The sequence below is a fragment of the Nymphalis io genome, chromosome 2 (genome assembly GCF_905147045.1).
Source record: "Nymphalis io chromosome 2, ilAglIoxx1.1, whole genome shotgun sequence".
Taxonomy (NCBI): Eukaryota; Metazoa; Arthropoda; class Insecta; order Lepidoptera; family Nymphalidae; genus Nymphalis; species Nymphalis io.
The window spans coordinates 4,289,246-4,433,424 of NC_065889.1; the positions used below are offsets into that span (position 1 = coordinate 4,289,246).

General features: G+C 31.9%; 7 protein-coding genes, 1 long non-coding RNA gene and 1 other non-coding gene across 20 annotated transcripts in view; 4 read left to right on the top strand and 5 right to left on the bottom strand.

Moving 5' to 3' along the window:
* The first annotated feature begins 4,906 nt into the window (after positions 1-4,906).
* LOC126779771 (uncharacterized) lies at positions 4,907-5,795 on the top strand. The gene is made up of 3 exons (XR_007670400.1): positions 4,907-4,967; positions 5,126-5,280; positions 5,727-5,795. It is a non-coding gene; the product is annotated as an uncharacterized LOC126779771 (long non-coding RNA).
* A 447-nt stretch (positions 5,796-6,242) lies between these two features.
* LOC126779649 (mediator of RNA polymerase II transcription subunit 18) lies at positions 6,243-9,627 on the bottom strand. The gene is made up of 5 exons (XM_050503805.1): positions 9,340-9,627; positions 9,132-9,263; positions 8,745-8,949; positions 7,902-8,014; positions 6,243-7,097 (listed from the first exon to the last, which is right to left on the bottom strand). The coding sequence occupies exons 1-5, from the start codon at positions 9,430-9,432 to the stop codon at positions 6,972-6,974; spliced, it is 669 nt and encodes a 222-aa protein (XP_050359762.1). The 5' UTR covers positions 9,433-9,627; the 3' UTR covers positions 6,243-6,971.
* A 294-nt stretch (positions 9,628-9,921) lies between these two features.
* Positions 9,922-12,489, top strand: LOC126779616 (exosome complex component RRP4). Its single transcript, XM_050503766.1, has 5 exons — positions 9,922-10,143; positions 10,283-10,520; positions 11,169-11,303; positions 11,528-11,713; positions 12,207-12,489. Exons 1-5 carry the CDS (start codon positions 10,019-10,021, stop codon positions 12,420-12,422), a joined length of 900 nt encoding a protein of 299 aa, XP_050359723.1. The 5' UTR covers positions 9,922-10,018; the 3' UTR covers positions 12,423-12,489.
* Positions 12,490-12,717: 228 nt separating this feature from the next.
* Positions 12,718-26,199, bottom strand: LOC126779468 (choline transporter-like 2). Of its 4 annotated transcripts, none has more exons than XM_050503484.1 (14): positions 23,925-23,985; positions 21,576-21,787; positions 20,235-20,357; positions 19,890-20,053; positions 19,606-19,801; positions 18,751-18,878; positions 17,989-18,154; positions 17,621-17,846; positions 16,671-16,851; positions 15,462-15,594; positions 14,819-14,972; positions 14,305-14,596; positions 13,638-13,863; positions 12,718-13,195 (listed from the first exon to the last, which is right to left on the bottom strand). In XM_050503484.1, the coding sequence occupies exons 2-14, from the start codon at positions 21,604-21,606 to the stop codon at positions 13,095-13,097; spliced, it is 2,121 nt and encodes a 706-aa protein (XP_050359441.1). In that variant the 5' UTR covers positions 21,607-21,787; positions 23,925-23,985; the 3' UTR covers positions 12,718-13,094. The 4 variants fall into 4 exon arrangements, with proteins under 4 accessions (XP_050359441.1, XP_050359420.1, XP_050359437.1 ...); XM_050503463.1 differs by lacking the exon at positions 18,751-18,878 and adding an exon at positions 19,181-19,395 and having other exon boundaries at positions 23,925-23,984; XM_050503480.1 differs by lacking the exons at positions 18,751-18,878; positions 21,576-21,787; positions 23,925-23,985 and adding exons at positions 19,181-19,395; positions 25,850-26,199.
* Positions 26,200-31,583: 5,384 nt separating this feature from the next.
* Trnat-agu (transfer RNA threonine (anticodon AGU)) lies at positions 31,584-31,657 on the bottom strand. Its single transcript has one exon. It is a non-coding gene; the product is annotated as a tRNA-Thr (tRNA).
* Positions 31,658-38,417: 6,760 nt separating this feature from the next.
* On the bottom strand, positions 38,418-48,106 carry LOC126779392 (uncharacterized). The gene is made up of 14 exons (XM_050503318.1): positions 47,918-48,106; positions 47,277-47,438; positions 46,478-46,623; positions 46,342-46,402; positions 45,788-45,962; positions 45,505-45,635; positions 45,168-45,433; positions 44,033-45,037; positions 40,682-43,952; positions 40,283-40,424; positions 39,860-40,155; positions 39,478-39,765; positions 39,195-39,405; positions 38,418-39,119 (listed from the first exon to the last, which is right to left on the bottom strand). Exons 2-14 carry the CDS (start codon positions 47,388-47,390, stop codon positions 38,998-39,000), a joined length of 6,228 nt encoding a protein of 2,075 aa, XP_050359275.1. The 5' UTR covers positions 47,391-47,438; positions 47,918-48,106; the 3' UTR covers positions 38,418-38,997.
* Positions 48,107-49,614: 1,508 nt separating this feature from the next.
* LOC126779430 (dynamin) lies at positions 49,615-75,511 on the top strand. 9 transcript variants are annotated; one of them, XM_050503352.1, is made up of 18 exons: positions 49,615-49,825; positions 51,775-51,848; positions 52,714-52,863; positions 60,306-60,509; positions 61,200-61,392; positions 61,727-61,936; positions 62,168-62,375; positions 62,550-62,687; positions 63,479-63,636; positions 64,053-64,159; positions 64,642-64,829; positions 65,378-65,497; positions 65,733-65,747; positions 67,149-67,358; positions 67,553-67,787; positions 68,757-68,907; positions 70,901-71,020; positions 74,155-75,511. In XM_050503352.1, the coding sequence occupies exons 1-18, from the start codon at positions 49,662-49,664 to the stop codon at positions 74,216-74,218; spliced, it is 2,709 nt and encodes a 902-aa protein (XP_050359309.1). In that variant the 5' UTR covers positions 49,615-49,661; the 3' UTR covers positions 74,219-75,511. The 9 variants fall into 9 exon arrangements, with proteins under 9 accessions (XP_050359309.1, XP_050359338.1, XP_050359348.1 ...); XM_050503348.1 differs by lacking the exon at positions 49,615-49,825 and adding an exon at positions 50,518-50,818 and having other exon boundaries at positions 63,479-63,648; XM_050503361.1 differs by lacking the exon at positions 49,615-49,825 and adding an exon at positions 50,518-50,818.
* A 5,639-nt stretch (positions 75,512-81,150) lies between these two features.
* On the bottom strand, positions 81,151-82,861 carry LOC126779667 (uncharacterized). The gene is made up of 4 exons (XM_050503830.1): positions 82,736-82,861; positions 82,294-82,499; positions 81,847-82,021; positions 81,151-81,479 (listed from the first exon to the last, which is right to left on the bottom strand). Exons 1-4 carry the CDS (start codon positions 82,782-82,784, stop codon positions 81,295-81,297), a joined length of 615 nt encoding a protein of 204 aa, XP_050359787.1. The 5' UTR covers positions 82,785-82,861; the 3' UTR covers positions 81,151-81,294.
* A 37,121-nt stretch (positions 82,862-119,982) lies between these two features.
* The window catches only part of LOC126779640 (homeobox protein B-H1-like), a 25,412-nt gene continuing 1,215 nt past the window's right edge, over positions 119,983-144,179 (top strand). The window contains exons 1-3 of the mRNA XM_050503794.1: positions 119,983-120,546; positions 133,569-133,797; positions 143,751-143,972. Coding sequence (XP_050359751.1) covers positions 120,408-120,546; positions 133,569-133,797; positions 143,751-143,972 — 590 coding nt within the window. The 5' untranslated portion in view covers positions 119,983-120,407. The remainder of the gene's footprint in view (positions 120,547-133,568; positions 133,798-143,750; positions 143,973-144,179) is intronic.

The window sequence follows — 144,179 nt, forward strand, 5'->3', positions numbered from 1 at the left end:
AAAGAGAGACATATATCTACGCATGGGCGAGTTAACCGACAACTTCCAGCATAAGCTGAACTCTATTTAATATGATTGATCAGATAAGTCTGAGTCGAACTGACATTGGAAAACTAAATCTCTGAAACTGTCTATTTTTTAACTTTATTTTGTTCCTATAAACTTTCAATCATCATCATTTTACAGACTATCATTTAAAGGTAGCTAAAGTTTCAGCCAATTCAACATAACAGTTATTTTATAGCAATTTGATAGAATTGGCTTCGACGTGGTTCTTTAAATTGACATAACTTTATTATTTATGAACCGATTTAAATAAAACAAACAATAAATTTTAGGTGAAGTTAGAACCACAATACATTAGTAAAAACCGCACTTAAATCCGTTAAGCCGTTTCTAAGATTAGCGTGCACAAACGCACAGATAAACAGACAAAAATTTTAACAATCATTGTTTTGGATTCTATTGTGTCGATAAAGGCCCCCAATAATATTTTTACTTATATATCTTCTATGTACAGACGACAATCAGTTACATATTTGTTATATGCATAGACAATAACCAAACGAAAGATTAAAAGAACTATTTAGATCGTCAAAATGTACACTTACGTAAGGAGTTTTTGGTTCCAAACGTTAATTTTAGTTAGATTACATATTTTAATTAATTTGTTACTGAAAAATATTATTTATGTGGCAGCTTTTTATTTTGTGACAGTGTTCAATTATAAATTAAAAGTAGGTTTAATGTTACAAGTATTAGAACTATATATTTAGTGTCTTAACTACATTAAATTGGTAAGGGATTGTAAAAACTAACATAAACTGATTCCTACCTAATATTTTATCAAACCATAATTTTCCTGTGTATATATGGTACATACACTATTAACGAGGAAAGCTTGCGTTGGAAATATGCCGCATCATGAGCACGTCACGATTATTTACTTAGTATCACGTTGTGGATGAATAATATATAGAGGAAAAATCGTATAATGTACATAGCTACCTATATTAAGTGTGTGGTGGTGATTCTTATTCTCATTCTTTTACTTGGTAATATGACTTTGTGCTGGCCTTAGTAGGTACCACCAACTCATCGAATATTCTACCGCCAACAGCAATACATAGTTTGAATTGTCGCATTCCGGTTTGAACCAGTGTAAGAACAGGCACTAGGGACAAAACATCTTAGTACCTGATATTGGTTGCGCATTGGCGATTTTTCTTGCAGTTTGGGATTTGGTCACCACCGCCCATAGGGGTAGTCCTATGGGCGGTGGTGACCGAATCCCAACAGCTGGCCCATTTGCCAGTCCGCCAACCAATTTTGAATAAAAAAAAAACAATGAGACCAATACCTAAAAATAGAGTATCATTAATGATTATGATTAAATATCCTTAATTTTGAATTAAATTATAATGGTTATGAGCTTATTACTCATTTCACGATTAATAAATAGAACATAATAGAAGAACGCAAGTGACAAACGTCTCAACTGGTTATACAATGGCTACCGATATTTCTGATGACGTCATATAACTTATAAGCAAGGACTGCCAAGTATTTACTGAAGTATATCACATTTTAAATAAACTGTAGCTAAGTTTTATTGAAGTCGTCATATTTTCTTAGCTAGCCAATATTAATTTGCCTTTGTAGGTAAATATCAAAATAAAGCTCCTAACAACCAAATGTGAGTCGTCATTTCACAAGATAATTAATATTATCTGCAGTTAATTAGATGTCAAACTAACGCCTAGTATAAAATGTTAACCAATTGAGAAGAAACTGTAAGAAACTTAACATTTACTTGCACTCGTTTTTACATATGTAAATTATACAAAACCATTAAAAAAACGGTATATACTAAAAATTAAAGATACTCAATATGAAATGGTGCGAATTAGATGAAAATTCGTATAAAAATTACAAAACTATAAATATGAATATGTTCTATTAAAATTTCCCACGTTTTAAAGTTATTGTTAATAGGTACGCCCTGAATGTATTCTTTGATTCAAAAATTATACTCCTCATAATTAGTTGTGATATTATACCAAGATATATACCAAATAAACAGGTTATGTATATTAATAAAACTATATATGTCATAAACTGTGCATGTTGTTGGTTATTTGCTAACTGACATACACACCCACGTTAGCGATCAGCCTACGTGTCTGCTTACTGCTTACGTTTGTGCGTCTACGCATCGTGAATCACAAATATTGAATAATAATAATTACCTGCGCTATACTGCCAACGTTGTGAAGTGGTTAATAAATATATTTTATTTAATATAGGTGTAAATATGTATCAAATTGGATTAGAAGAAATGATATACCGTGGGTTTAATATAGAGATGTTTGAAAATCCCTAGTAAGCGCAGTTAAATAGTTCCACAAATATTTATTATATTCTTTATTAAGTGTACAATAACGTGTCCAAATACATAAGAAAGATACAAATTAATATAGAATATAAAACCAGTTAAGGTATGTCTTTAGCTCAAATGAAAAAATAAATATGTAATTTTAGTGTGATTCCTTTTAAAAAATTAAAAAGGCGAGTTTATCCTAGGTACCTATATTAAATGATAAACTACAAGCAAACATTATGTCAGGTGTAACAGGTACAATAACAGGGTAGTCGTGTAAGTTATCTTGTGTATCAAAGAATAAACTTTGATTATTCTTTAATAGAAATACCAACAAATACAAATATATATTGAAAGGATTTGAAATTATTTAATTTTATATTGTTATATGTTACACATACATATTATAATTAACTTGTTGACGAGACCTGTTTTTGTCGACAGTTTTATTATGCATGTGGGGTGACGCAATATCCTGACCATACCTGTGATATGTCAGTATCTAACAGGACGGTTAACTTTTTATATTGATGACTTTTATAATACCTAAATAGGCTAAATTAAACCTTAACATATTATTTTCTGTTTTACTTTTTAGGAAGTGGATACTTCATTTTATTTATTTTCATTTTTGTCTTGTCCGTTGGTCGTTATTTCAGTTACGGTTTCAAGAATATTAAATAAATATAAAATAATAGGACTTTATCAAGTAATGGTTGAATCATAAGTATTTTTAATTCATTCATTTTAAATTGTTGCTGTACCTTAAGGTATACTTACAGTGTCCACTACATATTTTACTCATATTTTCTAAAGCAAATATTGAAATTAATTTATTTCTTAGTAAATAATAATTATGATTTAATTATAATAGTAATTCTGCAATTTATCGTGCAATTTCGTAACTATAGAATAAATTATCAAGTATCCATACATATAATAAGCAAATTACGTGGAACTCTGACGAATCACAAAATATTTGGTGACCTGACCCGAATTTCCTGGAAATAAGATTATTTGGGACATATTTCAACTTCATATTATATTTAAATAAATAGTTGGAAAGTTTCTATGAATAAAATATTTAATGCAAACGTGATTAGTCTAATAACATAAACAAAAAGACACACTATTTTATTATATTAAGTTTTAAAAAGTTACATTGTAGGGAATTAAGGGCTTTAACGAATATTCTTACCAACGAAATTAAAATAGTTCAAGTTACCTTTTGGTATACCAACTTTATTATCGCTACAGTTGATATGAGAGTGAAGATTGTTACAATCATAGGATCAGATCGAAAGTAAGCTATATACTTTTAAGTAGACGGGTGATAAGACTATAAAAACAGCAGATATTGAAGATTATGTCGACTTCTTGACTTGAACCTAAGTTATCTTAGAAATATCTTAATTGGATACAAAAGTTTAAACATAATCAAATTATATCTCAATTTAAAATATAGGTAAATTTATATTAATATATAATAACGGCGTGACTACTCGTACGTAAAACAATATTTAATACCTTATTTCGCTTTTCAACCTAACTTAATTCATTCTTCAATAATGTAAATAAATTAGCCTATTGGTTCAAACAATAAACATATGATTAATAGCCCAAGTTTGCGGGTTCAACCCAGGCAAGGACCACTGCCTTGCGAGCAATCGTTTTTGTAATGCTCCGCAGGGAATCGGCGTGGAGGGCCGTAGCCTTCTCCCGTGAGACCGTCATGTTCCGAAGCAGTTGTCTACTTCGGTCTACGAGCGGGAACGGAAAAGAGCCGATCCTTCCCACATAACCCGACCACCCCCTCCGGAACTATATAAGCCGGATAAAATGATATCTTATGTAGGTACACTAACCCAAATTCGAGCAGCGTGGTGGAAGCTCCAAACCTCTTGAAAAGAACTGGTCTTATCCCATCGGTAAATTTACCGTCTATTACTTCTTTATTTTAATTAAGATTTAGACTTAAAATGCTCGACCGTTTAATAATCTAAGTAAATTTAAATAATTCTATTTTCACTAAATTTGTATTTATAGATAAATTACAGAATATAAATAATATTGTATATAATAAAAAGAAGAGCTATATCTACTTTGCGATAGTTTTGTCAAGTCGGAAACAAACCACGAGTCATGAACGCTAGATATGATTGCATGCATCTCACGTTTTTTGTCACATTATTTACTCCTTCTTCCTTATGTTTGTAACTAAGACAAATAATTACGCAAATGTCGTTACTAGCCCATCTGTTTTTAATGCTAGATGTGATGGTGTGGGACAAAGACAATATGTATATTTAAAAAAAATATTATCGTGAAAACAATAATTATACCTTTTCCATATGAATTGTTAAATATAAAATCTGCAATTTAGGCATACCTATCAAATGAAGTAAAAAAAAGCTGTTGTACAGACCGTTTTATTGTTATAGGTAAATTATGAAATAAAAATAAGTTTTACATCAAACAATATAATGTGTGTATAACAAAGTTAATTAAGCGATAAGGAAGTTAATCAATATTACAAATTTTATTGCAATCATGTTTGTAAAGTTCTTTTTATTTTTTTGTACATATTGTAAGTAAAATATATTTGAATTTTTACTGGTCTTTTTTTGTAACTTTTGCCAATGAAGGAAACATAAACAAAATGCCTTCTTATTCTGTATTTAAGTATTTTAAAAAAGTCCTTAAAATTTTAAGTGTAGAGTTTAAATTAACTGAACATTTTTACAGGATCGTTTCCATCATTATTACTTTTTATCCATTTCCATGTTATGTTGCCAGTTTGATATAAAAATAAAATATTTGATTTTTTAAGATTTAAGCCAGGCAAACCGTTATGATGAAACGGGGATCGATTTTAAGAAACAACCTATGGAAGGTCACAGGTAAAAGTTGTCCAATTATTATTAAATACATAAAAAAAAATTACATTGCTGTTCTTAACCTTCTACTCACGATACTTTATTTTCTAAAAAATGTTTTAAACTTCCCCTTTTTTTTATTGCCCCGCCAATATAAACTATTATACCAGTTATTAGATCTACCTTATATTTAAAATAAAATCATAAAATAAATAATAAAAAATTCTTACTCTAAAGGACTTTGGGTTTAAGATATTATGCAACGTTAGCTATGTAAAATGTGGTGTAAGGCATTACACGATTTCAATCATTATTAGAGTAGGATAATTTTGTAACTATCAATCTTAAAAAGTGTCTGAAAGATATCTCTAGTATATTTTATTTCTTTACATTGTTTAAATGTTTTAAATATAACGGGAACTTGTATTGTGTATAGTAAGTAAGTGAAAGCTTAATGTGTTTTTCGATAGATGCGGTATATGTCCAACATATTTTCACAAGTTATGCGCATTCGACTTTAATAGTAACGACTCATTCATCTTCGATAATGTTTGTATTATGGATTTATATAATTGCATTCACGGGACAGGTGGGTAACAATATTAAATATGTTTAAAATATAAATTTAAAACTATGGTCAAACGTCCCTTAGATTAGAGTTTTAAAAATATATTAAGTCGTGTTTCTTTTCCATTTGAATTTAGAACAATATATTTTATCATTAAAAAATTTGAGACCATAAAATTATAATTTCAGAATTCATAAAGATTAATTATGAGAATTGTCTATACTTTGGAAACTTTGCTTATGTTCATGGATTGAAGAAGGAAGACTACGACTACGGAGAGGATGAATTTACAATTACACATTCAAAGAAAAATCCAGATTTAGTTTGATAAAAATGTGTCTTATTGACTATTGATACTTAAAAAAATAATAGTTATAGGGCATTTCCTTAAAATAACTTTTTTGTTTATAGACTTTTATTGTTTATTTCTTACAATGATTGAGCATAAAAAATACAATTTATAATATGCGTTTATGAACTTTTCCATTTTCTATTTGTTTTAACCTATTGTGTTTATGTAACTTGAATATTTCATATTACATTTAAAACAAAGACCAACGGCAATAAATTTGATAATCGTATTTTAGAAGTGTTGATATCGTATTTTCTCTAATATTAAGCAGAGTATTTTTAATAACAATTGTTTACACGTTATTGTAATAATTTTCAATAGGAACTATGAAGTATATTATTTAGATTTTATCAAAAAAAAAATTGCCATCTAATAACTGACAATAAACAAATGACTTGAGTTTAATGTGCTTTATTAAAAAAAAACCAATATTACCATTTTTTCCTCTTAAAGTTGCCAGAAAAAACATCTCTGCTTAACAGTACATGTACCTCTTTTACGTATTTCTCGTCTATTTTCTACATATATATTTTGTTGGTGTACAAAAAAAGTGAGATTAAAGAGAATTGTATGTACAAAATTATAAACTATTATCGAAATGTATAAGTTTGATGCACACAGCACAATTTTGTAGCATGTATTATTATTTAAAACTGTGTGTTTAGGTTTGCAAAAAGGTCTCCCATATGGTATGGGCTCATTATTGTAGCATGTTTTTACTAAGGAAGGCTTTATGCTTAACTCTTTCTGTTTTCAAGTAATAAGTGTAAAGCCTACCTAAGTAAGAAACATTGGCTATGTGACAGACATGTGACCAAGTCGCTTATAATCTATTTTATCTAGTTGCACAAGTGGTCTTAGCTGGTCGGCAAAGGCACGCATATCTTCACCAATAGCATCTTGTCCTTGAGGGGCTAATACCTGCAATTATAAGATATGCATTTAAAATATTGTATTTGTTTATAATATGCAAAATTTGCAATAACGGTGACCATGACAATATACATAAAAGTAGGAGGGGATTTTGGCAAAGACACGCATGCACCGCGTACGTACCTCCTATGAATAATTAATTCTTTTTGATTTATAGGTAATAATAGGTAAAAACATTTTAAATCATGTATTTAAATTGCTATTAAGAAAATATATAATTATTTTAAAGCAATATATAAAAATATAAGACAAAAAGAATAGAACAAGTGCAGCATAGCTAAGTGAAGCAAAGGCACTGGACATCTACTTTAATTCTGATACTGTAAAATTTGTTAAAGTTGTAATAATTTTCAAAATAATTATGTTTTAGTGCTTGAAAAAGTCTGTTATTGTTATTCATATGTGCCAATTATATATATGGATGTAGGTTTCTAAAATGTTGCTTCAATAAGTATTAATGGTAATAAATAGTTTACTTTATAACTTTGTACTGGTGGTAGAGCTTTGTGCAAGCTCGTCTGGGTAGGTACCACACACTCATCATATATTCTACCACAAAATAGCAGTACTTAGTATTGTTGTGTTCCGGTTTGAAGGGAGAGTGAGCTAGTATAATTACAGGCACAAGGGACATAACATCTTAGTTCCAAAGGTTGGTGGCACATTGGTGATGTAAGCGATGGTTAACATTTCTTACAATGCCAATGTCTATTAGCGTTGGTGACCACTTACCATAAGGTGGCCCATATGCTTGTCCACCTTCCTATTCTATATGTAAGAAATAATACTCACAGATAATTCAACAAGATAACTCTGTGAAATGGGTTCTGGAGGCATTGAACTCTGAGATATTTTAAACACCTTTGCTACTGTTATTTTCATTCTTCCTTTTCTAAACATGTATCCTGAAAAAGTAGGTCATTTTGCTTAAGAAAAGCATAAAGATTTCATTGATTTTGTATATGATATATATTTATACATACAGTAATATGATATATATATATTGTATATGCAAATGAATCAATGTAGTAGACTTGACAGCTTTGTGCAAGCATGATAAACCACAATCAAAAACATGTCCCATCATTTTATTAAGAGAACCTTACAAAATCATATTTATAATCTATAATATTTAATTTTACTTCTATATCTAGACAAATTACTAACATTTCCAAATGTGATTTAAAACTATAAAATTATACACTAAGAAAAAAGATTTTCCAACAGTAGGCTATAATTTTATTTCTCATTTTGATTGGACCTGGGTCCACAGTACCCTTTTGGTGTCAAAAAACATATTCTTGGTATGTTTCTTAGGTCATCAGTTTAGATGGTACCCAGAATTTTTTTGATATTGATATTTTCAGGTTCAAGATAGTAAAATCTATGGATTTCATACAGTTTTGGCCATAACTATAACTAACATACTATGACAAACAAAAATGAGAAAAAGCTTGGTTGTGGACTCTCGAGATGTAGACACCACCCACTTATCACTCAATATTCAGTTTTGTTGTAGTCCAAATAAAAGGGTTAGTGAGCAAGTGTAATAACAGGCACAAGGAACCTAATTTCTCATAGCTTCAAATATATACTGGTTATATGTGACTGTTTTTTATTAAAAATATTAATTACCTTTAACACTATATTCAAATTCTATTCGACATCCTAATTCATTAAGGAATTCAATGAGCATTCCACTACAAGCTATATCAAGGCTTGATCTTACAACAGTTGGTCTATTTTTGTCTCCTAAATCTGGCTGACCAATATATCTCAACTGGTATGGCATGTCTCTTGCATCTAATGCCTTTCTCACTCGCAGGGTCAATGGTGTTGACTAAAAAATAAAAGAACATAGCACAGCTATTAATGAAATCTAGATCTGGCAACATCTCAAATTTTAACCTTTTCTTAATTAATAAAGAACCCTTTACTTCAGGTAAACATTGTAAATCAGTATTTATGTAGTGAAAACTTGCCATACTTAACTCCTGATATTGAATTTGTCAATTTATTTACCTGCTGATTAGGATCTCTTAAACTAAAACAAACTTCTTGATCATCAAACGTTTCTGGACCTGCGTCAACATTGTCGCAGAGACCACGAAGTCTGTGTAAAAGAACTTCAACAGCCGAATCTAAAACTGAGCCCTAATAAAATTAAGGAAAATATGAATTATCATATTTATCGAATGCCATAGAAAAAACAAGTACATTTGATACTGACTTGCAATAAATATTCTTGGTTAGGTATAATGTTTGCTTTTAAAGCTTGTGATAAACTATCAGTCGCTGTTATAGGAGCAGCGTTCACAGCCATTGCTCTGATTGGTTCTCAATCTAATAACAATCTGTAATAAAGATTTAGTTACTAAAAGTTATATCATATTTATATACCAAATACAAATCCCTACAGGTGAAATATTATGAAATAAAAAAATGAATTAAAGAGAGGTGTTTTTTCCTCTTTTTATGGCGTATAAGCAGCGAGATTTATTAAAATCAAAACTTTGAATTGACAAATAATATTGACATTTGACATTGACATAATTTTTTTTTAAGGGAAAGACAAGAGCTCTCTATATACCATACAGATTATTATTCGGCATTTTATTCAGGTTTTAATGTAAGACAGTGTTACATCTACACAGAAATTTTATTGGTAATTGTCGTCAATATTTAAGTTATATATAGTACATTCATTAGGTGTCAAAATCTATGAAAATTGGGCTGAATCCGTAGTAACCAAAATCATAAATAAAGAAAAATAATGAATAAGTCAGGTAGTCACTATCGCTTGGCAGTTGTCACTTGTCACTTCTTCATAAAATATTTTTCATGTTATTATTGTTTAAAATTCATATAATATAATTGACGATTTCAAATAATAACAAATAGGTACTAAAATGAATGGGCATGTTACGATTAGATTAGCCTCTGAAAGAGTTAATCATTGTGTGGCATCAAGTAATGAATTACCAAGGTTTTATACACCGGGGGAGGTTATAAGTGGCATGCAAGACTTTATGCGGTAATTATATTGTTTTAAATAATATATAGTAGATAAACATTTAGACTCTGTTCAATCACAGTGCCATTCATAATTATTCTAAAAAAACTCCGGACTAAAATGCATTATTGTAAAATTATAATATTTAACTTGTTTACAGTGGCCATGGGACATACGTAGAAGATGACTGTATTAAATCATCAGTTGCTGGTGTAATGCAAAAAGTAAATAAGTTGATTTGTGTGCGGCCATTGAAAAGTAGATATGTCGGTGAAATAGGCGATGTTGTGGTTGGGAGAGTTTTAGAAGTTCAACAAAAGAGATGGAAAATAGAAACCAACTCTCGCCTGGATTCCATTTTACAATTGTCTTCAGTTAATTTACCTGGAGGAGAATTGGTTAGTAAGCTTAGATTGTTTTTTTTTTTGTATACAAACTAAAATGACTAGTCTGATGTGATAGTTTAATTTAAGAATGGCAGGACCCAATCAGTCTATGTTCACTAAGTCTAAGGCAGAATAGGTAGCCAGAATAGGTAGGCAGAATACGTAGGTACCACCCCACTATCCAAAATTGACCATGCGTTTCTAATGCCAACCCATGGATATATTAAGTTTACACATTCTATATTTTGTAGTAATAAACTTTTTAATAATGTAGAAATGAAGATATGCAAAATGCCTATAGCCTATTTCAAATGGTAGAAGTAGAGATAAACAAACAATTACATATTCCTTATGATTTGCCAATAACACTATAACATCGTGCACTACAAGAAGTTATTGATTATTATACCTTTTAAGTCCATCCATCATTTTAATTTAACTGCTAAAGTTCTAACACAAATTTGCTATCATTCCAAACTCCCATTTTTTCATGAATATGAATATATATAAATTATTATATATCTCTCTATAAAAAATTAGTGAAAATATCTTGATTTTTACACAAATCATGCAAAGTTGATATTTAATATAATTGATAGTTTGAATATGATGTAGCTCTAATTTGTTATATGACAGTGAAATATATAATTTATTTGGCAGCGCCGCAGATCTGCTGAAGATGAGCAAATGATGAGGAAGCATTTACAAGAAGGTGATTTAATTAGTGCAGAAGTGCAGAGTGTATTTTCTGATGGCTCTTTGTCGTTACATACAAGGAGCTTAAAGTATGGCAAGGTAAGACTTTTTAATAGTTTACCTCTTCATTTGAGGATATTAAATGTTTTTGTCTTATCATTATCTAATGTATTCCTAAAAGACATTATTATAAAATTAGTATTAGTAGTATATAAACTAAAAGGCTTAATTTAAAATTTTGAATATAGAAACATTTTATACAGTCTTGTATTTTCATTAAAGTATGTATGTATTTATTTATCTTACACCATCGAAATTTTCAGCTATCCCAAGGAGTGTTAATGAAAGTTTTTCCATCATTGATCAAACGGCGAAAAAATCACTTTCATAATTTACCTTGCGGTATTGCAATTATCATTGGTAATAATGGCTTCATATGGATGAGCCCAATACAACAAAATATTATATTTGCAGAAAATAATGAAGACATTCAAAACTACGAACATCAGGTAAAATTTAATTATAACAGTATAATGAATAGCTTTGTTTTTTTTTTAATTGCATGGCCATGCATATTTAATGCATATATATGTCGTATGAGTTTTAAATTAAAATAAGGTCAAAGTAAAACCTGAAGTAAACATAACTGCGTCATCAAATTAATGTTAAAATAAAATGTGTTGAAACTACTTCATTTTTCTATTAAAAAAGTTGGTACAAAAGGTATATTAGGATTAGGATATATTATTGTTATAAAGAAAATATCCACTATTTATGAGCTTTAAAGTAGTTACAGTTGAAATATACAACAATACATGTAGAAGTTACTAAGTATATAGGAGTAAATTTTGGAAAATCATTAAGCATTAGTTTAGCTATAACCAATTATTACAGTTTAATTTATTGTATCAAGAGTATACTGATAAGCATACTTAAATTAATCTTAATAAGGATAATTATAATATATAAACTGAAAGGTGTTTCAATGTCATTTTTTTTCAGCCTGTACATAGATCAGATAGAGAAATAATGGCAAGATTGAAAAACTGTGTGTCAGCATTGGTATCTTCAAAAATGATGTTGGATGACTCAAGTATAATGTTTGCTTATGAAGAAAGCCTGAGGTATGATGATGTAAAGGAACTACTGGACCCTGAAGTTATGCTTGACATTGCATTCTTAACACAGCACAGATTAAATAGTATTATGGAAGAGTAATTTAGGTACAAATTTTAAGCCTTGTTATATTAAGATACATGATTATGATAAAAAAATTTAATATGCATGAATTTGTTTTCATTTCAATAAAATATTAATTAATCGCTGGAACTATGAATGTGATTCTTTCTTTTGCCGCCAAAAGAAACTCAGTTATAGGTTAGTTTGTCTAATATAATATTCTTTGGTCTATTTGACAGTGTAATTTCGCCAAATGGTTGTACACTCTACTCTTATAAAAGATCAGTAATGATTTATTTTAGATTTTTTTAAGACAGGATATAATAAAAGTAAGTTTTCAATAGAAATATGTTTAATAAAAAATATTACCACAAGTAGAAAACTTCAGACAATTTATAAAAGTAATTGTTCTGGCACTCAATATAAATAACTTTTAATGATTACTCACATAAAAAACCTTATAAAATACATGAATACAAACATCATAACTTATTAGCTCATAAATTACTTCCAAAACTTAAATATTACATCTCTTAGGTAAATCATCACCCGTGTGGGGCTAAAGTCTTTAAAATATTTCTCCTTGCAGACATACAGATTAAAAAATCGTTAAAGAGTTATTCGAAATTTTGACATTATTTAAAATTCCTTAAATCTAGAAAAAAATTCAAAAACTACTAATTGAACAGAGTACAATAATTTGGCACTCGCTTATATCGCTTTTTTGTTTCTTTTACCTAGAATTTTCATAAGATTTTTAGACATAAAGTACGGCTTTTCCGGTGAGCCATCATTCCGCTCACAGTCTTCAACTGTAACAAAAAGGAAAAAGAAACCTTAATATTTATGGCGTTTTATATTATAAAATGTTGTTGGCCTTTAACTGGCTACGATTTTAAATATACTCTTCGTACCGATAAATACGTAAATCGTTTCAATGAATCGTATACGTGTCATATCAGGACCATTGCGATATTCCAATGGCCCTGATTACAAACTCCGACAATTTTAGTAGAAAGAGCAGCACTAGTTTAGTCGTATGTTAATGCCAATTTTAATTTTAAAATATTATTCATTTTGTTATCGCTAAACTTTGTGCTATTCATTATTAATGAAACATTTTGTTCTGTATTGCAACACGATTGTCGCCGAGAATACTTAACTATAACTGATTTCTCCTATACGTAACAAAAATATTTATAATAAGTGCATATTATTATTTAAAGTATACAAATTATTTATATATAAACTTACGGAAACATAAAAACAATGTATCCACTGCCATCGAGTAGACGTTGAAGAATATCGTGCATATGAGGTAAGTAGCAATACTGAGGATGATGGCCGGCACGTAGTTATAGTGCAAACGTTCGCCTTTGGTCACCTCGTACACGTAGTTCCACTCCAGCAAATAGTACACCGCGAACCCGACGCCAATTGACATAAGAAGCTTAGAAAGGAAGAAAATGAAATCTGCCACCTGGAAAGCAAAATAGAAACAATATGAGCTGATTAAAATGTCTTCGAAGTCTTAATTTTTTTTAATGATACCATAATTATTACTTGAGTTTTTTAGTCACGTGACACAGATAGGCGGTTTGAAATGAACATCGGTAATAAGAGAAGTCATTGAGCAATATAATTCACAAAAACAAACCGATGAAATTGCTTAAATAAATAAATAGCATCTTAAATTAAGAAGTTGTTTTACGAAGCTAAGTTTCATTAAATACCTTCTATGGTTTTACCCAGCTAGACAGAGATAGAAAGTGAGAATAATTGAAAAAAATATGAAAATGTTTCCAATGCAAATCCTTGAAAAATAAAGCAGGGCCAGATAAAAAAGCCGCTACAGTTTTTCTGAGTGTATGTAAGGAGTAGATGCTGATTGTAGGTATTTTTAATAATAAAAGCTATGAACCTTATCCAACACGACAACTCTGACGATATTCCTCATGAGTAGTGAGAAGGCTTCGTTGGCGCTCCTGCAGAAGTTCTTCCCGTGCACGGCGCACATGATGTAGGCGTTCTTGTTCACGAATTTGAGGAAGTTCTCCAAACACCAGAAAAAGCATTTACAGCAACACATGATGCACCGCGTGAATGGATTGTCGAATTTCTTCACTTTGTGGTCAATGTACTCTAAGATGACCCGGATCACTCGCACTATGGCGATGATGAGAGCTCCAAACGCCACCGTTCCTAAGTGGTATCTGAATAAATGGAGCAAGTTTCTTTTATAATATATATTAATTTTGCAGTCATACTCAAAGTATACTTTAAAATCTACTTTTTTTTATTATTTTTTTTAAAAAGTTTTTTTTACTTCAATAAAATTTAATAACTTCTTGGTATTTAAGTACAATATATAGTAGTTAATTCCTACAAACCGCTGCTAATTTATAAAGTAAAAATAGAAAAGTTTATATTCTTACCGAAATGTTCTATATATTCCCGAGGTGAGGGTGAAGAACGGCAAATCTTTTTTATGGAAAGTCCAGTACCAGGTGGAGAATGTACTCGCTAACATCATATCAGCGACGCCACTGATAAAGAACATTGCCCAGAAGAAACCAAGCAAATTCACAACTGAAAGTAAACAAAGGCTAAATATGTAAGTAATATGCCGAACGAATTGAAATCTGCCGACTAGCTACAAGATTATATTAATTTAAAAAGTACTTTTGTTGTACATATTAGCTGAAGAATCTAGAACAGCCTTACTCAACCTTTTATTTATAGGGGCCACAAACATTGGTGTCGCGGGCCGCAAACAAAAAATATTTAGGTAATGATTTCTTAGATTTCGGGATTATTACAGATTGAATATAAAAACTATGAACGGATTTATCGTGTATATTTTAACATTTTTTTATAATTTCCTGACGTTTCAAACACTGCAGTGTCCGTAGTCAAGCACTTGTTTAATTCAAATTATTTAGGTGTTAATAAAAAGCCTTTTAATTTAAAATAATAGGAAGTAAAGTAACATCAGGTGGGCCAACTAAAAAAGCTTGGCCGTAGGTTGAGTACAGGTGATTTAGAAAAATACAAGTACACAATTCAACGAATACATACGCTGCATGTATATAACACTGTGAGGGTTGTCAATGCCAGTGAAGTGGCAAGAGGCCACCTGACAGGGTAGCAGACCAGAACTTGAATCGTGACACTGACTTATAAATTTTGCGGGATTACAAGAGACTCCTTCCTGAAATTATTACGATCTTTTTAAAATATTGTATTAGACGTACCTAGTTAAAATAATACGAGGTTTTAGGTATCCTGTATGCTTTTCTTCGCGTGTCCGACATAATATTTCATGATGATCGCTTGAGTAATGAAGACGTGAAAACGTACCGAACAAACATACAAATAATAAACACTTTTTCGCCTTTATAATATTAGTAAGGATAGCGCCATAAGTATTAATAACAAATCCTTGATAATTTAAGGTAGTGTCCGTTTATTCTTGGGATACTAAATTGATCCCATATTGTTCTCGGACTAGTCATTGTGTAGGTAGCTAAAGGCATATATGTATATATATGTATAGCTAGGATAGCCTTTCTAACATAAATATGAAGGATAGGGAGAATTTCCAATTCTATTCGGAAATAAGTATTAAGACTATATATATATATATAACTAAAACTAAAAAAGAGTATAAAGAGTATAACGAACGTGAATGGTCAACCAATTCTTAGGAGTGAAGCTAGAACGTGATGCGGAGTCACACACAGCCCAGCCAATACAGTCTAGTTACGTACCAGTTAATAATATAATAATATCCTGGAACATTTTTTACACACGGCGATCTGATCCCAAATTAAGCTTGTACAGAGCTTGTACTATGGAAACCAGTCAACTGATATACTACATATACTATTTTTCTTTTGTAAATACATACTTATATAGATAATTACACCCAGACTTAGGACAAACAGACATGTTCATGCACACAAATATCTGTCCTGGGTGGGAATCGAACCCACAACCTTCGGCGTGAAAGGCAAGCATCCACCAACCACGCCAACCGGCTCGTCAAATATGTCGGAACTCCTCAATTTATTACAAAAATATTCATTCGTATAAGCTCTGAATCGTCATGTTACAGGATCAATTTGAATTTAAAGGTACCACTGCACCGGTTTGGAGTGTAAAGTTTACAGAGCAGAACCGGCAAGAAACTCAGTAGTGACTGTTTTACTCTTTTGTTAAGAGACTATGTGTTTTAGAGGCAACCATGATGACAAAGTATAGAACGAGGTGAAACAGTTTGCTCACCTCAGTATAGAGTCCTCCACAGTCGCATGTTGTGTCATTTTTCAGGTTTACTACACGGAACGCTGATTCTCCAATCGATAGGAGGTACATGAGAACTAATACCCCATAAGCGATGATACCGCATTGGAGTATCCAAGGGAATATAGGGAACAGAACTGTAGATTTGATGGCTGTGACTGCTCTGTAACGTGAAAAACGGTAATTTAAGAACGTTATACATTTGGCTTAATATTAAAAGTTCTAACGAAATATGTTTTTTTTATTTAAAAACTTAATATGCCAAATTATTGTATTTGGCCTGAAAACATTCTCTAACAGTCAACCTTAAGGCTAAACTATTCAAATAAATTATATATAATACCTAAAAAAATACTACAATAAATAAGCAAATAAAAAAGTTAAAATATGGTTTATTTTAACAGTATTCAGAAAAAACAGTATTCAGAAAAATTTCTCGCGGACGATGTTTAAACTGTTTTCAGATTTAAAGATTATGATTCTGTGTTAAATTCAAATTTGTAAATAAATATAACATTTCATTCGATTTTTTTCTTCCTATTTCTCAAATTTTGATGTCTAAATTTATGAAAGGTGCCGCGGATAGACTGTGTTTTGATTTATTCATTATTATTACCGATCAATAAAATTGATTACATTAACAGAGAATAATATAAATACTTGACAAGTATAGTGTTTGTGAAGATTACAAACCTCCATGACCCGAAACATTAACTTGAGAACTTTACGTGCCTACGGAACAACGACGTATGATAATAACGAATGAAAAATAATTAATTATAAAGTAAATCATAACATCGTAACCATGATTAGTATTTGATAGAAGTTTCACACAGCTATATTCGGCATAAACATCGTGCTTCGGGACTTAATAAACTCAACAATCACTTATATTATTGAATTAAGGACATGCTATATTTACAGTTACTTACTTGCTACCTTCACGAATGAGTGCGATTGCAATAACTATACGATTGCGCAAGAAAATAATCACGAGCAGTAGTATTAGGAACACTATCGCTGATATTATGAGTATTACGAGCCACGTTTCACTTTTGGCGAAGATACTCTGCGCGTAGCCCTTTAGATTTGTTGTTTGATACAGGCCAACTGGATTCGCCTTATAGTATTCGTAGTTCTTGTAACATAAATAAATAGCTGAAAGAGATAAAACAAGTATTTAAAAATTAGAATCGACTGCTTTTAAAATCCAAACAATTAAGTGCAGTAAATGAGTAAAATAAAAATCAGAATGTATGTCGAGTTTGGTTTCTCCTTTTATAGAAATATGCAGACTTACCAAATCCTAATAGTGCGAATAACCCAGCGATGGAGGTCCATACAACGGGCGTGACAACCCAGCGCAGCAAGAGGATGTAGATGAAGCAAACCAGCACCACAGCGACTAACGCTCCCGCCATATACCAACGAGACTGTACTAAGTCCTGCACTATCTGCGACGACAGCTGCTCAAAGACAGCACAGGGAATTCATTCATTACAATGTGTTACATTATAGGTAGTTATTTTACGATATAATTTATTTTTTAAATACCGATAAATTTTTTTAGTACTCTTTGTTGTACTTACGGAAATCAGTCAACTTTCTTAAAAATTTAGAGAATTACAATATTTGCATTGCAGATAAGAAATATATTGATTGCCGTAAAATTGATTAGCCACTGTTGCGGATAAGTCAACCTTCGACGACTGCGTTAATCAACGTTTGGGAAAAATGACTAGTGTATAGAATATTTTTAATTTATAATAATATGATTTATTAAACAATGTTAAAGTAAGTCTAAATAAAATATTAATTATAGTAGTTGATATCTAAACTACTGTGAAGATGAATAGAGAACGTTTTTATTTATGAAGTTTTTTCCAAATAATATGAACTAATGATAATATATTACATAACGGTATGATGTTAGGCAGTGATAATATTGTTAAGAGACATGCAATAATGGGAACAATGGTAAAACTACGATATTATAATAACGTTATTAAAATATTAGTTTTTAACTATGTAAACGTTTTTAGGTGGTGCGTGTACTACCTACCTGATTAGATTTTAGTAATTCGATTAGCTGTTCGAGCACCTGTGCTTCCGCCAGATCAAAGGTACCGTTTGTTAACTCCCGTAACAGCTCCACCGCAGCCGTGACGTTAACAAAGCACCGTCCCAACACTGTTCCGTATACCAAGCATGCATTAGACTATATGATAGCTTGATTGTAGCTCAATATACGAACTAGCATACACATACACTTAACATTTCTTTTAATAATATCATACATACTATGAGTTAAGCTTGCTAACAATGATGTTTAGTTTGGAAACATATATATGCTAATTCGATAGTACATCGGTAATCGTGACAGGTTTCATTAGTTACAAATACATTCAGGTTAGTATCTGGCTCGGTACACATGCTGGGTAGATTAGAGACAAATGCAACACGTGCAACGCTTCGAGCCACATGCTACGTACAATATGGGTGTCGCGTTCATTTCTCGTGAAGAACGTCACCCAGCTGGCGGCGATCCACCCCACGTAGGAGTCGAGAGCCGTGGCGCTGTTCAGCAACGACTTCTGCGCCTGCTTCGGGTCACGGACGCAAGTCTCATCACTTAACGAGGACTTTACAGGTTTCGACGAATCTTTGCATTGCAGAGTTGAAAGGTCCCCGATGCAGCGGAATAACACTAGAGCGCGAGTATTTCGTCGATATGCAGTCGGTTAGACTAAGCGGCACAATAATCTTTCACGGGTGATCACCATGCCATACATATAACCACAAAATGTAAAACATACAACAGGATTCTCGACTAAAATTAGTGGAATGCAAGTTGTTGTTTAATAAGAGGTACAAAAAACAAAAACATCACAACAATCGACAAGAACACAAATTATACCTGGTTGACTCTGAAGCACAAAACTGGTACATTTTTCATTTTTAATGTGTTCTAGAGCTTCAGAACTTGCCATAGTTTGAACGTTTAGACCCTCTATGCATACCATATCTTTTTTTATTTGATCAAATGTAGCCGGATTTTGTCTTATTTCCTTTTCAAATAAAACTGTCTTACTGGGACACTGTGATACGCAAACCTTTAAAAGAGAAGGAAGTTAGATGTATACACGTATATATATTAGGTTACTACGCAATTTCACGGCTAAGGAAGATGATATGACTAACTTGCGTTGTAGGACATCCAGTTATGGGCGTACCGGGAGCTAAACATTTCGCGATGTTGAAGAACAATAGATACTTTTTATCTTCAAGGCCCGAGTCAAGTCCACAGCGTCGACCATTCGAATCGATGGGTGCTAAAAGTTTTTCGACATTCCCTCTCGTCATACCTAGACAATCATTGAATATTTCATTATACATAATATCAAAAACAACAAAACACGTCAATTTACGATATTTAATAAAATACTCAATTGTTGTAACAGTAGAGTGCAGTCAGTGAAATGAACATTTATTTTAATATTTATAATACTAAATAATAATTATGACCTCTATGAGTATATATCTTACTGTAGTATCCAACGTATCCCCATCCTCCAAGGAAAAGGACGAATGTTATTAGCCAGACGATGTCCGTGCAAGACCGATTGTGAATTGGCCCGTTGAAATTGGGATCGTATCGTATCGGCTCCCCTGAAGAATGGATATGAAGAATATTTATCACACTTATCTCTTAAAATATATCTATATTTTCAATTTAATTTATATCCAACATTTAAGTAGTATATCATTGTCCTTTTTAAGTGTAAATCTAAAGGTTTGCATTTATTTTTTGGTTAACAAGGAAAAAATTGCTCCGTTTTATCAAGCTCATTAATATTTCAGTCAGGGAATGAGTTCTCATAATATTATGACTAATATCTTGTTTCTTGTTCACAGTTCACAGAGTAATTTTAAAACAAAACGAATTTTGGTATGTATCTACCTAAATACAGAAACCTCGCTGGTAAAATGTTTCAACGTTTATTTATTTACATTTTTTTTATTTCATCTGCTTATTTTTACTAATATAATTTTATACAGACCAAACGAGTGTAGACATTATTGAAGCTTGGTTATAATTTTAAACAAATTGTCATGTCCCTAGAAATCAAATTCATTGTAAATCACTATCCATTAAACGACTACGAGTATGTACCTAGTTGTAAGGTTTTTTTTTGTCTTTAATCCCTCCTCGATTGGAATACCATTCCCTACGTAGGTACAATGACTGAAGTTTGAAATAGCCACTAGATTTAAATTGAGCGAGACATTGAAATAATAATACAATAATTATTTTATAAAAAAAAACCATAAATTTTTAAAATAATGTTGATTCAAATAAAGATGCGATTTGTAAACATCTAGTTTTATTCTGTATATCATTTCGTTGGTAGGACAGTAGGTATTAAGGTAAATATTACAATCCTTTGCAATTGAAATATGAATTCTCGTTAAAAACATGAATGATTATGTGTGAAAAAGATGTACTAATTTCAAAAATAATGTTCTTGTGATACTTAATATGATATTTTGTGAAAAGATTTTTAGTCTTTAATCCATTTTTTTCATACTTAAATTAATATTTTTTGTGCGACTCTATCATATCATGAGACAATAGTGTGAAAAAGTAGCATGGCGTCATATTTGGGGACCTTGGGGGGGGGGGTTATTTACTACTAGAATAGATATCTGCCGTTTCACGAAGGTCACCCGTATGTAAAGTAAGCATAAAAACTTTAACATGTTACTTTATTGGAGAGGTACAACATTTTTAACGTATGGTCTATCTTTTTCGGACTCTTGTATAAATGAATAAATTGCAGATGCAGAAATTATTTACGTTAAGTAAAATATACACTGAGAACTTACTTGACTCTTTTGGTGGAACACAACAGCTCATTTCGGTAACTATTCACTTAACTTACATAAACATTGTATACCAATAAGAATGCATGATGTATGGGTAACTTAAATTTTCGATTACACTGACTTTCCGTGTTCATTTTCCGTCTCTCTCAATCTGTTTGTATCTTCATTGTGTCTTACTCTTATCAGATAAAACGTCAGCTTGCTTATCTTGACTAGGCAATTTTGATAAAGAAAAATGGAATTAACTTTAAACTAATTTAGTCTACTAGATTTAAAATTAACTGAGTAATAAAACGTCAACACAACCGTTACTGGCCAAAGTTAAATTAAATTACAGCAACAAAATGTGTGACGCTATATCTTTTTTATTAAAGAATATCTCGTATAAAACCAACAACAACTAAAAAAGTAGATATCAGGTGAGCAAATATATTTTCATAGCTTTTTTTTGTGTTACAAGCCTGAGTTTATATTAAAATATTTGCAAAATATTCTAAATTTAATACCAAACTAAATATAAAAAAGTAACAGGATATTTGTTGTAATTAAACAATATTTTTCAAATTAGTAATGGTATAAATATATAAATAATTAGTAATATACGTTTTATATATTGAAAGTCATGGTCTTATTGATCATAAACCTCGTTAAAAAAGTGCTACAATTTAAAATATAACTCATTAACCACTTAATTTTTTTAGTAATTTTTATTATTAATTGTACGAAATAAACTTGCTTGTTTGGATATAAAAGTACAGTCAGTACTAAGTACTTTATAATGATATCATTAACATGACGTTGCTAAGCGTATTTTGGATATCATTATAATGTTTTCAACAGTAACAGCCTGTGAATTTCCACTGCTGTGCTAAGGCCTTCTGTGCCTTGTTTGAGAAGGTTTTGGAGCCAGTTTAGCCCAGCAGTGGGACATTAACAGGCTGTTACTGTACTGTAAGACACATGCAGGTTTCCTTTTTTCAACATTTAGTTTTTTCAACGGCAATAATAAAATTTGTAAAAAAATCGGCCAGTTTTCTTTCATCTACTAGAATATCCAGTACGGATGGTATTACGATTAATATCAATAGGTCTTACGTGGAAAATACAACATCGGTAGACAGACAGACAACGATTTTATTTCTCTTTGGGCTAAAAAATAAATAAATACCTAGTGAGTCGGATACGGGGAGGTTTATAATACTAGTCATTTAGAATAAACTGATCCGTAAATCCGATTCATGTGCTGAATTTGCGTTTATAATTAAGATTGTGCTTCACGGTGAGGGAAAACATTACGAGGAAACCTTTTCAGGATTCTAAATGCATCCACCGCCCTACATTGGAGCAGCGTCGTGGAAAAAGTCTCCAAGTATTCTCCTTAAGAAATGAGGCCTTTGTACAGAAGTGTGACATGATTCTTGTTCTTATGTTTGCGGTTGTCTTTTATTAATTACTATTTTATTACTTATGATTATTAACATAACTATGTAGCAACAAACAATTAATTAATTTTAATATTATTCAAAACAATTCAAATACGTTGAAACACTACGTATGTAATACGTTATGTAATAATGAAACTAAGTACTCTTATGCAGTTACAAGAAATAACAAATACACACCGATTACGGTAAATAATACAAGTAACTAGTTAAGATTGACGCCAATAATAATTAAATTGATTAATTACAGGCTTTGTATTACTTACATAATCAGCAAATGAATATATTTGTGGTAGAAAAAAATAAGTTTAAGGCTTTTTTAGTTAAAAACAATACAAAATAACTTTTTTGCGTTAAGAAAAAATACCTAATCAAACTTTTTTCTCTTTAGTTTTATTTTATATAACCTTGGAATTTACACAACAGCAATGAAGCACTTTTGGCCCTGGTCTTGTCAAGTTGTGGATTTGATAAATTATTAGATACACATAAACTAGGATTCCAGTATCAATATCGATCAGTATTTGTCAATTAATACGACCAAATAAAATTTCCTCCATCATACATAGTAATTTCCTAAGAAATATTAACCTTATATATTTTATATATGTAAGGTTATATAAATAAATCTATATTTTTTAATATTAAATGAAAATATTTGTTTCGTAATATAAGAATAAATACTAAATAATTCACTTAAGGAAGCACGGCTTTGTTACAACCGTCATTCCTATTGTTAAATAATAAATATGCCGTTTTTTACACAACTTGGTTGAATCGAACACGTTTGTTAATAATATAAATAATGCGATTCAACGTAATTTCGCAATTAAAACGTAATTCAAATTTAACGTTTAGTTCGAGTTCGGAGAATATAGTATGTATTCACAATCACAAAACAATTTACATTTTAAAGTCTCCGGACGGACTCATAAATATGTGCACGGTGTAACGTCACAGACTATACTGTCTTCTTTACTCGTTACATGAAGCGATAAAAAGATCATTTCATGTTGCGTAGGAGTACGTTATTAGTTAGTAGGTAGTTGTAGCACAGATGAATAGATACTGCGATAGGTAAATATGCATTTATCTCTTAGTAGGTTTCAGATATTATTCGTTTAAACGATAGACTTCATCGCAACTAGGTTACAGTGAAATATATGCCTAGTGTAAGGCGATTAAGACTGAAACGGCAATCCAATTAAGATTCCGAGAAATGTTATTCATGCAAAACAACAACTACGTCTGAGTAAAATATAAGAAATAAATTAGTATTTTTGCTAATATGTATGAAAAGTTATATTTTCCGGTGAATGGTGGTAAAATGAAATGTAGAACTCACGCTGATGAAACTTTATTTATGTCTGCATCGTGCGCGTGAGTCGCGGTCATATTGATGAGTTACGTGAGCGCAAATAAACACCTACTGGTTACTGGATAACTGACTTGGTCCGGATAACTGAAATGTCAGTTTGTCTTTTAAAAAAATATTATCACTCAGTCTCAGTTCTTAAGTAAGGTCATATTAAAGAGGAGATATCTTATAACAATATTTTTCCTAAATCATTGAGCCTAGCTGGACTGGTTGAATGGCACAAGCAATTGGGCTAGCTATTCAGGCACTATTTATAAACGCAAATTAAATAATAAAAAAAAAGATTAATTATTGTTTTTACTTGCATCGGTTGTTTGACAGAAATTATCATATGTTATCTTACCCCCTAACCCTATTACAACCTTACATATGTATGTAACCTTCATTATTGTAACTAACTCCCTAATAATTTCTTTTTCTTATATTTATTCTTTCTCTTTTATGGACACGCGATTTGATTGGTTGATTTTTTATTTGTTTGAACGTGCAAATATCACAAACTAACAGTCGGATAAGAAATTTTTTTTTCATCAAACTACGGTTTACAGGGCGAGAGTGAAACCTCATGGAGCAGCTGGCTAATTAATAGCTATGCTATACGACCTGGTGTATTCCATTCCTCGATTGAGTCTAGACTATCTTTTAATTTACGTTTACTCCAATCATACATAATGTAATGAAAAGGTCAATGTCCATGAGGGCATTAAACAGCCCTTTCTAAAATCTATTTTTAACAAAAAAATCTATAAAATCTAAACTATACTTAGTTTTAATTTGACTCTCACAAAATAACTTAATATATGCTAAATAACCACAATCATTAATAAATAATTACATTGGTAGCTCCTAACAAATCTACTTTTAAACACAAACAATATTTTACATACTCAAGTACCCATATCATAACAGCTTTCCCTTCTTTTTATCGGATTTTTTAATTAATAAAGTGAAAAACACGGTCTATGATTTCAAATAAAATGTCGATTGAATGGATTTAATTTAATCGATTTAATTTGATTTAATTAATTAAGATCGGGGACGACGTAATTAATACTTACAGGTACAAATATTACGCTTTTTCTAATATAATTTATAATCTATTCTTAACATTATAGTTTAATAATGCAACCGTTGTATCCGATTTTGCATTTTTGTAACCTTCGTTATTACTCTTGCGTGTTATAATAATTTCTGTTTAAGTTCCTTTGAATTATAGGATTGTTACGAATGTTAATGTTGGACCATTTTCACAGATTTATTGCAAAACTCTTTGTCACCAAAGTTGTACAAGATTTGGTTACCAATGTCATAGCTTTTTTACATTTTAATTAATTGTTAGATTGTAATATTAATTATTAATTTTTCATCAACCATATCGTAGATACAGGGATGAATGTGAATGAACACAAATTCTTAAACGTAGTCATTAGTTCGTAAATGCAAACAAAACTTACCATAATCCTTTCCCATTGTTTATTTTCAAAAATGTAATCAGCAAATTGAATTAAAAAAGGCGACACGGAGACGTAACACAAACTATATAAAACTTCAAATTGGTCACAGCGAGATATTTTCAAACGACGGTCGAGAAAAAAACACTAACGATTAGCAATTTCACTGTTTAAATTTAGATATGAATTGACTTAATATTTCAAACAATGAACATTATATTTTGCATTTTTGCTTGAATTATACACGTCATTCATTGTTTGTTTACGTTGGGAAGTGAAAGTTTACAGTCATATTTCGCACAACTACTAGTCACCCGTCTGTCTAGCATCGGGGACCGACGTGAACTGATTCATTCGTTTTCATTCTACTGAGAGCGGAATAAACAAAGAAACGCTGTGGAATTGTGGATTGCAACTGACTGTACAGAGTAAATAGTAACCGCGCCTTATCGAGAGTACAATAAGCTCAATTAAGGCAATTCCGCTATTTTGGCTCGAGGACGAGACAATAGTGTTAAGTAACAATTGTCTTATTATTATGAAAAACGATTTTAAATACAAAATAGAGAGCATGCAGTTTTTCAGTTTAAAGTAAACCTAATGCATGTTTAGACCCTAGCTGCTCGCAAATTCTTAGAGATTGTAAGATTTTAGGTGTTTCTTTAAAATATTTAAATTGTTATATTATTTAACAATGAAATACGGTTCAGGTAAATGATCCATTTATTAAAAGCTTTACTATTAAATAAAAAGTTTTAATTTATTCAAAATTTTGTTTAACTAGAGGCACAAAGGTCCTAACATCTTAGTTCCCAAGCTTGGCGGTGCATTGACACCCTAGAGGAGAATAGTAGATCGGTACACATGTATTTCGTTATTATATATGTATGATTTTTCGCACGTACCTACCTATTTTTATATCATATGGTTTCTCCCAGTTTTATTATTATATATTAATCATAAATGGGATAGGTATACTTGTACTTATCTTAAAATGTATTGTCTTATCTTATTTTTACGCAATATAATTTTATTAATATTTAAGTTGGATTATTGAAATGTTTATTACATATAAAAACAATTTAATTGTATAGTAAAGGCATATATGTACCTTAAAGACTTTCAGAAGGTGAAGATACTATTACACGAAAAGTACATACAATTATTCATAGACAATATTTAATATCCAAATTCATAACAACTTACTGATTGTTTCTTTTTTAATTGGCTTAAAAACAAAGAATGAATAACAAATTTTTCATAATCTTTTTTTTATGAAATAGGTAGACAGACTGGCAAATAGGCCACCTGATGATAAGTGGTCATCGCCGCCCATAGACGTTGGCGGTGTAAGATATATTAACCATTCCTTACATCGCTAATGTGCCACCAACCTTGAGATCTAAGATGTTATGTTCCTGGTGCCTGTTACACAAGCTCACTCTTCAAACCGGAACACCACAATATTGAATTTTGCTGTTTGGTGGTAGAATATCTGTCGAGTGGGTGGTACCTACCCAGACGGGCTTGCACAAAGCCCTACCACTAAGTTACCAAGGTATCAAAATTGTAATATATATATATATATATATATATATATCCTGTATATCCACAACTTTTTTTTAAATGTATAGGCTAGCGCTTGACTGTTATCCCACCCGATGGAAAGTGAGATACATTCTAAGATGGAGCGTGCTTGCATAGAAGATGCCTATTGACTCTAGACTTGAAGGTACCCATATTGTAGGTGGTGGGGAAAATGGAGGTCGGGAGGGTATTCCAGACCTTGGCGGTGCGTATCAGAAACGAGGAAGCAAATATTTTCGTACGTGTCTTAAACACGTCAACTACGTACGGGTGAAGATCTTTTCTTTTCTGTGTATAATGTATGTATTAACATTAAAATGTATTAACTGTACAAACATTTCTGCTGCTGTTGATTATAAATTAATAAAAAAAAAAAAATGTAGCTAAGAATAACAGAGCGACGTATTTTCCATTTGTATTTTAAGATTTGTTATTTGTATAAGAAACACAATTAACACAGACGGTACAGGTTTGTAATTATTGTGCATGATGAATTAATAAAACAAATTGCACAAAAAGACACGTAAAAAGCTTGTACTGATTCCAACATACGACCTTCGGTTAATATCTACATATACTTTAGGGCGGATTTCCCTATAGGCCGAGCAGGCCTGAGCCTAGAGCGGTAAAATTTAGGGGGTGGTAAAGCAAATTTTTCTCTAATAGTTGCGTCATATGTAAAACCACATCAATGTTTAAAAACTAAAATAGGTGTCCATAGCATTTTTCTAAAGAAATTACTCACCTGAATGAAGATTATAATTATTAAAAAAGAGCCACCGGAGTATGAAATGTTTTATCCAATCAAAGCGCTAGATCCTTTAATCAGGTATCAGCTTAAAATTTGTGTATGTTGTAACTATTTTGACGCGCTTCGCATGCTTATTAATTATTTTATTTGTACGTGAAGCGTAATGAAAACAACGTGTCGGCTTGTATATAAACAACCTTTACAACACATCCATTTATAATTATTTATATTCCTACTAGTATGATAAGATAACTGATAACAGAATAAAATTAGCCACTTGAAATTCAAACCGCCGTATAAAATCTTATATTGAAGTGGCTCATGTATTTAATAATTATTTTACTAAAATCATTCTCAAAATCCAGATTATTACAGGTTCTCTAAATTGTTTATCAGCTAACGCTTTAACTTTATTAAGAAAAAGGGTTCAAGAGTGCAATTTGCAGTTTAACTTTCAATACAATTACATATGTTTTGTAGTGTGTATCCTGTGGCATTCGCCAACAAATCTATATAAGACCGTATTAAACAGATTTTGGAACATAAAGTTTGTTTCATTTGATCAAAACCTCACATATCTACCTTCCTGCCTGCCTGGCTGTCGGTGCGCTTGCACCGGCTGGCCACGATATAAGAAGTTGATAGCAATCTAAATATGTGGGAAATGATTCTCTCATTAAATAATATCGTATTGACAAAAAATACTTCAAATATATGAGTCAGATATAAAAAGGTAAGGTGTTCAGAATGGTAAACAAAAATATTAAAAATGAAAATTTTCCCAAAATGAATTCGTAAAAAAGAATTTGTTTATGTATCAGATATCCATCCATGGCACTAAAAGCATTTATACGGAGCCTGGGAAGAGTCGCAGATGAAATGGGTGTGTACTGTGATTTCACTAAGGCATTCGATTGTGTTGACCACGGTATACTGCTTATTAAGTTAGGTTAATGTGGTGTTAAAGGTTTGGTTAAAATAAGACGTAGTGCGTAAAGGTTTAGTTACTTACTACTATAAGGTTAGTTTTCTACTAGTGGTAGTAGAAACCTAACCTTATAGAGACCTAAATAAAATGTGGGCACTACGGGCCGTAGGGCGTCGTCGATCGAAATGTATGGTTATTGAAATTTTTTACTAATAAGAATACAATAGATAAATATAGAGTAAAGTAAATAAAATCATAAAGCTCTTCTACAAAAAAAAAATGTTTTATAATATATATATATATATATATATATATATATATATATATATATATATATATATATATATATATATATTATAGAAGAATTTATTATATTTAAGTGATATTTTGTAAGAAGCACAGATAGACCAGTGGTTAGAACGCGTGAATCTTAACTGATGAGCGTGGGTTCAAACCCTTGTAAGCATCACTGGATTTTCATGTGCTTAATTTGTGTTTATAATTCATCTCGTGCTTGACGGTGAAGGAAAATTGAGGAAACCTGCATGTGTCTAATTGCACTGAAATTCTGCCACATGTGTATTCCACCAATCCAAATCGAAGCGTGGTGGAATAAGCTCCAAGCCTTCTCCGCATAAACGAAAGGAGGCCTTAGCCCAGCAGTGAAACATTCACAGGCTCGTACTTTTATTTAATATACGTGGCACGGGGGTCGGCATAAGGGAGCATCGTATTGTTTACACCTAAGACTTCGGTACGTTGTACGTATCTACATTAAAATTGTAATAAAAATATACTTCAATTAAACTCCTTACAAATATTTACTCAAGTTATAATTAAAAACATACCTAATTATAATTATAATAATGTATTACGCGTCGAGGTCAGAAATGATCATTATAAGTATACATTGCTTGGTGAAATTACACGCACATGAATCACCGATGTAGAGTGTTAGGAAATATTTAACGTAACAAATGGATACAGACAAATGCATAGATTGGAATATAAACCATTTGCGTTATCAGAATTCATAATCATAACCACTTTCACACATATCAGTAAAATTTAACAAGAGATACTTATCAAAGTAAGTTTTAACTATGGATTTAAAAGCGCAACATATTTTACAGTGTTTGTGCGTGTAATTATTGCAATAACTAGGTTTTTTTGCTTCTAATACGTTCATATGCATGCATATTTTTTAAACTATAACAAAGGCGGCGTTTTCTATTAGGTATAGGTAAGTCTGTAAGTGTAATATTTGTAGAGATGCCTATCAGATCTCATAGGTATTACTTTTCTAATTTCAAGTTACTTATTTTTAAAACTAAAAATGAATATGGTAGTTGATAACCGATAAAAGGACTTATTGGGGTAAACGTACGAGGCTGGCGCGTCGGAAGAACAAAGCGCACTGCATCCCCGTCTCACGTCTGGCTGTTGACCCACGCTTAATTCAGTTCAACGCGCACCTGTCTGAAACCATTTAATACAGAACTAATCATATCACAACTTAGTTTGGTTATTAAAATTTTACTCAATACTTGAATATACATAGTGCTTACTAAATTTTATTAATAGGTCCTTGAATAAGTTCTCGCTGTTTCCTAAGAGATGGCATTACCAGTTCTACGTACCTACATGTATTTACAGATGATAACACATTTGCGTATATATTCGCTCACCATAGGGTAAAAAACATTTTTTTGTTTGGTTGTAAACATGTCTAGTTTTGCGCTTAATAAAGTGTATTTGCGAGGAATTTTACTGCACTATTTTTTCAAAAGAAATCTGCCGCTGAAGCACACAAAATTCCTGTTGAGACAATGGTCCGTCGGAAACGACATGCAGAGACTGGATTTGACGCTTCAAAAATAATGATTTTGAACTTGAGGATAAAGAATAGTTTGTTGCATAAAAAAAGTTTGAAGACGAAGAATTGAAGGAATTGCTTGATCAAGACCCATGTCAAGCACTAGCTGAACTTGGACAATCATTACACGTAGATGAGTCATCAGTTTCGAGAGGTTTGAAAGCGTTAGGAATGCGTTAGGAATGGTCCAGAAGCGGGCGAAGCCGCTGGCGAACCGGTAGTTAAATTTAAAAAAGAATGCCTTCTTGAATTAACCTGTTAACCGGGGAATTCCCTTTTTAATTGTCAGTACGTCACACCCGGAGGTTGTAATTTCATATTATTATTTTTTATTTGTGCTTAAAACAAATGGAAAAACTGAAATATATTTTTTCGTTTATTTATATACAAAGCACCAAGGATTTCACAAAAAGATGGAAACATCAAATAAAAAATTATAAAGATTACAATAAATATATACTTTTTACTTAGATATATAATAAAATAAAATAAAGAAACAATTACAGAACAATAAACAAAAACACACAAATAAAATATTGAGTTTAAGCAATTAAAATATATATGTAAAAATTCAATTTGCTTGTGACATATTTGAAGGCCCCGGCGAGATTCGAACTCACGATCTCCTGTTTACTAGACAGGCGCTTTAACCAACTAAGCCACGGCGCCTACAACTTTTGTGGCGAAATACACCTATAAGTAATACGGGATGAAATATTGTTTTATTTAAATGTTTTTAATTATTTACTCTAAATATTATTGAAACTTGTTATATTAAAAAAGAATCAAATGCAAACTAATGAGTGCTATAAAAATAATTGGTTTTCATTTATAAATAGTGTGATAGTTATGGCATCTAATGGCTTCACTTGCGTGGAACTACCACTCTTCTAATACGATTGCAACTGTAAGTAAATTGGTCATTACATGCTATATTAAATCACGTACATATAGTGACTTTTTTTTACCCAGGAAAAATGCATTACCCGTTTCAGTGTCAGGTATGTGGGGCTCGCCGATGTCCAAGGCGCCGAGGGCGCCCAGAACATCGGAATACCCACTAAAAAACCAGCGGTACCCTTTCCGTCTTATCGAGATCGCTTTCGCATGCTACCGTGATGACATATAGTGACCCTGCCTCATATTTAGAAGAAAAATTATGACGATTTCTGATAATTTTTACATTTCCTTTCCATTTCTCCCAAACTAAACTAACGTCTCTACACGAAAAACGTATTGAACAAAAAAAGTATATATAAGTAGTCTTTTTATTACTAGTAATATCTGTAGGGAACAGCGCGCAAAAATCAAAGCAAAAACATATTTATAAAAATCTTAGTTTTAACCTTAAAAATAAAAGTTACTGGTATTTTGAAATCTGGATGTCATATTTGTTATTAGCGCACCGAAATCGAAATTTTTATTTATACCAAACCTCACATTGTTCAGGGGTACGGGCTAAACGGTAGTTTTTCCTGTTTAGCTGACAAGTCCAGTTCCAGATCTATAGGCTACTAGGCATAAGGACTATGTAACTAGGTTTACCGATTATTATAATACATATATACCTAGTTATAGTATTGTTATATATAAAATATATATATATAACAATAAGTGTGAATTAACGCAATATATTCGATTTTAAAAATGTTCAATTTTGCCGTTTGCTTGAAGGGTCTAAGACGGGGTCTTATGGTTCAAAGAAAAAAACTAGGCGAGATTTTAGTGTATTCGTTTAATTTGTTATAATCTATAACTAAGTATTTATAAAATCATTTGCACGGACTCACGCACCGCACAGCTAAAACAAAGCTGAAATCTGAAACATAGGTTTATTTTTTGTATCATTATCTTAATTTAAAAACGTTTGTTTATTATATTATTCATTAAATCAATTATATAATATATTTTTATTTATTTCTTCACAAAATGTTTACAAATAACATCTAAATAACGTGAAGACTGGTGCTTGCAATAGAAAAACTGTTCTGCAAGACACCAGGCGTCCAATCCCCGTTTAGATGAACAAAAAAAAAGTAAATGTATAGAAGTGAGAAGTAAGAAGTTTGTGTTTTTAACAATTGGAAAAAATAAATGTACGTGTGTGTGTGATAAATTTAATTTTAATTTAAGGATGTGAATTTATATTTGTGTCATTTCATTCCAAAAGATACTTAAAGATGAAATTCGTAATGGTTAGCGATAATTTTTAGGAATGCAGTAAATATAAAATGAAATATTTACTCCCGTGTTAGCGTTGATGTCACGTTATAAAAGGAAAACAAGAAGCGATATGTAGTGATGGCTTGTAAGCCCCCTGCTGGCTAGTCGCCAAATTGACGATTCTCTATTGAACATGGGGACGCCGTTGTGGCGCCAAGGAACTTCTAAATTAATACAAGCTTTGAAGCTACCATGGTATATATACTATTTATTTATTTACGCGTGTTATTATAAATGCGAGAATAACTTTGTCTGTCTGCCTGTTACGCTTTTACAGCGTCGCAAGCTGGAACGTCAAAAAAGGACACATACTACTTTTTTTATGTTTAGACATAATTATATGATATATGTGTTAGCACCTGGCCGCTTCACCCCAATACGCAGACAGAGCCGCGGGCGAAAACCAGTATGCTTAATATGATTACCAGTATGATTAATTAATAGTGATAACATATAAAAAAAACTTAAAAATATATTTAAGTATATATATTTTTATGATTTTGTATTATAACTAGCAGAAACTATAAAAATCAAGCTACAATGGCTGAAGTTCTCAGTGTATAATTTATCGCTACATATATACTAGTAATCAAACCTGGCTTCGCACGGGTAAAATAAGGGTCTACATAAAATATTTATAACGTAAAACACAGTATCGCCTTTAGGGCGACTCGCGTGGCGGCTCGGGGCGTCGGCGCCTGAAAGACTGTCGTATCTACTTTACTTGACCATTAAATTTGAATACCTACTAATATATAGTGTAACATAAAAAAGATCAAAACAAAGAACTAATGCCACATTTTTCTGTAATACAAGATATAACGTTAACGGGCAATTTTAAATCTGATATATCATCATAATCTATATATAACATCGAACACATGTATGGCCATTTCTATAAATATTTGTCACGAGCTGGAAGCTAGTTGCAGTGACGACCACTGCGCTACCGTAAGTGTCTGCCAGTCCATATCTCAGTGCAAAAAAAGCACGTCAGCTCGTTTTAACACGACGAAAGGATAAGACTTTGGCATTTGTAATTTTAGTAGAAATTAAAAAATAAAACATTTTTATGAGTAACAGTACAGTAACAGCCTGTAAATGTCCCACTGGGCCTTCTCTCCCTTTTTGAGGAGAACGTTTGGAGTTTGCGAGTTGGTGGAATACACATGTGGCTGAATTTCAATGAAATTCGACATATGCAGGTTTCCTCACGATGTTTTCCGTCACCGTCAAGCACGAGATGAATTATAATAACAAAATAAGCACATGAAAATTCTGTGGTGCTTGCCGAATTGGACGAAAGTCTTCAACCAATGCGTCTTACCTGCCATGATATGCAGTGCCGAAACGTACACTAATTGCGGGACTAGTCCATAATTCAAAGTCACCCAGCATGCTATGGAGCGAGCTGTGCTCGGAGTATCTTTAAAGGATAATATATCTTTAAAGGATAAATGATAAGTTGTGTAACTATTGTAACGAAAACTCACTCGAACTTAAATATAAAGAAATGTTGCATTATTTCTTTTACACGAAAGTCAAATCCAATAACTTTTAATTATAAACTGAATAATGACAATATTACCCGAGTAACTGAGGTAGACAGCAAATTAACCTTTAAATTCCATATAGATTATATAGTTGCCAAGGCATTTCGAATGCTTGGCTTTATACTCAGGGTTAGTAAAGATTTTAAAAATGACACAACCTTTGTCCTTTTATATTGTTTTGTCCGTTCGTTGCTGGAATATGGTTCTGTCCACCATCCAGTCTGGAATCCACAATATAAAACTTATATTACTATATATACTATTATATATTATATTACTATATATATATGACGGCGGAGGGCCATCACCACAGTTATAGTTCATGGTTTTCTTATGTGGGCGTCTATCGGTGGGTGACGAAGGATCAAGAAAACATACTTGTACAATCAACCACAGTATAATGACTCAGTAACACAGTTTAAGTAGGTGACCGGAATGCGCGATGGTTCTGTGACCGCACGCGCCGAACGCTCGGAGAGTAGTCCTGTCCGACGTTCCCCTCTGGCGCATGCTTACACAAACTCCATCGAGTGCCGCTACGTGGCGCTGGCGTTCCGGAAACGATTCCATAACGTAGTCTCGAACGTATACCACTAGATGGCGTTGACCGAAATAATTCACCCGGTTGCGACATACATATATATATTACAATAGAAAAAATTCAACATACGTTTGTTAAATATCTTAATTCTAAATGTTTCACTCTGAATCGAAATCCACCTAAAATGATTTCCTTACTAGATCGTCGTACAATGCGAGATCAAAGTTTTTTATTTAAACTAATTCATAACTCGAATGATAGTCCATATCTTTTAAGCAAAATTCACTTTAAATGTAAAAAAGTGAACACACGCAATGGTGCTTTATTCTTCTTACCCGCCACTCGAACCAATTATGCTCAAAATGAATTTATATATCGCTCTTGTAAGAGCTACAATAGGAAGTTTATTTACTTGGACATGTTTTCTTGTACGCTCAATACATTTAAAAAAAGAGTGTGTGCATTTGTCAACTTAGTCAATATTTTTATTTTATCTATTTATTTTTTATTATATATGTTATATATATATTATTGTTTTGCTGTTTGTTAACTGTTTGAATCTTCATAGTTATTATTTATAATTTACAAAATTGCTTGTTTACTGTCATACATGAATTCGTTTTAAGTGGAAACATGATTGGAGTGTGAAGGAGTTAATTGTTGTATAATGTATGTGGTGTATACTGTATGTTTTCCAATTATAATAAAATTAAAATAAAATAAAATAAGATCAGAAATGAGATTATCCGGAAAAGAACCGGAGTCACCGACATAGCTTGCAAAATTAGCAGGCTGAAGTGGCAGTGGGCTGGTTTCGTATGTCGAAGGACTGATGGCCGTTGGAGCAGACGAGTCCTAGAGTGGAGACCGCGGATCGGCAAACGCAGCGTTTGGCGCCAGCCAGGTGGACCGATGACCTTGAGAAGGTGGCGGGTACCGACTGGATGCGGAAGGCGGGGGACCGGCAGCTTTGGCGCACCTTGGGAGAGGCCAAGTTCAGCAGTGGACTACGAAAGGCTGTTGATTGATTGATTGATTGACATGACGATCTGTTTTAATACAAATGAAAAAAAAATTGAAACATAATATTAGTAGATTAGACGAACTTTGAGGTATTCAATTATAATTAAATTATAAAGCAAATACATTAAAAAAACAATCGATGTGTGAATTGTAACATAGAAATTTCATGGATAAAACCTCAAGTCTGCGAAATCTGCGGGCAACAGCTTGTTTATAAAATTATTATAACTAGCTGTTGCCCGCGGCTTCGGTGGCGCTAAAGTATAAGTAAACGATAAATGATTGCTTGGAAGTTTGTGTTACATTATAATTTAGTAATGTACATTAATTACTAGTCATGTTAATAGAATAAAGCGGCTGTACAGTGTACATATCGCTAAAAGTTTTCACAGTGCAAATTCCGTTAAAAGAACATCTAATGTTAAAAAATGTTTTGCTAAATATAAGTACTTAAGCCGCTTAATAAAGTATTAGTAAAATAAAACTACGTTTTTGAAAGGGTTTTAATAAGGTGTCTTAGTTTTGTATATCAAACACGTGCAAGTCTCAGTGTCCAGAATATAAATAAATAAAGAGTGGAATATAATTGTCATGTGTGGTTCGGACGCTTCGTCACTGAATGGCGTTGGATGTTGAATCGAGCCTTTCTGAATCGCGCTGGGTAGATTTTTATTATTTTGTTATCTGCGAAGATCTTAAGGAGGTTTTCGTACGGCGATGACGGATGGGCACGGAATGATATACGGGGAACGTGCAAGCTGATTGCTTGAAATATTTTTAAAAAAGGAGTTGTTGTAATTTTCTTTTGTAATTAAAAAATTGTTGATTGTATATAAAATAAATGTTTTATTTGCTCAAATAGTAATTGACTTTAACAAAATAGTAATAAATTGAGTATTGAGGAATAGGTGTTTTATTCAAATAAATGCAGTGTTGATATTTAGTTTTACCTAAAACGAGTCTTGTTAGCTAATATCGGATACGTCTATCGTGTTGATTTTCTGTGTTCTAGAACACAACAAAAGATAGCGAGAAGAACCGTCAAGAAACTCAGTAATTACTCTTTGTTACAAATGAAAAATACGGATAAATAACTAATACGAATTCCATATGTAAACTTTCTTAATTTCGAAGGTATTAAAATTCAAACATTCTTCTCCGTCGTAACAGTTTTATTATTTTAATATAACTCAATATTATCCACAGTGGTAATACAATTTGTTTTACAACTCAAAAATTACCGTTCCTCTTTTTAAAAAACCAAACAATGCGAGCTTCTTGCTAGTACTCAACTCACTAATCATAATATAATATTTTTCGGAACCGGTAGTCAAAATAGAGCTACTAAATAATAAAAGTACGAAATATTTAAATATACAATATAAAAAATAAACAAGCAAAAATCACGTTTTGTAGTAAATATGACAATAATATAAATTATAACTTATTAAATTATTTTCATAATGCAGACTTATTTTAATGGGCACGGCTATTATATTCTTTACAAAATGCTCAATAGTTATTTTAAATTACAGTATGATTATTTTATCAAACTAACACATAATATCTTTAATCGTTTTTAATCTTATATAAAAAAATCGTGACACATGTCTGTGGTCGAACTCCGCCGAAACAGCTCGACCGATTTTTATGAAATTTGTTATGTATATTTGAGAGGTATGAGAATAGGTTAAGATTCACGAAATAAGCTCCAAACCTTCTCCCCCACGCTCTAATTTTTTAATCACGATATAAGTATTTTTGTATGAACAATATCCAAATAATTTAACTGTCTTTCGTATTTCAAACAGAACTAAATTATTTATAGTGTTTAATGACAGACTACACCGTCTCGTCGAACTTTCATCCACCCATGCGCAAGTCATTTACGAGAAGCGTCGTATATATATCCATCTTTTCCTTGTTTTAGTACATAGTTGATAGAATGCCCGTAGGATAATTACATATTTTTATACAAATCAGCTATCAGCTTTGCCTTTTGAATGTATCGTTATTTTTTATAGTTTTTGGATTTCCAATAAAATAAAATTGAGGTTTTAGTGTGAGAGAAATAAATGATACAAAAACCTTCGGTCATAATAATTTTATTCGCATATAATAATTGATTATGATACATGGAGCGCTACCGCGCACCCGTCAGCAGAAGCCGAGCGCCACTCGGCCATCTTCGCTCCAAATTACATTATTATTTATTTATATTGCATCGACATTCGTTATGCAAAAACCGTGGCTACATATTCACTAGTGAGATGTCTCGAGGCAGCATCGGTTAGTTAGACGCACAGTCCCCGCAGTGCATCGGTCGTACTCAGCGAGGCCGCCGACCTTTCGCTTTTATACATATATACTTAAAATATAACAGTCAAATAGACAGCCGGATGTCAGTCCGATCAATATATTTACATACAAACAAACGAAACACCATTCGCACACCGTGGCGGCGGCGCACCGTTCTCGGGTCGACCGAGACGGACGGCGCATCGATTCCGTACGAATCTTAAACAATATTAAAATCACTTCCATAATTTACGACTTAAAATACCGAGAACCTAAGTCTGGCGACGTCGGCGGAGGCGAACGTCTGTCGGCGCGCTCGAGGGCCGCGCGTGGGGCGGGGGTAGGCGTGAGGTGCGCGACGAGGCCTTGGCTCACTCGGCTTTCACCTCGGCAGGTGGGGGCGCCTCGCCAGCGGGCGCGTTATCGCCTGTCTCCTCCACGTTCGGCGCTACCTCTCCAACTTCGGTCACTCGTTCCGGGCCATTTCCACCGTCTGGCAGATGGAGGTTGTCATTGTAAAATGTAAGAAGGTTAATATTACAATGCATTACAGTCGCTTCCTACTCACTGCGTTGGTGGTGATGGTAGTAGAGATTGGGACGGGGTGTATTGTGAGTGCGAGGCGCGGGTGGTGCGCGATACATCGGCATGGCAGGCGCATGGGGCCGCTGGATGGGCGCCGGGTAGCGTTGCCCGACCATACCGCGATTCATTCCATTACCATTTCCGCCGCCTGTAATGTTACCGCTGCGACCATTGTTTCCACCGCCTACTAATTGCTGTAAAAGGAATTTTCATTAATATGATGTCTTTATTATGTTTGCAAATCAAAATATTCTTTAATAACATACCTGCTGATGTTGTTGATGTTGCTGGTGATGTTGATGAGGTGTGTGTGCCGGTGGCGGATGAGCTGGATGTTGCTGATGAGGCGGTGGCGCATGGTACTTGTGCTGCGGAGGTGAGTGTGGAGGCTTTTGTGGTTTTGAGGCGCCTTTAGGCGTGGGTGATGCAGAATCACAAAGAGGTGCGAATCCGTTTGCGTGTTCATGAAGAGGGCTCTTGAGCTGCTGCTGCGGTGGCGGCCTCGGTTGAGGAGGCGCATATTGCTGCTGCAGTGGTGGAGCCCGGTACTGTTGCTGTGGTAGTTATATTATATATAGTATTTAGTTTTGGTAGTTTAACAGATTGGTTAGAAAATTTATCATTATCAGGCAAAAAAAAAATCATTACCTGCATCTGCTGAACAGCAGCTGCAGCTGCGACATGCAGCTGAGACGAGAGGAACTGTGAACTGAAAGCGCTAGACTGTGCTGGCTGCGTGAATTGCAGCGGATAGTTGGGCGCAGGAGCTGTGGGCGGCTGGTAGGGCGAGTAGTACGAAGATGCCGGAGGTGCAGGCCGCGGCAAAAGGCCGGGTAGTGAGTACGGTGCCTCACCCACCGGGCCTGAATAACCCAGGTATTGTTGTTGGAACGTGTTCACGCCACCTACGCCACCAACTCCACCAACACCGCCGCCTTTGCTGCCTGATTATTTTATGATAATTAATAACTTAAGACTTTTTAAAGCCATTATGTCAATTAAATTATTACTCGTATTAATTGCTTTGACAATATTAATTTTTATTAATCATCATTTACACATTTTACGCACCAATGGCACCGATTTGTTGAGACGAGGGTTTAACAGTAGCAGACATAAGTGAATTCGAAGTACTTGAAATTAAAACTGTGCTAGGGCTGTTTCCCAATTGTCCTGACTGTCCATAGGCTGCACCACCTCCAGCTGCAGCTGCCTATAAATAATATCCACATTTACATATTTATTGAAATTTAAAAGTTTCAGATAAGAAGAATGTTAACAACATTTTTAATCAATTAATGTTTCTAGTAACAGTAATGTTTTCAATAACAAGGAAATATTTTTCTATCGGAACAGAACAATATTAAATCTTTATATAATCCTTCATAAGAATGTAATTACCATAAAGGATTATATAATAATTACATGCAATAGATCATTATATAAAACAACTTGCCATAGAAAACTCACCATGCGGTATTGACTTGGAAGGCTCTGGAACATATCTGGAGGTTGATAATTATATGGGGTGGCTGAACCAGCACCATATGGAGTTCCAGGAAATCCACCAAATTGACCGCGAGTCTGATCCAAAAAGGCACCATATAGGCCTCCTTGTTGTTGTAGTTGTTGAGACGATCCTAATATTTGTTGTGATGAATTATATAAAACAGCTGGAGGTGAAGGAACTGAAAGACCACCATAACCTCCTTGATAGCTAACATGATTGTAATGCTGAGGTGGAGGCGATTGCAATTGTTGGGTGGGCTTTACTTTACATACATTAGGAGGAGCACCAGTTTCAGTATTATTCTCTTCAAAACCAGCAAATTGTAGCTCCTCGGTACCTTCTGCCACTGCAGGCATTTCCCAAACTTTTTTAACACTAGCAATCTTTAAGTTAAGATCTGCTGCTAATGGTGAAATGGTATTAGAAGTACTCATGTGCACACCACGTGGTAATCCAAGAGTTTTTGCCGCCTTATCCTCTGTTAGCTGACCAAGATCTGAATCAAAGGCAAAATCAAGTTTCATATCTGACGAATCTTCAGCCTTTTGGGATGTATCAAAAGACATCTGTAATCCTAATGAACCTTCTGCCTCCGATACCGGCCGTCCAGATTCAGCCATAAGCTCTTGAATGGATCTCGTGCGCGATCTAACGTCTCCATTAAACGGCAAAGGTCTGGATTCAATTTCTGTCACAACTTCTTCCCCTTGGGGTTTGGCAGTGGCCGCACTGGGTTGATATTTTTGTTTCAAGGCTTCTGCTGGAGGAGCAGTCTTATAATTTGTATTCTCAAATATAATAGTTTCTACAGGAGGTGTGCTTCCATCTAGAACACCTGTTTTATCAGAAACAACAGCGCATGGTGCCACTGAAGACTTATTATCTATTGCGACATCGCCAGGTGTACTTCGCTGACTCGATTGGCATGATTTATTATCCACGACTTCTGGTGGCTCCTCAACATTACCGCGTAGAGTTTGCGAAATTGGTTTATCCCATGCATTCACTGGTGGAGGTGGTGGAGCGGCGCCGGTGTCTGGACCGAAGGTTGAAAGGCCCATTTGTTGTTTTTGTCTTTGTTTAACAAATCGCGGAGCTAAGTTAGCTTGTCGAGGTCGATCGTATTGAGTGCCTGATTTGGCAGTTACTGGAGCCGATCCTCGTGAATTTGATTTATCATTGGAACTTCTTGAAGTGGAACCATTCCGACCACCGCCCTGATTAGAGCGAGATCTAGGTTGTTTTTCATCTTTACCATTAGAACCTCTAGATTCCTTTGAATTTTTTTTATTACGGACTTCTTGGAAACCATCATCAACAGTTTCATTAGTAGTTGATATCTTAAGATCACTAATAGCCTCTGTTATTTCAGTATTCTTATTCTCTCCTTCCTTTTTAGCTGCCTGTTGGCCACGGCTATTGTTTTGACGATTAATAGAATTCTGATTACGATTACCTATTTGTCCCTTTTGTGATTGAGCAGATTGTCTTCCCCCATTTGGACGACGATGCATACCAGTACCACCGCTTTCGGAATGTTCTGACGTAGTTTCCCAATTCTCATCTTCGCCACTCATTGGGCCACCCATGGCTTTTGAACGACGATCACGTACTTTTGCAACAGATGAACTAGTACGGTTCTTGGGATTAGTCTTTTCTTTATCATCAAAGAGATTATCTTTCATATCCTCATTATCTTTTACTGCTCTATTAGCTTGACTGAAAGGACTCTTTGTATTAGGTGGTCCATAGCCAGTTACACGTTTAGCAGGTGCTGGCGGCCTATTAGTACCTTGAAAACCACCTCTACCTCGACGAGATGGCTGTCCACGTGGTGCAAATGGCTCTCTATTTTCTAATCCATCAGATATTTGTGGACTTTGTTCATTAGCGAGATGATTTGTGTCATCTGGTCTGTCTTGTTTTTTAGGACCACGTGGACTACGCGGAGCTCTTCGTCGCTCTTTACGTTCTACATTATTCCCGTCTGTGGAACCATCAGATTCACTTGCTCTGTTATTTGAACGGGAACTTCGATGTGAACGTCGTCCTCGAGATTCCCTTGATCCCCCCCAGCCCCGATTATAAACATATCCACTACTACCAAATCCTCTGCCTTTCTTTTCAGAACCAGAACCGCTAGATTTTCTTTCGACGGGCTCCTTTATCGGTATTTTATTCAAAAGTTCGTTGTTATATTGCTCGTTCTTTTTATCGTCTAATTGACGCTTTTGATTATCTTGAATATTTTCGTTAGAATTTGAATCCATTAATTTATTTCCGATTATACCAGATGGGTCAATGCTTGATTTCGATGCTATTGATTCTGTCTCCGAAACATCTTTTTCTGATTTTTGACCAGGAATTGATGATTTGACAACACTAGTTAGAGATAATTGCTCCGGCAAAGATTGCTTGTGTGTTTGTATGGTACTAGATATATTTTCTCCAGAATTATTTGGTTTGGAAGGAGTTTGGTTTGAAGAAGACTTAGAAATAGTATGAGAATCAGTAAATATAGAGGGTTGAGATAGATTAGCTGAAGAAATAGGAATTACAGTTTGAATATTTATTTGTGTATTTACTGTGTGTGTTTGTTGAATTTGAGGAGATACAACTTGTGTGCTAGACATGTGACTATTATTATAACTATTAGTTTGATTTTGAGTGGTGAGATTTGAGTTAATAAGACTATTAGAATTATTTATGTTTTGTTGCGGTGTTATTATTACATCCACAATTTCAGTACTTGGAGAATCAATCTTGCAGTCATTTTGTTTGAATGTGCCATCTTTATCCAATGGTTTTCCAGCTATTAAGTTACTTTGTTCTTCTTGTGCAACATCAGCCCATGACGCTTTGCTAAAATCTTTTTCAAATGTTTCATTTTGTGGTGAATTTGACGATGGTGTAGTTCTTCTCTCAGGAGTAGGTTGCATTGTTGAGTCTACTGAAGCAAATGGTTCCGCTAATCCACTGCTTTTTCTTTCAAAAACTTCTGTTAGTTTATCAGCAGCAGTCCTACTGCAGTGTTCCATAGTTGTATCTATTGATTTTCTGTCAGAATCATTTCTTCTGTCTTTATAATCATTAAAATCTTTGTAGGAATCTTTTGAATTAGATCTATCTAATTCGCGGCCAGATCTATCATAATCTTGCATTTCAGACCTCCATTGAGGGCCCGGCCCATCCTTATCCCTTCGTATTTCATCTTCACGATCAGAATAATCTCTGTAAATAAAAAAAAATATTGGGCATTATTATGATTAATATTTATCGAAAGTAACAAGAATTGTATTTTAGTAAGTTACCTAGAATACGAACGACGGCCATTGTGCGATGTGTGTCTAGGAGCATTGTACGGCTGTGGTTCTTGGCGTCTCTGTGCTGGTTTTCCAGTAAATGCCCAAGCTTTGTGTTGATCCTCCTCCTTGTGCTGTCTGCTTTGTTGCTGTCTTAAAAAACGAGGAGGCATATTTGCCTGAAAAGTTTTCGAAAAAGGCGCATTTGACTGGTCGCGTTCACGGTCGCGGTCTCGATCACGATCACGCTCACGATCACGCTCACGCTCGCGATCACGATCACGCTCACGATCTCGTGCGTATTCTCTATCCCTGTCTCTAAAGTCACGGTCCCGATCGACTCGATCCCTGTCATTACGTTCTCTTTCTCTGTCATATCTATCACGGTCAATGCGATTATCATTACGATCGCGATTGTCGTTACGATCCCGATCTCGTAAATCTCTTTCTTTATCACCATCCGAACGATCCCTGTTTTCTAATCTTGCTCTATCTTTATTATCCCCTAGCCTGTCACGATCACGATCCCTTTCACGATCAAACCGATCACGATTATCAACCCGATCACGGTCTCTATCTAATCGATCTTTGTCCCTGCAGTCTCGTTCACGTAAATCATTACGGTCTTTATCCTTGATGTCAGACCGATCTTTATCTCTGTTATCAGCTCTATCCTTCTCCCTGACTTCTAAGTCTTTATCTCTAATGTCATTACGATCTCGGTCGCTCCTGTCTCCTTTGTCACGAATATCCTTCGATGATTGTTGAGTCCCTTGTGGGTCGCGCATTTGGCGCCTCTGTTCTTCTTCTTTACGTTGGCGTGCACGAGCTACTGCTTGAGCAACTTCATTACTCTGTTTTTGTCTACGCTCCGCCCATAGCTGGTCTTCATCACCAGGATCCTGCATTTTGTTATCCATGCATTCATGGTCAATACTGGTTCGGGTATTAGATTTGTTGTTGACTTTCGTGGCTGGAGTTGATGACTCACCATCAGAGAAATCCAGTTTTTGACTAAAAAGAAAATAAGTTGTTGCTTTAAATCCTTTTTTTTTCTTCATAAATAATGATAAAATTATTTAAATCACAATAAAAAAATATGAGCTTGATCTCAAAACAAACAAAGCAATATAATTGAACTTACTCATAGTCGATATCATCATGCTGTGCCCATCCTGCATCACGAGAGATGTCGTCAAGCGAAGATATTTGTTCCTCGCGTAGAATTGGGCGCGCTGTTAGAACCTCAACGGCTCGTGGTGTAGCAGGCGGTCGCGGCGTTTGTCTAGAGCCTACCATGTTACTATTATTAGAGTTACTGCTCCCGCCGCTGCCACTATTGTTCCTATTATCACGTAGTGAGCTTAATGTTCCCAAGCCTATTCCAGTGCCACTGCTACCTTTCATCAGCTGTGTAAAAAATTAACATTATTAGGGAACACTTTAATCTTCAATGTACTTAACAACAAATAAAAACGCACGAAAGATGGTAGAATGGCACGGTAAGCGGGTGTTTGCTGTGTAGCAGGCGTGGAGGCGGGCGCGGCGCCGGGAGACGATGTAGTTTCTTGCCGCACGCCGGCCGTGCCACCGCACGTCCAACTGCCTTCCGCTAATAAGTAATGTTTTTTATATGTTAGAGTAAATTAATTACAATTAATGATTTAGGAATTCTATCACTAATGTTTTTATTATTATAAACTGTTTTTCTTATGATGGAACCAATTTAAGAAAAATAGATGAATTTGTAATCATTATACTAACTTTGTGGTCTTAGTTGTGGCTGTAGTATAGAATGATCTGTAGAACGGTGTGAGGGTTGAGCGGCAGCCTCTAATGAGGGGAACTCTGTGCGGAAGTGTGGTGATGAAGGTGGTGGGAGAGGTACCCATCCCCCAGATGCTGTGCCCGCAACAACACCGCTGCTCGAGGATGTAGTCTAAAAATAATAAAAGACAAACATTGTAAATATGTACATAGTAAAAAATAGGAAGTACTAAAAAAATTTTATTTGAAAAACTGTGTTTTAGTCTGGCTAAACATTTCGGACAAATTTATTAAATGTAAGGATTAGCTAATATAACATTAAATAGTGCAGTTAATATATAATTGGTAAAAATACTAAATTAAAACTAATACATATAAAAAATATTATCTAGTAACAAAGATGAAACTATTTCAGATTATCACCATCTCAAAATTGAAGCAACCTGAGTGCATTCCTTAAAATACCCATGTATTTCTAGTGGTAACTTGAATTAATAAAAGGTGTTTTTTTTTAAATCTGAAATAATATAGGTATGTAAAATAAAACTTACTATTGTCTGAGAGGTGCATGATGCTTGAGTAGTTACTGTTGCAGTTATTGTAGATACAGAACTGAAAATTTAAAATGTTATATAAGAATCCCAGTTAAAGAAGTACCGCACTAGCAAAGATTATATAAAAACTCACTTTGCGTTAGGATCTTGACCAGTTTCAGTTTTCAAAGAAGGAAGATTGGCTGGTGGGCGCCTCGCTGAAGGAACTTTTCCAAGACTTTGCATTCCATGTTTACGGCTAAGTTGAGATTTTACTGAGGACGGTTCTAAATTTTCATTCTAAAAATAATATTATGTAAATTTCATTAATTATATTATACAATAATATTAATTATATGAATTTACTTTAAATTGAATACAGATAGATAAAAAATCATACTAAGTTATTGTATTGCATAAGTATAACAAAGAAAATTTCAGTATATAAAAACTTTCATTATATAAGTCACACAGTCAAGCCTATAACTATTTAATTTATAGTTAAAATAGTAAATTATAGAAATAAACCTTCACTTCAATTTATAAATTAACTAGAATGTATTAGTCTAGACAAGGTTATTTATCAGTTCATTGACCTCACATTCAGCAAACAATGAATTATCATTTTTCTGTATAAATATAAATAATACTAAATACATTTGGTAAAAAAAATAAAATTTCAAAGGAATTTCAACAGCCGACTATTATATTTTAAAGGTTATAAAAAATTTGGGTATCAATAATTATTGCAATTCTTAACATATTGAATGATTACATATATTTCAAGCCTTAAAAAATAATGTAAATAACATTCTTTTAAAACATTATGTATTGCATGTAAAAATTAAAAGTTATACTAGATTATCGTTGTTTAATTTTGTTTATTTTGTAAAGAAAATATTTAGTATAAAATACTAATAAGATACTTTATAAAATTGAACAGCAATATATACCCTGTTGGCGCAGTACAAACTATTGATGTCCAATTTCTGATATTTTTGCTTGCCGGACGTCGGCTTGCTCTGCGCCGTAGTGCCTCCGCCGCCCGGCGTCGAGAGTGCAGACATGCTGCGATGTACACACCATCAGGAGTTCACCCTCGCACCGACCACCAACTGCAACCAGTAGTCGACGCGATACTCACTTATTCAAGCGTAAAGAATCTCACCAATCTACACTAATAATCACAAAGATTTGTCCTTCAAAACTATATCTTTGTTTTATATTTTGGCAATTGGTATTGTTTTAATACTTCACTAAACGGTTTTAATGTTAACAGTGAATATACAACACTGTAAAGTTAATTGCCCTCGACAATATAACAGAACACTTTCACAACACTGATGGTGGAACAAATTCGAGCCCAGCCCTCAGAAGTATATTGACGTGTTACATCCGTAGGCAGAGCAGACGCTGGATCGATGTCTCTTAATTTACTTTTATAAAATATTGCACTTTCATAACTGTTCACCCTTTACATGAAGTAGCTATTTACTCGAAAATAACGGTACTACAAAATACAAGCTAAAGAACGGTAAATAACAAAGTAAATTTAATAGCTTTGAGAACTAACTAATCAAAAATACACTAGTACCTTGGTCCGTTACACTTGATTATATTTTAATAAAATTATCTAAGCTCAATTGTTAATTTACAATAGAAGATTACTTTAGATTTTTTCTATAATCTACACTACCAAAACTTATATCACTTTATTTTAAGATGGCGTCTCCAAAAGACGATCTTCTATAAAATCAATAGCATGACGTCACAAAGACGCGACATAACGCACTCTGCAGGAAAACATTAGAAAATATTTTTAGATGCGTTCAAATAAAAAAAAATCCAATTAATATTAATTTTTTAGGAAAATATGCTAACTATATATTTTAATATTAACTTAAAACTTCTAAAAACATATATTTTTATTAGGAATTAAAATGCTTTGTGTAATGTGTAATATTATATTAAGATGATACTACATTTACGATTACACGTCGCGTCTGCGATAATAAGATTATGCGTTGTCATTTTTGATTTTTATCGTTTTGGAGGATGAGTTAAAATTATTTTCAAGTAACATGATAAATATTTTTGAGCACCTTCAAAAAGATACCGCAGTATGTGTGGCTTTCGTTAATATAATCTCTCATACGAGCAGAGGTAAGCACTAAGCACCGTCGCTATAACTTTTTATTATTATGTACTTTATTTACTTTATAAAAGTTTGTATATAAAACAACTACCTTTATTGTTTAACGTAAATTTTAATATTGTAAAATTATTACGTAAGTCCCATAAATAAAAATATGTATTTAAATAGTTTGATTATTGAAAATTATAGATTAATATTATGTAGTGTTCCAACGGTACAAAATTTGTATCTATCATTTTTTTTTTTCAAATAATATTTAGAATATAATTATTTAGAAATGAGTTAAAAGATGTTTTACATCTCTTACTACTCGTGGGCTTTTATCAGACGATGCAGATGTTGCAAAAGAAGAGGCGTGGAAGAAAGCTTCCGTGGTCGTGACATTTTTGCAAAAACGGTTGCAAATAAACACTAAGTGTTGCTGTGTTAAATAAACTCATCGTGGTACCGCAGTGTCAGTGGCAAGAGCCACTTAAGGTAAGAGGCTGAGGTACTAAATTTTTGTAAATACTTGAAGTCAATTATTTTACACAATGAGTGGCTTGAAACTGCGGTGGTGCCACTTCTTTTGCGATAGCGTACGCGTAGTAATAGCTTTACTTTTTTATAACTTCTTACCTTCTTTTTAAGTAATAGAATGATTGTTATGGATAATTGTAAGCTTTTTAAGTCTTTTTATTATTCGATTATTTATTATTTTTTACATTCAAACGATTCGAATACTTACAACAAGGGAAGTTACTGGCAGATATGTAAAGTCATAATAAAAACTTATAACTATCCTAGCAAAGAGTATATAATCGCTACGTTTTGTATTTTTGTAACATTATGTACAAAACAAAACTTAAAGTGTTTGAATAATGTTTCTGTCTTTTAACCTATGACGGCTAAATAATTTATAATACGGATTGATCAATAATGTACTTGTAACACACATATTTAAAATATTTACGTATCGATTATATTATTACCAATTATATGGGTAAACATTATATTCTTAAATATAGTTTACAACATAATTCGAATTGAGACATTTTAAGTGAGACAAATATATATGTAGTACCGTTCACTAAATTTACGCTTGCGCATTTCAAATATGTGCCATATTGATGAAAGAAAATCAGTAGGCGACGACCTGCGGAGAAGTTCATAAATCGAGGAGTATTTGAAGAAACCGGCAGCCATGGCCGGAAACATGGGGATGGAACAATTGATTCCAATTGTGAATAAGCTTCAAGATGCTTTTACACAATTGGGTGTCCATATGCAATTGGATTTACCACAAATAGCTGTTGTGGGTGGACAATCAGCAGGGAAGAGTTCAGTATTAGAAAATTTTGTGGGCAGGTAAGATTACGCATATCACGTTTTTGGAACAGTACGCGATTAAATTTTTTATAACTATTGAGCGTAAACATTTTTAGGCATTTTAATTGCAGAGATTTATACGCCTCGAGTCTAAAATGTATATATATATCACATAAATAATCATTTAACATTAATAGATAATCTGAACAGTTTTATAATGAAGATAATCTTAATGTCAAAATCAAAGTCAAAAATCCCTAAGACATGGTTAACTTATATCATAAATATAATTGATAAAACTTGAAATTCTTATTATTGAACTAAATGCAAGTATATGATTATTGGGATGAGAATAATGGGTGTTTTTTCGTTAAGCTTAATTTAACATATTTTTTCTAGTACTTTATGTCATAATAGTAACGTGTAACTGTCCTATATTTACTGCGCATGTCACACCTTATTGATTTCATTATTTTATAAATGAAATGTTTTTATTTATATATAAGACACCATTCAAGATCTGACAATTGTTTTCTGATAAAATTTAACGAATATAAAACTGAAAGTTAGTTAATCAAAAGTTAATGTTTTATGTCGATGCTATTATGACTAGACGCTATAGTATAGCACAGCTATGGGCAGGTTTTAATTTCGAGTTATTTATTCTGCATAAATAAGAATATGAACCGACCGATCGACTGTCACAGCGCTGTTATCAGTTTGACAGAAGAAACGGAACGTAGCGTTACCATAACCACCCACCAACCACCATATTGAAAAATAAATTAGTTTATCGATGATGTGAAGTATAGACGATGAGCAAGTAATCAGCGATTTAGTGGTGTTAAATTAATGTAAATAAGTCAAAATGGCTGGAAATTTCGGAATGCAACAGCTAATTCCTGTTGTAAACAAATTGCAAGATGCATTTGTTCAAATGGGCGTGCACATGTCTTTAGATCTTCCTCAAATTGCAGTTGTGGGTGGTCAATCCGCTGGAAAAAGTTCGGTGCTAGAAAATTTTGTAGGCAGGTAAGAGTTTTTGTCACAAAGATTGATGAAGGCGCTAAGTAAAATTATTTTGTACTAAGAAACAATATTTATTGATGCTACAATATTAGATATTAATGAACAGAGATTATCGTTTTCGATTTTATTTCATTAAAACAAAAGAAAATTGTCAAATCAAGAAAATTTGGGTATGGTGTTAGAGAAAATTAAATTTAATGGTCAAATTTATACAAGACTTAACAATGGCAAGTGGTGAGTCTTTTGTTTTGCTTTCATTAATAATAAATAAATTGAAGTTTGGTAGATATTACGATTAAAAAGAAAAAGTTTAAAAAACGATTTAGTTTTTGTAAGATAAATTAAATCTTTGTCATGGAAAGTAAGAAATATTGTTACTTTTCTGACACTAATGTCAGGTTATGAAATTGTGATGATTGAAAAAAAGAGGCAAATATTTTTAGAAATTTAATGAAATTTATGGTTTGTTAATTACCAATATTGAATAAGTGAAATTAATAATCATTGATTTTTTATACCTAACTCTGTAATTCAGGGTGAATTAGATCTATCCTATAAAATGCATTACTAATTGTACAAAGACATAAAATTTACTGCTGAACACAAATATTTTAGTTTATATTAATTACACTCAGAGAGGTAGGATACAGTTTATATATAGCTTAAACTTGATATATGCTTCTTAAAGAATGATGTACATAAACATGAGTCATAATATAATAATGAATAATGTGTCTAGTAATAATAATTAAAATATCTATTTATATTTATATTCTGATAATATATTTAAAAAATATTATATTCATGAATAGTTAAACTTCTGTTTTAAGTGTGGATTTTGGATACATTGATATTGTGTAAACCCTATCTTTGCATTATTTTTAAAAGTTTATGAGTAAATCGGTTTCATTTCATGTAAATGCTATTGAAATATTATATTATATTAAATGTTGTTACAGAGACTTCTTGCCTCGTGGCTCGGGCATAGTCACCCGACGACCCTTAATTCTGCAACTAATACATTCAAATACAGGTAAAAATATTTTGATTGTATTTAATTAAACTTTAAATTTAGGATATAAAGAAAAAAGGCAAAGAATATTGCATAGAAATTTTTAACAAAACTACTCGAAACAAAGTTTTTAATATTTATGCTAGCTATGGACACAATATAAGGGATTAGGATGTTATGTATGACTCAAATTATAAGTCACTTCATATATTGATGTCTGTAAAATAATTATAAAATTCTAGAATAACCTTAACATGTCTGATTGGTATTATGTAATAGCTGTTGCTAATTTGGACATAAATTGGGCTAAGACATTAGTATTGTGACCTTGCATATGCTGCAGTGTATCTGCAGCCATGAGAATTTAATACATTTTATACTAAAACATTAAAACATGTTAAAGAGAACAAGAATTAGCGATAATTATTTAAAATGCAATATTCATGCTCTACTCATGTTAACCTTCATTTGCGATTTGAATGTTAAAAACAACTAATTGCTTCTTACTATTAACATAATAACTGCCATCCTTTGTTTGAGTTATTTGAAGTTCTACTGAAAGTTATAAAGTCAATTAAGTCATTTAAAATGTAGAATTGGATTCCTTAAAATAACAGATATATGAGTACAATTTTTAGTCAAACTTTAATGTGTTATTTTTTAATAATATAGTACTAATAAGTTATTATAATGAAAATGGTTGTTGTACAATTTTTTTTAGAAGTATTAAATACCAGATATATACCATACATGTCTTTGTTAACCTCAAAAGAAACTTATATCATTTGAATGCTATTATACCCGTAGATGTAATTTTTTATAAAATATTATTTAAATGATAAATATAATATATAAATGTAGACTAATGTAAATATTGAAATCCTAGAATATGCGGAATTTCTCCACTGCAAGGGTAAAAAGTTCGTCGATTTCAATGAGGTGCGAGGGGAAATTGAGGCTGAAACAGATCGCATTACAGGCTCAAACAAGGGCATCTCGCCTGTGCCTATCAACTTGCGCGTTTATTCGCCAAATGGTAAGTCCTTTTTGTCGTCACTGCTACGGTAATATATTTGTCTTCCTCATATTTCAATGTTATACGAAGGGAAGTGCCCTTCGGTATATTAAATAAAACTAGTCTTTAAGGTCATTTACGACTTAGCTAATTTCCTATATGCCAATATGTGTGTTTTGATATAGACGGTTCGGTGTCAAAAATAAAAAAATATATATAATTTTAAAACTGCGAAGACTTTGTTTAATTATATTTATGTTTAAGTGGAAATATACCAACAATAGTCGATAAATGAATTTTATAACTCATATTAGAGACAAAAAATGGTAACCTTTTTATTTTCATTTTAAAAGCCCTGATGAACATTTTAAAATTACGCGCTTAAAATTTTTAGGATAGGAAAATAATACGTAGGTTTCCGGAAATTATAAGTTGCAACACACAGGATAGTGATAACAGTTTTCTATCTTTGAATTTATAATTGAAAGGGACTACGAGATAAAATAGTATTGTTTTTTTAATTGAATATTTAAAATATAAGACAAAATCGCTGCGTACGTACTCTTTATCTTTAAGATTATTTCAGTAGATTAGACAAACGATGGACTAAAAACGTAATCTTACGTGAAACTTCTGCATATTTCGCTCGACAGAACTAGATTATGTTTACACAGTACGTTTAAAAATACATAGTTTTATTATTGACTTTACAGTATTGTTCGTTTTAATATTTCGGGGTTTTCTATAAAGAAATAACTTTACATAATATGTGTTTCACTAAATATAGAAATTATTATTAAGAAATAAAAAAATCTTTTACCTTATCAAAGGTATTAGAATTTATTTTGATAATCAGAACTTATAAAAGACTTCATACCCTTTAAGTCAGTATTAATAATATAAAAAAATTTTTCAATATAAATATCATAATTTTTTTTGTCAATATATTTATGAAGTTGTAAGTACTTAATTTTGTATTTTCTTAAAAATATTAATATTATAGCCATTTTTGTATTTATTCATCATATTCTAAATTTAATTATTTAAAAAAAAAAACAAATAATTTTAATTTTTATCATTTTTTCTCGCGTCTATAATTACGTCATTCAATTTTAGGTTAAATATTATGTTTTCGTTATGTTTGGATATCAAAATTAAAAATAGTGATTATATTATTCACCATTTCCTCTCGGGTCGTGTTGGTTTGCCGCACCATCGGATTATGAGATTAAAAGAATAGAGAGTGTACATTGTTCTAGCTACAAGACAAATAAACAATTTTAACATTATATTGATGCGACATAATTGGTATGATCTTTGATCATGGATAATTAGTCTATTCATTATGGATTCGCGAAAATATTGCATTTTGAATGTCAGCGAAGTTGTTATCGGAACTTTAGAAGTAACTTAAAATTAAAGTGGACATATGTAGAATAATGTTGTATTATAAATAAAGACATATTAAAGAACCGTTTGTAATGCAAAATATATCAGAACTATTAGCAAATGGCATGGGACATGTAATAAAGTTTATTTCTCTTTACTCATTCTGACATTGAGAAATGGCATAGTTGGCCAGTCGCCGTAGAGAAAAGCCATCGAGGCCGAAACTGGTGAAATTGTTCATTACGGTGTAATTGCTCCGTTCTTCTATCATAGTTGACTAATAGCTTCAAATAGGCTAGTCAAAGAAACGGTTTGTTTTGCTTTATACAACAGATGGCATATTGACAATTATAGATAATAATCGTGAGCCAATAATATCTAAAGAGTTCGATTGCTTGAAACAACAAATTGAGATAATGTTTATAATATATTTGTGATAATAATCATATATACATCTTTATATCCATATAATATATATTAACCATATATATTTCATAGATATAGTCATTAAAATAAGGATCGCGGCGTAGTTAGTGAGTTCATATGGGAGCACCAACGACACCATTGAAATGCTTTCCAGTCAATTGGATAACCAATTTGGAGTTGGATGCATTTTCATATGTCAACCCGTTTTAACGAACCTTTTACGTGACCATATATTAATGTCTATAAAGACAAAGTCGTGAATTGGTTTACCGTTAAAATGTGTTTAGAGAATGGTTTGGTTTATAAAAAAAACGAATGTTCTCCAAATTATGCTAAGTATATGAATACAATTTAACATGAAGTCTGAATCGTAAGCGTAATAAGATTGTGAAAGATTATAATTATTAATATTAGCTACGCGTAAGCCGCATGATTGTGACCTAAATAATCATTGAATTTCTACAACGCCAAATTAATCTCGTATTCGTTATACTTGTATTTAATTATTTATTTTGCTTTTATAAAAAAAATCATGAGATTTATGAATGCGAAGGACCCTTTCCAAAAGTGCCAGTTGTAAACATTGTAATTGTATGGCTATAATTAGCTGTAACTAGCTGCCTATTCCGATTTCATACGGGCAAAATTCTTAGGGTCCGTTCACACAGACCGGCTCGGAGAGGAGAGCAGATTTTTATCACGTTGGAAACAGTGTTTTGAGTGATTGTAGTAAAGTTTATTTTTGCATTTGCACCTTTTTTGTCATTAAAAATGCCTGAACGCGCTTCGTGTGAAGTAATAAAAGGAGCCGACCGGCTCCGCTTGCGTGCTCTTTCTCGCTCGCACCCGCTTTCAGATCTCTTCCAGCCGGTCGATGTGAAATAGTTGGCGGCTCCGCTCCGGCCAATTCCAAGCGTATACGACCCGGTCTGTGTGAAAAGAAAAAAGCAGGCCGATGCTCTCCGAGCCGGTCTGTGTGAACGGACCCTTATACAGTTACACCTCTCAAGGGGGAACTTTAAAGTTGAAATTTCAGCTTTATAGACTATTAGTCTATATGTAGTTTTGGCTGTGTGTCGATAGTCATGTAGGGCAAACGATTTTATATGTAGATTAATATTTTTATTATATAATATTCCAGGCGGGCTTTTGCTAAAGCCCGCCTGGGTAACCAGACATCAGTTCGTTTAAAATATTTTCCACAATGAAGTCACTTCAGTGATGTAATTAATTAATTAAGAGTTGACGAACTAAATCTTACATTATCTTATCTAGGTTTCGTATTTAATATGACGATATTCACAAGGACATTAAGCAAACATTTTACTCTTATATCTTTAGGAAATAGTAACTCTATTTCTTTTTGTCATTACTGTCATTACCAGTTTTGTCTGGTTACGGAGTTGACCCTAGTAAACTGAGGCAGAGGACTATTATTATTAATAGTGCTTGATCAAATATTTACTAGGTACAACATAAATTCTTTAGTCTACATCTGGCCCGAAATTATAAATTATCTTAATGTGAAAGTTTCTCATCAATCTGATTAGTAGTTTTCGCGTGGATAGTGTTATGAAGTATGGTTACAATTATATGTTGTAACTTTTGAATAGACTCAACCGATTTAGAAGTAAAGACTAAACGGTACCTTGGATAACTTATAATAATTTAGTTATTTGCATTTGTAATTTTTAGGGGGTTTGAAAATAACCCGCGATAAACTGACAGGCAGACAGGCAAAAATTATAAAAACAAATTGTTTTGGTAACTCGTAAATAGTAATATTAACATAAAAGACGCAGCTATTTTGAAATCACAGACACAAACTTCAATTTTATTTATATATATATACAAGAGACTTAACAGTGTCTGATAGAAAAAAATGTTCATCACATAAATTTTTTAACAGGAAGTTCGCGATGGCTATTTATTTATTGTATTAGTCATAGTAATCGCTTGGTAGTCATAACCGATAATATAATTAGTAAAAAAAGTGTTTGACAGATTGAAATAAATGAATTATTATAATAAGTATTTCAAGGTTCCGTTTAGTCTTTATTTTATAAAAATAATCGCACTTATACCATAAATATAAAGGTTGCGTGTATTATGAATATTTGTTACTGTTTAAAGCTTTATTACATACAAAATATGACATAATTGACATATTTATATTTTACCTTTTTATCTCGAATAACTGGATTTTCGATTACGACGCGGGCGAAGCCGCGGGCGATGCGCTAGTCTAAGAGAATAATAAAGAACTCTACTGCACACGTGGAAAAAAGGATTCAATATTAGTTAGCTCCGCTAGATTTGTGTGTTTAAAACTAAAACTACATTTGCCATGACATTTTCTGCACCTGTTTATTTTAACGCCTAAAGATAAAACCGGATACTTTATTTAGTAGTAAGTAGGAATTGATTAAAACGAAACATTATCAGTCGTCGTCCATAGCATTTGATTTAATTTTAATGACACGATTGTATTTGTGTTAACATTATCGCAGCTTGCCTCAATTCATTTAACTACATCCGGCAGGAAATACTTGCATAATTAATAGTTTAATATTTCAATAATTTAAATTACACTATCACATGTTATTTAATCGAATAATTAAATTAAAATCATATAAACACAAACAATAATGGAATTTTTATCTGTAATATTTAAAGTCGTAAAATGACTGATAGTATTATGTTAATTGTTGTATTATCAAGAGTTTTTTTTTTATATAGAATAGGAAGGCGGACGAGCATATGGGCCACCTGATGGTTGGTATGTGGTCACCAACGCCTATAGATTTTGGCATTGTAATAAATGTTAACCATCGCTTACACCACCAAAGTGCCACCAATCTTGGGAACTAAGATGTTATGCCCCTTGTGCCTTTAATTACACTGGCTCACTCACCCTTCATACCGGAACACAACAATACCAAGTATTGCTGTTTTGCGGTAGAATATCTGATGAGTGGGTGGTACCTACCCAGACGAGCTTGCACAAAGCTCTACCACCAGTATAATTTAATACAATAAACGAGCAACAACTATATACATAACGAACAATATTTTCGAGTAGTGAAGCGATTAGTCTATGTCATCTTTGGAGTCATCAGCGCGTGAAAGACATTGCCCTTATTAAAGTATTTGACTCATCAACTCCCACTATTTACAACTTAATAGCTTATTATAATTTGTATTAATTTAATAAGTTTTATACTTGGTGTCTTTCCGTTGCTCAGTTTTTCTAAAGTGATTTCAGCCGACGATAGGAGGAAAGGACATAGTCTTTAGTCTTGAAACTGATCTTACTCCGGTTAGTTTTCTCACAGGGAATGGTATGAGAGACGATTGACCTATCGTCTAATATGTTGACTAATGTTAACGCATATTTCCAAGTTTGTTTTTGGAAATATACGTTTTATTTAGAGATATGTAAAAAATAGTTTATACGGTCGTATCAGTACGTAATAACGTTTAGCCGACGAGTATCGAATATCAATAAAATTTCACCAATCATTTGTAACTTATGATTGATGGATTTGACTTTGCCTGTATGAGCGTGTATTAGATGCCATGGTTCAGAGATCAGACGAATATCTTCTTGGCAGTTGGTTGAAAAGACGTTTAATGTCAATATAAAATGCATTATATGTATAAGTACTCTAAAAGTTCAACGAAAGTTGTACGACTATTTGATTAATTAATTATAGTTTTTTTTACTATCGGACAATATCCGAAGAAACCAGCTATACGCTATTTTAATGCGTGTATCCTCTAAATGTTATAAATATAAAGTCGCATAATATCACTTAAGGACACATCGCGATCGTGTTCTTCCATGAGTTTGTTCTTACAGAATAGCCAGCCAGGCATAGCTAATAATAGGGGCTGGTTTCTCATGAGAATAATTTCGGCTTACTAAAACCATTCTAGGAAATATATATTTTTGTGTGGTAACTCTTTACAACTGAATTGTTGTTTCAATGCTTGTAAAAAAGTCTCATGTTTAGTTTTTTTAATCGCAGTTATTTAAATTTCAGGTCAAAGTTCTCTGTTGATAAACTTTTGGAAACAATACCCAACTGCGGTTTGCCTCTGACTCATGCGATTATTCATTTGTCACATTATTTAAAAGAAAATGTAAATTATTTAAATAATCTTACTATCAATAATCAGTTGCAATGTTTTAAGAATGTGCCATATAAAATACGATGTTATGTATATTTTAATTATATCTTTTATTACAAGCAGGTTCCTCTTAATGACTATGAATAGTAACATTTTTTTCTATTGGACAAAATATTTATTTCCTGTAAAGTATTTTATTATTATTTAATTAAAAAAAAAAACAATTTAAAATTTTTATTAAAACTGAATGAAGCCGAGACGAACTAGTGAATATAGGTGGACGTTGTACGTCTTAATTAAAAGTCGCGGCGCATCGCGGGTTCACATTTTCACATGACTGTTTTTTTAAAGTGCCTAATTAATTTAAAATAGTTTATGTCGTACTCGTGGATTAAGTAAAACAGCATTTGCGGAAATTGAGAAATTACCGATTAAATATATTGGAGAATGGATGGAACTCATTCTTAAATCTTTATCATCTTAAGTGATCTTAGGTGATCATAACCACTTAATTTTTAATCTTTTATTTCTTTATGAATAATAGAGAATCTACCTATTTGATCGTAATGAGGTACATTTTTAGAAAACTACAACATAATCAATTTCAACAGTGGTTGACGAACCAAACACGTTTTTTTACATTTATAATGCTACATTTACAAAGCAAGACTAAGGCTTGGCAAGCGTACACAAGTTGCAAGCCTTTTCAAACGCTTGGATGCCATTTACACGCTTGTGGGTGCGTTAGTGTGTTCCGGACAGCCAAGCTGTGCAGGAAAATATGGCAGACGTGGACGTTGAAGCTGTTGAAGCTATTGCGTTTGGGTTGACATATTTGTATTATTAGAGAGAGGCTATAGTTTCAGCGGTTGACCAAGCACTCATGGTTGATCCGCGGTCGTATACAGCGCACCATAAATACACCCGTACGGCGCGTGTTCTTGAGCGACACGTATAAATACGTCGCAAGCGCTTGCTGCAAGCTTCTTTTGATCTGTGTTCAATAACTGACACTGGCTCGGATCGGCGACAAGCTCTTGCAAGATCATGCAAGCCAAATAATTTCATGAATTTGTGGACACTTGGCGAGAATTGCCAAGCGTATAAATGTAGCATAATATTAAGTGAGTTAATATGGAAACTTCAGAACCAAAATATACTTTGATTAAGTAGGTAGGTTATTTTACAGGACTGTATTAAATGTAAAGCTACTACCGGTTGGGAATACATTCCGGACCGAGTCAGTCCATTATACATTGGTAGAAACAGATTGTACTCATAAAAACCGGCTTCAACTCGTTAGTATCTATTTTCCACAAATTCAATTTATATAAGTTTTGATATCATATGTTCCTGAAAACAACAAATACTAACAACACGACTTTTTATCTTATAAATAATCTTGTGTTGACTAATATGCTTTAAATATTATTAATGATTTATAAAATATTCCGATTGAATAGGAATACGTTGTCCCGAGAAGGACTTATTGACTGATTAAACTTTTCTTTCAGTTCTCAATCTTACGTTGATCGACTTGCCGGGTCTGACGAAGGTTCCGATTGGAGATCAGCCGGTTGATATCGAACAGCAGATCAAAGCTATGATATTCCAGTTCATACGGCGCGAGTCGTGTCTCATCCTCGCCGTCACGCCGGCTAACACCGACTTGGCGAACAGCGATGCCTTAAAACTTGCCAAAGAAGTAGACCCTCAAGGTAACTGTATCAATTACTAATGCATTCGTGTATTTAAATGTTGCGAGATTAAAAGTAGTTGTATGGATTCATGTTGATATGATTAAATGACATGATACTCATACCTTTTGTTGTATTTACAAATATAAAGTTTATAATATATAGAAAAATACCGTTGTTAATGAAATTATAAATTATTATTATTTACATTTCATCTCACTGTAACCCTCATCCTCGTGTTCAAACACGTTAAATATTATACTTATACATATATTATACTTAGAGTTTTACCTCGGTAGAACTTGGGAGGTGCAAGAATGAAGTCCGAGGTTCAAGATTGTATCGCAACTTTTGATTATTAAATAATATATATTTGTTGCCGAGATGCCGAGATGGCCTAGTGGTTAGAACGCGTGAATCTTAACTGACGATCGGGGGTTCAAACCCGGGCAAGCACCACTGAATTTTCATGAGCTTAATTTGTGATTATAATTCATCTCGTGCTTGACGGTGAAGGAAAACATCGTGAGGAAACCTGCATGTGTCTAATTTCATTGAAATTATGCCACATGTATATTCTACCAACCCGCATTGGAGCAGCGTGGTGGAATAAGCTCCAAACCTTCTCCTCAAAAGGGAGAGGAGGCCTTAGCCCAGCAGTGGGACATTAACAGGCTGTTACTGTTACTGTATATATTTGTTTTGATGTAGGTCTTCGTACAATCGGCGTCATCACAAAGCTGGATCTCATGGACGAAGGAACGGACGCTCGTGACGTACTCGAGAACAAGCTGCTGCCACTCAGGCGAGGCTACATCGGCGTTGTCAACCGTTCACAAAAGGACATCGACGGTAGGAAGGATATTTCTGCCGCGCTCGCGGCTGAGAGGAAATTCTTCCTCAGGTGAGTGCGTACATTTGATGTTTATTGGGGGAATGAGGATGTAGCTCGTTATATGCGAGTATCAACTAAATGTACCGATTTAATATGGGTTACTATTTATTTCATGTATTAATAATATTATGAGTAATATATTCTATAACCATATCGACCTTGAAGTGGGTTTGTTTTTTACTGAATGAAATGAAAGAAATATTGGTTAATTAGATCATAAATACGTTTTGTTTTAAAAAATAGTGCTTATTCATAAATCTTTATTTCCATAATCAATTCCAACGCGAACGAAGACAAATGGCATATATTTCAGTCATCCATCGTACCAAACTATATATTTCAGCCATCCGTCGTACCGACACATTGCGGATCGACTGGGCACCCCGTACTTGCAGCGCGTGCTAAACCAACAGCTCACCAATCACATCCGCGACACTCTGCCCGGCTTGCGAGATAAGTTGCAGAAACAGCTGCTCACTCTTGAGAAAGATGTTGAACAGTATAAGCACTTCCGACCCGACGACCCATCCATCAAGACCAAGGCTATGTTGCAGTATGTTTATTGTTTTTTTTAAATAAATGTGTTTATATTTTTAACTCATTTCTATAAATGATTAAAAAACTTGAAAAAAAAAATTACAAACATAAGCTTATTTACTAAAAAAATCTTGTAAGAAATTTGGATCAGGCAGATCACTGTAAGGTACGTTAGTTCATTTACTAAAGTTGGAAAATATTTATGACAAAGAATAAAGTTGAAATAATATTTATTCCTCAAAACTAGAATGATTCAGCAACTACAGACGGACTTCGAAAGGACGATCGAAGGTTCTGGATCAGCACAGATAAACACGAACGAGCTCTCGGGAGGTGCGAAAATAAACAGATTGTTCCACGAACGGTTCCCGTTCGAAATTGTTAAAATGGAATTCGATGAGAAAGAACTGCGTCGAGAAATTGCGTTCGCTATTCGAAACATTCACGGTATCAGAGTGAGTAATGGAATAATATACATGGATAATACATATTAAATGTTGTAATGAGAATGTACTCATCCAATTGCAGAATATTAAAGAATAATATACATGATTTTAAATTAATTTTTTTATGTTTACCTTTTTATATATCATATTATGGGTCATGAATAAAAATCCTTGTCTTTATAGGTGGGTCTTTTCACTCCTGATATGGCGTTCGAAGCGATAGTAAAGAAACAAATCGCTCGGCTGAAAGAGCCGAGTCTCAAGTGCGTTGACTTGGTCGTACAGGAGTTGTCGAATGTCGTTCGCGTTTGTACGGAGAGGGTGAGTGAAGAAATGTTTTCAATTAATATTTTATTATCAATCTAACAACAAATCTAACACACATAATTAATTACACATTAAAAAATCTCATTTATGTTTTTTGTAATTTTTTTTTTACCCAAACAGCTAAATTACACATATTAAAAGAACATATAAGTATTGAAGCGTGGAAAGGAAAATATTTCTTAAGTTATATTTTTAATTAAACAGAATAAAACATTACATATACATTTATATTCGTTTCTTAGCATGTTTTTTTTAACTTTTTGTCTGAAAATAATTCTAAGAGCTATTATTTAAAATATTCACAGCAAAATGTAATAAGTAAGAAAAATATGTACCATCTTTTAAAAAAATAAAAATGGTGCGTACCTTGACATGTCACAACGGTCGATGAGCCGAAAACATATAAACAAAGCATTCGACAGTAACAGTACAGTACAGTAACAGCCTGTTAATGTCCTGCTGGGCTAAGGCCTCCTCTCTTTTGAGGAGAAGGTTTGGAGCTTATTCCACCACGCTGCTTCAATGCGGGTTGGTAGAATACACATGTGGCTGAATTTCAATGAAATTAGACACATGCAGGTTTCCTCACGACGTTTTCCTTCATTGTCAAGCACGAGATGAATTATAAACACAAATTAAGCACATGAAAATTCAGTGGTGCTTGCCCGGGTTTGAACCCACGATCATCGGTTAAGATTCACGCGTTCTAACCATTAGGCCATCTCGGCTTTTTTCATCATCGACACACACTTAACTGAGACTGTAGCCGCGCTGCCCGCCCGCAGATGTCGCGCTACCCGCGCCTGCGCGAGGAGACGGAGCGCATCATCATGTCGCACGTGCGCTCGCGCGAGCAGCAGTGCAAGGAGCAGCTCGTGCTGTTCGTGGACTGCGAGCTGGCATACATGAACACCAACCACGAGGACTTCATCGGATTCGCCAAGTTAGACATGCCGTACACACAATTTTATTGTTGGGTTATATTTAATAGTTCTCCCACTCTTCGGTTAAGTCCAAATCGAAAAGTGAAAGGATATAGTATATCCTTTCACTTTTCGATTTGTAGTATATAGTATAAAGTGTAAGGATATAGTAGTATCCTTAGCTCCAATTTATGGAAGTAGTCGTCTATGAAAATATAAATAACAGAAAAACCATTAAAAAGGCAAAGATTTTTGTATACTCATTCGTGTTGGTGACGTGACTAAGGTTTAAAAAACCTAAATTTGCAATAAAAAAAATTGTAATCGTTCCGACCATTATAATTTTTTTTCGATCACTAATGTATTTGTGAAGTGGAATAGCATTTTATGATTTAAACAATAATTCAATAAGAATATCCTTTTTGTTTCATTTTAGCGCACAGAATCAATCTGAAAACTCGGCTAAGTCAGGTCACCGCGCACTTGGCAACCAAGTCATCAGAAAAGGGTACATGTGCATACACAACCTTGGAATCATGAAAGGTGATATTCGATACATTTAAAAATATCTACGTAATTAGTATATAATTTTTAATATTGGGCATGTAATTTCATTTTTATAATTTCCCTAAAGTCAATCTCAGCTGTATGTAACTTGTTTATTGTTCTGGCTAGCTTATAAGGCTGTAGGTTTGGGACTCTGGTTTCAAATACCATATCGTGCAGTATTAAAAAGTTTTGAGTTTTTCTGTCACTATAGTAGCCCGGAATTAGGAAGTTTGTAGTCTTGCACTTGAGTGCCGCGAAAAACACATAAAGTCTGGTCCTGTGCTCGATCTCTCTCCGTGTGCGATTGCCATCTCATCAGATTATTTGTAGTCAGGGAATAATGAATAATGCACTCTGCATCTGTGTTTTTGCTCACAATTGTACACTATAATATCTCCTGTATAGTTGGCTAATTCTCGAGATTAACTGTCGTGACTGGAATACGTTCAGAAAGACTTTAGACTAAATAACAACAGGTGGTTCTCGTGACTACTGGTTCGTGCTGACGTCGGAGAGCATCTCGTGGTTTAAAGACGAGGAGGAGCGTGAGAAGAAGTATATGCTGCCGCTCGACGGGCTCAAGCTGCGTGACCTCGAACAGGGGTTCATGTCGCGCCGGCACATGTTCGCTCTCTTCAACCCGGAGGGCAGAAATGTGTACAAGGTATGTCCTTACTTATAGAGATAATGTTTTTTCTTTAAATAATTAGTATAAAGGCAGTTGAACTAATGGTTCAGCGCTTAACTTAGTAGATACTTGAGGTAGTGTAGCATTAAGGTGAAACATATACCGTTTCTGTTACGTCAGTTGATGCGAGATTTCAATCGGGCGTCGGCATCGCTTTCATTAATATAAATTATTTGGAGTGTAAACAAGTCGTACACGAGATTTGCAAACGAAGATAAGAAACGAAGTTTGAATTAATCTGAATGGTATTGGGCCTTATCACTAGCTTAAATTACATTAACTGCCTTCTACTACTTTACTACCTTACTCACCTTTATTACAAAGGTAATAAAGTTGTAATAGAGGTAAGATGATAATAATTTGTCAGAGATTTTTTTTTTATTAACAAAAATATAAAAAAAAATTAATTAAATAATGAAGACTATAAAGTATAGATTTGTAGTATAATATGGTACACCTAATGTAGTTTATAATTTGAAAAAATTAAAAAACAATATATTTCATATATAGTATTGATGTTTCAGGACTACAAGCAGCTAGAGCTATCGTGTGAAACTCAGGATGATGTTGACTCTTGGAAAGCATCATTCCTGCGAGCTGGTGTCTACCCCGAAAAGACTTCTGAAGCAGCTAACGGTGATGAGGTGTGTATATGTTAACTTATAAATTTTTTATAATGCCTGTTTTTCTTCCTTCTTTACCTTCGTTTTTCATTTTTCCCTTTATATAAAACTATCTAAGCAGTGTATTGCTTCATATAATCAACTATTAAATTCTTTGTTATATATTTCCATAGATATATGTACATATACTTTTTAATACAATGTATATGTCGATGTTAAGTTATCCAATGATTTATTGTTTTGCCATGCCGTACAGAGTGATGGAAATGAGGTTTGTCCAAGAAGGCTTTTTAACTTGGTTTACATGTTTATCACTTATCACGTTTTCACATATAATAATCTCATGATATATCTTGAAAGTGGATTTCAAGAAATTATCTTCAAATCATAATAATCGATATTTCAAAATAATAATCAATCAATGCATTTTCTTGAAATACATTTATGAAAGATCAAATGTAGAATAAGGCATGTATTCTAATTCTAATTGTTGGTGTGCCGCAAATATCACGCTAATATTGAGGCGTATTCACATACACATTAATGGCAGTATTAATGAGATGATTTGTTTTAACGTGTTACATTAAATAAAATCCCAATTATTTATACAATACCAAAATAATTATTTGGTAAAATATTTCCTTTTCCCTGTGTTATTTTTCGTATATTAGTTTTCACAGCTTTCATATGGTAGTTTCTCCTATGTAGTGTCAAGAACAGTTTAACCTTGCGTTGCGTAGAGTTGTCGTTTATATATAAAGTTTCGTTCAGTTTACCAGACCAGCATGTGAAAAGTCCGTTTTGAGTTTTCTTCTTTTAAGCATTATGTTTTTTTTTTATTTTTAGTTATTTCTGCCTTTCCCGGGGTTGGGTGGAAATAAAAGAGTAAGTCAATAGTATTCCGAAGGTTTGTGGTTTGATTGAAAGTACTAGGGATTCAAATTTGGAATGCAATTATGATTTCTATTTAATTTTGAAGAATAAAAAAATGTGAACCTTTTTTGAGATTGTTTTACTAATAATTGGAATTGGTGAGTACTGACTAACACAGACAGCCGGTGAATGAGTAGGTTTTGCAGATGTTGCTATTATAAGGGTAATTAAATAAGCTATTAACACTAACTGCCTAATGCATGTTATAGTACTTTAAAGAACTAGTTCAAAATTGTCAAAATCAATAGTATGATGGTTTTAAAAGCCTGATGCGTTAATAAAGCTTCCATTTGATCATCTCATTGTTTCAGTTATCATATTATTTAAATATAAACAGCTATAGTGTTACAGTAGTGCTCAATGCTTTTTAGATGACAAAATTATAATTACTAGAATTTGATACATACAACATGGAAACACAAAAAAAAACCATTGGTTTCATAAACAAATACAAGAAAACAGAGCATATAAGTATCTATAAATATAAAATTGTTTAATATATTTTTTTCATAACATAAATTATATTTATACTTTACATTACTTTTAAACTGTTTAAACTACATTTTATTAATTTGTATATAGGGTTGTTGACATTGTTACAATTACAATTATTTGATGGACAGGACACTTGCACTCTACCAATTGAACAGATTACAACATAACTAATACATTAAACTGCCACATTTCGGATCTTCTTTAAATAAAAAAAATACTATTTTTTAAATGTTTTCTATTTCAGAGCTCGGATACGTCAGGCACTAGCAGCATGGACCCGCAGTTGGAACGCCAAGTGGAGACCATTCGCAACCTTGTCGACTCGTACATGCGCATCGTGACCAAGACCACGCGCGACCTCGTGCCCAAGACCATCATGATGATGATCATAAACAACGCCAAAGATTTCATCAACGGAGAACTTCTCGCGCATCTCTATGCGTCTGGTGATCAGGTATTTATAATGTTTTACAAATTATAATGTTTCGTTTGTAGAATATGAAACGGTGACCACCCATAGACTCTGGCTCTGTGAAAAATATTAACAACGCTTCAAACCGTGCATGTCCCGTCAACCATGAACACTGAATTGTTACGGGCATATATATTCATAAGCAATAGTAATAAATATTCGTTCTTCATCCGTAGTCTCAAATGATGGAAGAGTCTCCGGAGGAAGCGCTGAAGCGCGAGGAGATGCTGCGCATGTACCACGCATGCAAGGAGGCGCTGCGCATCATCGGCGACGTGTCCATGGCCACCGTCAGCACGCCCGTGCCGCCGCCCGTCAAGAACGACTGGCTCGAGAGCCGCCTCGACTCCAACCCGCGCCTGTCGCCGCCCTCGCCCGGCGGCCCGCGCCGCGCCGCCCCCGCGCAGCAAGGTCACATACCTTACTATTGTGTCGTCTGCTGCTAAAACGACCAATCGTAGTCAGAATAAAGGCAATGAACGGGTTTCGGTTGTTTTAACGTAAAATTGTTGCTATTGCTAATGTTAAGCTTATCACGTTTAACTGAAATTGATTTATTATTTTTAAATGAATTGGCAAATGGCAAACTGTGGTATACATTTTATTCATAAATATCCTTGGCCCTTTTTTATAGTATAGGTAGGCGGACGAGTATATGGGCCACCTGGATGGTAAGTGGTCACTAGACGCCCATAGATAATGGCATTGTAAGAAATGTTAAACATCACTTAAATCGCCAATGCGCCGCCAACTTTGGGAACTAAATTGTTATGTCCCTTGTGCCACACTATCCTCACTCACTCTTCAAATCGGTACACAACAACACCAAGTACTGCTGTTTTGCGGTAGAATATCTGATGAGTGGGTGGTACCTACCCAGACAAGCTCGAACAAAGCCCTTTTAGCACCAGAATACAGATACAGAATTAATTTGTTTCGGATCTTTACTCGTCCATACTTTTGTTTATATTCTGTTGAGCTTCGCTAAGTGGTGATATTTATTTTATTCGTTTCTCAGAAAATTGAAGTTTTCTCTTACGATAATTATAATACTAGGCCGCGTCGGCACATTATTGTTAACATTCACAAATTACGTAAAAAGTTACATTACATGTCTAATTAAGTAAAATATTTATGTATATAAGAAAGTCACTATTTGAGTACTTTTTAAAATAACGTTTATTACATATTCAAAAAGTTTGACTGATAATTTCACTAGAATTTAATTATAATAATTGATATGGAGAGCGAGTCGGACAGTGGTTGTGTACTGACGGTTTAAATACATTAACATAATAATGTTATGTGTAAATAGGAACAAAATTAACAAATTCATACATAATACAAGCGAGCGTTAACAATATGCCGTTCCCCGCTCAGGCTCGCTCGGCCAGCGCGGCGCGCCCCCGGTGCCGGGCGGCGCGGGGCGGCCGGCGCCGCCGCTGCCGTCGCGGCCCGGCGGGTCGGCGCCGCCCCCGCCCGGCGCGCGGCCCCTGCCCTCGCAGGGCCTGCCCGCGCCCCTCATACCCACGTGAGTACCCGCACTAGCCACTCGAGGCCTCCAGGAGGTCGATATAAATAAATAAATGATGCTATCTTTATTCCCAAGTAAAACAAAGGATTCCCTTGCAATAAAAACAACGTTGACAGGATATTAAATTTAAGGGGAAGCATAATTAATAGATCATTTTGTTAAAAAGCATGAAGTAGCAAGGTTATTAGGACGAGAAAAGAACACATGTATGGCATGATACGGCATTGTTTAATATAAGATTAATGGAATGCCTGATAAGTATAAATTCAATACTGTATTCCAAACTTTTATAAATATACTTTAATATAAATAAACAAAAATTAAAATTGCAATATTTAGTGTTTATCCACAATGCCCCAATATAATATATATATATATAGTATGTACTATATTATTTTATTTGCTTGCTTTTATGTAACAACATTTTTAATGGGTGATGTAACAGCCATAATGCAATTTGTGTGTAGGTCTTGTATTCTATTTAACTATGTAACTATATAACATACCGCTTTTATTAAAATAGTAAAATAAAATCTTTCATAACTCATATTTCTACTAAAATTTCCCTAGCATTAAATTGGTTTTTAATATTACCCTTCGCTAATATCTTTCTTAATTATAATAAAAATTATATTTTCATACTAAGTATTATAATATAAATGATCATTTTTAATTAAAATAAACAGTGGCGTGCACATGTTGATCAGATAATGTAAGCAGAATTTGTTTACTTCGAGATATATAGATATAATTTAAGGTTGGATTTGCGTTGTAGTGTTATTATTATATGCACACCACTGTATAAAGAAGATATTAGCAAGTATTATAAAAGATATTAGCAAGGTACCAGTAGTGTGTGGTTGTTCGCAGACGGCGCTAGGATTGCGGGCACGGCGTTATAACATAAGTTACGTACGATGAGGTACTAACTTACGTGCATGTTGACTTAGTGCAGTTAAAAACATTAATTAAATTTTTGTTTTGACATATTAAAACGATTGTAACGATGCCTACTTTATGTTTAGATTGATTTTTTTAGTAGCACTTTGTTTTTTTTTTAATGTAATGGCATTATCAAATTCCGTAAGAAATTATGAAAATTACACAGATATAAAATGTTTTGTAATAAGTTAACAATCGTTCAGTAACGATGAAAATATTTATACAAAATGTTATACACAATTTTAGTAATTTAAATCATGAATACTTATGATACGTCTGAAAGAATGTCGCTTCCAAATTTAAATATTAGTAACGAAATATGTAGGGACTAGATTGTAGTGACGAACGATATCTTTTTCTATGGACAGCTGTATGAAAATGGTAAAATTATTATTTTTCATCATCCTAAAGTTATTTAATCTGTAATTATTAGTTTTTTGTGTCGTTTTAAGGTTGTGCTTTCATCGAAGAGCTGTCTGTGGAATGAGTATAACGTCTGTGTATTTAAGTACAATTTACTCCAGCACTTAAAATTTTTAAAAAGTTACAATGTAAATTATTAAGCTTACACTTTAAAATTATTTGTTCTGTTCGGAATTATTGGTGTTTGATATCTGTTGTACGTAAGTATAATATAGATGCACTGCATGTCTAGTTGTCACTAATGTGTGTGGTCTTCAGATATTTTCTTGATTGACTTTATCTGCGAAAAAAAAATTTGATTGTAAATAATACACTTTCAACTATTTTAATTTTTTCTTTAAATTCAATATATTCCTTCTACAACTTAAGGTTTTATTTTTTGGGTTAATCGATTTTTGTGAAAAATACATTCACAGTTGCTCTGTAAGAGCTCGTAAATAAACTCACCTTCGTCACTTTTCCTACGCTTCATTATGGCAGTTACATTACTCAGAAAAAATCTTACAGAGAGGCTGTGAGAAAATTATAATGATTTTATTTATTTAGTTTTTCGAGAATTAGTTTGTTAACTCCCCTGTCCACGACGCGATGTGAGTAGTGAAATAAATAGAGCACCCTCAAATAGACGGCCGGGCCCGGGCGCGCAGCTGCCGCCGCAAGTGCGCCAGCAGATCAACCAGGCCGTGGGGCAGGCCGTCACCGGCGCCGCGCTCAACGAGCTCAGCTCCGCCTTCGCCAGATTCAAGTAAAGCGCCGCCCGGACCGCCCTGTCTCGGCACGTCACGTCACGTCACGTGACGTCGACCCTCGGCTTCCTTCGTTCCTTTTTCTGTTACTATGTTATTTTTTTCGTAATGTTTTTCGATACACGGCCCTCGTGATATCGTGGAACGTTTCGAAATAAAGAAGTCGATGTACCGACGTCACTCGTCGGAAGTGAAACGCTTTTGTTTTACCCGCTAACATTTGTGAACGTTCCGCCGTCTAACAGCTTTGTTTTGTATATGCAATTGTTAAATCTCGAGCTGAAAATTCGATTAGCTTTACCGATTTTGAAATAGTTTCGTTGAGAACGTAACTTTGTTCGCTCACAAGATAATGTATAGTAAATTATTGCTTAAAATACGTATACGAATTTTCAGTTTCACGCTACACTTTCTCCATATTAATGTCTACTTATATTGTTTTGACATTCCATAAATATTACAATTGTAAAGGCTTAATTAAATATATTTTATTGCAATGAATAGCAATAACACTACTGTTTAGTTCTAAAATGACACTAAGGCTTACATGTAAGATAGTAATTTAGTTTAATTTAACATTTTTCAATATATTAAAATGTGATATAAACAATCACAATGTTACCATAGTCATAAAAAAGTGTTACATTTAAAAGGAGGTTTTAGTTTTTTTGAAGATCACACACTTTGACAATCAATGTGTTAGGTAAGACTTGCGAATCGAAGAACATTTTTTATTTGTATTTAATGTATTCCTTAATTTAAAAATTGAAATGTGCACAATATGTTTGATTAGAGTCTAATAATCTTGAATAAGGGATACTAAGGAATACAATTAGTTAGTTTTAGTGAGGTCAACTATTGTAAAAATGATTATATTCTTTGCAAATTAGGTTTATTCTCATACCGATAATTCCGGCGCCAAACATGATTTGAAAATTTTGATTATAAGAATTATATAAAAAAAGATTCAGTATTAACTGCGAATTATTCCTATGCAGTGCTTTAGGATATTATTAACAATTATACGATGTTAATCCTTTACTGGATTGTATTTAAGGCGACTGCTCTATATCGTGGGTTTGTAAAACGTTTGATTTATGAAGCGAATAGTAAACGTGTATCTAATGGCTCGAGGTATTAGGTGTATTACGTATTTAAATGGAGTTTGTTCGTCCCGGATTGCAACAGATTATCTTTGAAAGCATATCACGGTATTGTTTCGTAAATGTTGCTAGAGTTTTACTCTTATTATATAAAATACTCGAGAGTTCTGAAATAAAACTATCTTAATTGATTTCACTTATATTATTAATTTATATATAAATTTTTCATAAACTTGGCAGATCAAAACGATATGCTTCAATATTTAAAACATAATACTAAGTGTTAAATTACCTTAAAATAGTTTTATATCAATATGTACTCTTGAATAACTAAGGATTTAATAAATATATTTGTTGATGTTGCTGCACTTGACGATCTTGTAGTTTTAGCTGCGTAGCAAGGATACATTACTCTACGTTCTCACGTTGGTGTGTAGGTGTACCAGTAGCTTAGGGACAATCACTGTCTCATATTTCTCTTTTCCGTCTCTTGTAGTGACGTAACGTTTGTATAATTAAAACATATGCGCAAACAATATATTCCAAGCTTGTTCGTTATTGTATATTAAAGAAAAATTTGATCAGTGTAATCTATTGTAGCTGAAAAATATGTAATAACCGTTATATGAATTTAATCACCGAAAATGTTGAATTTACAAATTTGTATGTAAATTAATTGTACTTATGGCTAAGACCAAAGCAGTTGTCTCGTGTCGTTGCTGTTAGCAATATCTTTGGTCAATTATTAGAATGTTTTATTCATGGTGATCCATTATGAACTCGTTATTAAATACTTATTACGTATAAAATAAAGGAATTTTACTCTTGAGAATTATCAATCACTTAGAAGTATCGCTTACATCATTAAATGTCGACCAATTATTTATTTAACGTTCATTAGCTACGCGGTTCTACTTTATTTTATTTTACCATTAATAATCATCAGACTGTCGTCCCATATATATTTCCCTAACGAAACTGACGGAAGGCCGAATTATGACGTCATTATACAGTTCCTACATGATTTTGACGCTCTAGCTAATTCATTGCTCTTAATTAATATTGACAAAATTATGTGAAAATAATAAAATCATAAAGTTTTGCTCTCTTGTTAATAGCGTTAGTACCATCGAAAAAAAGGTATAGCCAGAGATTGTTGGATTTGATATAGTTTATGAATATTGTTAATCTTATGCTGTATAAATAGAGTAATTAAATGCTATATGTGTATTCAAGAAGTTTGATTTGGTCCAGTAGGTGTTTACGATAGTATATTAACTTTACTTAACTGCTAACGAAATAATTAATCGTCCGGACAATAAAATTAGGTAAGCCAAATTTGTATGTTACGAATATTTCAATAAGATAATACTATTACACGTGGTGTCTTATCTATACGTATGTATATGGTAAAAAATATACCTACACTAGTGCATTCAATATTTCACTTATTGCTCTTAATGTTTTTTTTTTTTTTTGCTCTAAACTATAATTATTAAAACGAATACAATATTATAGAATGTATGATCTTATTGAAATTAAACCTGGAAATAATACAGCATGATAAAATATAAATTATAATGCATGCTTTAAAGTATATTTGTCGCTTATAAGTTACTTAATAATCAGGGATGTGATTTTAAGTATATTAGTAATACATAAATTAATAGGTTTTAGATATTTATAGTAAACATACACATATATTATTCTATATTCGTGTAATTAGTTCGTTTAATAATTGCAACCGTATTTTATTTGAAATAATTTTGTATTGAAAATGCTTCTGAGAATATGTGCTTACATAAAATTCGATTTTAGCTTATGCTTTACGCATGTACATATTGCATTGCATTGATGAAAAATAAAATATTTAATCAATTTATTCATTATGTAATGCACAAAATGTTATTTCATGTGTAAATTGCTTTTTTATATGCACAATCTCATTGTGTTTTATTTGTCGACGTTGCCGACATATAGTTTTTTTTTTAAATGCAGTCTAATTAATGATATCTTTAATATGTTAATAGCCGACCAGTGCCAAATGTGCCGCCAAAGCTGCCTGAGCGACCGCAGAACGGACGGCCATTTTGAACGTGCTCTTCGCCGCCATTTTGTAATCAGCTGCGCTGTAAATAAAACGTCTACACCTGAGCGTATTGCTTTATTGCAATATTTAGCGTATAGCATTGCTTTTTGTTAAAATCATACGATCAGTGCTTAGCGACGCTAAGGGTTTCTAATTTATTTGTATTCATTAATTTAAAAAACCTTATAGCGTAATAATAAATAGTGTTTTGTATGTGTCGTAGAGGATTCAATGATTTTTAATGTGAAATTGTATTTCAAGTAAATAAGTGTAAAACATAATTTCAAGGCTATGTAACATATATAATTTATGATATTTTGTTGTTAAATCGACATTAAAAATTTCATATAAATGTGTATATACGTTAAATTAAGTAGCTAGAAAATTTAGCTTGTTACAATAACCGATGTTTATTAATAATTTTGTAGGTAGCTTGAATTAAGTCATTTTAAAGAATGATTCATAAAATAATAGTCAAAATTATATTTAAAAAGTCTTTTTGTGATACAAAATAGGTGCTTGAATTATTTTCAACATTACGCCTTTGTGAGATTTACATTGTCTAAATTGCTAACTGATTTTTAGCATTTAATTTATCCTGCCGTGTGTAAGACTGCGAAACAAAAATTCCTTTCGACTATTTTCGGACCGTGCAAGTGCTAACTGTACCTAATAGATATGAATAATTCTTGGTTTCACTTTTTTAAATAAGTCGCGTATAAATTTGTCAAAGAAAGTAATTTTGGTTATTTTAAAAATGATCAATTTACTTAATTATTAGCTGTGACAAGTTAATAATTATTTTAAGCAACAGACATAATTCGAAGTGTTGATGCGTTTTAACAAAATAATCGATTATATTCCGTCCAGTAGAATTTACATCTCTCATAAAAGTCAGAGGTTGTCGATTTTAGTTATTTTTCGATTGTCAAGAAGTTGGTAGCATTTATATCCTTGCACGATCTAATAAAGTCAAATCGCACTATTATAAGTTATAACCGTAAGGAACTAACACCGATCTTATACTCAATAATTCTTTGTTAATATATATAACACTTAGATATAAATGTTAAAAAAAAGAAGTCACTATTTGTTTTTGAAACCTTTTCAATAATCAACTTTTATAACATACCTAAGAATATATTGTTAGTCTTGTTTTCCAAACATTCCTTCCACTGGTATTGTGCACGCGGCAGTAAATGTACCTTTTAGTGTATATAGATGTAAAATATATGTGACCTGTTTATACATGTGTACATTTGTATACAGATTGTAATAAATGTGTATATAAAACATTATTGTTGACTATTAATTTCCATACAAGAAAACTACTTGGTAATCGATATTAAATATTTTATACAATTCATGGCTCACCTCTTATAAATAATAAAAGCCGAGATGGCCTGAAGTACATTTTGCTTTGGAAACATCGATTTTATTAAATTGGAAAGGGCATTACCCATTGTAATAAAAAACGTATCTAAAGTAAAAGTCTTGTTAGTTTAAACCTGCGTTCTATGCGTTTTTCAAGTATCTATGCTACCTTTTTGAGTTTTCTTATTGTATTATATATACGTATAAATATTGATCTTGTATGAGTATAATGCGCAGTGACTAAAATCGAAATAAACCAGCTTCCGTTGTACCACGTGTCTCAAGTTCTCGCCTAAGTAGCGTTAGGATTGTCTTTTTGTCTATTATTATTTTCCTATTAATTAGTTAATAATAATTTATATATGGACAAAAAATTACACAGTAAATATGAATGTTATAATTCCATTATCTAAGGGAAAAAATTAATGAAAAGTAAAAGTTCATATCAGAGTAGAGATGAGGATTTAGATAAAGTATAAGAACTAATTATCATGAATATACGTGATTTATAGGATGAAAGCGAAGCGAAGTGTATAATATTAAGTATCTACAAAAATAAAAATTATTTGTTTACTTATCTGCAAACGCAAAAATGTTTGCATGCAAAAATTTCTAAATCTTGTTTTCGCTACTCGTAAAAGTTGGTAAGTTAGTAAATAAAAGCGTTCTGGGACTTGCCGCCCCTTAAGCCCTTAACAAAGTATTTATGTAACCCTACATGGAAAAGTTATTTCATGAATTTATCTATTTACTTTCGAACCTATAAAAGCTAATGCGAGCCTGTAGAGCGTAGTGTAAATGCAACGAAACCCTTCCTAATCTAAGTAGGTATTGCAAGATGTAGATTGCTGTCAATCCTTAGTGATTATAAATTAGTGATGACAAGCCGATCTGTTTCATTTAGCAGCAGGGGCGAAGCGAGAAGCCCTTGATAGGCCCTGTATCAAAATTGGTAAGGGAGCCTCAATTACATATGAAGCACTGAACCAATTTACCAATAGAGTATAAAATGACATCCTAAGGTAAAGATTAACAAAATTACGACAGCTACAGAGACCAGTGTGTTAGTTTGTAGTTTTCGCCCGCTTGAAAGCGGGGCAGGCAGGTGGTAAGTACTAAGTACACTACAATACCTCCTTTTCTGTATAGGATAAACAAATTCTCTTTAGCATTTATAATATTAGTAAGTTTTACACGGTTTCTATAATTGGAAACATTAATCGTATTTTATATAAATGTTGTACCACGTGGTATACTCGTATTTAGTATAGTTGATGTGATATATTTACTACTACTATTAATAAATGCAATTTTTGAAAATTTTGTTTAGAGATCTGTATTCATATTACATACAAATCCATGAATGCATTTTGATGATAATCAAATTGCGGTATTATGACCCAGGGTTATGTTATAAACTAGTAATAGATATATTAAATTGCATTGAATTCCTTATACATCTGGGATTACAATGGTTCAAGTTATTTACTAATAAAAATATATTATAACGAAGTAACACAAGGTTCGCGTTCGGAAAACTAAGATTTAAAATAATCACGTTAATCATTAATATTCCTTTGTAAATGAAAATAAATACATAGCCTTTCGAGGATTCAATCATTGGCTTAAGAAATATAAAACATCGGTATATTAATCTTCGGACACGCCCCGTACACAAGAACAAAAAACAATGTCCGTTATTACAATTTAATGAAGAGAGAAGGCTATTAGGAAGTGAACCTTGATTAAATCGTCGGTCGACGAACAATTGCTGGATCCTACGGCGGCCTGTCGCCTCACAGGGGCTAATCGCACTCGCACGATTCTGATTACGTGTGATTGTTGTATCAATCATTTCTCATATTAAATTATACAGTGGTCATAATTCTATCTCGTACGTATCTTTTCTTAATGGCCACAGACAACTTGTAAGTAATATATTCGAAAGCACTTAGTCTCGCTTTGTTACTCAATAGATAATACCTAATTCATAATATAATATCAGTAATCATATATTTATAAACTGAAATAGCTTAAAACTTATTCTATTTAATTATTCGTGTTAAAAAAAATTAGGTAAGTATTTATGTTTAACTGGGCTATATGTTAATATGACATAATAAGTATAAATAACGGTAAAGTGAATTGCGCCCATTCTACACTACATTAACCGTTTCTACATTAATCGAGGTTCGCTACCTAACAAACGATATACTTCCTCGCGTAGGGTTAATAAAGTTAATAGGTGTAATTTCGTGTATAAATCATTAGCAACATGCCCCTTATCGTACTGTATGTAACGTTACTGCTTAACTATGCAAATCTACGTGCTTCATAAGTACGAATTAATTTATCAGTATGTTAAATACAAATAATATTAGAAAATTTTTATAATATGTATAAAACTGGTAGGTATTACCTTTTCATATAAATCATATGCGCAAAATTGTAAAAAAACCCTTTGCTTTGCAAGTTTTCTATAACAATAAAATCAAAAAAGTAAGTATTTTATATAAATAATTAAATATTATTATGTTGGCAATTTTCTTATATTTACCTGCTTGTTGTAGTAAAAATGTACCTATTGATAATAATATAATAAAGTCATTTTTCGTTATTTCTTTGTTATTAGCTACCTATTATCTAGGTGACGTTAGGTAATTATTACCTTAAATTCAAAGAATACTTCCGTAAATCAGAGTCATTATAGTTCTTAAAATAGGTTCGATTAAAAAAAACTTTTAATTACAGTTAGACAAACGTCAGGCGCGAAGTTCGTCTTATCGAAACAAAAATCGGCGCTGTGATATAATTAAACAGTTGTCTAATTTAATTAGCAATAGGCGAGTTCCCATAAGTCGAAAAGCCACCCTCGTTATAACGTCTATTCTGAATTCTCCAAACAATTAACATGCGAGCTCCAGTCATACAGGTTGTAATTACAGGTGCGCCACGCAGTAAATGGTGGTTCAATAATTTCGATCTTATAAGACAGCTGCTGGAGACGACATAAACACGTTGAAATCTAAAAAAATTTTAGGACATAAATTTACATTTTATCATCATATTTATTTTAGTGAAAGTATCAAATCAATTTTTTAATTTTGGTAGTTACGGACAACGGTCAATGTGAATTGAAAATCTACTTTGTTTTAAATGAGTATAAAGTGTTAAATAGCTATAGGATGGAATGTTTGCTATTGCTCTCTAGTAGCTTGCTTTAAAATATATAATATAATAAATAGGTTTTTAAAACTCCCTGGTTAGTTGTATTTGTAAAATACGCGCGATTTAAGGTTGTCGTAAATAGAATGGCATAACAAATATAATAGAAACAAAAGCAGGATGTCCTGGCACTATAAGGAGTAACTATATACCTACTATAACAGAATGCGCATAAGCATGGTAAAAATTACGTGAGTAATAAATTAATTACTATTTTACATTTGTTTCATAGTATAGGTAAGCGGTCGAGTATATGGTCCACCTGATGGTAAATGGTCATCATCGCCCATAGACATTGGCACTGTAAGAAATGTTAACCATCGCTTACATCGCGAATGCGCCACCAACCTTAGCAAATAAGATGTTATGTCCCTTGTGCATGTAATTACACTGGCTCACTCACCCGTCAAACCGGAACACAACAATACCAAGTACTGCTGTTTTGCAGTAGAATATCTGATGAGTGGGTGGTACCTACCCAGACGAGCTTGCACAAAGCCCTACCACTAGTGAAACATATCGTGAATATTTTGGACCTTAGTGTCAGGCAAGCTAACATGTACTGCGCGTATTAAATGGTAATTAAATTATTATTATTTTTAATATCGTACTTGTATTTTGTTCAGTATATTTTTGAAATAAAATGTAATTGTTTTATAATAAGAGTCCACCGTCATAGTCTAGTTAAAAATCAATGAACATTATTCTCTAACAATAATTAAAAATACGGATAATACTAAAATGCTTTGTCATTTTAACGAGTCACATTATCTTCTTTACATTTTTTGGTTACAGTTAATGTAATTCAGTTCTTTTTCCTAATAAAATAAATAAAATACTAAAATGCTACAATCATACAACTATTTCGATGTTATCACTACATGAGGTTATACAGCACCTAAAAATTGGAATATAATTGAAAAACTTTTTCGAGATGGCAATCATCGAGAGGACATTAAGCTCGGCTTCGTGTATACTCTATTCACAGATTCATATCGTCTTTATTTAAGCAGTTAAAGTAATTCAAACTTTTAATACTCGCTCGGCCGTGAACTTTCTTTAATTGTGTAGAATTCAAGATATAATGACATTCGAAATTGTAATTTGTAAAGTTACATTGTATATCGCATTGAACAGATATTTATTTAAATATAAGTCGAATTAAATTAATAATACTTCGAGAAATTTGGTTGACAATGTAAGTAATAGCTTGTCATTAATGTATATGAAAGTTGATTATGCACTTGAATCGTAAAATCATCAATTATAGTCTCAAAACAAAGGGCAAGCGCAGCAGTTAACGAAATGACTAGTGAACAATTTGGTACTCGAGAATCGTTTTAACTTTTTGTAAAGTGCAACACTTTCCCAGCCCTTAGGAAGGGCCCTCCAAAACGCTACTGCGTTTAGACAAATGAACAACGTTGCACCCTTGATGGCACACGCCATGTTACATTGATGTATTCTTTACAGAAAATGAAACGGTTCCACAGAATTGCGTAGCAGAGCCGAGCTAAAGAATAATTATAATGATATTTGTCTTCCTTTTTAAAATAAAATACGCTATGGATATTACAATTATATTAAGTATAAATAAGTTTATATATCCTACAAAAACTAACTCGTAGTTTCCGTAAAGTTTGTAATTAAATAAAATTTCATCGAATCATTTTATTCTGGACCTGTGTTGTAAAGTAATAAATTATCATAACATTTTAAATTATATATATATTTTACCATTATAAAATAAAATAATGTAACATTATTCGTATATTAAGGTTCTTCCAGAGCAACGTTGCTTCGTGTTAAATACAATAAAAGTTATACCGTACAATAGCGGAACTCGTAGAACACAATAAATCAATTGGAGTGGGTGGTTGACTTTTCACTCAAATGTGTGGTTAATTGTAACCGAAAATGACTGTTGATCGAGCCACACTTAATTTGAGTGGTGCTTTCGTAGGGGCTGCGGCGATGGGGTGGCAAGTAATGGTTCAGTTGATATTATGATTATTCGATATTTGTACGAATCTTGTACACCGGAACTGGAGTAATTGCGTTGTAATATTTTTATAATTAGGCTCGTTTAATGTAAATTTACCCCGCTTTATATATAATTTTATTTAAATAAATTATTCAATATTATTATAAATCCAGCTCTGAAACACAAAAGTATTTTAAATTATATTTAAAATAGAAAGTATATTTTTTTGCTATAATCTGTATTCAGCTAACGCCCTGTTCGCACCCTCTCTTATTGTATAGAGGGAAAATTACACTTTAATTGCTCATTTGCGTCATTTAACTTTGTGGAATATGTAACAGTAGGTACAAATAATGACAGTTTTGAATGTTTTTTGTTTGTTTTATTTCGTTGCTAAGTTACACATAAATCTTACTTTAGACGATTCTTATGTTTAAGGGACTACAAAATTTATATTGTAACTTCGTATTATCTTATTTTTATATTTGTTTTTATTAATTATTCTTCCGGCCAATATGCTTCAATCATCTTCTTAAGACGATCATCTAACTCCTTGCCTTCAGGTGGTTGCTTTCCAAGGATGAAGACGAATTTTTCGTGACAGTCCATCATGCCGAGGTATATACCCTCAATTATTTTCAGACGCATTGGGTAACGGTTAAACTCTGCTAGGTCTAGTTTAGCTGTTAGAGGAATAAGAATATTCACATTTAATTAAATAAATTACATCAAATCCAACAGTTTTGTCATGGACAAAGTTTTGCATGATTGATTGAAGTACTTATTGTTATAACTAGCGTACTTCACTACTTTCTATGATTATGATCTATATAATATAAATAATTCTATCTATGATTTATATAAGCTTAGTCTCTTTCTTTTATAATAAACTAACTAAAAGACAATTAACAATTCCAACAGACTAAAAAACAAAAGAAAGGTTTACAAACACATAGAGGACAAAAAACAAACATTCATTGTTATTTACAAATAGACAAATAGAAGAAGTAGATAATTATTTAAGCAAATTAATAAGAAACAAGATCACACCTGAGGATGGTGGCTTCTGCAAAGTCCTGTAGGAACCGTCACCTCCCAATCTCTCTAAATAATAATCTCTGGTTTTGTTGATACTTTTACAAGGTATTTGCATTTTCAATGTAATATTTTCCCAATTAAGATTCTCTACGAACTTTCCGATTTGATCTTTTAACTCATTTATTTCCTGAAACAGAATGTGCCGTCAGCACATCGCCTTTTTAGTTGTACTCCATATTTGAAACTGTTATGACTGCAACTGGTTCTGGTTATATATGGATATCGTATTACGATAAATAAATTTTTAGAAAAAAAATAATGTAAAATTTATCTGGGTGTGAATAATTTATTTTTGTTATATTAAATATAGTATAGGATAATAATTTTAGAAAATTATTATCTACATATTTTGTCTGTGCATAATTTATAAATATATACATTTTGTTTTTTTTCGCTCACCTTTTCATCAACGGGAGTGAATTCCACGCAATGAGGATCACCAGAACCTTTCGTCTTTTCTGTTCTGAAATGCAAAAGGTGCCATACACCTATTGCTTCCGTGTCTTTGAAAGTAACGCCTTGCGAAAAACTTTGACAATTCGGTCCATTTTTGCTTTTAGTATTTGCTTTTGCGCTTGCTATGAATACCACTTGATGGAGTAGTGCTGTAATATGAGTTACATCACGATACTTCAGCCGAAATATTTTTTAATCTTAATAACGGTATTAATATTTAATATTTAGTAAAATCATATTTACAAGAAAAATATTATGAGTATAGGGTTATATTGGTATGCATTTAACACATTATATTAATTTTATATTTAGAGAAAGTACAACTCAAAAGCAAAAGTATTCAAAACTGATGAAAATGTGTTATGTTAAAAAATAATATATTTACCAAAAGTCACAAGAAGCCGAACTGATGGAGACATGTTGAAGTACAGCATGAGCTGCGGTAATGAACTGAATGACTTGATTAACTGTGTCGAAAGGATAACAGCATTAAACGGCGTTTATAAATGTGTGTGAAATAAATGCGGAGTAGGCATTTTTATTTTCCGCAACAAAGGCAGATTGACATATTTTATAAACATAAAATTTTTACAATTCTTACGCGTGATTGAAAAAATCATGATTTTCTTTCCGTTAAAGAATTTACGCACGTATAATTTATAATTATTGATATTTATAAATTGCACATAATTAATCTGCTAGAATTTTAAAAAGCCATCGTATAGAAATCTCTTTGATGTTCGTGGTGCCTGAGATAAACGTAATTAAAAATATGTAAAAAAGTACCTATATGATTATAAATTTTCTGCCATAGTTCCATGTAAAAAATGTAAGGGTTTAAAAGTTGCAAGTTTTAGTCAATGATTAATATGTAAAATGTAAATAACATTCTTTTTTTTTCTTTTTTTTTTTAATGTTTTGTTTTATATATTATATATGTATGTTTATGTATATATTATTTATTTATATGTATGTATATTTAGCTATAGTACTGTATATATATACATACATACATATATGTAGCTGGTCCATATTTCGTACATCCCTGGTGGTGCGTTGGAGTAGAAGACAACTGCACGGTAAACTGAATAATCTGCTGCGTCCTGTCCGTTAACCTTCAGCAATTTACGAAATTAGGTTCTTTATTAAATATATCATTAATGAATACAAATTTATTTATTATGACACCTTCAAGGAACTTTCGTTTCGTAAACAATCTCAAATTAAAATAAACGAAGTAATCTTGCTGGGCAAAAATATTTATACATATTTCAAGCGTGGGGTTAAAAATGATAGCAAGTAGTTTTGATCTCTTATTAGTTTAGTTTAGAAATTGTATGCAACAGAATCAGGACTATTATTATTCTTCTAAAGAAATAGCGGTTCCTTTTTTTATATGAAATGTTACAATTGCTTAATAATTTTAAAAAATCTACCACCATGCACCGTTTTGAAAAGAAAGACCTTGGACTTATCAAGAAATGACGCGATTATATTTTAAAAAAATAAAAATTTAATATGGCATTGCAAGTTCGCATGGTTAATTAACTAATAGTTTCTAAATATATTTAAAAAATATAATGTTGTAAATATAAAAATGTCAATGTTCATTAATATAGATCATATTACATACAAACGGACCACAACTTTTTTGACGTCCTGTGTGGTTAAAGACAACCCCCTTGTCTTTGTATTAAGAACAAAATGTATTAAATATTTATTACTTTATTACAAAAATAAAAACGGATCTAAAGGCCGGCGCTATAAGGTTCCGTTTTATTTAATTACTTGGTCCCTATACCAAGGAATTGTGGTTTGCGACGCACGCGCTTCTCGTATTGATGCTTCGGGATATTTTATTGCAGGGTTTAGGTAGTGGCACCTGTCGTTCATTTGATTTAAATCATCTTTCCTCAATAAACATTACCTTAAAGTCTACATTTACGAAGCAGTAATTAAGAGAGAAGGGTAAATAATAACAATTTTATTTGCTTATCTGTTGCTTTGTAATTAGGTAATACTTTGAAAATTTTAAAATTTAGCGGAGGTTTCTGTATTTTATTATCGTTAATACAAATGTTATTAAATTCTTATTTTTCACATTAATTAATAACGCCTGATGGGTTCTAAAAAAGAGTGGCAGTCGCGTATTATTTACTTTAAACAATTACTTTTATCAAGCACATAATAGTTTACAGGTGGCTATTAACATCTTATTTGTTAAGAAAGCATTTACTTTCATTTAAATTTACTTTATTACCTTTTGACACCTGCTCTTGTTGTTATTATGTTATAAACGATTTTTTATAACAACAAGTTACCTGTTCCGGCTTCACACGCGTGTAATACTTGAGGGTCTACATACAACGTTAATACTGAAAGAAATTTACAAAGTAAAAAGACAAGCTCTCTTTTTGTCTCTCGCAGTTATCCACAGAACATTTTACCAAAGTTTCATCACAATAGGACGAATAGCTTAGGCTTTAGGAATACAGAAAAAAAACATACTAACATTAATCTTTAATTATTAAGAACATATACGAGAAATTTTTAATTATTTAGAATTTTTATTCCACTATATAGGATTTGTATATATTATTAAATATTTATTACAAACGAAATAAAATTTGTATTTAAGAGTATCTATCGTCGTATAAATTTTAAAAGATTCGATTCTTTGAGTCTTTTGTGTTTACAACGGTAATTAAGCCTTAAAGTCTAATTCTATGCAAGGGCCTCGGAGCTGATAAACTTAATATAGTCCATGTTTTGGGTTTCTAACTATTTCTGTCTACAAGCCTTACAAACAAACGTCTTAACATAGCTTAATAAAATGAAGAAACTTAAAATTTTGTTTATTAGTAACCCTTTATATTTTTTATAATAAATATTACTTATACATATTAATCTTTTGTAAAAAACACACATAATAATTTTAAAACAAAAAAAATTGCTTGCCTTTTCACTTAATTATTATATTATTAATATTTATTATATCATTTAACACTTACTGGGTTATTTCCATACCTAAACATAATATATTTATTTTAAAACATGTGTCTCTTAATAAGCTTAACCTTTATAAGTAATTTAAGACTATAAACTTGAGCACGACCATAGCCACAAATAGTATTTTCGTTTTATTTAAGGGAATACTATTTTTTTAGTACAAGGCGTAGACTGAAAAGCAGCCTAGCTGAGACTACGACCTTTTCACCAAATTATGATATTGTTAACTCTTTTTTTATGGTTTTGTACCTTAATTTTATTGTCTTTGTTTCTTTTTTGGTGAATAAAGTTATTTATTATTATTTATTATTATTTTTTTTAACTAATTTAACAAAGAATATATAAAACAAATTACAAAAAATACTTTATAATACAAAAAGGTAACGCAACTAAGTCGTTCATTCATTCTATATTGTGTTTAATTAATAATGATTATTTGTATGGAATTATAGACCAAGATATTTATCAATAATATACTGATATCATTGGTTTTTCCATTAATTACGTGGTTTGAAAAAAATTGCTCATAATGCAACCGTAATGCGTTACAAAACTATAATAAATGCGGTTAGATGAATAAACACTGACGATTTTTGCTTAGTAGGAGTTTTTTTTGTATTCAAAAATATTATTGTTTTCAGTCAGTTTTGATGAATGCTTTTATGTAGACTTCGATATAATTACAGATATAGATAGCTAGATTATAGCCTTTATTACATAAGTTATGTATTACTTCTTGGCTTAAAAAGCCAAATAATTCATTGTCACCCATTTATTATTTGTCTATTCACCAGATATATCCCAATTAGGACTAGAGTGATTTTTAGTTTGACATTATAAATATATATATCGGCAAAATATCGATTATAATATCTACCAACATTAAATAAAATGTATATCGCCTGTATATAACACAATATTTATTAACGCTTCGAGTTCCTTGGCAAAGTTCAGTGTACTAATGGAAGTAAAAGTAAAACTAATTAATATAATTAAAGTAAATGAAATAATAATCACACTACTGAAATTATACTATAAGCAAATAAATGAAAAGAAGTTTTATTTATTAATGTTTCGTCGTTTACTATATTTAATTTATTTTACTTTCCAATTTCTACAAACTCGATGCCTTGCGTGACTTATCATTATTATCTGTTTGTTTGTTATTTATATTTTTGTTAATTAATTTTTCAATTACTGCGTATTTTTTATTTTGATTTCTTGTTTTTGTTGTTAAAAGCATGAAGTGCGCTAACGACGTCTTATAAATGTAAGACTTTAGACAAGTTTAATTAAAATCACTTGAAGGTTTTTTTAGATTATCGCATGCGTTATATTAGATTGAAGTATATTTTTATATGTTACTATTGGTAATAGTTTTTCAAGTTGCGACTTTACAAATCCTATATAAGTCTTAGCTAATTAACTTATAATGTGCAATTAAATGAAGGTCAACATTTATTATTTATTGTCAGTATATAATAAGTTAATTTTATTAAACGATATTTCATTGATTTCAATTCCAAACTTTAGTCGAAAGATTAAAAAATATATTAATTCAGTTTAACTTAACTATGAGAGTATAAAGATCAGGACAGATCAGAATTGTCTACGCTACAATCAACACTTATTATATACAGATGTGTAATAAATAGAAATGTCAGTGTTCTCATATATTGATATGCTATAAATACAATAAGAACTGTACTAGAACTTTACTTCCATATTCGTGAAATCCGTCAGACGGTATATAGCCGTCTAGTTTATGCGCGTCGGTTATCTGCAAAGATTAGGGCGCGCTGTATCTCAGAGCAATGGACGCCCACCGCTAGCCTAACATGCTCCTCGGGCTGTACCTATAATATAAGCGGAGTCCGATTTGTTTATTATACTAGAACCAGTAACTACTTCAGTGTAGAATACTTCAAGCTGTCTTTGCAAAAGAAAAATGCAGTGTTTGTGAGTTATCTCAGATTTGTATTATTATTATGCCACAATATAAAACATTCGTAATAATATTAACATATGGAATGGAAATTTATATTAATTCTACTTGGGTTTATTTGGGTCTACAGCGAGCTACGCACGTTTAATAAGAAATTTTTAAAATAATCGCTAAATGTACGAATTAATTGAGTCTAAAATAAAGCCATTCAGTCAGAGTAAGTCTGAGATATTCCAAGTAGTCGACTGGCTGGTTAGAGATCCGATTTTTGATCAAATCTTAAACGAGCGAAATAATCAGATGACAATAATGGAAAAATGTAAGATTTAAATAACCAAAAGAGAAAATCTAATTGAATTTATATTTAGATATGTGATGGGGCAGTTGTTAGTTGTTGTCAGAGCACATTAATCCGAAATGGATTCAACCTAGGCAGCACCGTTGAATTTTCACGCGCTTAATTGGTGTTTATCTAGTCATCTAGTGCTTGGCGGTGAGAAAAAAAAGCGTGAAGAAACCTCCATGTGTCGGATAAAACACTTCTATATGTTAATCCATCAGCCCTTATTGGAGCAGCGTTGTGGAAAAAGTTACCTTTTCCTCACAAGGAGAGGAGGCCTTAATTAGCCAGTAGTTATTATTTTATTTTATACTTTAATTAGAGATTAGTAGAACGTGTGGGTATGTATTATTTAAGCTTTAAACATTTTATGATCCTTAAACATACATTTGTGTATGGTTATTTTAATTAAAATGAAAACTTACATCTAAGCAGGTGCATACGTCTTTTTCGAATAATTGTTTACGTATTTTAATTTTATCGATTGTCGGCATGATATCACCTGCCGGTAGGACTTAGCGAAACAATATTTCAAAGCGTGTCATTAGCGATGCTCACAATGCATTAGATATTCCTAGCTTTTGTTCTGACTTGTAGTGCAGACATCCCGGCGTGGTTTTAATTACTGAGCTCCGAATGCATTAATGTAATCAAAGCTCGATACATCATACTCGCTATCGCCCCGCCTCGGTTTGATTAATAATTCTAATGAGCGGCGGTGCCAAACGAGTTAATTAAGCGTTCGTTTTTTATTCGGTGCCACTGCGACCGGTAAACGCTGCATCAATCACCGCTTTGAGCCCGCCGCCGAATTCTTAATGATTGAAATGACGGCTGCAGTGCGTGAACGGGATGCCGTATGAAGGTGTAAGATATTGGCCGTGCAGAACTTATATACTCTGTACCTCGCTGTTTCTTCATAGACTCACTTTACTCTTTTGTATCGTGCCTACTACACCTTATTGAAAAAATATCAGTAGATATTAAGAATTCAATTAAGTAAAAGTCTATTATCTCCTGTAAAAATGTTAATATGTTATTTTTTTTATTTTGTAAAAACATTCAAAGTTGTATGTAATTATATTTATCATGACTAAATCCCTGGAGTATATTAACTTTTATATCTCCATTTTCCTAGAACAGTGCTGTGACTCTTATGAGAACGAAAAACATTATAATACAAGTTATTGTATTGAATCACTGAATAACGCGATTGAAAAAGCAAATAAACTTGAATACGCGTTGTATTAGACAAATGACGAGTATTAGTTTAAATTCAAACAGTTTATTCTGTAAAACTAGTGGGAACATTTCAACGTCAAACATTATCAATCACTCGCAGCGCCGCTCGCCGCGGGCGGAATTGCCTTAATTTGATAAAACGCAATTAGCTACCAAAAAGAAATCTAATCTCAAGAGGCGGCTAAATTTTTTTGGCAGCTTCATTTTTTGGAATACGTTCCACTTTGACGGCTAATATGATGAAATGGAACAAAGATTATACAAAGCTTTTATCACGAGATATACAGAACACGGGCTTGAATAATATCAAGCGTTTGACACTTGCCTGATTGTCCTGAATCAAAATCTAGAGAACATTTTAATTGGGATCTAAATAGCTTTCAGCTTAGCAGTAAACATATTAAAAAATAAAATAGTAATAAATCGTGCTGTATCGGTTCCTTTAATTAGTGATATATTAAAAGGTGCGTTTATAAGTGCAATTCAAAAGATGTTTTTAGGCGAGTCATTCCAGTGGCAGTATCAAGTGGAACTCAGCAGGGTTCAATGTCTAATTCACCGCGCTACCAACAGGTGGCAGCAATACCGCTTTTCAAATCTGACAGACGCCATTGCCTTTACGTCAGAAAGCCGCGAATAAAATTAATGATGTTCGCGCCTTAATGACGTTTCACGACGCCGCTCCATTGTGTCCGTAATACAACAATTATTGAGATCATTTATTAAGTTTATTGATCTTTTAAGTTAATCTTTTATTTCGTAATTTAGCTCCGTGCGAGCGCGCGAACTCATGAAAAAATATCTCATATGCGGAGGCATTTTTTGGACTATTTTTGTCATTATACGCCGTGATGTGAGCGGGTCTTTGAATGTAGAGGCAATTACTGCTCCGCATGTGGTTTGATTATGAACGACGATTCCATTCCATCTAGCGGTGAGGCTATAAAATGCCGGTAAAAACATTACTAAAACCTTCGTCGAAGGTAGTTTTTGAGCTTCCGTTGCTAAATTGACGTTGATATTAAGAGCCATTGTTACAATTTTTGTAGATTGTTATAATTATATTTGACGCAATAAAAAATGAACGCTTTTGTTCGTTTATTTTATTTTTTATTTATTGCGAAAAACGTTTTTTGTTGGAGCCGTCATATACAAGTGCTCATAATATTTTAAATAAGTATATCTACGAGTTCTTCATGCAAACTATGACAACCTGATGGTACTGTGGCAGTTTATAGACTCGCCGCTCATACTTAATTAGCAATGCCGTTCTTGGCTCCTTTGACGCTGGGTAATCTCGAAACTTTGCATCAATAGCAATTACCGACTTCGCCGTATAAGCTCCTCTTATGCGCTCCTAGTAGCTGCTCATTTATAAATTCATAACAAATGATGCATGGAAAACACGTCCAGCAAAATAATATCTAACAACGCAATATTAAGATTACAGACGTGATATAATTTCCACAACAAGGATCGATTTCTCAATAATTGCGAAGTATTATAATTTCAATCGGGGATTCATGGTTTTAGGTATATAGCCGTATCAGATCTGCTTTGTCTTCCACGATCATCGGAAACCAGTGCAATTATACGCAATCGTGTTGAAATTATTGTAATAACCAAAAAGAATCGATGGTCTAACGATCGTTGATCGCTGCGCGGCGATTGGCGCAGTACTCACCAATGCGCGCGCGCACGACCGATCGTTGTTAGGCGATCCGCAGACGATAAGCTAATTATACTACAACGGCAAACGTTGATTGCTATTCTACTATAATCTTCTATTTTTCAGATGTTAAACTTCAAAAGTCACTTAAACCGTTACGCATTCGAAAACTTCATGGTTGTTATTATACTTCGAATGGAAACCAAAGGCGTGGTTATTTCTCAAACGAAATATGATAGATTGTATGTAATAATTGATACGGACCACCGAGAAAATTTAAGATGGGCTTAGAATTAGGGTCATAGTTCCTAAAGTATACTTTAAATGAGCGGAGCCGAACCGTAGCTGAATCGTTAATTTTAGAGCAATTTAAGAAAATATCATAAACATTAAGTTTCAGATATGAGATCATGATTTTATTTGAGTAATAAGCTATCGTTTAAAATTTTATGAGTATAAATTTTCATAAATCTAATTTCTTAATAATGATTAAGACATTTTCATCATTACGATCAACAAACTCGAGGGATATAAAGAGTACTTGTAGATGCCGTTATGAACCTACACGAATCAACTGACCTATCGTTAGATTCAAATTTAAAAATACGAATTGTATATATAATATTTTAGTGAAATTGATGATCTTTAACTTAGATCGAAATGCTGTTAAAATAAAAGTTTGCAGTAGTACAGATCGTTCAAGTTTGTTATAAATATTTCTTTTATTATGTTTTTTAACATTACATTCTAAATATGTGTGTAAATTTCCGTTTTCTTACGCATGCGCGTTCAATTTATGTGTCACTCGAAAATACATGAGTATCTAGTAATCATTTATTATCCCTAGATTGTAGGTATCGTGGTCACGTATTATCAATCTTGCATAGCTCGATTTTATTCATTTACTCGTACGTGCCTCCTTATATCCTTCAGCGGAGCTGGTGAGGGCAGGCATTAAACGCGCCATGTGTAGGAACACTCATTACTGAATATATATAATAGCTATGTGTCTGTGTAAATTGTTATTTAAGGCCAGGACTCTTAGCAGAAATATGTATATTTAAAGCGAAGTAATAATTAACATAAAAAATTAAAACTTTTTCTATGCAATTTTTCCACGTTGTGTTTGTGATTTTTTTTCAATTAGTATTTTTATTAAGAAAAGATGTCTCTTCTCTATAACTAATTATTTTAGACCATAATCCTTAGTTTTTTAAATGTATATCAAAATTGACGTAAAACAATAATATTCTCTTTAACTAAAGTTAAAAATTCTTAATAAAATGATTATGTCCTCCTGACCCATTTCAGTCAGTGATTCCATTTTCATCCATTCACAGTAGAGATAGCTAATTGCGCAGGAGATATTAAAGTGCTCAACTGTGTGCGCAAACACAGGTATGCTCTCTACCCCCCCACTCTCATAATCCGATGGGCCAGCAATATGACATGACTGAGAGAGCGTAGGCACAGCACCAACGGATGTGTGTGTTCTCCGATGCACGGGAAGCATTAGGTACTAACTACTAAACTTCGGGATACTACTGCGCTTCTTATAGAAAAACTCAATTATGCTTCTTGACTCTTTAGTTGATCCCTCTTTATCTGCAGCATTGTAAGCTAGCCTGTATTCTCAATATAATATTGCTAAAGTTTAAGCTCAAGATATTTTATTTTTGTAGAGATACATCGTGCTTGAGAAGTAGGTAATGTAGTAGTATCGTTTATTGGTTCTTCTCTAGCCGAACTGTTGGTAGGTGTTTTTTTTTAAAATAAAAATACTTTGACTTTAAATAATTATGTGTAACTCTTTCATATACAATAAGGTAATTCAAATTTGAATTTTGAATTATACTTACATTGTATAAGTAACAACTATGTATTTTACATCGTGTTATTTTTACGGTACAATTCTGTATCGTATTTGTAAGCTGTTTAAAACACAAAATGTCCAATAATTACTGGTATTATTCAGGATTCGTAAATGAGGCTGCGACCTGACATGCCAAATGTCACATGCGTTTTCGCTAAATGGCGGCTGGTGGTTAAGCATATGGTTGAAATAAAAAATTAAATATTGCAGATATATGGGATTTAAAAAAAAACCGTACAACTTTTATTCAATCATTCAACAATGTTCCTCTTAATCGTAATCTGTTTCTTATCCTTCAAAGAGATTCGTTAGATTTTCAAGTATGCTGTTAAATTCTGTTTAGTTTTTCTTATAAAAAATAACATACTATTATTGATGAGAAACAAGAAGTAATTGAAGTTAGGGTTGTAACCTCTTATCCTACTGTAGGTCAGGATCAGTTTTTAGGGATTGACTAAGCCTAGTAATAAATTCGAATATTTATGTTTACTGTAACCGACTTCTGTAACAATGATTTTTTTTTGTGGCAACAGTTTATGGATACCATACCCAAAAATTGTTTCCTTACATTGATTCGGCCTTGCATTTATACACAAGTCTTGTATTTAGTATATAGTTTAGAATTGTAAATACGATTCTATATATTTTTCTTTGTGCATACCAAAAATCTTACGACAACCATCATATTTGATATCTATGTAGGAAAATTGAGTATGTCATTCCGATCACAGTATATAAACAAGTAAAACTCAAGTTTTGTAAGTATTATATTATTTCTCCTTTATTTAATCTAAGTCTAATCAATTGTCAAAAATGTAATAATATATAATTCAAAGAAAATTAAGTGGACCTTCGTGCAAGAACACTCAATAATTATTTAATATGAAATAAAATATAGCATTTGGTAAAGCGGTTTAAATTAACCGAATGATTATTTCTCGATTTCGCAACAATAAAACATAATCGTTTGCGGTTTCCTTCACCTTTAAATTGTTCGCAAAACGCGCACATCCATTTCGGCTCTACGCTTTGTAAATATTACTAGAGAGGACCCAATTATCTTTAAGAAATACATATTATTACTTCGTATGTCATTTTAATAATTTAAAGTTTCTTTGAATCGTTGTCGTCTTCCGTGGCTCGAGGCCATGTCGACAAAAGTAAATAATTGGTTAATTTTCATAATCGCTTCAACTGTTTTGTAATACCTATTTTACGACTGTATAACTTGAAACAGGTAGTCTGTATATTAAATTTGTTCAAAAGTACACATTGTTTGTAGTTTATGTTATTTTTTGTCTTAAAAACAAAATGCACCGATTTCAACTAAATACGTTGGGAAGGATCTACTGGAAATAATGTATACTTTATTGCCACTTTTAATGTCACACTAATTAATGAATTACTTTTAAAAGCCTACTATATTGATTTATAAAATATTTTTATTTCCGAGAAACTGCCAGTTTCATTCATCCTTCATATGGCTTACATAATCGAATATCTGATTTTCATACGGTTTTTACGAATGGACAGCGATTCACGAGAAACTTTATATATAATTCATTGAGATTTTGTGTAAATTGTTTAAAATATACGATAATTGTTGAAAATGTCGGAAAAAAATCATGACGATTGGGAGCTTTACTGAGGTGCGCCCCGTTTACTTATAGTTATATTACGATGTAAACATTTTATTTGCTCGTGCGAAACGTGCGTAGTTATAGAGCTATAGTCGAGGTTGCGAGGTTGTTGTATATACAAAATATATCGATATGTATATTCATCATTCATTCATATCTTCGTAGATAACAATTGAAAATATGATGTTATTTTTATTTATTATAAAAACTTGTTGTATTTTAATACTAAACATTAGTATATTAGTTATATAAAGTGTAATCCCAATTAAGTGGAATCGAATATGACCACTATTAAATGTGTTAGTAGAAAAAAGAATATTAACATAAAAGCAGAATTTGTTAATAGGTGTTATAGTGTTGCTAATATTTTGTAGTGTTGTATTACTTTTGTTATTATTTAGTTATGTGCGATATCATTTGACGATTACATTATTAAAAATAAATAAAAATCTTTATCTTTTGGCATCGTTTTGAAACTTAGAGAGCGAGCGTCGTACGACCGGCGCGGGCGCAGCGTGGGCGGCGACATGTCCAGCCCATTTGTTTCGATGACGTCTTGCGCGGTTTATTATAATTCATTTACCGTGTTCAACGACACCCAACACATAACATAGCATAAACACATAAGTAAAGTATTAAAGTACCACGTGGCGATTAATAGCTCTATAAGGGTGGCATTTAAAGTAACAAAGGTGATAAGCAAATAAATTGATGAGGTACTTATAAATTTATAATAAAATGGCAAAGATCGTTTCTTATTAAAATAAATTCATATTAATTTATTAAAAGGTGTAGCTTACGACACAATAAATTATTATTTATTGATGGTTACATTTAATGTCAAAATAATTAATTAAATATAAATAATATTATGTATCTAGATAATCTTTAAATTCAATCAGAAATTCAAATAAAGGAAGTTTTGATGAATAAAAATGTGTGCTTTTTTATTAACACTTACGTATGTTTAATTTTTGTGCTGGGTCTTTAAATCTTTATCTTAAATCGAAGTAAGATAAGTGTTTTTGTTTTCTAAATAAGATAATGTTTTATTAAAGAAATTAAGAAATTCCTCTATTATCGATTTTTCTAGTCACAAGTAGGTGCTATTCTACTTAAATGTCATTCAAATAATTAATATAAACAGTATTTAGTTCAAATTTAAAATCATGAGTATTATTCATACTTATATAATATAAATATACTAAAAATAATTGATAAAATAAATCGAATCATTAAGCAGATAATATACAAGATGTTTCCACGAAATGCTTAAAAAATAATCTAAAACACGTAACTATGTCTTCTATGCTCACCCATAGGAAATATAATTGGCATATATAGTAATAATACCGGAAGTCATTAGTAGGAAAACGACTAGTATCTATTTCACAACAGTGGGATGGTTTCATAGTTAAGGTGGTCTATTACACCGTTACGCAATTTATACTTAATGCAAATATTAAAATGTTTATTTCAAAATATATTGTTTAAAACAAGTGATACAAACAATTTTATTTTTTTCTATCTCTTTTCTGCTTAAATTCAAATATAGATGTATTTGATTTAAAATATAGATAAAACTTATTTACAAATAATAAAAATGGGTCTCAAAAGTATTATAATTGAAATAATAATTTATTTTTTAAAATGATAAGACGAACCACTAAAATCTAAAACAAAGTGTTCAAAAATGTTAACTCCAGCTTCTAAAACGCTGGTTAAAATTCAATTCATCTGAACGGTCATTTCTCGATATTATTGTATGAGCGATATTTAAGCATTCAAATTAAAGCTAAATTATTTAATCTTACGTTGTTGACCTATCTATCTTGATCAACGTTTCATGAAGTTTCGAGTGACTACATGATCGGAAGTAATAAATGGGTATTTGTTTAAGGTAGTATATTTTTTATACATGTACTATTACAGAGTAGTGTGATAGCGACTCACTAGACTGCTGCTAATAAGCCATTCGTCCTCGCAATTTGACATTTTAGACATTTTAATTTATTTATAATTCGCTTTATGAATAGACTTTTATGCTGTTTGTATCATTTTGTTCATTAATATAATATTTACGTGGCTCGTTATACGTGGGCAGCGGACAGGAAGACCGTTAGTGACTTTCATTGTTGAACGTTAATGTACTAGTTGAAGAGGATATTATCAAATTTTAGATCGTTTGGAAATATTTTCAAAATAAATGTATATTTTATTTTAGAAGTATCTTGTTTTGTTTCCAAAAAATATAGTCTTACAAAATCAACTTCTTAGGATAAAATTTATAACTGCCTCATTTATCTAGTGGCTCGCTTATAAGGCTACATACAGATTTCGAGGTTTTAGGTTAAAATCCAGAGTCGAGTCAGGTTTTTTTGTCCGGCTTTTTTAGTAGCTCTTGACAGTGATTACTGATAATTTCCAAAAGTAAACTCTTACCAGTATAAATATGACTCATATTCATCGTTTCTTTATTGCTTATGAGAGTGAGGGTATAGAGTTTGCATATAAGTTTATACACTTGTTTCCTATAATATGTCTTGTGCGGTTAACTAAAGTCTTTGTTGGGAATAGCTACCATGGACGTAATCGTTTACGAGGTGAAGCATTATTTAAAAAAGGCCTTACTTAATGTGAATTACAAAAAATAGACAATGACGACACTTTAATATGTTAAATATGGAACTCAATTAACTTGATTTGTATACAATTATTAATTTGAATATATTATGATATATTTTTTTTAATAATACCTACTTTACATTCACAAAAACTAATAAAAATGTTTAATTTTATAAGTTTTATTAAATTGCTTGTCAATCATATTGTTTTTTTTTGTTACATATAACCTAATTGTATACAAATACCTTTTTGGGTACCTATTTGGGTCAGCAAATTGAGATTTTTATGTCATTTCAGATATTTTTAGTATAAAAAAGGCAGTATTTGATTTAATTGCGCTATAGTCGTTTTCTATCATTAATATCACACCAATGACGTTGTGATAAGAAAATTATTACAATATAATTAATAATCTTGAATTGTATTCTCCATCATCCTTAAACAGATTAAAAAGCATTTAATACGTCACACCGAGAGCATTCGGAAACGTCACCCATAAAACCTTTATGATTAGTCAAACCTCTAGCGAGGACGATTCATTATGGGCCATTATGCGCCGTGTTTATCGTCTTACTCTCTACAAGCCAATAAAATAACGAACGACCGAGATAACAAACGGACAGTCCTGTAATCTCCGGAACAAGGGACACTAATTCGATTGTGGTTTCGGTCCAGACTTTTTTGGGTTTACGGCACAAATTGAAGTGTTAAAAAAACTACAAATTGGCTTTTTCGAGGGCCATTCATTAGTTCGACGCTGAATAGCGTGTTATGTCGTTTTCGCTCAATTAGTTAAACGGAAATTGAGCCGGTCCGGACGCACACGGCGCGAGATCTAACTTCGTAACCATAGGTTCACCTTTATTCACACATACCTAAATATAAATCAAGTTTTAAGTAGTCTTGCATTAATAGTACTCATTATTAACATAAATTACAATTAAATTAATTAATTTCCTCATATGATTTTTTCTTCCATTTGTTGACTTGGAATAATAACAATTGTTTAAAAAAAAAATTTTTTTTTGAAGGTAGATTAATGAATATATCTAATTTATTTTTATTGTATTCGATTTAATAAAAATATCATCGATTTTAGAACGTAATTTGTATTGCTTTGTGATTAAGCAAAAAAGATTTTCTTGCGCTTAATTAGAAACTGAATGGCTGTCACCGAATTCGATTTATGAAGATCTCAGAATTGTAAGTATATTTAAAGTAAACAAATAATAATTAATAACATTTCTTCCGTGTACTGGTGTATTTATTAATTGCAACATAATAGGTATATCTAATGGAAATATCAGAAAAATCGATAAGTTCGATTCATATCATTCGAAATTGAATTGCAATTTTTTTTTTATTATTTAATAATAAATATTAACTCTAATTTACTAAAAATAGGAACTAAATATTGAATACATTACACATACAAGTAATAAACAAAACGACTAGAATAAGGAGTTTTTAACTGTGCATGAGATATTATTGAAGAATTAAAGATGCCAAAACTCAAAAAGCAATCATTTTACGTGTGCCTTGTATAGTCAGTCTTATTACCTTTACTGATGACAGGAGGGTTGGTTAATTTTTCGCCCAGAGAATCGGAATTGCGATTTGACGGGAAAATGTAGCTAGGGTTCTTGGTACCATTTCATACGATCATGATTTGATATTTTATAATTTAAATTTATGTAGATATTTTTAATATTCCAGAAATGTATAGTTGATCTGATTCAATTATCTTGATATTTTTACAAATAATTATAAAATAAGAAGCTGTTTTGTAAAGCTGTTACATAATAATTTTTGAGTTGTTTTAAGAATGCGTTTATAAATAAAATAAGTCATAGTCATAGTGTAAATAAAAAAATTATACACGCATACTAGCAACCTTAATCAAATTAAAGTATTTTTATCTTATTGTGTTCCTATTTAATAAATTAAAGTAGTAAAAGTAACAGCCTATAAATGTCCCATTGAAGGCTAGGACGGATCCTTTCCGTTAAGGAGAAAGTTTGGAGCTTACTTCGTTATTTTAATAAATGATTGCGTCAGTTTTCTTAATATGAAATATATTATTTGCTTTGAGTAAATATGGGTATGGGTGAAGCCGAGATAGCCCAGTGGTAAGAACGCGTGGTAAGAATCTTAACCGATGATCGTGGGTTCAAACCCGGGCAAGCACCACTGAATTTTCATGTATTTAACTTGTGTTATAATGCATCTCGTGCTTGACGGTGAAGGAAATTATCGTGAGGAAACATGTATGTGTCTAATTTCACTGAAATTCTGTCACATATGTATTCCACCAAACCGCATTGGAGCAGCGTGGTGGAATAAGCTCCAAAGCCTTCTCCTCAAAAAGGGAGAGGAAGCCTTAGCCCAGCAGTGGGACATTCACAGGCTGTTACTGAAATACGGGTATGATTAGTCAACAGTTTGTTTTTTGAATTCCACAAATAGAATTTTCTTCTGTTCAACAATTCAAGGTTACACTTTATCAATTCGAAGGCAATTGCAGTATAATGTCGTAAATATCATAACAGTGTGTCCCAAGAACCTTGTTTCAGACGTTGTAAGCTGTGGCGTGTAGGCGATCAGATTGTATTGACAGCAAAAGCAAATTTATAATTTTCTACAATGAGATGACTTCTGCTAACAAAAAAAATGGTGAAGTATGAATGTAAGCAGGACATAAAGGGAAGTCAAAAATGTATGAATTTAACGCCTGTTATAGTTGTTATTTATTTTTATTACTAAAAAAATTTGACATATCAATTCTTTAGAAAACTTATTTCGAAATTAAACCTTGATAGAATTGCTCTCGCGTCTGTTTTTCTGATTTTTGAGCAATTATGTACAGTATTGTACATAATATTTTTGTTTTATATAAAATATTTATTTATACTTTATGTTAACTATTTACTAAAAAATACACCTACGCGTGTATACATGTACTAAAAATTGATGTTTATCAATTTACTTAATTTCGAATAAAATGAGCAATCGTTAAATATCCAAGCTCAATACACATTCTTTTATCGTAAAAACTTTACAATAAGGTGATTTTAAACACATTTAGCGTATCGTCAGTATAGTTAAAAGCTGTATAATAGCGTTATCTGCGGGCCGGCACTAAATTGGGATGTCTCGGGCGAGGCGCGGCGGTTCTTATCAGTTTTGTCGTGTTCATCTTGAGTTGTGTTAGGCTTTACTCGGGATATTTACGTCGCTCCACGCCGGGGTGGCGAGCCTACATGTGACAATGTCGGAAACTTATTGCCTATACGTGCTAGCAGAATGCCTCTTTCGATGCTGTTTTAATATGGGATAAGAAAATACTCGTGACATAGAAAATATCGCAGGTGACGTGAAAAGTGATCGGCTGGTATAGAATGAGGTTTATTGTTTTAGATAACCGTTTGTTAACTACGAACATTAAGTATAATTTTGTACATGGAAACGCCAGATAACAATGTAATGTGTAAACGAACTTAGGTAAGGTATCGTTAGAATGAGTGTACGCGACAACCCTTGCCGGACGCAATGGATTGATGAAGCGCTTTTTTGATATTTTTTTACTCTTTCTTTTTAGTCTTATTGTCCACGGTCCATTGATAAACGGACAGGTATACGTACTCAGACAGGCGCCAACATTCCTCGCCTCGACCTCACACTTACTTGTGGCGTTATAAAAACGGGCACACTTTTTTATATTAGCGCTTTTTAGGCTTATTTGCTCCTTTTGTGTTCATCGTGATTGTTTGTTTTGGTTATTAGCACCGTAGGAAGTGAACGCGATAAATCTATTGGCCTATTGCGTTTTATAGTAACAATTTTAAATATCCGTTTTCTTTTCACAATGTTGCCGAGACTCTCCTATCCTCGACTGAGCGATTAGACTTAAATATAATAGCTGTAATCCCATTAGCATCTTACTTAGATAGAGTCACTTATCTTATAAATAGTATAACCATAATATTGTATCGTGTACAAAATAACATACCTATAGCTATATCTTCAATTTTTTAGATGCTAATTAGTGTTAATAACACGCTTTAGCCGCCTCTCAAATCACCGCCGCGAGCTATAAAATTAGTAAGAACAAATACGAAACTAGCTGTATTAGCATTTTATGAATAGTATAAAACGCATATTTGAAAGTCTTGTCACCAAATGTCCAGTTGACAGTGAGTACTAACACCACCGGTTTTATATAATGGTATGCACATTCGCACACGCTTTCTTATTTATTACTTTCCTACTTATAAATGTTAAGCCGGGCTTGAACGTCGGTAGATGATATTAAAAGAAATATTTTTAAAGATTATTTTTAATTCAATTAATTTATTTACTCGTGTTATTCATTTACTCAAAAACACAATGATGTCCTTATGTGGTCAATAACCTTTATTCGATTATAAGTTATAACAAGGATATAGTAAATATTTTATGAATGGTATTGTATCCTCGGGCGTTTCCGCACATTATCGAAAAGGTTACGGTTATTAGGACAGAAAATTAGCCAAAAAATAATAATATATCCCTACAAACATTACTAGTTCTAATGAATAGTGAGTCGGTACCTTTGTTTCGGTAGTGGGCGTGAGTATAATAGTGCAATTTTGATATATTTAGCGATTCATTTCCGGTGTTAAAAGTGCCCATCCTGTCTTTTTGTCAATTTACCTGATTTAAATAGAAGTTTTAACGTATTATAGACTTTTGGCGTCGGAATTAATAATAGTTACAATTATAACTCAATACATAGTTACCTGTCTTAAAATGTGCAGCTATTATTTAGAAATATGCGTTTCTATTTTGAATTCTGTTTTATTTTTTTTATTTTTTACCTTTTTATTGACACAGGACTAAGTTTTGCGTTTGATCAGTCGATACTAAATAAATACTGTGTAACGTTTTATCGTGCTGACGATATATCGGCAGTGTGTACTTTAGAGGCAGTTTTTCAATATATTTAGCACCCGTTCGTAATATTTCTAAATTTACTGTTCATGATTTAATACTTTTAATGGAATACCAATATTGTCGCCGAACCCTTATCCAAGAGCTGTTATGTACCTAAAAATATAAAAGGTTATCACACTATAAATAAATTAGATACATCAAAAATTTACTTTCTTGTAAGTAGTTAACTACATGTTTATAACCATAAGATCTCAGAGAAGTAATTTTTGGGATTGATTTGAATCATTTTCCACTATATTTGAAAAAAAAAATTTTTTTTAACTAGAACCATTAATGCCATGACCACTAAGCTTTCCCGAGTCATGAATTTGTTAATAATTTATTTAACGATTTCTAAGAAAAATGTTGTGAAGACATCCGGATGAAATTTTGTCACATATGTATTCTTCAGCCAGCAGTCAGCGTGTTTTAAAAAGTTCCCCCCAATCTTTTACTCAACAGGAAAGAGAACTGTTTGACCATTTACGGGTTGTCTCAATAATTACTATAATACCTATAACTTACTTTGTATTTATACCAGTCCTAAAATAGATCATTTTAGTTTTTCTATACGTTAAATATAACATTGTTGTAGCTTCTCCAATTACTTAAATTAAATAAAAAATGCTTTTACATAAAGTCAGCATAAAATTTATTGAACATCAAATCATCAACAAAACGTAATTATATATTATTCTTAAGAAGATAAAATGCTTATTTACATTCCTTCGCGTTCTCATAATCAAAAATTCTCACAGAATCGAGCATTTAATAATCCGAATGGGCATAATGCGAATCAAACGATTTATATTCCATATAAGCACGTCACGTACCATTTAAATCATCGGTCAGTCGAAAATATATCGAGATCGCTCCTATTAGTTTACGATTGGATCATTCGAAATAAATCGTATGAAATCGATTCGAATCGAGGATAAACACTACAATCAAAAAGGACTCGTTGCAGCTGTTAGATATGCGATCGGCGTCATCCACTAAAATAATATGACACAGCCGTTTTCAAAGGTCTGACCAGTCTTGGTACTGTTGATATAGTCATAATTATCTTGAAAGGATCGCAGCGACGTAAAATTATACTAAGTGTAAAAAAAACATAATTTAAAAAAATATTATATCTAAATTTCACACAATTATAAATAGGTAAGTATTATTTTGAGTTTCAGTATTTTTTTTCGTATAATATTTTTTTTCCAACTAAATTCGTAATGATATTGTGTTAACTAATTTTTAACTTTAATGGTATCTTAAACTACCGATACTGTTTTATTTGAGAATTGTATGTTCAGTAAATACATACATCATATTACATATAAAATATTGTGTATTTAAATACGTGGTCAATGCTGACGCTACAGCGGGGATCAACGGCGGACCCTGTAAGTGGTTACTCATGCTTTCAGAGCCTATAATTTGACAATATTTTGTGTCATTTGGGACTTTATTATTACTTATGCCATTACATGTCTGTGGATATAACGTTAATACAGAACCGCGGCCGCAGGGGCGATTAAGGGCGACATAACCACAGGGTTCCCTAATTCAATATTAAAAGCATCCTACGACGTGATCGGCAACTAATAATAGTCTAATTTAAGGAAATGTCTCTGAGAAAACTTCGGAATGTCATCCTATTTCATAGTTTTTTTCAAATAGTTTGTAAGAAACAGCTCATTGTATGCTATTAGACCGGCCATGTGAATGTTTTTTAACGTGAATAGTTATGATCGTTTAATGAGCATTTGGGACGTCAATTAATTCAGGTACCTATTATTTTAATATTATGTTAAGAGTTACATTTTTAATAGATTTCCTTTTCTTCCTTTTATAATGTAATATCTTTTCTATCATTTATATAAAACAGCCAGCATAATCATATTATTGAAACATAAAAAGAGTTTGATTACTTATTAGTCAACCTCCTTCATGTACACCAATATATATATTTCTTAAATATATGACATTAGTTTACGCCCGCGGCTTGGCCCACGTGTTAGAGGGGGTTGTTGTACCTTCAGATGTTAATTATTAAAAATCATATGTTGTTCCCTGGGGCTCTATCTATTAAAGCAAATTTCATTAAAATCGGTACAGTGGCTTAGTTTTTCATTAAATCATAACAGACAGACAGACAGAGTTTCTTTCGCATTTACTTGAGTACATACTACATAATATGAGTATTTGAGTATTAAGCTATTTCAAATACTATATCTGCCCGTCCCGACTTCGTACGGGCGAATAAAGAATTTTATTGACTTACCGATCGTAGGGCCGCCTAACCCTGGATTTTTTTTTTTTTTTATAGAATAGGAAGGCGGACGAGCATATGGGCCACCTGATGGTAAGTGGTCACCAACGCTCTTAGACATTAGCATTGTAAGAAATGTCAACCATCGCTTACATATCCAATGCGCCACCAACCTTGGGAACTAAGATTTTATGTCCCTTGTGCCTGTAATTACACTGGCTCACTCACCCTTCAAACCGGAACACAACAATATCAAGTATTGCTGTTTTGCGGTAGAATATCTGATGAGTGGGTGGTACCTACCCAGACGAGCTTGCACAAAGCCCTACCACCAGTATGGTTTAGACCAGGTTAGGTTTAAACCAGGATGGTTTAGATTCGACTCTGACCTACTTAAGTACATTCATTAAAATCTGTCCAGCCGTTTAGGAGTTCAGTGACGTTCACATGTACGAAAAATTATATATATATATATATATATATATATATATATATATATATATATAAATATATAAGACATCATATTTAAGAAAGTCTACATAAAAAACATTGTATGTAAATTAAAAGTTGTGAAATGTATTAAAGTTTTAAAATATCTCCATTGTATATTGTATACAACATATCTAAAAATTGCAAATATAAATATTCTTCCGTTCGTACCTCTCTCAATATATAAACTTTACAATTCTAAATACGAATCGAATCGAGATTGCATTCTAGATACCCTGTAAATCGAAGAGTCGTTTATGTATAGCTCATAATGCAGGGCTCGCAGGGTCCCAGCCCATGCATACTAACGCGCCACGTAATAAGTAGACTGATGCCATGTTTATCCCTACTTGCCTTGACTGCCTCCCCCGACGAGTCTAGTTGCTCGATTATAATCGAATTCTGTTTGTTGTTCGAATTTGTTTTCACACTGTAACGAAAAATGGGGTGAAAATATTGTTGGAATTTTTATATATAGCCGTGAATGAATGAATAAACTCTATTTAGGATAATTTATAGATAAAATGAAGTTTTATTTGCTTTAAAGTAGTTAAGATTGTGACGATTACTTTTGTAATTAATACGTCAAACTGGTACCTCGATCTTTAGTATATTATAGATTAGGTATTGTCTAACCAAGTATAATTTTCAAGATTAATTCGAGTAGGCTGCAATAATCACACTGTTAATCACTGTTTATTTCAACACCGAGTTCTTTTAAGCCGTCCAAAATTAAAGTACAAAAGGTAAGATAAATAAATCTATCACTCAAAGAAAAACTATAAAAAATATAAGTATACATATGTGTATTATTAAAACATTTCAATACTAAAGATTACAAATACATACACTAAATTAAATGAAATACATTTACCAAATAATTTAAAATAATGTTTAATGGTTACGATGTTTCTACTTAAATTGTTTTATTGTTAGTTAAAGTTAATTAAGAACACGGCATTCTTACAAAAATATAAGTTCATTATTTTTACGTAGTGAAGATTAAAAAAATAAATTATTAAAGCGAGTATTATTCAGGTGAGTGGGTAATGATAAAATAACTACTTACAATGTAAAAAATATCAAAACGATCATACTAGGCAATTTTTTGTCAATAAAATAACATTTAATGTGCATTTAGTTGCGGAATTATACTTTAATGTTATAAGTTATTATTTTATTAATAGCATTATAAATGGAAGTAGATTGTCGTGGAGTGGATAGTTTTTGTCATTTGTCCGCCATCTCGGGTTATTATTACTTATTACGCCGTCCGTGTGTGCGTGTGTGTGCGGTGACTGTAAAATCTATTGTGAACGAATTTTTAACGAGTAATTCGAGATCGAAATTAATTTATGTTGTAAATTAATTAATATAATTTTTTAACGATGAAAAAAATAATAGAAATAATTTTACAATAAGAGAAACTTTTGTTACTTGGTTGTTTTGTCTTTACATCAATATAGTATGTATTCTAGAAGGAATTTGTCAAAACAAGGTGTTGCGTGTCTTTACAAATGAATTAACATTTTTTATGTATTTCTTGTTTATAAAGTAGTTAGAAGAACTAATACTTGTCAGTTTAACTAAATGATTAAATAGCTTAAGTGCTTTTTTATATGTTAGCATGTTGCCATATTTAATAATGGTAATTTATTAATTACCAATAAAGTTTTATTTAATTAATCATCCAATACTAAAATATATTACCACTAATCACGAAAGGCAAACATAGAATAGAGAATAAATAGATGTGAAACAAGTGTTACATAATTATTACACAATTTATCGTTTACAACTAAACTGTTCTATGAAGATCAAATTACAAAACTTATTATTTTTTAATGACTGTAAATTGCAGAACGTTTCTTGTGCCTTTGTTGTCTTTCAAACATTACAATTTTAAAGTGAATAAACTCATCTATGATTAAAGTTTCCATATTTGGGAACAGTCGATCTCTCAAATAACAAAATCTTTGTAAGAACAATACTTATCTATATTCAGTAAAACTTGTTTATTAACCTTTATTTACTAAGGAACATAAAAATCTAAAATCTCGCGTATCTTTTTATATATATCAATCCATGAGCAGCGTAGCTCGTTCGACAGCCGCGCGGTCAGCGTTGCGTAAAAAGCACTACGGGTACGAGCGACGGCGCTGCCTAATGCAGATAATGAGACCATCATCGTTTACAAAAGTAAGTTTAATTAACGTAAAAAAGCGCGTTTACTCTAACAGCCGGCTTATCGTGACCATCTCGCCACTTATAATGACTTTGCTTCATTATTTTGTTGCGAGTTCTACGCGTCTGCCAAGTTTCCGGCATGGAACAGTAATTTTATAGTTATCCGAGCATTTGAGCGAACGCTGAGCGCTTTTTAAAATTAAATTTTAAATTTGTAATTTTGATAAAGTGAATGATCTGGGTTGCGATTTGAAAGAGTTTTGCATGCAATTACATTTTGTTTATGAAATGGTAATCTTAATTCATTACATTTTGTATTTTTAATTGCATTTCGTGAAAAAACATTGAATTTAATGACGTCCCAAGTTATTTATATTTTAACATTATTTAAATATTTATTTTAGATGCGGTTTTGTAACTAATTATATTATCATTTATAATTTTAATTAACATTGAATTTATATTTTAATTTAAAAGTATAAAAATTAATAATAGATAATATTTTACACAGATTATTTTAGATAATTAATCAAGAAATAGATTTTCGACAATAATTTCGTTCGTAAATATATATTCCTTCGTATTTACGTATAATATACATACATATATATTAGTATTATTATATTTTATAACGTTTTTACGAACGAAATTATTGTCGAAAATCTATTTCTTGATTAATTATCTAAAATAATCTGTGTAAATTAAAATGTGAAATTAAAATGACGGGTGTCTGGGTGTATGGTGTAATAATTGGGTGTTTTTTTACAAATTCAGGAGCTGTGAACATGTATCTCATAGTAATATTTGTTTAACAATAAAGGATTTTATGCAATTTTTATACAATTACGCCGTTATTACGCATACTTATTTGAATTTACCTTCATACATCACGTGAATTGAAACTGATGTATGAATAATTTAATGGTTAAGTTAACGCTTGCCTCGTTACCACGAGTGGGCCTATTTACATTATTTTCATTAAATACCTTAAGTTTTTGTTATTAATAAATTCGTTAGTTTTAAATTATTTCATTTAATATATAACTAAGCTTGCATGTGAATGCTTAGAATTTGGTAGCTAAATTCAAGATCTTTTATTTAATATTTGATTAAAATTAAATTAAAGCTATTTTATTCTGAATATTGAAGGATATTTATCTGATATTTGATTCTTACTAAGTAGATTTTTTACAAGTGAGCAGTAGCGATTTTGTATCGAAGATTTTGATTTGTATAAATATATATAACCAAAAGATACAATACAAGCTCAGTATTATAATGTCATTATTTAAATATTATTCAATTAATAAATATTTTAGAAAATTCAAGCAAAAAGAATTTTAGTTATTTTTTCCTTAATATATAAAACCAAAAACTAAAACACGGTAAGTAGACTAAATGAAAGCAATTAACGGTACGGTCTACAGAATCGGTATGCACATTACACAGCCTGCCATTATATTTTCACGCTCTAAGTCATTCGATTGCCCAACCCAAGTATCCGAATGCTAGTTGTGATACATCTATTGCATAATATTCATATTTCTTTCCTATAATTGAATTGCTAGTGATTATGTTTTGCATACGTTTATGATAAAACAAACACGTTTAATAATTATATAAAGATTTGATTAAGGATTGTTAATTAATTGATGAAAGTTGTCTGTTTGCTGCAAACGGGTTAAATTGTGTAAAATTCTTGTATGTTAATTCTTATGGGATTTAATTTATTACCGTTTTAATGAGTTATATTGTAAATTATAATTAAAGATTAGTAGGTCTTCGCTTCAGTTCATCAAAGAGCTTGTTTTTCCAATCGGGATTATAGCGTCACCACATTATTTACAAATTATAATGTCATATGAATATCTATTGTTCGAATTACTAGGCTTATAATCTGTGTACATTTTCATGTAATTTTTTGAATAAGTATTCAACTAATGTTTACAAAAATTGTTTACTTTCTAATGTGTTATAATAGAATACATGAACTATTTTCAACTCGAAAAATAGTTTTAAAATAGTATTTTTGTACAGGTGCAAACACGTATAATAAGATGACAAAGTCTTTAAATCTATAAATCTTTATTGGAGAAGTTGTATATTGTACGAGTGCACTTGATACTTTGTAGTAACCCGTTACTCGATTATGTTAATACAAAGCATCAAGATTCACTTGCATTATCAGCTGTAAAGCAATAAACAACGAAGAGTTCTTCTTTGTATATACAAATACATACGCAAAGATTTCATCCGGGGGCAATCAGAAACCTTAAGTGTAAGGTACAAGGGTACAACTAACATGGAGTATGGCTATGGTACTACGGTAGTACTATATACATAGATAGACTACTCTTGTGATTTTACAAATAAATATATTAAGTTATAAATCGTTAAAATAAACCGGTATATTAGTCCATTAATTTTTGTAGATAGACAAAAAACGTAACTTTGCGAGGAGAAGGTAAGAAAGTGTATGTCTTTGCGGTATTGTTTCGATAAAAACAAAATTAAATTGTTATTTATATTTATACTAATAAATAAAGGTGAAGAGTTTGTTTTTTGATCCAGCTAATCTCAGGAACTACTGGTTTGATTTGAAAAATTATTTTTGTGTTGATATGATATCGAGGAAGGCTTTATGCTATATAACATCACCCTACGACCAATAAGAGTGGAGCATCAATGAAAAATGTTGCAAAAACTGGAAAATAGATACCTTTTGAGAGCTTCAGTTGCGTGCGCTGCATAAATGGTTAAAGTTATGCAACAATAATGTATGACGGAATTATTCCTCTAAAAAAAGTCCGCGATAGTATATATCTATCTATGAAGGTTGACTTACTGTAACCTTATTTATGGTAATCAAATTTTTTCGAATTACGCATAATGCATTATTGCGTAGTCGTTTTATTGTTGTATTGTTTATAACATGGCATATATTCTTATGACCGATATCGAAATAAGATCAGACAAATTTTAGTAGTTTTTATAATTTTGACATATTTATTTATTTAATAGCACACTTACAACATACATATAAAGCATTGAAAAGATTAATTTATAAAAGAATAATAGTATATCTAATATGCATGTCAATTACAAGTGTACATAGCACTTCTAGATTCATCTAATCAAATTCAAATTAAAAGTAACAAAAAAATAATCAGTAATTTTTAAAAATGTCAAAATTAAATAATAAATAACGTCATTGTTATAATAAAAAACCAATCGGCGAAATCATAATTAAAAATTATTAAACGTATTAATTAAAACTAATCATGCATTATAAAATAATTAAGTAACTTATTTCTAAAGATTGAGGAAGAGTCACAAAAAATGTCAATGTCCGGAATTGATTTAACGATATTGTTATATTTATTACACAACCGACTAAGGGAGCTTGTTTACCAATATGAGACTTTACGCAAGGAGTATGAAATATTTTGCGGTAGTACTTCTGTGTGCCCTAGACGGAACTGATATCAGTATTCTTTTAATTAATTCTGAGTTGGTTAACTTATAGTTAATTATATTGTGTAGGAATTTAAGTTCTAACAATTCGCGCCTACTCCGAAGAGAAATCATATTAAATTTTGCCAAACGTTCTTTGTATAACTGTTTGTGTATATTTCAACAGGTAGTTGATAAGTTGTTTGAATACACATACTTAAGCATTTGTTTTTGGTTTGTAAATAACCTTGTAATTTCGTCAACGCATATATCTTTTTCTTATTATTTTGTTAAATTTATACTTAGTCGGTTACTTGATAATGAGTACTTATTTTTTAAAGATATTTTTTACAGATTTACCTTTTAGTTTTAAAAGGACACCGTTTCCTGCGAAGGTATACGAAAACCAATAAATACTAACTGGTGGTAGCTGGTGGCTTTGTGCAAGCCTGTCTGGGTAGGTACCAGTCACTCATCAGATGTTCTACCGCAAAACAGCAGTACTTATTATTGTTGTGTTCCGGTTTAAAGGGTGAGTGAGCCAGTGTAATTACAGACACAAGGGACATAACATCTTAGTTCGCAAGGTTGGTGGCGCATTGGCGATGTAAGCGATGGTTAACATTTCTTACAATGCTATTGTTTATGGGCGTTGGTTGGATTGGTTGACCACTTACCATCAGGTGGCCCATATGCTCGTCCGCCAACCTATACTATAAAAAAAACTAATATCCCACGAAAATAAAAATGTTATATATACTGAAATATTATAATTCTGCTCGTATCGTTAGTGATTAATTTAAGTTATACGCGGGCGAAACCGCGGGAACAGCTAGTTAATAAAAAAAACAAAGACAAGAAACTAAAGGTATTGTTTTGCTATTTTTATTGTAGTTTAAATGAATTATTTGTACAAATATTGATTTAATAAGTAAAATACATGCAGTGTTATGTTACATATGTACATAAAATAAAATTTCAAAATATCATTCGAAGATTCGGATTTAATGCCAAACACATTACACATTCTAAGCATTTAAAAATTTAAATATTACATTGTTCGTTACAAAAATACAACATACGTCATAGCCATATTTACGTCATCGTCTAGCGTTTCGGTGATAATATGTAAAGATAAAAATAATATACTTAAATTATATTTTAATGCTAATTTTAAATTTGTATATATTAAGATCATCTTAATTGTTTGGGACAGATAAATCAATTATATTGTTTTTTTTTTATGGTAAAATATAATAATTCTATTAGTACATCCGTATTCATTACGTTTGCATAATATTTGTATAATAAACCGATGTATGTTTAAATTTCATAGTTTCATATACAATACAAATTTCAAATCACGTCCAACAATCCAATTAGCCGGCAACTAGTAGTTATATACAAGAAACTGCAGTATTAGTGATTGCTACGCTATTAACGTAACATCTAATTGTAAGATCTAAAACCAAGTGGTTAGGTAATCAAAATAACAAAGAATGAAACTAGCAAACGTTCTCATAAACAGCGAATTACGACGAAACGACCAGTATAATCTAATAAGACCCAAAGGAAACGGTCTGTTATCAGCAAATTGACGGTTCGCTAACATCAACAATGTATGATGTTACAATACCGATAACGTTCACTCTTGCCCTTAATAACGAGAGAATTCTGATTAAACGGTAAGCACGCAAACTCTCCGCTACAAAGTTACATATTATTCGCATGAGAGATGTTTGCACGACGATTAAAACTGTTTGATCTCTCTGTATTACCCACGGTTGCATCATACCCATAATAATCTAGGTGGAACAAAGAGCAGGGCAATTAAAAAAGTATTTGTTAAGCTACAAGTAAAAACGCTTCGAAATTAATGTGCGCCACCGGCTTCCTGATAATGAGTAATTATTGCAATTACCGTACCGTCCGCAAACACCTTATTTTATTAAACCAATTTTCAATTATGATTTTTATTCATTCACACTATATAATTATCTTTTAAATTAATGTTAAGTTTATGTAAGTGTAAAATGAGTTATAAGACAAGAAAAACATGTATAATATAAGACAGGAAAAGATGGCTGCCTAAAAGAGGAACTCAAATGCAAAGCATTTAAATCATCATCATCATTAAAATAATTTATATTTGTAAATTTTTATATATGATGATCTTAGAAGAAGTGTGTCTTATTGTTCGTATCGATGCGTACGCGCTTTGCTCATCCCAATGAGTTGTTAGTTTGTGCAGTTGTTGTTGGCACGTGCCAGTACCATGAACTTACAGTAGGTGGCGCGATAAGCTTATTAGATATTTTTTTTATAAATATTATAGTTTGTACTATTGAAGTACATTTTCAATAGCAATTAATTTTATATTAGCATTACACCGCTAAATAAAACGTCCCACCCGACCTTAAAGGCGTCCAGCCTCACACGAGGCACCCTTAGGACGTCCGTTTCTCTTGAGCCCCTTATGTGGCTCCCAAGATGACGCTGTAGAGGCCACTAGAGCCAACAAGAATATACAGTCCTAAAAAAGGTATATTAACCGTTGATAATAATTTAATGTATAATGTATATAAAATAGGATATATATAATAATGTAATATGATGTATATAAAATGGAAGTTGGAAGTGTATACACTCCCTTGCCACGTAAAGCAGTTGGTCTTGCACCTGAACTCTTTCCGGTCGTGTCAGATTGCTTTCCCATCCCACACCTGTGCACTATAATATCTCCTATGCAATTGGTTAATCTCTCTTGAGATTGATATGAAATAGTATTGACCTGAGTTTGTCCCCGGTACCTCGCGGTAGAGTCTATGTTCATTTAGGAAACGGTGGTTGCTTTTTATTATTAATCTTGTCGAATGACGATTTGATAATGCTCGTAAGCTACTCGAATAAAGTTCTATTACCTGTTTCATTTTATTTTAATACAATAATAAACATTTTTAATAGAATTTATATAAATTCAATGCTATCCCTCCTGATGACGTCGCGTTGGCGGGAGCGAAGGGAGAGAAGCGAGTGCAGATAAAATGATATCATATTACTCATCGACTAGGTACACAAACACTCAAGTAGATATTTTCTTAACATCTTTGTAATTTGTATCATTATCGTGATCAGAATTATATTTTCCAAAACCAAAATAACATCTATGAATATATATATATATATATATATATATATATATATATATATATAAAGTGTAGTATTGTGTGATTTACTTGAACTATAGTTTTAATACAAATATATATTTTTAAAATTATTTGTTTTACATTGTACAAAATACAATGTAACGGACACTGTATTTTTATATACCTACAGCATTCATTGAAAGCAATAAAAATACTTTAAAGTTACACAAATAAGGAATAATATGTGATTCTGATAAAATTAAGTTTCTCAGAATTTAAATAGCATTATTTGACAATAGTTTAATAAAAGAATAACCGCACCGGAAAGTACAAAAATTTAACGATTATTAAAAAAACATTTTCCCAGAAATCGATACTAAAAAGTTGAACGATACCGCGAACGGAAACGCTCGATAAACGTTCTAGTTTACCGAGTACATTGTGGATAATAATATTATTATGATTCGAAATTATCATATTTGTAATATAAATTGCAAATAGTATCCATTAAACGCGTGTGATTAGAGTTTTTCAGCGATCAGCGGCGGCGACGAGCGTGAAATTACTGCCAATGCTGGAGTAAGCGTTCCCGTTTTTATCGTCTGCAAAACTATTTATTCAACGTAGAACCACACAACTAGATCCATATTTGTACATTTGTAGTATTATTACGAAAGAAAGAAATATGATGCGCAATTAAATATACGATTAAAGATTTACGCGAGCGTGAAATGAAAAATCCATAATTTCATTGGCTGAGGTACGAAGTCCACGTACAACTTTACAGAAGACGAGATGATTCTACTGCTTTAGAAAGGAGAATGTATATGTTTGATTAAATATATCTACGACGAAGAACATACACGAACAGGTAAGCTTAAATGAAAACAGCTTAATAACAAATAAAGAAAATTTCTTTACCTAAATGTTTTTAATGTCTATGCTTAATTTTAATGTTAATTAGCCCAATGTATTTTTTACCATGAAAAATAAATTCAATTTATCGCGTTAATGATTGAGTTGCTTAAACTTAGTTTTGAATTGGCTTATTATAATAATTGTTCTTTTTTGTGAAGTCTAATGCTGGCCATGTAATAAATTTTTATAAAGTGTAAACGAACAAAGTTTTTAAGACAGTATTGAATACAAAAGTCTACGTTGGAGTTACTGTACTGTGACCTAACAGTAATTGCGTCAATTATCCATTTTTTCTTTTACCCATTAGTCCTCTTTATGGGCTCACTGCTCAAACGCAAATAGTACAAAACATAATAATACTTTTAATATATGTTTATACGTTTTTCTTACAATAATTTTACAATTATATTTTATTTATTAATCGCGAAACTTTAATAGCATTAGTTTAACTTTAATTAACAGCTTACGGTTTTTTTTATAGATTTAATCTTTTGTAGATAAACCAACCCGAATTGGGGCAGCGTGTTGGAATTAATTCTAAGCCTTAATAGAAGGACAGAAGGGAAAGCTGTTGTCCAGCTAGTAGCAATTGGAAGATAGAATTTTACAAAAGTAAAACATTTAATATAACTACTGTCCACATAAATAAATTATTAGAATACTTTATTTATAATATATAATTATGTAACTATGGCAAATAGGTTTGTGACGATGACGATATTCTCCTGGTTATTTTAGCCACGGTGGCCATGATGGCTCATCATCAACTGCACAGGGCATAAGAACCTACTACACATGTTCGTGTGCAAATGCAAGTGCAATCTTATTATATTATATAATAAATATTAACTATCCCTTATATTACGAAAGTATCACTAGCCTTGGGAACTAATGCTCACTCACCGTTTAAATCGGAACACAACAACGTATTGTTGTTTGGTGGTAAAATATGTGACGAGTGGGTGGTACATACCCAAACGGGCTCGCACAAAGTCCTGCTATCAACCTAATCCGGTGAGACGTCATATACGACGTGACCGGAAAGAGTTCAGGCACAAGACCAACAGCAGCTTTTCCGGCCATCGGAGGCAAGCACTGCCACTTTTCAAAATAAAGGTTGCTGCTAAGAATTTTTGGACAGAAAAACTCCATAACTTGGGTTGTAAGCCTAGGATCTCGTTATCTGCAATCTTATAAGGTTGAGTATTGAGCCATAGGAGTTACTTACTCATGGATGGTATCTTACTGAATACACTTAATTTACTAATTCTTGCAGAATGAAAATTAACTGCATACTTTTTATCAACTATATGCTAGGGAGTTGGTTTAAGGAGAAGGTGAGCCGTTATAATTACAGGTATGAGTTAGCTCCAATATTTAGCTTTATTTTGCAGTGCAAGGAATGAAATCATATATTTATATAAAATAACTTTTTATCTCGGATAATAACTACCGTTGTCATAGAGTGAAAACTCTTTTATGTAGTGAAAAAAAAATTGATTTATAAAAAAAAAAACAAATTTATTAACCACCACAGATTATTAAGTTTTTACATATTTTGATATGCTATTTGGCTAAGATGTCAAATGTAGACGCTTATTAATCAGTAGCGTATTTACTACCAGATTTGGTTTCAAAGTTGACAATTAATATCTTAGGTATAACAACAATATATTTACGACCAGTGCTTGATCAAAAACATAATAGAATAAAATGTTCTCGATACAAAAAAACACGAAAATATATCCTCTAATCATTACTTTTTTTTTAATTTTTTCTTGTAACGGGTATTGCGAAAAAAACTCGATAGTTAATTACATTTACAATTAAAATCTACGACTATCATTAGGTATATATTAAAAAACTCTTTCGTCTAATTTTTGTAAAGATAATATAATAAGCTTTTGGCGCTTACTATATTTTTTTTCTGCAAAAACAAGCTGCTACAAGACATGGGGTGTCTTGTCACATGTCACCCATACTTCAAATAAATATATTTGTTTCATAAATAATGCTTTATTGAAAATTGTACATATTTTATTTTATATTTTACATGAAAAAAAATTAAATATAATACTGGTCGTTGTAGACAGAAAAAGTCTGATAGAAGCTGAGGTTATGCAACCTTCATTATTATTCATTAACCTTAAGTGTTATTATAAATTTCGAAATGTTTTATGAGTAAAACACACGTCCTACCCTTACGAAGATTATTTATATATATATATATATATATATATATATATATATATATATATATATATATATATATAATATTTATATGATATTTTTTTGTAAAATTACGATTTCCGAGATATTAACTCTTGTGATACTGACAACACAATCTCAGCTGAACATAGGTTCAGCTGAGGTTGGGTCTACTTGTACGTCTGCGCTAGAGAGCTCTGTTCTGGATTGTCTGTGCACTCAGATTCTCTTTCTGGGCCTCTTATTGCAAGTTTGACTACCAGGCTGCAGGCGGTCGCCCTCGTCCCCGCGGTCGGTCCGGGATATTTAAGGCTTTCTTGATGGGATGGTCATCGTCACGTCTCAGAATATGGCCGTACCAGCGCAGTCGACATGCCTTCAGTTTTTCTATACTTGGTGTTACCTTGAACGATATACTGGTGTTACCTGACATACACATTCCTTACTTTGTCCATTCGGGTAAGGTTAAAATTTGGCTTCTATCGACGAGTCGCGAGTCACGAGTGGAGGGCCGTAGCCTCCTTCTGTGAGACCGTAATGGTTCAGAAGGAGACGGCGGAGCGGGAACGGGAAAGGGCCAATCCTGCTCAGCGGAGACGACGACGGCGTCGTTTCGGCCCTCCCATAGCCCAGGCGCCCAGGGCTTAAAAGATAGGGCGTAACCCTGGAGCCGTGGATGCGTGAGGGGGGGCCTCGCGTGTCCTATTTCAGACGGCCATGTAGAGGACGGCAGCCGAGATGGCCTCGCACTGCCGTACGCACTAGTGAGGTGTGCGAGCTCTCATCAGGGGGCGAATCTCGCCCCCCGTAGCTCCGCCGAGCCACGAGTGAAGCAAAATTAATTTTAGTCAATATTATTTTTCTATATGAAAAATAATATTGACTAAAATTATTGTTTTCTCAAAAGGTATAATACAAACTATATGTCACAATTTTATTAAATTTACTTACCATGTTCATACAAAAGTTAATTAGCTTGTTTCCGTTTATTAAAAATAATTAAAAGGTTTTAAATGTATTTTGCGCTTTGATCTTATTTAAAAGTTTGTTGGTACTTAATTCCCCAGTGATCAGTAACCAATGTGATAGGTTCATTTCAATAATTAACTACGCGTAACAATAGGGCAATAGGATTTTTTTTTACGCCCATAGAATGAGAATTACGCTTGAACGAGGAAATGCTACTAACGATCTTGCAACCATCCTACGCGGTCATGATGTACACAGTAGCTATTTTTAATAGTAAGATTTTAAGTTAAATGTAAATAATTCTTATGTAAGCAATACCTTTATATAACCAGGATATTTATATTCTAATGCTGTTACTATATACCTAATTATGACTATGTCAAAAATTTAAATACACGTTTGCCTTGCCAAAAATGGATTACAAAGTAAAAAGATATAGCAAATATCACTTATGATGATGTAAGTATTCTATAACTATACATATATAATCTGTTCAGGTAATTCAATACCAGGTATTTAAATTATTTATTCCACCATAATTTAATAGTTATGGTAAAATAACGAAACTCACATACATACATAGGTACGTGAACTCTAAAAAATGTTTTAAGGATGTCGTGTAGAAATATAAAATACAGAACCTATGTTGGATTCATAACTGTTTACAAAGAAAAATCTTATTTCAATACACATATAAATAATAGTAATTATAAACAACAACAAACAATCATAGCTTACATATAATATAATATTACATAGAATAAGACAGAAATAAGGGCTTAGGTAAGTAACTGAAAATGGTTAAGAAACACCGACATTTTTTTTATGTTATATTCAGACGGACGAACAAATGGGACACCTCATAGTAAGTGGTCACCACTACCCAGACTTTGGCGAGGTAAGAAGTACTAACCATTCCTTATCTCGCCAATGCGCCACCGACCTAGGGATCTGATATGTTATGTTATTTGCACCGAAACGCAACAATACTAAGTACTGTTGTTAATTATATTTTTTTACAAATTACAAAGCTATAAATTTATCAAAACAACACCACTTCCTATGTGTATAAAAATTTAAGAAGAAAAAACGTTGTGTAACTGTTATTTATATTTTTTTAATTAATATTCTCTTACACTATTCTACTGTATCTACTAAGGTGTTATAGCAACTAATTATTCACAGTTTTTGATTTTGAAGGATAACTTTCCTCTTTTAGACTAATGTTTTTGTTGCCTATAAATATATTGTAATGTCAGTATGACTTTAACCTTTTCAGATTCAGGTAATCTCTTCTTGTATTATAAACAAATACGTATGTTGTAGATGGCAAAGTCACTATGATTAGCTCAATGAGCCCTCCAGTTGTTTGGACCAGCTTCTTGATGGCTGAATGGAATTAAACACTTGTCGAGTGTTGTCTTATAAAAAAAAATGACGCATAAAAAATATGAAATGTTTCAGCCACAACACTTGATAGTAAAATAATTAAAATAAACTTTATTTAAAGTTGTTAATTAATTTTAAAGATTCGAAATATAGATTCTACCGATAAAAACCGGCAAGTAAGTAAGTGGCTACTTACTAGTTTCAACCCATTCATCTTATAATATTTATAAAGTATATGTTTTAATTTTAAATTGAATATTAAAGTTATCACAGCAACAAATATGTTATGCTACTAAAGAGTAGCTTATAGTATAGAACTGTATATAGTTACTTATAATGGCAATTACCTACAATATGGCGTGTGAATATTATACTAGATACTTGTAAAATATACGAACATACTCATTTATTTAAACGAGGACCGGGTAGTACATTAAACGTATATTTCAACGCTACGATACATTTGTTAAATGAATTACTCCCGAGTTTTTGATGTTATCAAATCGCACTGATCCAATAATCGCAACCTTATCCTATACTACATACTTGTAATGTTACCTATGATCTATAACTCTATTTAAAATAAAATGTTATTTTACTGATGCTTTCTATTTATTTAGAAGTAGGTTTCTAAAGTAAAAATATTCAATAATGCGCAAAAAAAGAAAAAAAATGTAATATAAAGGCATATAATGTGTCGGTACTTACTACTAGGGACGTACCTGTATTATGTATTTCAAAACCGTAATTTATTATGACTAATTTTTTAATTATACAACATTAAATACTCATTTTAACTTAAGTGGTAGTAGGTATCACCAAACATATAAGTAATAATAATATTGAAAAACTATTCATTCGCTCATCAAACATTACTAAACTGTAAAGTTTATTTAACTTACATATAACCATATGTCATTTAAACGAGTAAACTTTATCCATATTTCAGACATACAAATTGCCGAGTATGGGACACGCTAGCCTCAATTTGGCCGAAGCGAACCAATTACGAGTGTATAGTGTCGCCAACTTTCAGTAAAGCGCATCGTAAAGCGCGACATCCCGCAGCGAGATCGCTTTATTTCTCTATAAAAGCGTTTTATCCACGTATAAAAGCTTAAATCCGCGCTTTCTCCCGCGGCGAGGCAAAAAGAGCATTAGCGCGGCCCCGAGCAACATGGCAGCGGCACGCCCCGAGCGCGCCGTTGCGCCGTTGGCCGCCGCCGCGCCCACCCGCCCAGCGCCCGCCTCCGCCGAGCCGACCGCGCGCGCCCGCCTCAGTCGCAACCGACACCTCGCGCCGGACGCTTGCGCGTCGCTCGCTATTACGAATCTCTACTTCCTCGCGTACACTGATCGCATCTTCGGAGCAACACCGATTTCCACGTGATCTGCAACGAAACAATTTCGAGTTTTGTGTGTTACAAGTATTTCGGAAACGGTACTGTTTTAAAGGGTGAACAATAAAGTGAGGTGAAGGTCGGCGATGGTTAATCGGACAATCGGCGAGTATTAAAGTTATAAGACCTAGCGTAAAACGGGTGTCGTGTGATGTGCCGTGTGCGGTGACGGGCGTCGACAGCAGCGGCGGAGACGTCGGTTCGGACGTCGAGCTGGGGGCTAGCGAAGTGGAGGTAGCGGTGGGCGGGCGGTGGCGCGCGCGGGCGCTGGATGCAGCAGGAGCGGCGGCGGCGGGCCAGGGCCCCGGCGCCGTGGCGATGACGGTGCAGCGCGACGAGCGCGACGCGCGCGCTCCACGCACTCGCTTCATGATCACAGACATACTCGATGCTGCGCCGAGGGACCTAAGCGCACACAGGGATTCCGATTCGGACAGATCGGCTACAGATTCACCAGGTTGGTTATTGTATACTATAATGCTACTATTTAATTATTAGTTTAAGTTTTTGATAAAAGGTTTAGGATTACGATATTAATATAATCTTATGATATCATTGATTTTTTTGTGTTTTTAAAAAAAACATGACTGAAACTAAAAACAAGTCTTAAATAATAATTGTTTAAAATGTCATAACTATGCCTGCTTGCCATGGGAAAATCTTAGAATATTATTATGAAGCAGAAATATATATAAAGCAAAATACTGTTGATTATAAGATAGAAATACGTACTCGTTGCGTCTAAGAAAAGACTTCAACGGGTCTGACGGCATGAATAACATAGAGTTAGCATAATAGTAGCGTTCTAATTAGAAAAACGGCCTAGACATATTTAATTGTTATTCATACTATATTATTTAAATTTTATAATCTATTAATTGCTTACACTGGCTGTTTGATAATACCGAGAAAAACGATAATGATCGTCACGCAAAAGAATTCATTTAGAGTTTTCTCAGAATTAGCGACAATGCGATATTTTCTAAGCTATTTAATTAATGAGTTACAATTATATAACTAGAGCAGCTTCAGCGTAGACTTACTCACGGTTAAAAATAATCATACATGAGGAAATAGCTAATGTGTGAAGCTTCTATATTAAACAAAATATTTTGACATTTATTATATTTACTAAAAGGCTAATAAATCAGGATCAGTAAAAAGTTATCTCGTATTAATAAATATATAAACTCGTAATTAGAAATTTTGAACTCCGACTCAACCAATTCCTCTTAAGTTATACAAATCATGTTATCAACGTTTCACGTATTGAGTCTGAAACGACGCGGCATCATGTGAAATGGATTTAAAGCTTTAAACAATGACAAAATTATATAATGAATATTCTAACTATTTTGTATTAGTTTTGACTTTCTACTTTTATAATACTGGGAAAATAAATAAGAAGTTTTGTAATAAAATTACATTTTATAAGAACTATTGTTTGTGTAAATATTTTAATATAGTGAAAATTACAGTAACAAATAGATTCCTACCATATTCGTTAATTTATTGTACTGAGTTTTTAAACAAGTATGTTCGATTTTATAATTATGTTTAAAATGCATTATAATATGTTATATGTTAGAAATTAAATCACTATCAAACAAACAAATTAATACAGGCAATTCATTATTAAGACAAATTGTTGATACCATCCACTGCCTAAAAAACCAAGTCTTTAATTATATTATGGAGATTAAATCGAAGGTGTCTACCACGGCCCGCGGTCGGTTCGTACAATATGTAATATGACAAATGTTAGCAAAATTAGACACAAATCGGAACTCGCTTAGAATGTAGATCAATTGTCGACGATTTGTCATATGAAATTTTAGTCTATTTATGTGGTTTTGTCTTGATTTATTTTTTTAATCAATTATTTTTATGATTGCAAAATCTGAATATGACCGGAAAACTGTACAAATAGAATCTCAATGAAAAAATATATTGATTTTATAAACTAATAATTTATTCAACACAGACCACAACTAAAGTTGTTATATCATAAAACCAATCGACTTGTATCGACATCATAGCGGATTGTGTATGGGACGGTATACGACCTCCAAAAGGTCTTGCGTCGGACACGGATGCAATTTCATCCGAAATAAAGGTTTGTCACAACGAGCGTCGGGCAATCACTTGTAACAAATGCTGTGTGACTTGTTTATGTAAACTTTAAGATTTGATGTGATTGAATTATTGTACTAAATGTTAAATGATAATATTTTACAATTTATTTATTTTTATTCATTGCTTTTTGTTTTTTATTATTTGCGAAAGTGGCAATATATTGTGATTAAATATACTTATAATCATTTATTATAAATACTATTACTAAAAATTTATACTTCATTTAAAACATTTTTTAAGCAACGATTTATTAGTTCTCTATTAATTTTTCATAAGATATTATTTTTATAATAGGTTAGGTTACACAAAGATAACTTATATTTTAAATTATTGCTCATTGCCTGCAGCTGTATTCGATAATAATTCGTACGTCTGGTTCCGTTCTGTTTTGATCAGTATTCCAGTAGTCTAAGTTATCCGTATAATTTTCTATTGGTTTTAGTTTTTTGCTTCTACCAAATTTAACAAAAAGTAGTTGATGCGGTGAGACATGAAAGCAGAACGGATAAATAAACAAACAAACTAAAGTAAGTTTGTTCGTTTATTTTTTGTTTGTTTATTTAATATATTTGTATATTCAACCTGTTTAATAATGGTTTCTTAAGAGAATGAATTAATAAAAAGTGTTCAAAACATCGTTACTTCATTACAAATAAAAAAAAAGTATCTTACATATTATTTAAATTAAAAAAAAACTTATTTTTTTACCAAGCACTCGCATATAATACGATAAAATATTGTAAGCAAAATTCAATTTATGTATATATAATAAATATAAAACATAAAATTATATCTTTGATAAATCATAATCACATCATCAATTCATCATAATCCTTTTTAAAATAAAATTTATATAATTGTATACAAATTGAACACGACGCGTTTTATTAAATATATTTTATTCATGCTTAAGAAGAATTAAATTAACAGAAATTATCACAAGCTATACATGTAAAACTTTAATGTGAAAATAAACTATAAATAAAGCTTGTCTTAAAAAAAAACGTTAACTTAAAAATAATAGTCACTTGAATGCTAATGTTTGATAAATAAATTACTATTAACGTGAATGTTAAACAAATCGACTCTATATTTTGTCGTAAAAAACCTTTGAATAGCTGATCTGTTATCCGTCTAGATTCGCCTTGACTACATTTAAGATAGCAACACACTTAACTATTGAATATTTTTTGGTTCATATACACGATAGCACAGCAAAGGAAATCAAGTCACGTTTACATATTTGATTAGACATATATATATAGTTGCAAGTGATCTTGCGATTGAGTGTGGCACTGTCTTAAATACTATGAATAATATTTCGATAAGACAAATGCAAAGCACATGGTCATAATTTATATTCAAGAATTTCAATAGGTACTTAATATAATCAATTTATTATCGAACAAGTATTGCAATTAATAATATTAAATTTTCAATTTAATTACAAATAATATTAGGATAACAAAATGTTGCTTTATTTAACATTGTCCTCTGTTATATCACATAAACATAAATATTATTATAACCAGCGTTTTAGTTCCACACATACACATTCCTCACATTGCGATTGTACTAAAATTTCTTTCAGGTATTTATGTTCGTCTTGTATTGAAATAACACTATCGAATTAGTACAATTAATTTAAATACAGCCGCTAATAAATAAAACTTTAGAATATTGTATAAAAATACAAATTGTCACATAATTTACGTCATATTTTTTCTTATAATTTCTGATGAAACGTTGTAAAGCATTGAATATGATTTTCATTAATTAAAATGGCTGCGTGTAATCTCTGCTGTGTTATAACTTCTCATTAATTTTTATTTATCCGAGCTGGGAACTAATTATTAGCATCTAAGACAAATGATCTTTATCTGGAATTAATTTATAAACCTCATGTTTAAAAATGTATTATAAATACATTTATTTATTTTTAAGACAATCACACTACTAATATAAAGTAAAGTAGTATTTTGAATAATATAATTTTACTAATAAAATAAAGTTTTTTTCATAACGGATTCGTTTATGATTAACATTTAAAATATTTTAATTTTGACGTTGGCAAAAATTATATATAATCTTTAAACTAAAAATATCTTCACACAGGATAGGTTTGATGTTGCTATTTCCTTCTAACGTGTAGTATTAAAACTTAAGTAAATATTACTTATAAAAATATTTATTCCTATCAAATTCGTTAGAGATTTATCAACAACGGATTCGCAATCAAGGTCTCATATGTAAAAAAAAATGTAGATCTTAATCATTCTCGATGCTGCATTGCGGATATACGTACATACTAAAATAACCCAGAATTTCTTTCTTCCCACGCAGGTTTCGTTTTTTCTTTCATCGCCGAGCGTAAGATAAATTTGTAAACACCAACCCGCGACCTTCAACTAAGTTCCATTTCTTGTACATCTCTCAGACGATCTCATCTCAAATTATATTATTAACTTCATTTAAAATCGTGAACTGTCTTACCGACGAATATATAAACGTTTTACGTTAGTGTTTACAAATAAATATTCATCTTATCTCCATTTGCTAAAAGAGTCGCAAAATCAACCTAAGATGATCTCTTGAGATACATTAATCAGATAATAAAGATATCAATAACGTAACAACACCACTAATAGAACTGTATATTTGATTATGTTGAGCCATTTCAATTAATTTAAATATTTATTTAAAACATTATCGTTTAATTTATATTTTATGTTTGTGTATCAATTTAAACAATTTATGTGTGTTTAAATAGTTCACACACACATAAATTACTTTAAATATCTCGAATGAATGTTTAGTTTTCAATCGCATTATCCCGTCGACGATTTAATAGACAAGCCGATAAACTCGAAGCGTTAAATAAATTAAATAATAAAACGTATAATGGCCACGATAAATACAACTCGTTCGGAACACTCGGTTCCGAGATAAGTAAGCCCTTATAAAACGGACCAAATTAATCCTGGCTGAAAGGCCTCTCCTGGGCCCAAGGGAAAAGAAAAAAAATGACGTCATAATCAGCTTTTTGTCAAATGTCAAGTTCAGTTCGCTTTTTAAATTTTAAATAGCTCACCTAATTCATAAATGTTCGTGCGATTTACAGTTGGTACAGTTGCGTGCAAAAGTCGGTATTAAGTGCATATAAAGAAATTGCATAATATGAAAGTCATTATATTCGGAAATGATCGTTAATAATGTTAATCTTTCCGACTATATGCCTTATTTAATGATTTTAAACCTGTCAATTACTGTACTCAACCTCCGCCGGCAGCAATTAAAATGTCTACGTACAACTGTAAATACAAAGCTTCTTGCATTGTAATTTAAAAAACCCATTTACTGAGAATGTGAAAAATACAGCGTTTATAGCAATTAGTGTTCATAATATAAACTGACTGACAATTTACTAAAGTAATTAATCTCCACTTAATAATAGAGACGCGGTCACACAATTAAATCGATTACTCAGTAAAAAATATTACTTTGATTTTAGCGCTTGACAAACGCGATTTCCTTGACACTCCCTTGACACTTGTAATTTTATAAGGTAATAAATTATTGAACATTAAAAAGAAATGTAACAAATAACGTTTTGCCATTAAGTATACTTTTACGAAGCCACTGGTTCGTTACTTGAAACGTCAAACCTTACTTCCAGCGCACACCATCGTTAAGCTGCTTAGCATACCTTGTTTTGGATCAATTTATGTTGTACAAGATTATACTCTATGTCAATGAGTATAACGATCATTTTATCACATTGGACACCGTCGTGACTTTTGGCATCTCGATAAGCGTGAGGTGACAATTCTTTCATCGCACCAAATGATAAAATCAAAACTTTTTAGTGTGACAATAAATAGATTATCATTGATATAAATAGGCCCAGTTGAAATCTCTCATAATACGTATCCTATTCGCGGCTTTGTGTCGCATTTGACAGGCGATGTGAGCTGTGAAATTGAGTTCGATTTAAAATATAAAAGTTCGTCTTAAGACTTTGTGATTAAAGTTTTTTTTTTCTTGGGGATTATTTACAGTCTTATTTGTTGTACTAATGTTGGATTTTCAAGCCACTGGTTTGATTACTAAACCGAATTGTAATGAAAAAATTAAATCAAATACTCCTAATTTTTCAAGTCAATATCAGTATTTAAGTAATAATACCGATTTAAGTGTCGTAATTTTCTTGTTAAATAAATCAGCCGGTAACTCTAGGTTTTGTAAGCTTGTAATATTTTTGAGTATAGACATGTTTAGAGACCGTGTAATAGCTTCTGAAATCTGAATGTCCACTTGAGCGGTTTCACATAAGAGTCAAGGAAATAGTATAATTTTTCATACGATTTCACATCGATAGAACCGAAATCGTAAACACTATGTTTGATCTATTTTATCCGATACATTTAATGTCATACTCTTTCTTTTAAAATAAACGTAACACAATTTTTAAAACACTAACAAAGACACAGGTTTTCTTAACATATTTTATAAATTAACTGAACCATAATTTAATAAAATCAATTTTATCTATTATTCAAACGGAAATGCCATAAAATCGGTTGTGTTACAATGTTAGTTAAAAAGCTTTGAAGATTTTGTACGAACAATATAAATAGTTTGTGCTAACCCTAAGAGATAAGTCATTATATGAATTAAAGAAATCGTTGTATTGTAATCGTGTTTACGTAAACATATAATTACACAGATTTTCTAATTGCTATCGTGGCAAAAATCAGGCAGCTCGTTCCAGTATTGTTTTACGATTAAAGTGAATGCAAAGATTAATTACGAGAAAACTTATGTTGAATTCATAACTATCGCTTCTTAGAATGTTATTTAGATGATTATTCATTGATAAATTATTTTTATAATATTATAATTGTATTCGATCTTTCGAATACAATATTAAATAATATTAAATAAATAAATTACTTTTAATTTGAAAGGGAAAAACTAAATGTTGCACAATAAAGGCTTAATGTTATATTTTTAAATTTAATTGTATGCCTATGTAGACTTATTTATTTCTTAGATGATACTACATTCAGTTTTAATAATACAAAAGCTCTAAAACAGCCCAATAAAAAGAAAGAAAAATATAAAACCTCGTAATGAAATACCTTTATGAAAATGTATAATTACTTTTTTTTTCAGAAAATGTATCAATTTTTTTTTTTTATTAACGTGAACGTTTATTTATTAATATTTTTGTATATTTTTATTATGGATATTAAAGTAAAACTACATTTAGATTTAAAATTCGAGTCTTTTGTTAGAGAAATATATTTATAACGTTATCTGTGTGAAGTGCATTACGACACACTTATGATATAACGCCATCTCATTGAGCGCATTGTTCACTGCGCTCGCGCATCTTACATGGCTTCCACTTACACGATCATCATTAATTATATCACTGCGTGAAACAAATCTTTAAGCATATGTGTAGGTATTTTTATTATTAGTTAAAATTACAATTACTTTTAATATTGATAATATATATAATAGGTGTACCTATTAATTGATATGACCTAACAACTTCAACATCTATGTGACTGTATCAGTGTTTAATTTTATTACAATCAGGAAATCTACATATCAATTTGTAAGTTATTTTAATAATAATAACAATAAAATCGAATTGTGAAAGTTAAAAATTAATTTCATGAGATTTAAAGAATATAATGTAGTATATAAACTATATACTTGAAGATTCTATGAATATTTGTGTACAGATGGTAGCCATCAAAAAGTGCTAGCGCGTACATCGGTATATATTTTTATATATTATTATTATTAAAGAGAAAACAAATAAAACATTAAATTTGATTTACAGGACATAACAAAGCAACGATGCTTCACATAATTACGAAACGAACTTTAACTGGAACGATAACATATAGTTAAATGATTAAGTTTTAACGTAATTGTTACGTGTTTTTGTTCAAGTAATTATAAACTAATAAATGAAAATTTGCGTTGGTTGTTATTTTTTTTTATTTCGTAATTATGACGGGTATATTTTAACTACACTAGCTAATTTATATTAACATAGTTTCAAGTTATATTTTCCTTATTGAAGAAAATGTTCAAATACAATTACCACTAGGACATAAGCTGCCTTGAGAAGTTACAAAATGTACAAAAAAACCATAAAGATTTTTTAAAGAATTTTAGCATCATATCGCTGGGGAGAAAAATTTACTTATCAAATAAACGCAACGAGAATGGAACTATAGTTAAAAAAAAATTTGCTAAGCTTGCTAAAATAGATGTATCAAATACTTTAGATGCATTACTTATAATATATACGAAAACCTTTAAAGCCTGTTTCTTTATTTTTTCGTATAAAAAGCCAATGTCAATTAAACTAGACTTTTTGGGTTCTTGTATTATAAAAATGTTGTAATAAATTCGATTTTAATTACACTTCAAAATATAATGTTATATGAGTATATATATTTTATTGAAAGTAAAATATAGGCATTTTCTTAAAATACCTTTGATATAGATATTTGTCTTCATATTTTATGAATTACCTAACTTAATCATTATACTAGTAAGGGAAAAAATGCCAGTATTTTTAACGCTCGAAACTATTATATTTGCGAAATTAAGGCAGATTATTACATATCAACCAAATTATTCGCAAAGTGTTTTGATTAATATTTATTATTAAATATGAGACCGTTTTTTAAGGCACCGGCTTAAACAATTTTATTTATTTTAAACTAGCATCCCGTCCCGGCTTCGTAAAATGAAAATAATGGTCTACATAAAACGTTTACTTCGTAATACATATAACTCTAATAGTTTACGCAGGACACGTTAGTAAGACTCCCAGTCGGCATCATTTTTTCCAAGATCTTCATAATTTTCAATTTTCATTTTCCTCGTGAATTCCTCACTCCATCCATTGGCGAAAACCTTATTAAATCCGTTCAATAGTTTTTGAATTTATCACGTTCAGACAGACAGACAGAAAGACGCGGGATTTTGTTTTATAATATGTAGTGATTATATAAGCTGTTTAAATAACACTAACCTTCGCAACAAAGACAAACTAAATCACAGTGTGTAAATTGCATAAAGCTATATCTATTCATGAGGTCACCTTGTAAGTAAATACTATTAAAATTGTGTAATCGTCTGACACATTAAGGTCATTTAGATATGCAATTGGATGAAAGTATTGAGTTAATTTAAATCTATTAAAATATTGGCATAATTTGTATCTGAACTTAGCTCTATACATTTTACTAAACATAAAAGAAGGCTTTAGAAGAAAAAAGTAATAAATTTTCGTATTGGTTTATATTGTTATTGTATGTTCATGCGCTTAGATCGGTTTTAGTAAATCTTATATTTTATTTTTACCGCTCTTACCTGCAATCTTAAAGTAACAGCTTGTACATGTCCCGTTGGTGGGAAAGATCTCCTCCCATCTTAAGACGTACATAGGTTTTTAACTTATACCACCACGTTGGTACAATACAAGTGAGTGATTTGCATATGCAGCCTTCCTCACGATATGTTAATTTAGCGTTCAGCACAAGATGAATTATAAACACATGATACCTCACCTGATGATGATCTGGTGAACTCGCGATCTTCGGTTAAGATCTTGTTCTATCCAATGAGTCATCTCGGCATTAAACAAATTTTTTTATTTAACAGGAGCTTTAGTTTATTAGATTTATGATCAAAAATTATTATAATGATATTCGTTATTTAAGATAAAACAGGGCATTAAAACATGTAATTGAGTAGGTACTCGTTGAGAATATAACAAAATATTGTTTGAGAGAAAAAAGGCGTGGGGCGTGATGTATTAACATTGGAAGCGGGCGGAGAGATCGCTTGAACCGATATTGTGAGACTGTGATATAATATTTTAGTAGTATCTTTCATTTCAAGCTATCTAGATAAGGTTGGTCTAATTATATGTTATTAATAAAAACCCTTTGCTCAGAGCTAGTTAATGAGAGAAAACTTTAAAAATGAAATACACAACTAGTTAAAGAAAAATTGTTTTAAAAATGATAAAAAAATAAAACAAATTCGCCATTCTTGTACAGCCGCTCACGTCTCTTTCACCTCGCTACTTATAATAATCGGTAGCCACATAACCGAGTACTGACCTTAATCTTACAGATTTATTCTTGTAGCGATTGGAGTGTTTATTAATCAATTAAATATTCTCCGAATCAATCAAGCGCTCATAAGTAACTTAATATTCAATTAACGGCTTAACATATCTAATAGATACGTGGGATGTCCTTTGGGAGTTATTGCGGTGACAAATGAACGAGGTCGGTAACGTGTTGCTCGATTATAAATACATTAGACAATCAAACACGTGTATTATAAGTATTCATTATCTTTGTTAATCCTCGTTGAATAATATCGAAATGAAAAGTCTAAAAGTAATTTATAGACCGTAAACTTTATTAGAATTCTTTACATTCGAAAACGGTAGTCATTCTAAATCTAATCGTAAGTTAACAAGCTTAATTTCGTAATTACGTATGTTATGTTATACCTTGAAAATAAATATTGTTAATTAATTTACGAATTACATTGTAATTATACTAAATTACGTTTTTTTTAATAATGAAAAACAGTTTAATTAATATGTTTACAAAATAGATGCGTATCGAAATAAGCCTTAGAACGTATATTCAATTCTTCTTCTAGTTTCGTCTACAATGCCCTATATTTAAAAATATTTTATATCATATTACCAGTAAATATTATTTAAATTATTCTCTATAAAATTTAAATGAGCTCATATAGGTGTACACAATGCACTTTAGATATCAAGTTTTTCAAAAATGTTTCAATGTAAATGATCCGTACTTGTTTTTATTACATGACGAGCTGATTGAATAATATTAAATTGATTTTTTACACGCTTTGTATATGTGTTACTTGTATGTAACTAAAAAAAGTCGTTAAGAAATATTTATAAACAAATCTAGGAAGTCGTTTTTAACATATTTCTTATTATGATTTTACTTTGCAAATTATAGTATACTTCGGGTGACAATATTTACGTACATTTAATCACATTGATCCGATGTCATGACCCGAGCCTCGTATATAACACTGATAAACATTTTTTACTCTTTTCAATATACTTTATTCTAGTTATACAATAAGTCCTTACAGCTAAGAGCTATAATGCTACTTTATTTGGCAGAAAAACCTTTCAAATTTATAAAAATATTTTTCTGTTTTATATAAATATATATAAAGGTAAATTTCGTTCAAATTGCACATAAGATTGATTATCGTAACAATATTTATAAAAAAGTAATTAATAATATTTGTGGTACAACATATCAAGCATTAATATGTCGAAAGCTATACCAAGATGAAACCCGTCATAACTAGTATTTTTTTTTTAAATACAACAATTATTCAAGAATCAACCCTTAATTAAAGGCAAGCGAGCACTTGAAAGCCGCAACTCCATTGATATAGACGTCTCATAGAACTGTTTTAATTTATTAAGAACATATCTTCATTTCTCACATTAGGAGCTCAATTTTGAAATCGTATTGATAAGGTTAATGGTAGCTTGACGTTTTATGGTAACATTATTGCCCACTAATGATAATAATTTTCACGGTCGAGCAAATGCAGTTGGCAGTTGGACCTTATTATAATAAATTAATGGCGGCGAACCCTAATGGGCCTCGGTCGGTCATAATTACACTCGATATTACAAACTGGAGGGGCGTTAAAAAAATCGCCACTTCGTAGCATTCCAATTTGTAGTCAAGGTTGTTACGTGAATTTGTAAGGAAAATGTTTACATTAAATAATTTTTTCCAAGTGTTGCCTCATGATATTCGGTATAAGAAATACTTGAACGATAATAATCCACTCAGCATAAGTAAGGGTTCCTATGGTCTTTAGGAGAACTTTTAAAAATATATACTTTGTTTATGTTTATAAGCCATTAGTTTGTTTAGAGCGAAAACTTCGGATATTATAGGAATTCAGTTAACGTAAAGTACAACACCAGATTATATGTATAATGCGAAGGAATTAGCGCAGCCGAGTGTAGAAGTTGCGGTTTACCACCCAGGCACTAAGCGCTCAGACTACTTACTGTCCCCCTATTAACTAACATGCTTGCGAATTGCGAAATACTTACCTATAATATCACGTTACTAGGTGTCTAAGATTTTACTTAAAAGTCATGACTATGATAATTCATAAACTGTTATGTTTTATTGTATTAACAGTAAAACACATACTATAATTCTTGAATATTATTACCATAATGCTTTATAAATACAATAATAATAAAGATAATTGAGCCTGCATTAGATAGTGTAAATTTTAAGTTACATTAAAATGTAAAAAATGACATGATTATTTAATTTTAAAAGGGCTTATTTTCATTTACCTAACATGGGAAAGATCAGAATAGTTAAAAGACAACTTATGAAACATTAATCGAATCTCCTTGTTAACAATTTGATCTTTACTTTTGGTCTCATACTTGCATTGCTTTTAAATTTTGCCGAATTATCTTTTAAGATATGAAAACCACTTTAATTAAGAGACATTTTACGATAAACGCGTTAATATTTTTGGTTGATAATAACCATCAAATATTGAACACCTTAATTCAAGATATGAGGTGCTTGATTTTAAAAATTATATTTCGGTATACTTTCTTTTTAAAATAAAAGAGTATGAAGGCAATGTTTTAAATTTATTAAAACATTATTTTAATATTGGTTTTCTAAAAAAGGTAAAACTACAGGTAACTTACATTAATATATTCCTAAGATATTTCATTTATTCTAATTGCGTCATTAGTACCCGTTTAATTTATCAATTGTAAAATAATTGCACTCCTAAAAAATCTCGTTTGTAAGGTAAGTGATCAACGTCCGTGCAAGGAAGCGGTGCTGACCGCAGAAGCCTTACAACAGGGCTTCGTTCGAGACAACTTGCTTGAGTTACAAAGCTCTAGATAACCCTGTTAATATGACTAGCCTTGTTTATATTAACTTGTTTTATGTATAATGTTAATAATATTTCTAGTTTCTAAAATATGTTTTTTAGTTAATGTAATAAAGCCTTAAAACTAAAGGTTATTAATCAACTGCTTCAAATTCTAATCTTTCTCAAAATTTAATTGTATAAATTTGTAAAATTATTTATTTTATTGTTTCATATTAAACATCATTCAATATAATATAAAAGTCATTACACAGAAAAAACATCCCAATAGCTTAAATATTTATATTTATGTAATAAGACTAACAAAATAATTAATTATTGGTAATATTATCGTAGGTGTGAAAGATGACTCAGACGACGTATCAAGTAAATCCTGCGGTGGAGATGCATCAGGACTTGCAAAGAAGCAAAGGAAAGCGAGAACTGCGTTCACAGACCACCAGCTCCAGACCTTGGAGAAATCATTTGAAAGACAGAAGTACCTCAGCGTGCAAGATAGGATGGAGTTAGCAGCAAAACTTGGCCTCACCGATACGCAAGTTAAGACCTGGTATCAGAACAGACGGTGAGTTGATTTATTCGTATTATATTTTCAAAAATTCGTATTAAAAAAAATATAAGCATACGTTGACCACGTACCACACACTTGTGTGGTCACACAGTTTGTTAGTCTTTTTTGAGAGCGGCCATTTGTTGTCAAAATTCCCTCTGTTTCGATGTTAAATTATCATGTGATTGTTCAGTATCATTAGGTTTATAGGTTTTACGTGAACTCGCTGATAAAAATCTATAATATTACAAATACCATATAATATGTGTAGGTACTCGTAATATTTCAGTATAAAAATGCTTCATGTTGTTAGCATTCGTTTTCAATTCTATAAGTAACATTACATAACATTAAATTAAATTAACATACATAAACATTATATTACATAGTACATTCGCCCTTTGAATCGAAATATTTATGTAGTTAGTACAATTACAGTGGACGCAATGAGACGGGTTGTATTAAAGACTCAAACAAACCACAGAGTTCAAAGCTTAGGACTGTCAGTGTGACTGTAAGAACGTCACAACATCAAACGAACCTTTGCCATTTTCTTCATTCACTTCTAATGTTATAGAACCGCAATCGTTTACACAAATATGTTAATTCGTGTATTGCAATCAAGGCTTTAAGTAATTTTATAGTTACGCAGAAACACTTTGATTACTTTTAAATATATATATAAACCATCCATACGAAACGTAACTACTAGAAATCGATAAAAACTAAATATCAAATATTTTGAGTAATAGTTCAAAAATTGAATATAAAATATAATGAATGAAAAAATATATGTAATTGTTATGTTTTGCATTACGATAATGATAAATTATTTCCCATAAATACGATCCAAAAAATTCCGTCTCCTGACTACAAATTCCCTTCGAGTTACATGATAATTGTGAAGAAATGCTATTAAGTATTCCTACCTCCCACACCGTAATGGGTTTATAAGACTGAATACGTGTAAGACGGCTCGAATGAAGAAAGCAATTATAGCTCGCTACTTGATAACGGTCTAAGTGACAAGAGAAGTAATTGAAAGAAATTAAATGACATTTTTTATCAAATAATAATAAAAATTATATTTCGTATGAACTGCACTATTAATATGTAAATATTTCTTTAAAAGTATTTATTTAATTTGACTTGATCTCTAAGTATATTTTAAACAAATATTTAAATTGAATTTTACTAAACTATTGAGTTGCCGGTAATAATACAATCTAAGAATAATAAACCTAGGATTATATAAGGTTTGATTAAGTTAGTTTAAAAAAATAGTTTTTTTATCAATGTTGTAATAATTGATTCATTTGTTATTTTAGAGTAAATTTAAGGTATTTGTTTATGTATGTTGTGTATTAAATGTAACTTTAAATTAAGTTTGTCAATTATAACAATAAATTTCTATACTATATATCTAATACCTATATAATGGCTAATGCGCTGTTAGTGACCGTGTACCTTCTGAACAACTTGATCGATTGAGGTCATTGCCACACGATATATTTGTTTTGTAGAAATGATGGCTCACAAATATAATATTCAGATGATATAAGTAGTAAGTAAGTAACAATTTCTATATTTGTGCAGAAAAAAATGCACAGTTTTCAATTCTTCTCCTTCGAGTGCCACTCCGACCAGCGAAGGTTGGCAGTCAGCTTTAAATACTCCTTCTTGTTCTTCGCGAGGCGAAAGAGTTCGGCAGCACTCGCGATTCCCGTCCATTCACGGATGTTGCACAGCCAAGACTTTTTTCTGCGCCCAACAGCTCTCCTTCCGGCAACTTTTCCCATCATAATGAGTTGCAAAAGTTCATATCTTTCATGCCTAAGCACGTGTCCGAGATATGCAACTTTTCTCTTCTTGACAATCTCCAAAAGTTGCCGTTTTTGGTTGACGCGTCGCAGAACTTCCACGTTCGAGACCTTTCGAGTCCAACTAATGGCCAACATACGTCTATATGCCCACATCTCGAAAGATTCTATACGTTTTTTGAGGTCTTCTTTAAGTGTCCACGTCTCGCATCCGTAAAGAATTATAGGCCAGATGTAACAATGTAGGAGTCGTATGCGCCACAGGGATCTTAAGTCTGCGATTGCAGAGTACTTTTTTCAACGTGCAGGAGGCACGTCGAACTATTTCGATGCGAGTCTTTACCTCCTGTTCACAGCTCCAGGTGTCATTAAGCCATGTCGCCAGATATTTGTACTTGCACACCCTCTCAATATTTTGGCCTGCTACAATGATAGCAATGTCATCGAAGCTATGTTTAGATAACACCATGGTCTTTGTTTTTGATAGGTTCATCCTCAGACCAGCGTTTTTGGATTCCTGATATAATTATAATTAAAAACTATTATAAACTATAAAATGTAAGGGGAGAATGATTTTATGGATATTTTAGGTACATTTGTTAAAACCTTTAAAAAAAAACAATATTAGTTCGCTTTTTTATATATATAATGCAGTTATAATTTAAATATAAATAAGATATTTGAGGCGATGTTTCAATTCGCGCTCGCTTTCAGCTATAAATTAAGACAACAGTAACTTGATGTACTTCGTGAGATAGTCGGCGAGACACACACAGCAATGCTGAGTCAGCGTATTGTCATACTGTAGCCGCTACTCGCTCTGAGTATGGCTCTCGATTGGCCACAATGATATGTATTCGGAATAACGTTACCTTCGCGTAATAAATCAATGTTAATTTCAACAATGTTCACATTTTATAATCGTAACATGTAACCATGTTACACATCTGTCTTTTAAACACGCAATTTTTTTAACTTAATAAAAATGAACCTATTTATTGTTTCCACATACCCCTAAGGCAGTTAGTTCCAGGTGTAGTGTGTAAATGTATAATTGGTTCAAATCTATTATAACGCAGAGAAAACTTAACATCCTATACCATTGTGTATAACAATCTTTACCATAAAAATATATATCTTTACGAATATATAAATGGTCTATATATACAATTACATATAGACTATTTATATATAATAAATATAAATAGTCTATATTTATATAATACTACAACAATGAAAATATTCTCAATATTCAGTTAAAAATAGATATTGTTAATCATCTTAAGGCATTTAACGAGTTCCGTCGTCGGCTGTACTAAAGCGATTATTTCAAAAACAAACGTCAATAATTAGACCTTAGCTGCCGCCGACCATGCCACCTCTAGACGCTTCATAAAAACAACGGTAGTCAAAAAACTGACAATCTCTAGTTCTCGGTTACGTTATCTTTTTATAATAAATATTTATTGTTTTACGTACATACATTTATTATGTATGTTAGAATGATTATTTTGTATGGTTAATCTATAGATGCTTATGACGCACGAGTAATACGAGTAAAAATTTCTAGTCTCGATTGTTGGCTAAGTGAATTTTATGAAATCTCAAATCACACGACTAATTAATTTGCATAAGCTTAATTCTTACGCACATTGTTACCAGATTTTATGGAAAATTTATTACAATTGTCATACACATATATCATAGACAATCAACGATAATGGTTATACGAGGTGTTGCGCGGGCGCCGCACAAGCTGTCGCCCGCCCCGTCTGGTGCTTTTTTCTACTGATGTTATTTTTTGCTTCCTCTTTGTGGGTTTTCTATAATTTCGGTAAAACCAATGTTTGGGCTTCGATTTTTCGGTTCGTGAAAGGGTGTGAAATTGGAGTTAATTGAAGATTTAATAGCTTTTGTGTGCGGTCATTTTCTTATGTTCTTAAATATTTAATGGAGTCTGTCCATTGTACATGTGTCGACATTTTTTGTTTATAATTAAAATTGATTTTACTGGCAGGATACAGAATTTTATTAGCAATAATAAATATTTTAAGAGATTCTGACCTTAGCTTAAACATATACAGTAATTAATATTTTTTATTACATTTAAGTCATATATTACTTTTGAAATTAATCAATTTAAAGACAAATATTGTTTAAAATATATTCCTGAATGTGTTACATTAAATTGATGTGATGTGAAGTTTTAGAATACCTACAAGACGATAGAAAAAGATCCTAAAAATAAATCACATTTTTTGTCTTAAATTGACATGACATTTTAACAAAAACATACAAGACTCTTGTCTTGTTGCAAATAAAATCAAGAACAAAGACTTTGGATTAGGATACCAGATTGTTGGTACGTGTGAATCAAAGACGGTCGGCACTTGACCATCCACAGAGCGGCTGCAAGTCATGGCCCAGCCGGCGCCGACGCACCGTTTATTATAAAGCTTCCGCCGACCAAATTGATACTTTTTTATAACCATTCAACGGTTTATTTACTTAATTGTTTTTAAATGATTTCTTGTGTGATCGTATCGGAGTGATAATTCTGTCTCTTTTTAGCCAAATCGAGAGCAACTCGTGTTTTAGCTTATTTCAATTTTTATACATAATTGTAAAATTAAATTCTAGTAAATTTGATTTAACTAAATGTACAATCAATATCAGTTTAATGGATATAAAAATAGCAATCATAGGTACTCTTGATTTTTTATTAATAATGTTTATTTTGAGTTGTTCATTTTAGTTCGGGAATCCCGTCACACATTGTAACTTCTGAAGTTGACTGTTAGTCTAGTGGCTAGATGTAAGGCCGAAGACACGGATGTCCTGTCCCAGGTCGGGCCAATAAAGGGTTATTCAGTTTTTCTATCGAAAATTCTCAGTAGCAACCCGGAGTCTTGAAGTTGGAAGTGTGCCCGTGCCTTGGAAAGCACGTAAAACTGTTGGTCCTGCGCCTGAACTCTTTACGGTTGTGTCGGATTGCCGTCCCATCGGATTGTAAGAGATAGGGAATAAAGATTGCACCTGTGTTTGCGCACACACTTGTGCACTATAATATGTCCCGCGCAGTTGGCTATTCTCTCTTGAGATTGGCCGCCATGTCTGAAATTGGTCTGGAGGACTGTTAATATTAACATCTGAATTTAATTTTTTAAACATTTAATATTAATAATTATATAAACCAAATTGTACCTTGTCGTGCGTTTTGATAAATTAGAAAATTAAATAGTATAATTTACTTATACATTTTAAACAAAATTATTATTTTGTACAAAACTTAACGGTAACTTTGCCGTTTTAAATTGAAATTGCATTAAATTCGAAATAATTTCTCGTTTGTCCGTACACAGCTAATAGGCCGGGGGCTCTCGAACACCGTTTATCGCCGTTTAGTCGTCGGCGACGTGTAATCCGCGCCGATTACCTAATGACGCATTGTATAATGACATACGTACAAATATACATTCGCAAAGAAAAGACGTAAAAATCGATTGCGAAACGTTTTAAAAAAATCGACTTTGACTAAAACAATTATAATATTATAAAAGGAACATCCATTAGGTAACCTTTTCACGATTCATTGTGCTAAATACAATAATTTTATTATTCATCCAAGTCAGCGTCCACATTAATTACACGCAGTTTATCCGTGTCGTCTTTCACAAATATTTATCATCATAATACTGTAAGTCGATTTTCAACATTTTACGATCGGGTCGACCGTCAGGAGTCCAATTTATTTATCGTAAATAGCCTTGATGATTAGTTCAGTCACTTCTGTATCATTAAAGAGTACCTAAAATTATTATAAGTTGCAGTCACAGAAATAATGATATTCTAAAACGACAGTTCGACAACAAACAATAATATTGCGACAGGATTCCGCAATGTCATGCAAATTATAGAAATCAAAGTTTTTCATGGGATCTAACAGCATGGAAATTTCATATACTTAATAAAATCAATGTAAAATTTATTTTAATTGAGAAATCTCATTTATTTTAAGCACCGAACTTCATAACTAAGTAATCAATATTTTAAGAAAACAGAGTTATTTTGCTTATTTTAAAATAGTTCACTAAGTGTGCATGATTTTCATATAATATTAGATTAATTTGATAATATATATATTATACCTAATCAAAATTTAATCCAATGTTTTGTGTCCTGCATACATATCAATTTTTTTTATTTTTTTTATGCTAAATTTCATGACTCGTTCTTTTAGAAAGAACAGATTTCCATGAAATCTTTTATTAAATATACTCTTCTAGTGACCGAATTTTCAAAACCTCTCCTTAGTTGATGCCTATATATCATAAAAGGATCCGTCTGAATCACATTAGCCTTATGTATAGAAGAGGTAGACAGTTACATTTATAAAGAATACAGAAATGAACAACAATAACATAACAATTAATATAAAAATTGGTATAAATGTAGGTAAGTTACTGTTATATTAAATAAATATTTTCGACTGAATTATTCCATTACGTTACATAATGATTGTAATATTTGTGTTGATAATAGAAAAAAAAGTGTGGAAGGGCTTTGTATCATTTGTATAATTTGCCTGTAGATAAATCCGTTAAAAAGTGATTGCTTGTTTATTTTGTGCTCAAAACACACTGGTGGTTAAGTGTACCATTCGCAATCGCCATGAATAACTACTTATTAGATAGATTACATAGCGGAACTAATAAATAAAATTATTATAAACTTTTTAGGATAGCTACCTTATTTATTTATATTACTTTATATATTTTACGTCAAGTATGTAATATATGTAACATTTTTTTTAAATAAAACTTAAAATTTCGAAAAAAATTTGAAAATAATAAAAGTTCTAATAAATTAATATTCCGACATTTAACTTTATGTAACGTTTACGCGTCTTTTTCATTATCTATCATTGCATAATATCCTGCTTGACAAATGAAGTTGTACACCAAAATTTTACCACAATCTTATAGTAGGTACCTAGTATATATAAATATGCTTATGTTTAATATCACAGTTCTAAAAATCATATCTAAAATGCAAAACGTGTGAGTGTACGTTCCTAATGACATAATGTAAGGGTTGCGCGGGAGCTACCAAGAAGCACTAATCGCTTATAGCGAACCACTAAATTACACCTCCAGAGACACGGGAATCGAACCAAGGACGCGGAGGTCGCCTGCTTTATCATTTAGAAACTAATCATTATACTGCAGATGCCATTTCAGTTTTGGCCGACTCGTAATAGAGGATTTCTCGTCCTTTTAATTCGTAGTATGCAATTTATTGTTCTAATTTGGATATGCCGTTCAAAACGTCAATTTAGTATAGACATTTGCGACCAAATACGGTCCGTCTGTCAAAAGTAGTTATGAGTTAGGCTGTAATTTGTGTATTTAATTTAATGATGGTACATGTATGTGCGGTCGCTTTTTATACAACGTATTTGCATCATGACAAATCACTTATTATTAAGGATTATTAAACTAATTTTGAAGAACCCTATTTATTATTACCGAAGTTTTTTGCGAAATATTAAAATTATTTCCTATTGAATTATACTACTTACTAGATGTTTTTATAAATATAGTAAATACGGACTTATCTCTCTTAATACTTATTAAATTTAAGATTTCTTAGATATTAAAAGTATATAAGTAAGCATGTACTGTTGAAATGTTCCTTTGATCGCAACTAAGTCGCTAAACAATTCCCATAAGAACATTCATACAAGCGCGTCTTGAAAGTTTCTAAACAGCGTATAAGTAACGTTCGAACAAGAATCAAATTGAGCTCAACGCCCCACAACTTAAGAAGCTTAAGCACCAAGTGTAAACGCAAACAGTTTGGATCGATGAATGTATTCCTTGTTTGTCGACTATACAAGCGGAATTCGCATCACGTCTTCCAAAAACTTAAATCGAGATAAACAACCTCCTCCTCAGAGAGGTCGTAAGCGGGATCCTTTTAATGAACGATTTTCGTCTCTAACTTGAACACTTAAGGCCCGTTTTAGAATGAGCATCCTCGAATAACAATTGAATCAGTTCACGCAGCATCAAATCACTAAACCACTGGGCGGAGCGTAGACAGACTCCACCAGGGGACCGAGGAACAGAGATAGTGAAGACTCGTTCTTATGACGTTACGTGCGTGCGGAAAAGAGAAAAAGTATCGTCTGTTAAGAAGTCTTGAGATGGCAGGCCGAATTTAAGTGCGCTCGGAGAGCTTTTTGTTCGTCGTCCGCGGCAATAATAAAAAGAATAGTGTCACTGAGCAGATTGCCTCTCATTCAGCACTTGACAATTAAATAAGAGCTCTTGAGTGTTCACTCCTCAGACGGACCCGTCATAAACATGATTAATGTGAGCGGAGACTCTTTCTATTCATCAAATGTCGGCTACTGATAATTGCGGAATGGTGTTTAAAATAAAACTACTTATCTCAGTTTGCATTAAAGCTTCCAACATATTTATTACAGATATGAATTTTACCTTTTTTAAGAAATATGAATATGTCATAGATAATATTAATATCTAGACTTTAAATATGAATAACGTGCGACACATAAGTAGCTTTTAAAACACATATCAACATAATAGTTTCTAATAATCTTTATACAGGTAAAACTTTCGCATCGTTTCGAAATTTTCCTTTCTATACTTGTTGATAGACTATATTACGAAATAAACATTAATTTCTCACAATAACTACATGATATCAATTAGTCACATATAAAAAAATAAACGTAATTCGAATTCATTAAATTCTCAAACTACACACAAAAAATAATATATAATAGTTTAAATAAAATATTTAATGACATACCATAAATAATTTTATGAAAGACGAGCAATAAAACATCCAAACTCCCCCTCATTTACATTTAATAAAATTAAATGATCCATTTAAAGAAATTAATTAACGAGGTAACCAGTGAAGCGTCTTCTAACAACCACATCCAACCACACAAAGGGCTCTTCCCTATCAAAATAATAATAGCAATGATAATAACTCCCTTCGTATTAATATAAAACTCACTCGATGACAATAACGGCTCTTCAACTAATCGACAACTGCAAAATTAAATTAAATTTCACAATTGGGGATGTTTTCGGTTCTTTTCATTTTCGTGGGTTAATACAAATTACTTATTTTTAATATATATATATATATTTGAAATGTTGTTAATAATAGTATATTATGATGATACAGTGCTTCAATTTACAGCATTATTATTAAAACATTCAAGATTATGCAAAGTGACAGTATTGTCGCTTCTGACGATGTCAAAACTGCTCGCAGATTTCCCTCAACTTATCATAAAAGTTATTTTCCCTATTTCCTATTAATTACTGTAGGTTTTCAAAACGCTTGTGTGTATTTTTTGTATATGATATTCGTATCATGCTGTATTCATATTAATTATCCAAAAAAATCTCTAAAATGATCAAATTTAATTCGTTCACAAACAAATTAGTGGTTCCGTTTTTAAATTTGAAATTAGGAAAGATGAAATAGAGCGTTTTAAAGTATAAAACATACTTTCCCCTTTGCAATATCTTGTAATTTATACTGGCTTACCCTTTTCGAGAGACGCAAATAAATCAAATTAAATCACTAGACTACGCTCCGCTGAACATACGAGTGCCCAAGACGTTTTGTCAAATTTATTATTTTATTTATATTTCTTTATTACTAACTCTATTGTGGTTGTCTCATTGTACTCTGGAGTGGTCTGTGACAAATTTGATGACGATTGGGGTCACAGTGTTGAATAGGGTTAGTGATCTATAGGTTTAGGGTTCGTAAACGACAGTTTCAAAAATTTTAGAGTCATTTTAGGCTTGTAATGTGACAAAATGTGCTTGGTAAAGTTTCTTCTGACATTTGCTATAGATCAAAACGATTTATTCGATGATTCAATGAACCGATATAAGCCGAAGTTTGTAATATTTTTCGATAATAGATTTCCGTAGCCCCCATTAATAAAATACTTAACAAAAAAGGTTTTGCTATATAAATGATTAGTACACTACGACTAGAAATAATATAACAGAATAAAATGAATATTTATTCAATATTTTTTATTATATATTAATTCAATTGAGTTAATTATTAAATTACCTTCAACAGGACGAAATGGAAACGTCAGACGGCAGTTGGCTTAGAGTTACTAGCCGAGGCCGGTAATTACGCAGCGTTCCAGAGATTATACGGTGGATACTGGGCGGGAGTTCCAGCGTACCCCGCGCAGCCTACACCGACTGCTGACCTCTACTACCGACAAGCTGCTGCTACTGCTGCTGCTGCTGCTTCAGCCTCTGCTAACACTTTGCAGAAACCTCTACCTTATCGGTGAGTTAGAAAATCTTATTCATATCTATTTTTGTGAGCTTTAAGCTCGATTACAGCTACTGATAATTCTTTTCACATAATTAGGATTTCTAATAAAATGTATTCATTCAATTTGTCAATGTAAGATCGTAATTTTATCGATTTGACAACATAAAATCTAAAAAAAAAAAACATTTTTAGGTGATGTAGTTCTTGCTAAAATGAGTT

Excerpts from the sequence above, each read along its gene's own strand:
- LOC126779616 (XM_050503766.1), top strand. The coding sequence starts at position 10,019 with ATGAATGGGCATGTTACGATTAGATTAGCCTCTGAAAGAGTTAATCAT. Across the intron at positions 10,144-10,282 it reads GGCATGCAAGACTTTATGCG|TGGCCATGGGACATACGTAG; the intron begins GTAATTATATTG and ends ACTTGTTTACAG. Across the intron at positions 11,304-11,527 it reads GGAGCTTAAAGTATGGCAAG|CTATCCCAAGGAGTGTTAAT; the intron begins GTAAGACTTTTT and ends CGAAATTTTCAG.
- LOC126779468 (XM_050503463.1), bottom strand. The coding sequence starts at position 21,606 with ATGAGCTGTTGTGTTCCACCAAAAGAGTCAA. Across the intron at positions 19,396-19,605 it reads TGTGCTTCAGAGTCAACCAG|TGTTATTCCGCTGCATCGGG; the intron begins GTATAATTTGTG and ends CTCGCGCTCTAG. Across the intron at positions 16,852-17,620 it reads CTCATTCGTGAAGGTAGCAA|AGCAGTCACAGCCATCAAAT; the intron begins GTAAGTAACTGT and ends TTCACGTTACAG.
- LOC126779649 (XM_050503805.1), bottom strand. The coding sequence starts at position 9,432 with ATGGCTGTGAACGCTGCTCCTATAACAGCGACTGATAGTTTATCACAA. Across the intron at positions 8,015-8,744 it reads ATTTGAATATAGTGTTAAAG|GATACATGTTTAGAAAAGGA; the intron begins GTAATTAATATT and ends CTACTTTTTCAG. Across the intron at positions 7,098-7,901 it reads GTTATCTTGTTGAATTATCT|GTATTAGCCCCTCAAGGACA; the intron begins GTGAGTATTATT and ends TTATAATTGCAG.
- LOC126779392 (XM_050503318.1), bottom strand. The coding sequence starts at position 47,390 with ATGTCTGCACTCTCGACGCCGGGCGGCGGAGGCACTACGGCGCAGAGC. Across the intron at positions 43,953-44,032 it reads GGCCGTCGTTCGTATTCTAG|AGATTATTCTGATCGTGAAG; the intron begins GTAACTTACTAA and ends TTTTATTTACAG. Across the intron at positions 39,120-39,194 it reads CTACCATCACCACCAACGCA|ACGGTGGAAATGGCCCGGAA; the intron begins GTGAGTAGGAAG and ends TCCATCTGCCAG.
- LOC126779430 (XM_050503345.1), top strand. The coding sequence starts at position 50,655 with ATGGCTGGAAATTTCGGAATGCAACAGCTAATTCCTGTTGTAAACAAA. Across the intron at positions 50,819-51,774 it reads CTAGAAAATTTTGTAGGCAG|AGACTTCTTGCCTCGTGGCT; the intron begins GTAAGAGTTTTT and ends ATGTTGTTACAG. Across the intron at positions 68,908-70,900 it reads CCCGCGCCCCTCATACCCAC|ACGGCCGGGCCCGGGCGCGC; the intron begins GTGAGTACCCGC and ends ACCCTCAAATAG.
- LOC126779667 (XM_050503830.1), bottom strand. The coding sequence starts at position 82,784 with ATGCTGTACTTCAACATGTCTCCATCAGTTCGGCTTCTTGTGACTTTT. Across the intron at positions 82,500-82,735 it reads TCGGCTTCTTGTGACTTTTG|CACTACTCCATCAAGTGGTA; the intron begins GTAAATATATTA and ends CTCATATTACAG. Across the intron at positions 81,480-81,846 it reads GCAGAAGCCACCATCCTCAG|CTAAACTAGACCTAGCAGAG; the intron begins GTGTGATCTTGT and ends TTCCTCTAACAG.